General features: G+C 42.8%; 1 protein-coding gene across 2 annotated transcripts; it reads left to right on the top strand.

The window, feature by feature from the left end:
* Positions 1 to 12,268: 12,268 nt before the first annotated feature.
* On the top strand, positions 12,269 to 104,283 carry PAX3 (paired box 3; the record flags this gene model as incomplete). Of its 2 annotated transcripts, XM_080669979.1 has the most annotated exons (10): positions 12,269 to 12,394; positions 13,698 to 13,933; positions 15,258 to 15,387; positions 16,490 to 16,624; positions 74,634 to 74,839; positions 83,604 to 83,769; positions 84,707 to 84,921; positions 103,295 to 103,541; positions 104,037 to 104,067; positions 104,217 to 104,283. In XM_080669979.1, exons 1-10 carry the CDS (start codon positions 12,310 to 12,312, stop codon positions 104,281 to 104,283), a joined length of 1,518 nt encoding a protein of 505 aa, XP_080526105.1. In that variant the 5' UTR covers positions 12,269 to 12,309. The 2 variants fall into 2 exon arrangements, with proteins under 2 accessions (XP_080526105.1, XP_080526106.1); XM_080669980.1 differs by lacking the exon at positions 104,217 to 104,283 and having other exon boundaries at positions 15,261 to 15,387; positions 104,037 to 104,071.
* Positions 104,284 to 131,727: the final 27,444 nt, after the last annotated feature.

The raw sequence follows: 131,727 nt of genomic DNA, 5'->3' as shown, positions 1-131,727 counted from the left end.
CCTCCCCCACACCAGAATGGAACTGGAACAGGCAACATTTGGTGCATGAGAGGATGCTCAACCAACTGAGCCACACTGGCCAGAGCATAATCTGGCTGTTTTGAGAAGTAAATAATCTTTGTAAAATGCTGAGAACAATGCCAGCATGTACAAAGTACTCAATGAATATATGCAATTACTATTAATATTATATAGTATATCATCTTATATAACACATTATATAATAGTAATATAATATTGTAGTAATATAGTAACCATAAAGTACAATAGTAGTAATATAGTGCAATTATATATTATATTGCTATTATATAATTATATAATGGTAATGTGCCTGTGACATTAAGCACCGTTGTCATCACATAAACCTTCAAGATGGGGGATCCAAGCAGCTGGCCCAAGGGCAACAGGCCACTGAGCTCTCATGCTGCCAACCCCAGGACACTGGACTTGTCCTCAGAGAAGTCTCCTAGAGAGTGTGGTCTGGTTCTTGGGAGGGAGGCTGGGACAGGTGGTGGGAGAGATGGTTAGCTGTCTGAGGTGGTAGGTGAAGGATGCAACATCCATTTCCCTGATTCTCCCACCCTGGCACTTCCATAACTGGTCCTTTACAAGGGGTTGTTCGAAGGGTTGCATTTATTTATATCCATCCTTTCTCCCATCATCCTGCACTTCTGCAATGTGTAAACTGGCAAAGTCCAACCTCTATTTTACTTGAACATAAATGAATTTGAAAACCTTGGGAGCAAACCAAAAAGAAATATTCTTCTTCACCAATGAAGCATTCATGTGACATATCTATTGTATTTTCCTCCCTAGTGTCCTTTTCTTCCCCTCAACTGCCTTGATCCTGCTACCCCTCCAATATACAAATATCTCCTCCAGGCCCACATACTCTGGAACAGTGAAATACAGCTTCAGATCACTTCTCTCAGTGCAAATGTATCCTTCAAATCAGAAACAGTCATTCACCATTGTATAATATGAACCCAGCTTGACTGACATCCATTAGAATTTATTTTATCTGAAATATCTTAGTCATAGTGTGTCTTCAGTAATTGGCCTTTCTCGTTCCTCCTCCTTCCTCTCTCTTTTCTTTTTAGTTTTGGAGCAATCCTCTCTTTCCAGGAGCTTTTCTTTTCTTTCTGTCTCTAAAACCTTCCATTTTGATGATACTTCCTTCTTTGTCTTTCTTTTCTTTTTTTTTTTTTTAGAGAGATAGGGAGGGATAAAGATATAGAAATATCAATGAGAGAGAATCACTGATTGCCTGCCTCCCACATGCCCCCTACTAGGGATAGAGCCCGCCTCCTAGGTATGTGCCCCCAACCAGGAATCGAACCAGTTACCTCTTGTTTCATGGGTGGACACTCAATCACTAAGCAACACCGGCTGAGCTGGGTGATACTTCCTTCTTTTTGAGTTCAGAAAGCATCTTTGATTCCTCCCTCCCAGGGTGACCTGCCACTTTGTTCCCGAATGCCCCAGGCTCTGGCTCCTGTCCTCCTGGGCCATCCTCCCCCAATGAAACTGCACTGCTTGCTCTTCTGAAGTTGGGGATTCCTCATCAATCAGAGGAGTAGAGTACAAGTCCCTCTCCCTCCATTGGAAAAGTGACCTTGTTCAAGATGGAGCAGGGATAATGGTTTCTGTCACAGGGGTGACTCTTATGACCCTTGTGACAGGGCAGCCTGGGCACTCTGAAAACCTCCTCCACCTGCTTTGGAGATAGAGAACCTAGGTCTGGAGATGTCATGGGGATCCCTTTCCACATCAGTCTTCTCGCCTCTGCTGCAGCTACACAGTTTCTGTTTCTCTCTTCTGCTAAGTAGCGCCAAAGTCTTGTAAAGTTTTGCTTTATCAGTTGTGTTTGTGACAAGTAAGAACCACTCGCTTTGGCTGAGCAATATTCCTGCTTACTGCTCTGAGGAAGCCAGCATGGCCTCTTTTCAAGCCCCCACTGCAGGGCTATATGTACTGTTCTCTTCTGAATGGACCTGCTGGTTTCTTTTGAGTTATCTTCCAAGACCACCAGCTGGAGAATGATGACTGCTTCTCTAGCATCTTTGGGCTCCTCTGGAAAAGTGCTTCCTCTCCCTTTCTCCTTGAGGTGGTGCCAGCTGCAGGGCGTCACTCAGGAGAGAAAGAGCCCCTGCGCTCACAATGTGAAGCAGGGCATTACTAGCTCACCCAGCCTGCAAGCATTTCTTCCTCTCTGGGGACTGGGGGTGACAAGTCCAGGTGAGGGGGTGGGTAGACTCCAAGAAGCAGTGCCTTCATTTTCTTTCAAATAAAAATGCAATTTGCAGACAACGTCCCCCCTCCCCCCACCCCTATGAAGGCTCCCAAGCCTGTGTGGGATTCTTGAGCCACAACCACAAGAAGGGAGGAGCTAGGAAAGTCCCAACTCCCAGACCTCCAACAGTGACATCTGCCTTACTCTCAGAGTGGGAGAGAGGGATGGACTCCAGGAGCCTCCGCCTGTTCTCAGGAAGATTGGTTCCCCAGTATCCTTTCCATTGCCCGAGGCAGTGCCTTCAGTGAAAGGACAGTGGGGGGAGGTCCAAGGAATGCCAGGCCCTAAGAACTGCCTCTGTCCAGGCACAGCTCATCTGCAAGTTTAGCTCCCCAGGCCCTAACCGGTTTGGCTCAGTGGATAGAGCGTCAGCCTGCGGACTGAAAGGTCCCAGGTTCGATTCCAGTCAAAGGGCATGTACCCTGGTTGCCAGCACATCCCCAGTAGGAGGTGTGCAGGAGGCAGCTGATTGATATTTCTCTCTCATCGATGTTTCTAACTCTCTATCCCTCTCCCTTCCTCTCGGTAAAAAAATCAATAAAATATATATATTTTTAAAAGTTTAGCTCCCCAGGCCCAGCCCCAGTTTGCCTAACTTCAGAATTCAAAGCGAACAGTAAGTAGTTGCTTACCAAAGTGTTGCTGAATAATACAGTTCCTTCATTCTCTCCTGTCGCCCTGCCCTTTTCTTTCCTTCACCAAATTCTCCTGCATGTCCTCCTTTCTCTCTGTAAGCTACCTGGATGAACCTGCCTAGACTTACTTCCCTGGCTGAAATAGCACCCCCCCCCCCCCGCCAGCATTCCATAGCTACCCTCTCTCTATTTTTCCTCCCACCAACCAAGTACTTCTAGCTTTTTTAGAGCTGAGCCTCACCCCCACAAACAATCTCCTAACAGGTTGCATTTGTGTTCTTTTAGGTTATTTTCTGGAACATCAGCTCTGCCAGGAGGAAAAGTGGCGTGTTTCAGTCACTAGGGTAGCCCCAGCACTTGGAACAGCGTGCAGCAGAAGCTCAACAAGTATGTGTGGAATGACTGACAGGCCATGTGATGTGCTCTGGGGACACAGCCGGAAGACATGCCCAGCCCACTATTCAGTGGAGGAGGAGAGGGTAGAATAAAATAATCAAAACTCCCCTAGGAAAGGCGAGGGCCAGGTCTGCAGGTGTCTCCGGCTCTGGAAGTAACCAGTGAGCAAGGAGCCTGAGTATTTAATGAGAAATCTCGGAGGCGGTAATAAATGATTGAATGGGAGCGTGGGCCCAGCACGGGCGCGCAGGAAGCAGCAGAAAAGAGGGCGATGTTCCCAGCGCCGCTAAAGCCAGGTTGGCGGTGCTACTGGCCACTGCCTCCCGCACCTCTTGGGGCCGCCAGCGCAGCAAGTCCGGATTCTCCGCAGGTCATCGCATCCCCGGGGCTGCGCTCCAAGGATCCGCAGCTCCGGGCACCACGATAAAGAGAGAACTCAAGTTGGGCGGAGGGACTTTCTGCCTGGGAGGGGGTGGGGTGGGGGGTGGGGGCTCTGAAAGGCCCAGGAGCCAAGGGCGCCCAAGGATGCAAGAGCGGAATCCACTGAGGGCCTGGGGGCCGGACCTCCGATGCCGGGCTTCACACAATGTTTGTAATTGGGCTGCAAAATCAAGACAGGCAACTCGGAGTTGTGTTCCTGCAGGAACAGGGCTTGTGTGCGCAGCTCCTACCTCAGCCGCTAAGTACTCGGAAATCATTGCCCGGTTCAGTTTGTGCCCTGAGTCGCTCCTCCTCCATATATCTGTATATATGGCAGAATCTCTTCAGGGGGCTCGAGTGGAAGAATCTCAGCCCCGATGGTCCAGGTTCAAGGCGCAAAGAGGACGGGACCTGCTAGAGTGGAGTTGGAGGGGTGAGGGTGAGAGAGGCACCAGCCCGGCTAAATGGGTAGTGGTGACCGCCCAAGATACCCGGCCCAGGCACTCCCCAGAGTGAGCCCAGGGTGCCTGCCCTCAGCCGACAGGGTGCTGCGGGCTGCCCGGAAGAAACCTGAATTTGGCGACTCCCATCTCCAGACGGCTTTTCCACGCGCGACCTGGGGCTTTGAGCTTTCCCGGGTTCCCCGCTAAGAACCGGGGCCCCCGCCTCCCACTTCCACCCCACCTGCTCACTACACACGTCCTTCCGCTCCCTCGGCGCCGGCGCCAGGAGCAGTAGATTCCTAAGGTCTTCCCCCACAGCCCGGTCCCCTCGCCCCAGGGGTAATCTGGGTGTCTCTCCCCCCACCCCCGCCCTCCCAGTATCAATGCGCAGAAGATTTGGGCTCCGGAGAATCGGGTTTTGTTCAGCTCCTCCTGGGAGCTTCCAAGGAAGGAGGAGGCTGGGGTTGTAGGTGGGCCAGGCGGGAGCGGGGGGGGGGGGGGGGTCGGTGGAGGGAGTGGCGACTCCGAGTGAGTTTCCGCGTGTATACGAGTGACCCATCCCAGATGGGGGATCCACGTCACCGGAGCACTTTTCCTGGCGGTCGGGGCCCTGGGAGCCGTCGGGCCGGCACGTAGCAGGCTCTGGGCTGGGGCCCTGCCTCCTGGCGGGGCCGGGGAGCCGCGTCTCCTCCGGAGGCGACGGTAACCCGATCCCAGAGGTGGAAACACCGGCTTCTCCACTCCTCTCCGCACCCGCTCGGGGAAGGCGTTAGGCCCCAGCACTTTTGCTTTGGGTGTGATTGACGCGGACAGCACACTGAGGAGCGCGGCGTAATTAATGAAGATTACGCCCATTGCGTCGAAACGCCCTTCTTAATTATGGAGAGAAGGGCGCGCGGGAGGGGGGGGGATGATTTATTTGCATTTGGAAAATTCCCTTGGTGGGGCGGGCTTCACGGTGGAGGCGCCCGCTGGGACCCAGGACTAATTGGTCACCCCTGGGCTAAGGCATCCTTGTTTCGGATCGAAGCGTCCCCACACTGGCTCCCTCTCCTCGCCACCTCTGAGACCTACTGCCTGAGACTCACACCCCCTCCCCCATCTCCATCTGCAATGACGCTGCTTCAGGTGGTCCTCTCTCCCCTCAAGGATCCCCAGGGACCTGGAGGACTCCGCTCCTTTGTCCCACCTCCCAGCCCCGCCGCATGCTTCCCGCTGCGCCTCCCTACCTCCCCCTTTTCCCACCCAGAGGGGAGCTCAGGAGCCCGGTCACCCACCCTACCCCCTGCGTGAGAATGTGTGTGTGGACGGATGGTTGTGCATCTATGTGGCTATGTCTGTCTATGGAGTTCGAGGTGTCTGAGTGTGTGCAAATGTGTGTGTGTGAAGGTGTGTGACTGGGGGTGTCCCTGTGTGGAGCTTCTGTGTCTGTGTTTTTCTAAGAATAGGAGTGCTCCATTTGGCTAACACACCACCCTCCCTCGCGCCTCACCGTCCACCTGCTGCAGCCCAGGCAAAAAAGTGCCGCTCTCCGTCGAGCACCGCTGCAGCCAACACTCGGCTTTAGCCCAAGACCCTCTTCCTCCCAGTTGGGGGGGGGGGAGGGGGGAGGAGCAAGCGCTTCCCACTCAGCAAGGGCTGGGGCGGGAGGGGGAGGCCGAGTGGCCGCGTGGAGGGCCCGAGAGCTGGGAAGCGGCTTCAAAGGTTTCGATAACGACTTTTCGGCCTTTATTTATGCCCCTATTAATACAGTATCCATCATGTAGATATCGATCTTTATCCTTTAAACTGATACGCTGGGAATCAATTAGCCATGCAGATTACATTTCCTACAAATCCCAATGTTAATCTTTCAGACTCTGGGCCAGTGATATATATTTTTGCAGCCAGATAGTATTCGATTTCGTTTAAAAAGGAAAAGAAAGAAAGAAAAAAAGAGCTCTCTGAAGCTTATTCCTCTTGGGACTACTTGTCTTAACTCTTGGCCCCGGGCTGGGCATTGGGGGCCTGGGGACCGTAATGCCTCTTGCGGAGTCTTGGAAGAGGAGAGAAGCAGAGCCGACAGGGTGACCTGCGTGCGGAGGCCACGAGGGGACCCCCACTGCGTTCTGAGAGGGCACAGGCCAGCCGCTCAGCGCCGGTCCGCACCTCTCGCTCCAGCTCGGCCACCGCGGCTGGCCGGTGCTTTTGGCGTGGGAGGTGATCAGTGTTAATCTGTTCAGATTTCCCCCTCAGAATTCTCCCATCCCCACCCTCCTAAATCCAAATTATTCCCCCATTCCTCGCCTCCACACCCAAGGCTCGTTTGAAGTTTCTTCTCCAGAAAGAGAAACTTTGTTTAACAGGGGAGATTGGTGTTTTCCTGGGGGACGGAGATGGAAAGTTTAAGCTCTAGAAAGGAACTTCATGTAATTCAGTTCTAGAGATGGGAAGGGATGGAGAGTCCGTTTTTTTTGGTGTTCTCTCTCTCTCTTCCCCTTCTCTGTCCCTCTCCCCCCCCCCCTTTATCTCCCGCTCTGAAAGGGTGGTGGGGTCAGCAGAGGACTATCGCGGGGCAAACGGCCCCTCCTGGGTGTGCACCTCCTGGGGCCGGCGGACTAGGCGGGGTGCTCTTCCTAATATCCTCCAGGCCCCCACCTGCGCTCCTCCGGGCTCTGGCGGAATCGCACCGGGTGGGCTGGCGACGACCCGGCCTCCTTCGCTCCCTCCCCCCTCCCGCCCCACCTGCTGTGTTGACTCGAGTGGTTTGGCTGCCGCGTCTCCGGCTCAGACGCGCCTTTAAAAACCGTGGGCCCTGCTGGGCCTGGGCTCACTCAGGGCTCTGCCCTCCCGCCCCCGGGCCTCCACTGGGGCGCCTGTCCAGGCCCAGCTACTGACCCTGGGCTCCACCATTCTCCTAGATCTCTTTCCTGGTTCCGTCACCCGCCTCCTGAAATCCACCCGCAGAGCAATTTCCCGCGGGGTTGAAGGGATTCAGGCGGAGAAGCGGCGGCTCAGGCACTAGAAAACGTGGAGTCCCAGAGAGACCGGGCCCCATCCAAGCAAAAGGCCTGTTAGCGTCTCCACCTCCATTAACTCCTCTTCTCCCACTTTCCCTTCGCAGCACTCCCCGGGACCTCGGGAGGGGGTCCCAGAGTGGGGGTGTGTGGTGTGTCCAAGAACGGCCCCAACACCCTGAGGCAGAAGTTCCTGGAGTGGTCATTTGCCTTCCCTTTTTTCCCAGACATCAAGGAAGCCCAACAGACCCTCCGCATCCCCCGGCTTTCCTATCCACCTCCCCCAAGCTCCTCTCCGGCCTCCATTCGGATTCCTCTATTCAGCAAGTCCAGACTCCCCCCAGTACCAGTCAACTCCTCCCCTCCCAGACCTCTCAATTTTTACCCCCCCACACACACACCCACGACAGGCTCACACCGCGTACACATGTTAGCAGAGCAGTTACTGAATTTCCTTCGTGGGGTCTAACCAAGTTGGGCAGAACATCATTTAAAGATTAGAGAGGGCTTATTCTAAATTTTTAATGAACCACTTTCCCCCCTGGAGAGTCAGGCTCGGGTGTCTTATCTTCCATATTTGCATAAACATAATTTTTGCAGAAACAAATGAGCGTCTGTAAGCAACAAGTTGTCCTGATACCCATTCTCTCCCTCCCTCGCTGCCTTTCAGCAAAGTTCCTTTTCCACCGCTCTTCCCCTCCCTTCTTTTCTCTTTTCCCTTCCTCCTCTTCTCTTCCCACAAACCATATGCTCTTTATTGAGAACTCGCTCAGATGTTCCCCCCCTCCCCCAGGGGCAGGGGCACCGCAGGGGCAAAACCAAGGCTGCCATATCGCAGCAAATTTCGGTGGGGCGCCCGGATCCTCATCCAGTCCCCAAATCCGATCTCATCCCCACTGATTTTCCAATGAGGAGAACTTCGGCGCCAACGCCTTTGACAAATAACTGCGGGGGTCCTAGGATGGCCGTAGCTGCTCCTGGCTGCGACGTAAGGATTTAAACCCAAGCATTCACCAATCCGGTATCATCGCGTCCAGCCAAGGAGCGCGTGGTGCAGGACCTGGCGCTTTTATTTCCTCCGGTAAACACGGGAAAGCCTTTCTGCGGAACTGAGGGTTTCGTGGTGTTTGCTCAAACTCCAGACTGCGTCTTGAGAGTGATGCCTGCGACTTGGTGCTGGGCCAGGCGGGTCCCTGCCAGTCGGAGCCCCGCCTCCAGACGGGAGGGGGGGAAAGGCCTGGGTGGCAGATGCCACCATCTACAAGGCCAGGGACGTTATTTTACAGAGATTATCATTTTCCCGTAAGGCCTGTGTCCGGCTATAAATGATGTCATCTCTTAGAGGCTGGAGAAATCCGTGGGCCATGAAACGCCTGTACTGGGGGTCCCACAATGGTGGGGGCTGCGTGCTGAAGGGTGACATGCAGCCCAAGCTGACGCCCCTCCCCCAGGATTGGACTGTAGATCCGTGCAACCAACCCCACAGGGAAGGAGAACCTTCAAGTAAAGGAGGCATGACCCCCCTGCACCCCCCACCAAGCTGGCGCAGGCAGCGGCTGGCTATTTCACCTGCGGTGCCAATGAAACTGGGGGCGGAGGAAGTACTGGCAAGTTATGTTCCTCCTTTTAAAATCAAATGATGCTATTATTGTCTCCATTTTGCACGTGGCAGACAGCGGGGTGGACAGCACCGCTTGTTCACAGAACTGGCCTAGGGACTCCCCTGGCTGCTTCCTGGGTTCTGTGTCCGCCTGGAGAAATGCTGCCGCCCAAACCTGGGCTCAGGGATGCAGGTCCGGGCGCTCGCCTTCCAAACCCTGCTACCGGGTCACCGTTTTGCCAATTAGCGCCGGTATCGTGGCCAGATCGCGCTGGGGGACGCTGTGGTCCCCAGGCTCCGGGCGGGGGAAGGTGGAGAACCCCTCCCTGCTCTGGGCAGTCGGGGCCGGTGCCTTTGGCTCTGGAGAGACTTGGAAAGAACTAGGCGAGGCCCAACCTTCAGAGGTCGGGAAGGAGGGACTGGTTCCATGCAGAGATGGAGATGTGCTCTTCGAAACAAATCTGGGAAGTCTGGAACCACCCTGGCCTCCGCGACCTGTTGCGCGGGGCTGTGCTCCGCTGGCTCTGGGCCGGGTCTGGCGTGGCTGCGAATGGGCGCCGCCGGCCGGGAAGCCTCAGCCAGCGTCGCCGCCCTGGCCCTCCCGGGTCGGACCTCGAGGACGCCAACCTCAGGGAATCTGGACTCCCGAGGACTTTGGAAGTGGCCCGGCAGCCGCATCGGCCCAGCTGCTGGGCCTCCGGGTCTTCTGGCCGCTGTGGGGTGGAAAAGGGTCGAGCTAACAGTCTGGCTACTGTAACCTCAGAGCGCTAGGGCAGGGGAGAGGCCAGGAAGGAGACAGCCCCCCCCCCACACACACCCCCTCGGGACCTATATTTGCACGTTTTTATAGCAAGTAGTGGTGGTTTATGGATGCGCGTGATCCAGACCCGCACTCGAGATCCAGATCCACCGTCAGTACCTCCATTCAAAGGTCCTTCCGGCTCTGCCTCTTCGGCGAAGAGGAGGGCGCGCAACCCGGGAGGACGAGTCTGCAGCCAGCGCGCCCCTTCCCAGCCCGCGGCTCTCCGCAGAGCGCAGGCTCTCGGGGAGGGAGGGCGCCGGTCAGCGCCGGGAGGGCCCCGGATACGAGCCGCGGGCTCAAAAAAACCAGCGAGACTGGGCCCTGGACGATTTTTAACCGCCCACCGCCGTCCTGGGTTCCTTTCAGCGCAATTTAAAGTTCCTATTGCCCTCTTGAAATACACTTTCAGTACCTCCCTCCCCCAACAATTACCGCTGACCCCAGAAAGTGCTCTGTCTGCTTCACCCAACCTGTTGGAGACAGAAAACTGGGAAAAAGTCCAGCTCCCGAGAGGCAATCCCTGAGAAGGGGTTTAAGAAACAAGGACACAGACTTTGGTGGCCCCATGTGTGCACAAAGGAAATGAGAAAGTTTTCCCCTTGACAAACTGAATCATTTTTAATAAAACCAGGTTGAGCAGGGCTCCATTCTCAACAGCATCTCTCCTTTGTACTATGAATGCACATGGGGCGCTATCCCCCTTGGGTGAGTGTAGGGGTGTCCAGAAGTTTTCGGATGTCTCCAGAGGCTTCTCTTAGCTGCTTCCAGGTCCACCAAGCCTTTTGACATTGGTCCCAGCCCAAAGCTGCCTGCTTTCCCACTTGTGAGTGAATTTTTAAAGGGCCAACTTGCAGGCGATTGAGCAGCTATTCTTCGCTAGCCCCCCCCCCCCCCCCACATCTTGCCTTCTGAGTTTGCCTTAATTAGGGGGTTGGGAAGTGGTGTTGGGAGCCCGAGTTCACATAAAATCTGTCAAAGGAGGTGGGGGAAGGGAGGACGGGGAGAGAGAGGGGTGGAGAACTCCAGTGCAAGAAAAATTCAAAAATCGTAAAAGGAAAAGGGGGAACTTGAAGCCCAGAAGTCATTGTTTCCTTTATTTCAAAGGGAAAAACCTGCCCGATTCTCATCCTTTTGATTGATTAAGGCCCTGAATACCTCGCAGTCCCAGAGTGACAGTCCCTGAATAGACTGGAGCGAATAAAGCGCAGTGCAGAGCCTGGGGCTGGCATTGGGGGTGTAAAGGAGGCGAGTTCGCTGGCACTTACCAAGTTATAAATAAAAGGCTATGCACAATGGTACCTTCTCTGAGGACAGACAGTCTTTACAACACTCCTGGCGTCATATCCTGCTGGGGACACTTCAGCTCCTAGCCAAGACTCCGCTCCTTTTATTTTTCCAGCAGTTTAGCCTGAATACCATAATAAATTCCTGAGAACAAACGCTGCAGCCGGGCAAAACCTGAACGTATAGACGCAGTACTGCCAGCGTGTTGGGAATCTATACATTGAGATTTAGAGCTGGGGTTTTGCAGACCGGGGTTTTCAATCAAGAAGAGGAGACCCTTTTCTCCTCCCCTCCCCAGCCTTCAAGTAGCAGTCTTGCGGCCTCCTCCCCACCTCTGTTGGGCTGCACAGTACCCCCGTTTACCCCCCCCCCCCCACAGCAGAGAAGACAAAAGAACTGGTCAGCTCAGCCTGGACTCCTCCTGGGAGAACCCCTTAACAAGCCTAGGCCAAGGGGCATTGACCAAAGGAAGGAAGGCCACACATGTCTGGGGGTTCCCAATGCCTTCTTATGGGATTGAGCCCCCTCCAGTGGCAGCAAGCCAAGTAAAATGTGTGTGTGTGTGTGTGTGTGTGTGTGTGTGTGTGTGTGAGAGAGAGAGAGAGAGAGAGAGAGAGAGAGAGAGAGCGCCACAGGCAAAAAACATAGACATAGTCACCCAGAGAGAAATAGAGTCAGAGACAGAGAAAGACACAGAATACTGAGAGAGACAAAGAGACAGAGAAATAGACTGACAAGGAGAGAAACACATAGAGTGACAGGCAGAGACGGAGAGACTGGGACCCCTCCCTGCTCTCAGCAGCTGTCACCTCCCTCAGGCTCTCTCTCCCAGTTTCTAAGAGTCTATCCTTCTCTCTTGGGGCAGGGGCGCAGCGCGGGTCCCTCTGGGGCCCGCCGAGGTCTCGGCATCACTGGGGATGGGAAGAGAAAGTGGCCGCTGTCGCCCAATCAGCGCGTGTCTCCGCCACCCGGGACGGTCTCCCCGTCGGCCAATCGCAGCTCAGGGCTCTTGACCAAGCTTTGGGTGAAAGAACTAATAAATGCTCAAGAGCCAGGATCCCCGCACTTGGTGTCACGACAGGAAGAGACTCCGGCCGGCCGTGCTCCCGGCCCCACCCCCTTCCCTGGCTCGTCGCGGCGCTCTGAGTCCCCTCCCCAGCGTCCCAGGCGCGGGGCCACTCGCCCAGATTCCCAATAAACTTTCCCACCCTGGGCTCGAAATCCTGGACTCTGGCTTCCCAGCCTGGTTCCTTCTCGAGCCATTCTCTCCCTGGACTAGAAGCGAGCAGTCCCCCTCCCCACGGCCCTCCCTCCGTCTCCAGCCTCTTTGGGGAGGGGCTCTCCGCGCTCCGGGGGAGTTCCCGAGGGTTACCAGCGCCTCGCTCGCCTTCCTATCTCGCCTTTACCTGGATATAATTTCCAAACGAAGCTGCCCCCAGGATGACCACGCTGGCCGGAGCTGTGCCCAGGATGATGCGGCCGGGCCCGGGGCAGAACTATCCGCGCAGCGGGTTCCCGCTGGAAGGTAAGCTAGGGCCTCAGCAGCGCGCGGATCCGGGGCTGGGCCCGGGCTGCTCCCTCTACCAGGGTCTCCGCAGGCTCCTTGAGCGATCCAGGGACCCCATTCCCTGGGCACCCCACCCCGGGAAGGAACAGTTGGGGCGAGATCCGCACCCCATTTCCTCTCTGTAAACTCAGCGCGGTTCTCTCCGAAAGCTCTTGCACAGCTTGGCGGCCAGGCCTGCACCAGGCGGGTCCACTTCGCCCTGTTGTTTTGGAAGAGCCTTGGTGGGGAAGGGGCGAACGGGCTTCTGAGCACCAGAAAGCAACTTCTCCGTGTTTTGTTCACTGAAAGGCGTCTCAAAATTGTCCTGGCTCTGCCCATATTTGCTATGCTCTTTCTTGTTAAGTTCCGGAAAAATTTTGTTGCCTACGCACAGTTGTGGTGGCGAGGCCCTGCGACCTCGTCCTTGGGATTTTCAGTATTAATTATTTATTGAGTCTCACTCTTCTTTAGTGGCATCTTGAATTTTCCATAACCCGTTTGGGAAACTGACAAAGTCAATTGGAAGGTTCTGGTCATTCCAGGGACACAGGAAGTTATGCAAGCCCTAGTCCTTCTGACAGTTGGAGAGATTGGGGCGCCCCAGCCGGGATGTGGTCCCGTGGCTCCTACCTTCCGACCTTGGTCCAGAGTAGAATGTAATACCCAGGGCATGGCTGGAGGCAAGGGGGGAGGGCCTGCGAGCAGATCCGGTTTGTCCCTGTCCCCAGATGTAACAGGTGACATGCCTGCCACCTGCAGCCTCCTTTTGGGACCCTCTTTGATCCTTGGTTACTGCATTCTTAGCTGGAAATCCCAAAGGCTGTCAGCTCCTTCAAGTCTCTTAGGAAGGGAGCAGGCCTGCTTGGACAGGGTTTGGTGGGAGCAGAGTTCCGGAAGGCTGAAGCCTGGGTGAACCTCTGTCTGCCAGGAGGCTGTTTCTTAAGCAAGATACACTTTGTGCCAGCCACAGGGTCGCCGGGTTCCCCAGAGTTGCCACTTTACCTGGGCCAAAAGGCAAGACGGTTTCGCTGGTCCAAGTTATTTGCCCTGGTTGTTCCTTCCACACAAGATTATGTGGCCCTGACTTGCTTAATAGTTTGAACAAGTGTGATTGAAAAGGGGCCTGGGGCTGGAAGCTGGGTGGGAGCCGGTTCGTTGCTGAAGCTGTAACGTTCGGATTGGCCCAAAGAGCGCGAAGTTACAGGCTCATCCTCCCAGTGGCTGCTCCCAGTTCCCCTGAAATGACTCTCCCTTTGCCTCACTTTTCACCTTCTGCTCCCAGTGTCCACCCCGCTCGGCCAGGGCCGAGTCAACCAGCTGGGCGGCGTATTTATCAACGGCAGGCCGCTGCCCAACCATATCCGCCACAAGATCGTGGAGATGGCCCACCACGGGATCCGGCCCTGCGTCATCTCCCGCCAATTGCGCGTGTCCCACGGCTGCGTCTCTAAGATCCTGTGCAGGTACCAGGAGACGGGCTCCATCCGTCCGGGTGCCATTGGCGGCAGCAAGCCCAAGGTGAGAAAGCGCCGGCTCTGGAGGCCTCTGGGCCTGCGATCTCCCGGTTAGGGAAGAGCAGGCTGGGGGCAAGGGGTGCCGTCCTGGACTTTCCAAGAAGTTATTTTTCAAGTCTGGGGAAGGGTGTGTGTGTGTGTGTGTGTGTGTGTGTGTGTGTGTGTGTGTGTGTTGTATCAGGTGTGTGTGTGTGTGGGGGGACTTAGTTCCTGCCTAAGCCGAGATTCCTTGATAAACACTGAAAGAAAACTCCAGCCCTTTTGTAAAGAAAATATAGCATTTTAAAATGCCCTGAATCTCGTAATTCCTCAGCACATTATTTTGACAGGCAACCACCAAACTGTCCGTGTCCACTTGTTGCTGGTTTCTTTCTCAAGCATCTCCCCAGCTCCCACCCACTGCACTGCCCTTCCCAAACTAATCTAAGGAGCCTCTGCTTTTTTAATGGTTGCTTTCCCAGCTCCCGTCCCCAGTCTCTTCCAGTCCAAATTGTCTTCAAGGAGTCAAAAGCTGAGTGATGTGTTTTCATTGTAATGAGCCCATGATTTGGCCTTTAAAAAGCAGTTTGGTGCGCTCCTCAAGTGATTCCGGTCCCCTTTAAAAAAAGAAAAGAGAGAGAGTCTTCCTGGCGAGGGCTGAGTGGGAGGGGGTCGGTTCAGGGCTGCCTTTTCTTTTGGATGTGGGGAAAATGCAATATAGTTTTCTAGTTGCCACAGGGCAACATCAAAAGGAGAGTTCTGGTAAACGTAAGACTTCTGAACACCCTCCTCTTCTCCTGCCTCCTCAGTGCCCTTTGCAACCTTCCTAAGAAGCCCTGGAAACTCTTCTAATTGGAAAAAAATTAAGAGCCAGTTGCTCCAGTTATGCCTATTTGTTATCCACTGTCATTCTTGAAAACCTAGATACTCACCTTTTGCATTTTACTCTGCTCGTCACTTTAGCTAAAATCTGGTGCTCCTTTGGAGAGGCGACAGTTTCGGATCTAATTTGATTTCTCTGCTCCTCTTTCAAGCATTTCTTTTTGTTTTGTTTCATTTTCGCATTGATTTTGTGTAAGGAATTGCCTTTCTGTATTTCCAGGGATCAGAGACTGCACACCTCCTTCCCATTTATCCTGATTATGGGAGCTTAGCTGGGAGGGGAGGAGGGTACCCAGGTTGCATTGGGGTGGGATGACTTTCTGGCAGGCCCTCCCTAAGAGTGAACTGCCTTAGAGAGCTGGGATCCCTCTGCTAACAAGGGGGACCTTCCCAGGGGGCGCAGGAAGGCGCCTCTGGCGGGGCCCAGAGGACTGGGTAGCAACACCTGCCTGCCTGTTCTCTTAAAGCAGGTGACGACGCCTGACGTGGAGAAGAAAATTGAGGAATACAAACGAGAGAACCCGGGCATGTTCAGCTGGGAAATCCGAGACAAATTACTCAAGGACGCGGTCTGCGACCGCAACACCGTGCCCTCAGGTACCAGGCCCGCTCGCTGCCCCCTGCGGCGCCGTCCTCAGTCGCTCTTACCCGAGCGAGTCCTTTAAGTTGTAATCACCTCAATGATCGGTCTGGGCCCCTGAAATATTTACGAACCACCGTTTTATGGAGGGAGCAGCGAGGGTTGAGACCAACCCAGGGGGCTCCCCAAAGAGGATTTTTTGTCGGGAAAACAGGGCAGGAAACGCGAGGCGGAGGCCAAGCATTTATTAATATTGATGTTCTCTTTTAAAGAGGAGCATGTTTTGGTAAGCCCAGTGGAAGGGAGATGGGGCCGGGCCCGCGGAGGATTCGCGGTGTGCGCGGAGGCGGGGAGCCTCCGCAACGGGGCTGCCGTGTCCCCCGGGGTGCCCTGTAGCCCTGGGGGGCGGAGGGCGCAGGGAGGCCAGCGCAGCCCGAGCCCAGGGCGCGCGGGAAAGTTTGTTTTTAATTAAAAGGCAACTCCCTCCCCCTCCCTACACTCCCCCTGCGAGAACGAGATGTTTCTGAGCACGGATTTGTTTACCACACTGGAATCTGGAAAAAATAAATGGGGGGGGGGAGAGCGCATTTTCTTTTGATTTTTACAATAGGAAACGGTTCTGCAGTTGAAATTGAAACCCTTTATAGTCTAAAAACAGTTGAATTGCAGGGGAAGGGGCCGCTGCTGTTCTGCCTCCCTGACCGGGAACCGCGGGGCCCGCCCAGTGCCTGCAGGTGGTGGTGGTGGGGGTGCAGGGTGGGCTGCAGGAGACTTCTCTCAGACTGGAGGCCTAGACCCGTCTATGGAGTCCAGAAAGGAAACGTTTCCTGCTGGGAGCGAGGGGCAGAGAACGGCGGCTCGCGGCCCTTGCTTGGAGGTGCAAGCTTCCCAGGCTCCAATCTCCCTTTTCCTAGATGGGGGGGGCACGGGGGGGACACGGGGGGTGGTCGAATGGGAGGCTGAGAGGTGGTAGAAGAAGGTGGAGGCCCCAGGAACCAGGAGGAGACAAGTTGCCTGTCCGGGCAGCGGATCCAGGGCGCGGACTGGGGGTGGGGGCTCCGTGCTGCCCAGCCCAGCACAGACTCAGTGGTCTGCGCTCCCCCCTCCTCCCGCCCCCAGTGAGTTCCATCAGCCGCATCCTGAGGAGTAAATTCGGAAAAGGGGAGGAGGAGGAGGTCGACCTGGAGCGGAAGGAGGCAGAGGAGAGCGAGAAGAAGGCGAAACACAGCATCGACGGCATCCTGAGCGAGCGAGGTAAGCGGCGCGCCGAGGGCCTGCGCCGGGGCGGACAGTCGCGCTCTGGCGCTGGGGCCGGAGGGCGGCCCAGCTCCCGCGGGTGTCCAGGTCTCCTGGCTCCTACCCGCCACCCGGGTAAGAGCCTTCAAGTGAGGGACACACTTGCAATCAAAACGAACGTTTTCTCTATTTTACAAATCTTTCTTCCGCATCCCTTCCAGCCCCGGGTAGTCTAAAACTATGAATTGCGTTTTAGGTGCGGGGCCACCCTCCTGCCTTTGGGCGCGGGACTGGGCGCCTAGGAGTGGTTGGGGATGGGGGAGACAGGCTGTGATACCGAGGTTGAAGGAACTTTTGTGCCCTCAGGAAAGGCCCTGATCTCCAGAGTTTCTAACATCAGAGGAGGGAGGGAGGGAGGGAGAGAGGGAGGGGGAAAGAGAGAGTGAGAGAAAGAGAGAGGGAGAGAGACTCAATACTTTGATAGGCAGTGAGCCCTGAAAGTTGCCCCTTGTCGGCTACCCTATAAATGTATATGTGTAAGCTGTCTGCTTTTTCTTGGTTTTAAATTGGTTTTCAAATGCGATGGGGTTTGATTTGTGTGTGTGTGTCTGGGAAGTAAAACAGAGGGGACCTGGGCTTTGGACCCTTAGTGCCGGCGCCACCCGTTCCTCGTTGGCTGCGAACTGGCAGCATCTTGAGAAAATCTCTCCCTCAGAACCATGAATGCAGCCTGCCTCCCTTTCACTTGCTTCGGGTCCTCTTCAGACTTAAAAGGCACCCACCTGCCCCCTCCCAAAGGGAAGTCTACCCCTTGGAGCTGAACCAGGAAGGGGTGACTGCACCGAGAAGTCTGAGCAGATTTGCACCTCAATAGTTTTGGCCTTGGGGATGGTTGTACCTCTTCAAATTGGAAAAGGCACTGAGTCCCCGCCCCCTCCCCTGGCGTTCTCTGATCTGGGGCCTGGATTGTGTAAGGCTGAGTTTTGAGTTGCCCTAGAGGTCAGGCGACTCTTCAGGTGGGCTTGGAGCGATCACACGCTGGCCAGCTGGGTCCATGGCCCTCAGCCCTGGACTGTGGACGGTCCTTTCTTTGACCTTTCTTGCTCATCCCCTGGCCAGACCGATGGGCTTTATAAACCAAGGCCAAATCTGTACTCAACCTCAAAAGGACACTTAGGTTTAGACGCTCCAAATCCAAGTGGCTGCTTTCAGATGCTCTGGCACCATCAGGCAATCAAGAAAAACCACCGGAAGCCATGGCAGGTTGCTTCCCTCCCTTTAAAGCAGGGCTCTCACACTGGCTGGGTCTGAGCTTCTCCTTTGAGGGGGGTGCTTCCGTTTTCAGCCTCTGAGAAGACATCTCAGCTTTTATTCCAGCCTAGATACAGCGTGGAGGTGTTGGGGAGGGAAGAGAGTGAGAAACCAGACACCCACAAACCCAACGGGCCCCTTCGGGCAGGGCAGTGGGGCCAGGAGCCCAGAGCATCCCCGAGGCTCCAGAAGGATTGTGGGGAGGCACAGCTTTGCTACTTGTTGCCCGAGGCGCAGAGCGCGGCAGATCCGAGGCTCCCTCACAGCACAGGCAACCAAGGCCCAGGAGACAAAACGCCCCAAATGAGCTGGTCAAACATTTGTACAACTTTTCCAGCTTTTACAAAGAAGGCCTTCTCTACACAAGCTACACTTGGAGATGAACTTGGGAGACAAAGCCTGGAGAGTCCATTGAAACTCACACTTTAGCTCGGCCCAGACAAAGCTCCGGCTCGCAGCAGCTTGATGTGAACAAAGGAAGGCAACCTTTTTATAATTCAAGGAGAAAAGAAGAGAAAACAGCCCCACAAAGGGCGGCGAATAGACATTATGGGCTTGCAATGAGGGATGAATTATTCAATGAGCCCCAATAGCTGCTGCGCCAGGAAGTTTTATGGACTCTCCAGCGTGAAAAAGTGGCCATTTCACCTACAAAATGTTTCTAGTCTTTTGGGCCGTCTAGCTGGATCGGGCTGCCATTCAAGGGCAATTGCTACCATTTTAAAAATCAGAGAATTCTCCCCAGCGGGGGTCGCACCGATGAAAACACACACGCACACACCTCCGAGGCTGAAGCCTAATTTAATTTGGGGTTGTCAAGGATGAAGCAGCCTCAGTCTCACCAGCGCCTCTAGCTCCTTTTCCAGATGAACCCTGGAGGGCAAGAGGGGCCCAGAGAAAGGAGAGTGAAGTGTAGTTTGAAGGAAAGTTGAGAAACCTCAGAACATTCTCTCTGCTGTTTGAGTATTAAACGCCACAGGTTGCCCGCTGGTAAAACAGAAGGCATGTTGCCGAAGAGCTCCGAGCACCCTGGCAGAGGGGCAGAGGCTGGCCGACAAGGGGCCTCTGGGTGCCCTGACCAGGGCGCTGTGCTCTCTGGAGGTTCCAGCTTCCTTGTGGGCCTGGAGGGTGCTGCTGCGACTGGCTTTCCAGGGGCCATCTTTCCGTTTGTCCGACACTAGGACTCAGGGGAGAGGCACCCTGAAAGAGGTCAGAGCCACCCTCGTTCCTCCTTCCAGCATCTTGCTCTTTCTCTTGCTCCTTTCACCTCCCCAACTTTCCCTGGCCCCTCGCCTAATCCAGGGGCAGTGCAGAGTGCACCACTGGTGCCTCCCGCCCTGGTGCCCTTGCTGGGTCCATCTTTCCAATATCTTTGCGGGTGGAAGGGGAGGATGGGGTGGTCAGGGCACCCCCAGCCCCACCGCCCAGCCCCTGGTTGGCACAGGGATCCGAGCTGGTGCAGCCCCAGGAGCCAAGCCCTGGTCGCAGCATCAGGGGCTGTGGGTACGGCCCGCTGCGGCCACTCAATGGGCGCCTCTGTTCCTCCCCCGGCGCGGCCGAGCGGGCCCGCGGGCGCTGCCACAATGGGCCGGCCCCCACTCCTGCGCCCTGCGCCAAAGCTCCGCGCCGCCCCCTCCCCTGCGCTCCGGCCGGCTAGCAGCTTAGCTCTCCGGGCTGCAGCCGACTCAATTGCCTCCTTTATGTCCTTCTCACTTTCATCTAGACACAGCCCGCCCCCCGCCCTTCTCTCTTTTTTTTTCCCCCTTGCCTGAGGCTCACATTAGTGAAATTTCTGCAACCTCCCCCCATTTTTTTTCTTATTTTAAAGAAAGCCCTTAACACAAAAGCAGTGACTAATCAATAGAAACTGCTCCTTCATCATCATCTCCTCCTCCTCCTCCTCCTCCTCCTCCTCCTCCTCCTCCTCGCCCTCCTCCCCCCTCCTCCTCTTACTCCTCCTCCAGAAGGGTGACGCTTTTCCTGTTTGGGAGTTTTGGGAAACATTTTTGTTCTGTATCGTAATGGAATTAGAGGACAGATGAGGACTGTAAATGGACACGCGACTGCAAGATTGTCGCTTAAATATTTAGATGCAACGTTACAATTACCGACTTGTTGCAGCGGCTTTGAAGTGGCGCTCGGGGGTTCAGGGGGAGAGAGGCCAGATCGCCAAATTGATGTTTTGATTGGGGCTGCAGATACACTTCCACAGGGCTTTCCCCCTTTAACATCACCAGTGAGCGTGGGAGGTTTGCAACAATTTCAGTGGTTGAGCTAAGAGACCCCAAGCATAGGTGGGTTGGGGCTTCTACTCCTTTCACATCTCTCCCTTCCTTTTTGACATTTTTGAAATGTCAAAAACAACAACAACAACAACAAAACCAACAACAGTGCTGCTTTTTCTCTTTATTTGAGAAAGTCAAAGTTACAAAAGTTTTGCTCTAATCCTCGCCCGTCCAGTTTGCGCACTTGAGCTGTTCTAAAACGAACGAGATCCACGCCAGCTTTCCAGTGGGGCATAAGATAAAGCAATTAACACGCAAAGGTTTAAAGGTCCTTGAAGCATTTCATTTCCAGTGGAATCATGAAAAGGCCACTTTATGTTTGACGGCAGCGCCACTAAAATCAAGGGAAAGCGTTTCTTCTCCGCGCTATTCCCACCCCCCCCCACGCCTAGTAAGCAGGGAAGGACAATTTGGCGCGAGGCTAGGGGTTTGTGGACGAACTTTCCCACAGATTAAAGTCATTAGGTATAAGATCTTAGGTTTGTGGCATCGGAACCAGTCTTGAAGTGGACAACTCATTTTCCAAGTCCATTTGTCAGAATCATGAATCTGACCCCAGCGTCATCAAAGTCTTGAGAGAAATTTCATATTTTCCGAAGTCCTTGCAACACCCAACACTACATTTTAAAAATGCATTAAAAATGTCAAAACTCGAATTAAATTAGAACACCACACTGGTCCACCCCCACCCCCTTTAAGAACCTAGAGCGGATTTGCCCGTTGGAAAGATTGAAAGGGAAGCAGCCGAGTTCGGATGTCGGTTTTTCTCATTCGCTGATTTGTTTTGTCGGGGTGACTGCTGTATGTTTACTTTCTAGCCTTATTGAAAACATGCAGATTTTCTCATTAATGCTGGAAATCCTATGTTTATTTGGTGGCTTGATTGGGTTGTTGATAGCACCGGAGCGGGGGACGTGGGGCCTTCAAGTGCGGAATAATTACTGGAGGGTTATTTAAGAGTCCCCAGGGCTGCGCAATAAAACCGCCGGGGCGGTGAGGCGGAACCAGCAAGTGCGCCTGGTTGAGGAGAGTGCAACGTGCAGGATCAGTCAGGTGGATGGGAGCGTTGCCATCCAACCCAGTCCCAACATCCACGAATACATATATTTTGAGGACACACACACAAAAAGTCCTCCCTAGCTAGGAGGTTAAATGTTTCGGTTGTCCATAGGTAAATAACCAGTGAAAAGAAAACGCTTTGCAACACCAACAAACACACAAAGGATGTGAGAGCGCGAGATAGGCCAGGGCTGGCGCTGAGAAGGTTCTGTTCCGTGGGGTCCCACCGCAGGTAACTTCTTTATGTGGGTAAATAAAGATTAAAGAGCCATTAAGAATGTAGATATAGAACTAACAAGACACTAAAAGGCAATCAAGCAGTCAGTTTAATGCCTTATCTCACTGGTTGCTCTGGGGTTGTTTTACAACTAGGAATTAAAATCTGAAAAGGAAGTTTTCAGCAGCTCTGGCCAAATATTGATTAAGTAGCTGTTTGTCGATGCCATTGTTGCGCATTAAAAGGCCGGGATTGCGGCCCCTCACTGGCCATCTTCTATTGTGAGGGATTCTTAACCACCGAGATCAAAGCAGGATCACTTCAACTTATCTGTCTTGGAAAATCCTCTTTTTCCTCTGAAACCTCTAAGGAGGATTGACCAAATTCTCTTTAAGAAATAGGAACCAAAACCAGTACATGTGGTTTTATAGAGAAGAAATTCATGGGGTGTTTCTAATTATCCTATGGTGATTTCTTGTTTAGAACTTTGGTTAAGATGGGGAATGTATCATCAAATACATTTTTATTTTGGGGAGGTGGTGGGAGGCATGGAAGCTACTGTCTGCATGTGCATACATTTGTAAACATGGGAGTTTCACTGAAGTTGCCTTCCCCGCTGAGTTGATGTAAAGGAAAGATGTCAGAGTTTTGCATAAATCTAGGTAGGGAATAATTAAATACACAGGACACTGAGAGTTATGTTGACTACATTTCTCTACTTGTGTTTCCATAGTTTTTGTGTTTATAGATGGTTAGATGTGTCTCACGCATATTTTTAAGCTCTCTATAATGAAATAGATGTGTTTGTGTGTATAGTTTGTGCATTGTTAGAGTTTATTTATAAGTTGGTCACTAGGAATTATGCTGGCAGTAAACTATATACAGTTGCACAAATTAAAGGTTTATTTTCCTATGGATTATACTTTCTAGAGTCATCAGGATCCGAGGTAACAGCACATGGACACTCAGCACTGCTGTAGAATGCTAGGAAAACTATTCCCCCAAATGATTTTATGATTTTTGTTGTTGATTATTAGATGAACAATTAAAGAATTTTTGGATTAAGAAATTCAATGTACTTGGAAAGATTTTTCTATTAATATGGAAGCTAAAATTCCTGCAAGGGCTTTTTTGGAAACACCATCTCTGTGCTTACTTAATTTGCAAATTCCAATGAATCACTCTAAGTGAGTTTATTAAATTTATGCCAGATTCAGGCTTTGGGTATTCAGCTGTGCATCATGGATCTGCCTGCGTGTGGGAGTTCCAGGATCTTCTTCTCTGATTATGCTCATTTCAGTACTAAGTAATTGTGCATAAGGTTTTATTTGTATTTCACTTTATTTTCTACTCTTTCTGTTCACTCTTGAATAAGTTGTATCTTGACATACAGAGTCAGAATCATTAGTGGATATTTTAAAATATTTTCTATTATTATCTTCCAATTAATGGATCATCTACCAATGCTCAGATGTTCTTTGATACAGTCCCCAGCATTGCAATGTAGAGCAAAGAGCAACTGCCTGAAATAGGTTAAGCTGAAAGTGCGAGTAATCTGTTATAATTACCTTCTCCTGGGTCCAGAGGCAGTATTAGGGAGTTCTTTGTTGCATATTCCACATGTACATGTATATTTCATATACATACACAGTTAAAGTGACTTTTCCCTTGACACCCTTGGATGTCAGGCTATGTGTTCCTGTACTACCCGGGGACAGCAGAATTGAGCTCCATGTTTGGCCTGATCTCAGTACCAAGACAGAATTACTGGCTTAAGAACCGTTTTATGTCTATTATATCTTAATAAAGATGGGGAAAAAATAAAACTTTGATATAATGGCTCAAAAAATATAAAAGAATTGGCTGCCTTTAGCTGGGGGAACTGTGATTAGGGAAAGTGAAAGGGAATTTCACTCTTGGAAGATGCACACCAAAGATTTTCTCATCCTGTTCATGCCGGTCTCTGGGAGAGCGTGGCTCAGCTCAGCTTTCGGCTCTACAGTGCAGTGTGGGGCCAAGCACTGAGCTCCAACAGCGCTGTGCTTTTGCTGGAATCTGGATATGGATACCTCTCCCCACAAATTGTCTGAGTTAGGATTATGCTCCCAAATGAACAGAAATTATTTCATTTCCAGTTTGTAACTGGAATGTGCTCAGTTATCAAAGTGTCCATTAACATTATAAAACACCTGTTTAATAGAGATGAGTTAGAAACTTTGCCATTGCCAATGGGAGATATGAAAACCATGGAAAGTATTTGTTGAAGACACTTGTGGAATACTAAATTTTATGAATTCTTACCTTTAATGTCTATTTTCCTTCCTGATAAAAACTAACAGATCATTTCTGCTATGGAAGTGGCCACTTCTCTTTAAAAACAAAATTGTATCTTAATAAAGGGAAATGGTATAAAATTTAGAGTTTGATTGGAGGCACATTTCTCTTAGAAAAGTCTTGAGAAAGAGTCTTACCTTATACATCACCTATAGCAAACTTTGTAGCATTTAACTTTTTGCTGCAGGATTTTAAGCAAATAGCATCAATCACAAAGAACCTTTTCTTTTTAAGCTGAAACGACTTGATCAAAGTAGTTTGAGTTTTCATGCTCTTGTTAGTGCAGTGATTGGGAAATGTATAATTTCATTTTTAACAAATCAGAACTCATGACAGGCAGCGACAAACTAATGTATATTTGTCTCCCTAAACCCATTCAGTGATTTACTGATTCTTATGTACTTTTCTTCGGCCATATTTAGTGCATCTACAATAGTTTATTATTATGAATTCTCAATTTGAGCAGCTAGTTTCTCACTCATCCTGGATCTAATTCCAGTGGGCTCCATTTAAAAATAGCTGACCAAACGCTTTGTGACAAGAATGAATGGCACTTGTTGGCTGACCAATATAGGATTAAGGGAGAGGAAATAGCACTGAATTTCAGCATTTAAAAATTTCCAGGATCACAATGAAACTTCAAATTGTTTAGTTTTATGGAGGCTTAAATGTAAATTTTCAAAAATGTTATAAGCGGATGTTAGTTATGTTTCTGGAAACAACTGCTGAATTTAATGTACTTGGCCTTATGTCATTAGATGGAAACAGTAAGTTAGGGTAGAATTATATGAAAGGACAGTTAATTGCTGTGCATTTTATATTACAACATGGAGTTGAGTTAGTTTTTGTGGACTTTCACAGTAAATGCTTACATGGTCACATACAAATTTGCATTTTTAATAGAAAGCCTGTATTTGTAGGCTTGTGATTTTTATAGGCACTCAAATATGTTAAAAATATAACCACTTAGCCCTATTATTATTATTTGCAAACCCTAGTATAAGGCATAATTTACCCAGTCAACAGGCACTTGGGCATTATATGAGGGTATTAATATTCTTTAAAAAAACCCCACACTTTATTTTTAAATAATTAAAAACTATAGAGTCTATCTCCAGACATGTATTTTAAAATTCTTATTTTCAATATATATTTTATTTAAAATTGTTATTTATTAATTTTAGAGAGAAAAAAGAAGGGGGGGGAGAGAGAGAAAGAGAACTATGGATTTGTTATTCCACTTATTTATGTATTCATTGGTTGATTTTTGTATGTGCCCTGACTGGGGATCAAACCCAAAACCTTGGTGTATCAGAACAATGCTCTAATCAACTGAGCTACCCAGCCAGAATTTCTCCTAATATTTAAATATTATGGTTAAGAAAATCTTGCCCAAAGGGTGTGTGCATGTGTGTATCTCTCAGTTACCATGACTGAGATTAACCTGAACTAAAGAAAATTAATTGGTCCAATTCATTTTATTATAAGAAAAGCAACAGGCTTCTTCTTTCTGAATTCCTACTTGACCAATTTCCTGATAGAAGTTCACTAAAGCCAGTGAGTGTTTCTTGTGTGCTCAGACTTAAACATGACTTTGTTTGCCTATGAGAACACAGGCAAGTGGTATGTTCTTGCACCAACAATTTTGCTTTAAAATTGGTACCAAGCACACTTCAAATGTGATCCCTTGAACTTCAGTTTGGACATCTGTAAGGTGGGCACATCATAACAACTTCCCAGGGTGGAATGAGGATAAAACGAGAAGGTGCAAGTGATGTACAAATAACACCTGTCATGGGAAAACTCAAAATCTTGGGGAAAAATAACCTCTGAACATGCAGAAAGCGACCTGATTACTGGCAGATGGGCTCTGCCCAAGGGCAGATACAAGCTGAATTCAGGGCTTAGGAGCAACAATGAAGACCAACACACATGCCCCCGCAAAATCCATCCACTTTCACTGAGTCAAAAAAATGAGTTTATATACAACCGTTTAATGTAATAGATCTTATTGATTTAATAGATATGAAAAATAATACAATTCTAAAACCACTCACTGAGATGTCAAAAGATATTTTTAAAGTACTTTTTATCCTAGTTCTATGAAGAATACTTTTCTCTCTGAGATTAACCTGGCTTTTAAAAACTCCCCCAAATTAACCTTTTTCTTTTCTTTTTTTTTTCACACAAATTCCCCCCACCCCACCCCTCTGCAATCAGAGATTGACAAACAAGTTGCCTTTTGAGAAAAAGTTTCATATGGACATTCTTACTCCTGAAATCCTGCCACAATCCTTGGCTTTGTGGAATTTTTTGGTATAATTTCTCATTACGTTCCTTCTTCAGCCTCCTTCATTGTTCTTTAATGTCCTCATAGTTCCCCACATGACACTGTGTGTGTTTTTTTTTGTGTGCATGATTCTTCTTAATCCCTCTCCTTTAAAATTTGAGTTCAGAAATATTAAGGAAACTTTCCAATTTGTTAAGCTGGAGGATACATTTCAATGACCTTTCCATTCGGGTTCCCTCTATCCAGTTTCAATGGGATGTCTGTGTTATTGGGGTACAATGAGAGGGTGAAAGAAAGTAGCTTGGCTCTGGAGGGTTGGAGAGCCCCTGTCCCGTGCCCACCCCTGTTTTCCCCGCTGGAGCAGTTTGCCCGTGCAGCCACTGGAGAAAAGGAAGGTTGTTTTCTTATCCCCACATGCACTGGTCTGACCTGCCTCCGAAATAGGTCAGGCTGGGGCACAGCCAGTTTATGCAGCTGTTGTGGCTTAGGAGTCACAGCAGGCAGCCCGGGCTCCTTGGCCAGCCGGCCCCCAGAGAACGGATAAAAGTTCGCTGGCGAGCCCTGGGGCCTTCCTTCTGGACTGTGCTGGCCCCCTGAAGGCTTTTAGATGCAAGGGGACTCCTGGATTATGGGGGCCAACTCTCAGCCTTAAAAGGGAAGCGTTCTTTATCCCAGGATCGCTCTCTTGTCTGTCCAAACATTTAAGTGAAATACATGCTTTGTCAGATTTTATTTCAAACCATATTTATTTTTGACTGCGTAAGACATTCACTTTGTACATAATTCAAAAGATATAAGATGATGTACAGTGACAAGTTTTCTTCCATCGGTCACCTCGGCTCTCTTTCTAGAGTGGCCATAAATAATCAAGTCAGTTTCTCTCTCTCCCTTTTAAAAATATTCACTCCTCCCCTTTTGCACAAGTGGTAGTCTACTGTGGAAACTGTTCTGCGCCTATTTTTCCCCCCTTCCACTTGAGAATAAATCTCAGCAATTACTCCATACCGGAGTCGGATGGTCTCCTCAGCCTATTTGTATAGCTGCATAGTATTCCATCGAATGGCAAGCAATGATTTCTTTAACAACATCAGGTTGTTTCCAATCTAACAGCACCATTTGGCACATGTGTGCGTTTATTTGTAAAATAATTCCTCCTTGGGAGGGACAAAGGGAATGGCATTTGTAATTTTGATAGCTCTGGTGGAATTCGGGTTCCGTGTTGAGAACAAATGGTGGAGGAATGCTTAGTGAGCTTGGAGCGGGAGTGTGTTTGCCTGTGGCCACTTGCACAGGAGAAAAAGAGACACTTTTCTCTACCACTGCTGTGTATAGAAGCATAGGGTTTGAAATTTTTGCTTCGGAACATGTTCTACCAACAGTGACTACCTTTTGCAAAATCCTCTAATATTCACCTATTTCTCCAAATGCAACATTCTCTAAATCCAAACACTTTTATTTACTTATTTGTTCCTCTTTCCATTTTTTTCTTGTGTACTGTTCATTTCACCCCCATCAAAAATTGTATATGTATGTTAAACATTCTTACTTATTTTTCTTTCTGTGCTGGAAAAATTATGGATAGTTTTAGTATAACAATGTAGAGGCAATGTGTTCTGATTATTTAGTTACAAAAGAGAAATTGTCTTTCAGGGTCACCAGGTTTGATCTAGTGAGAGGGCAGGTTATGAATACTAAAATGTGGTCTTGCATTTCTAATTTTTGAAAATTGCTGGCCTGATGCTCTAGAGCTTTGTTGAGTTTGGTGAAAGCTGATTTTGAATTTTATGAACTTTTAAGGGGTATGTAGGCTTTCCCTTCTGTGCACAAAAGACTACTTATGTCCTTGCACATACCTTGCCTCCCTCAAATCATTTCAGCCTATTTTTTTCTTAAATCTGATGCTCGGGAATTTGGTCGTCGATGCTGCCGAGTACCTGGCTTTTTAAGCTGGAAGTTCGAGTCTGTGAAACGAGCCAGGAAGAACTGTGCTCCAACCACAGAGAAAAACAACCCACTCCAAACCCTCCTGAGAAAGCTAGAGATGCGAGCGCTGATAGCAAAATGTTTCAAGTCATTCCTTCTTAGGAATGAGCCTTTCAGAAATAGAAGAATGCGTCAGGGGCTACAGATTTATTTTTGAAAATAAAGATCTTGATTCCGTTTTAAGAACAAACAGAAAAATGAAAACAGGTCTTTTTTTCTGGACTGAGCGGGTCGCAGGCGGGAGGCAGGAGGCAGGAGGCAGGAGGCAGGAGGCAGGAGGCAGGAGGCAGGAGGCAGGAGGCACTTCTAACACTAGAACTTTGGTTTGTGCTCAGACGGAAGACAGTGGGCTGGGTGCTCAGACGGAAGACAGTGGGCTGGGTGCTCTGGGGTTTCTTCCTCCCCCCCACCCCCGACTTGCTTGTGGAAATATGAAGGAGTCCTTTTAGGAATGTAAACAGACCTGGCATTAAGACCAGCTGCAAAGAGCTGAGAGGAATTAAACGCAGCGCCCTCCCCCGCCCCCCTGCACCCCAGCTCTGTGCATAATTTGGATTGAATCAGGCCCATAATCTGCACCATCTGATTACTACCTGCAGAAGTATGCGGCTGTCCACATAGGAAGGAGGGTGCTGGGAGAGTCAATCCCAACGAGAAAAATGTTGATTTGTTTGTCAGGTGCCTGTGATGTTCAGGCCGGAAAGCGTAAGCAAACTAGATTCTGTGGCACGTGGTCCCATTGCTGTCATCCACACAGGTAAAGGGAAATAGCAAGCAGAGGCCTTCTCCTTGGGACTGACTCTTGGTCGGCGAGCAGGGAATTTGGTGGGAAAGCTGCCCTTTCTCTCCTAGATTTGCAACTTTTCAAAATAAAAAGGGACCCATGATCGCATCAGGCAGAAATGCTTCACGTTCCATTGCAAGATCCCCGAGCGAATGGGATCTCAGTGTCGGGATTTGTTGGTTATATTTGGGAAAATTTTTGGAGCTTTTCACATCCTTTCAGACCATTTGTAAAGGGGGCTGAGGGTCCATCCACTTCAGAAAGTGGAGCACATCAATGGGGGTCTCCTCACAGTGCCTCGGGGAACCTGCCAGAGCAGGACATGCTTCGGGCAGCTCTCCAGTGTGGAAACTTTCCAGGTGGTAGATTCGCTTGTCTTCTGTGCAGACAGGGCACATCCGGGGCTTGTGTGGGCGCGACACACATTTATCAGGGGGCAGTAGGAAGTCGACTTCTACAGTTTCTTACCAGAAGCCAATGTCTGCTTGCGGTCCCTGGCCCTGCCAAGCTCTGAATGCTTGCTGAATTTCTGTCTGAAAGAAGAAGGCAAACGGAGGACCGGGGACTTGGCATCAGGTTAGAATGCAGAGCCAGGCTAAGAGTGCAGAGGCGGGGGTGGAGGGGTGGAGGTGGGGTGGGGCATGCAAAGCCCCCATTGTACGGGGATCAGCTCCAGGTAGAAGGCCAGGGTGGACACTCAAAGCCTGGCCTATGTTGGGTTCACCTTCCGGGCTTTTCTCAGTGACCTTCTGGGGCTTGACGCCTCTCTGTCTACTCCTTGCCTGAGGAAAGTGTCAGCTGGTCTTCTCAGGGCATTCCTGAGCATAAAACCACTCAGTAGCTGGAAAGGCCACCTCGTCTTGTTTTCATCAGAGCCTCACTAAGTGGTCAGTAGAGTGTGGGGACATATAGATCTTCTGCAGGTCAAAGCAAAGTCCCCATTACTGGCCACACCCTTGTGTGAAACTTTGTAGGAAACTTGAAACTAAGCCACAGCAGAAGCTTCTGTTCCTATCGGGGGCCCTAGCATATACCTTGGGAAGATAAGGAGAGGAACAATGTCCTTATTACAAAATAGCAACGGGATTAGAGAACCAGATTTGGTCTGAATCTTTGTTTGCTGGCTGACTTTCGTCATTTTATTGAATTACTATAATTTAATGTTTCTAGCTTAAGCTAATGATTTCCCCTGAAATGAATCCTTTTTATTATTATTTTTTAAAATGCAAAACCCAAATTAAATTCATTAGGAGAGACAATGACTATCTTTTACACTCAAATTTATGGTTCTTGGAAAATCCTTTTGGCAAAACTTTAGGAAAAATAGAAAGAACTGTCACTCACACTGTAGTTTATAGGAAATGATGTTACCAGAACAAGTTTGGGCTTTTTATAGGGATGTTTGAAAATCTTTCTACCTCCAGTCCTCCTCCCCCAAACTGTTTGAAAATGCTCCCCCCCCTTTCCTTTCACAAAGGCCTCTATAGGGTGACCTTATGTAAAAAGAGGGTGGTCAATCCTGAATGTTGTCCCCCTATCCTTTTCTGTTTCTGCCCCCCCACATCCAGCTTCCATCTGGCTCACCATCCTCTTGTGCACCCCAACTCCACACACAGATATAACATTGAGCTCTATCTCATTCACATTGTGACTCAAACAGTTACCCTCCCAAAAGGACCCTGGGAGCTGACAGCTTAGTAAGAAAAATGAATCCCTAATGCAGAATTCCAGTATCTGTGTAGCCAAGGTTTCTGGTGGGGGCAATGGAGAGTTTCTCCTGCCCCTCTCCCTCCCCCTGAGATGATACCCCAGAGGATCCTATTTTCACTGTGAACAGGCTGACTGGTTCTGTGATGAGGGAGCTCCTTGCTGGCGAGCATGATCTATCTGCTAGCAGCCTTGGGCAAACTACGGCCCGCGGGCCAGATCCGGCTGTTCTATCCGGTTCTCTTGCTCTCCCCTCCGCTCCTTTACTTTGAATTTATATTAGTTCACACAAACACTCCATCCATGCTTTTGTTCCGGCCCTCCGGTCCAGTTTAAGAACCCATTGTGGCCCTCGAGTCAAAAAGTTTGCCCACCCCTGTCTAGGGCATGGTACTCCATTGAGCTACCTGGAAGGAGGTGGGGCCTAGGGCATCCTTGACCACAGGTGGGTTTCCCACACTTCCTGGGAGCCAGGCAAAGGCCTGGGCTTGTGTCCTTTGGGCTTCTTGGCAAAGAGCAGCCAGGAGAAAGACATGAAGGGTCTGGTGTGGCCTAGAACCAGCAGACGGGGAGGGCTGTGTGGGGCCCATTTTGCCTCAGAGCTCAAAACCCTCCCCTAGGAACAGATATCTGATCTGAATTCTTAGCCTCTAGTAGCTCTTGGACAGTTGTCAGAGGTCAGAAGAAGTGAGGCTGCCCTCCTCAAGAGGACCAGGGACAAATGGCATCTGTAGTGGATCCATTGGGAGGGCTTCTGGAAGGCCAGACTCCTGGACTCTCAGGGCTGGGTCCGGGAGAGCCTCAGAAACACACTGCCATGGAGGACGTAAGCCACGAGGGTCCCAGTGGAACAGCTGGGATTTATTCCACCTGTGACCTATGGGACTCGGAAACAGCTCGTCGTGTCTGTGGACAATTGAATGATCTTAGATTCCTGCTCCATCCCCAGCGTTGGCACTTAGACTTGATCAGTTTTCTAAGTATTAGGTAATGGTGGTGGACACATCTAGAAACAGCCCACTTCTTCCCAGACCCACTCAAGTGGAGGAGTCATTGTCAGAGGTGGGTTTACCAGAGAGCAAATGAACCTTAGGGTCCAGGGCCTCTCACCTGTGAGCCCTTGCAGGCTCTGGGAGGGACCCTGACAATGTCTTCATGTCATTGGGTTTTTGCAAATGTTGCAAAATTAAGATATGTTGGCGTTTATTTCTCAAGAGGGGCTCCCTAAATTATAAAAGCCTTAGGCCTCTTTTTTTTTTTTTCATTTAGGGTAAAACAGGTAGAAGTGGGGAGAGGTGAGCTCCTTATAAAAGGAGTGTGGGCCTGGCACAGCCATGTGTGAGAGCAAAATAATAATAATAATAATAATAATAATAATAATAATAATGCTCAGTTACCCTTCACTTGTGCCTTGGACTTAAAATTTCCAGGATGCTTCCTCATTTCTTATGTCTTGTCTTGTTTACTATGGAGCCAAAGTCTGGTTGCGGCGCAGCAGCCTCAGTCTTTGCAGGGAGCTCCACAGAGGGATCCTGGATCGACTCCTCACAGAGGATGAGGAACATCCATCCATGCACTAGACATGGGAAGGTGGACAAGACCTTTACATTCATTGGACTTTGGCTCCTCAGCTGTCAAGGTTGCATCAGGCAATTTTGAGATGTTTCTTGTAGGTCTCTGAAACTATTACTGTGACCAGGTTGCGTTCCCTGTCTGGACATCATCTCCCTTCCTCTGAAAAAAGGGAAGCATTGGTGAAGTGAAGGCTACAGTCTCTCACAGCTTGGGCAGGCTGTGAGCCAGGCCACATTCTGGTTAAGGAAACAGTGGGGCCTCCAGGCAGCCAGGGAATCGGGGCAACAATGGAGAGGCCCTTAGCCCCTTGATGTCTTAGAAGGTGAGCAATTCCAGTCTTACTTCTGGGAGGAAGTATGCCCTGGTTCTGGAATAGAGAGGGTGGGAACAGGAGCTTGCTGAGCCATTGAACAGGGGAACATACTGGCTGTTCCTTATCTAGGTGGAGAAATGCATTCAGGTGGGAAATGCATGCTTTTTTGTACCTCCTGTCCTATGGCTTCCAGATGAGAATGGAAAGGCTGGGGGTCTTGTTTAGAGACCTTTCCCTTGAGTTAGAGTTGCTTAAACAAGACTGTAACATTCTCTCTTTCAAAACATCCGAGCCTAGACATTTTCCCCTGTGCCCAGAGAAGAGCACATGAGATTTCTGGTAGCTGACCCAGTCAAAGCTAGAAACTGGGCTGGAGGAGACAATCAGACAATGGTGCCTTCACTTCATGTGATTCTGCTGACAAATCTTAAATGTAAATCAGCTCCCTCACTAGTAGGTGTAAGAAACTGAATTGGACAAACAAGATATATATATCCCCTGAGTTAAAACACACACATATATATTCACGAATAAGAAAACAGTATTTGAATCAATTAAATTTTTTCATGCAAAGTAGAAGTTATCAGCAAACTTGTAAAGAGTAAACAGGAAATAATATCAAATCTGAAAACTTTTGTTTTCACCAGGACTTTGCTGAGAAGCATTTTAGAAACTTGGAAAGAATAAAAAAAAATATCTCTTGTTACAGTAATAATTCAAGGCAAGCTGTCACAGCCTAGCAAGAGAATATTTTAATATTTCCCCCTGCACTTTGTACTCTTTTATTTTTGTGGAGGAAAATTCATTTAAAAATCAACATAGACTCATATTGAGTTTTTAGGTATATATTCTGAAAACAGACAATTATTCATTCAAATGCTACAATCCTTAATTGCAAAGATCAAATAATAAAATTAACAATGTTAAATGCATTGTGAGGATTTGTTTTTTTTTGTTTGAGGAAATTTTAGAGCATATAAATTTTTTTATGAATCTAATATCTATGGCTCAAATTCTGTTGCAGTTTATCTTAAACAAATAGGTTTGTGGAAATGTAAGCAAATACTGCTATAAAATATCTACCACTCTTTTAAAATAGAAGCTGAACATTATAAAATGAAAACATCAGGAAGAGGAACTATACCCCTTTATACAGTTGGAATAATAAGTTCTGCTGTTTATCATATGAAAGAGTTTGTTTCTGTTTTTCTTAGTTATTATCCTGTACTCAGATCAAATGTATTGCAACTTTGAAGCTTGAATGGTAAATAAAAAAATTTTATTTGATAAGAAAGTCACTACTTGACCTATAGATTAAAGAAGAAATCTGATCTTAGCTACTATTAGTAAACATTAGAATTTTTGTTGAGTGACTGCATACAAATCAAAACAAATCAAATTGTTGACTCCCCTCCCCGTATCCATAAGCAAATCTTTGAGTTATACTACCATATGAATTGGGTTCCAACAGGTTGGGAGAAGTTGAATTTGTGAGTGTTATGGCATAATTTATTTAATGAAGTTTGAATAGCTAGATTACTTTGTGACTTAAAACGGCAGGCATTTATAATGTTCTGCCAAGTTTGGGGTGGTGAGCAGTGCTGGATTTGAGTATTTGATTTCCTCTACTTATTTTGTTTTCATGTTATTTTAGGGAAGTGCTAGTTGAGATTCGAAGAAGAGTTGTTATTCTGTTTAACTAAATAAAAACATTAAAACATTTTAGAGAATGCAAAAATACATATGTTTCAGGTTATAATATTGAGGCATCTTGGATATTTGAATAACATTTCCACTCTAAAGTAGTGAAAGCAGACATAGTTTTTAACTGCCGTTCTACAGGAGGCTACGTTTGCTGGTTAAAGTAATTTGAACACTTTGGAAGAACACTTCATCTCTCTAGTGGTGAGACACCTACTGTTTTCCATGCTGCTATTAAAAGAGGTGTTAGTTTAAAAATTTATAGGTAGACTACTAGTTTGTATGCATAAAAGAAAATGAAATGAACAAATGCTAAAACTAAACTCCAGAATGACATTCTATAAAGTAATATAATATGATATAATATAGTATGATATAATACATTCCATTGAAATTATGAATATTAATAATGTTTAAAGGCTTTGTTACACAATTCCTTTTGGATATTTGAGATTAAAAATACCCCTTACGAATTTGGAGAAAATGAAACTGTTGTTATTTGAAAGGAGGAGGGACCGGCAGGGCAGATCACATTCTGGGGAGTCCTTATTCCAAACATTCTTCAGCCGCTAAGGATTCTGTACATTTTATTTCACAAGTCCTTTGTGAAGTTGATTTCTCACATTAGGATAAAAAAGATAATTTTCCTAGAAACCAAATAAATCCCAAACCCCAAACTCACTTGTGGGACAGATTATAATTTAGACTTGCTTTTATTCGAGTGATGGAAATTTTCTAAAGAGGGAAATGCATTGAGGAACCAATTTAAAAAATTACAGCACCCACTTTGTTACACTGTAGTTGGAATTTTATTCTATTATAGTCCCAAGAACTGTCAAATTACCCAAAGGAAACAATGAGTTTCTCAACAGGAAAAAAAAAAAAAAGAAAAAGGAAAAGAAAAATACCCAGAGATGCTGAAACTTACAAAACAATTGTCCCCGCTAAGCTCTGTGCAGCTTAAAACACAACTGAATATTAATTCTATCGGACCTAGTTGACTTAAAAGCTGGGATGGATCAGGAGCTGATTTTTGGCATTCCTTCATTTTTCCACTCTTTTGTTCACTTGACACACAGCTTTTATACACTGGCTTTGCGGCAACCACGGGCGTGATCTTTGAACAATCTGTTTGAGGAGGAAAGGGCTCCTCCAACCAGCAGCCAGAGTTTTAATTACATACGGTTCATCCTGTCGGTCTCAAGCAGCTGAAGAAATAGCTGTTGGCGGAAAGGTACCAATGAACTTATGTTCGCTGTTGTTAATGCGGCAAAGAACCTTCTTGGTGGCTAACACACACACACACACACACACACACACACACACACTCACACACACACACACACACACACCCCCCCCCCCCCCCCCCAAATCCTGTGATGATGATTCTTTTTAAAGTTAAGGAGAATCACAGTAGTGAAGCGGCATTCCTGTCGGTGGAGCTAGACTCAGTATGGTGTTGTAAGGGACATGTAAGGTTGAAGAAATTATTTTGTTTATTAATTCAGGTTACATGTCCTGCCAGACTGGCTGGGAGAGAAAGGAAGGAGAGGTGTAACTTTAAGCACACACTGATTTGTTCTTATTACATAACAAAAGTCTATTTCTTTATCATGTTATCATTCAGTTAATAAAAATTAGCTACAATAACAGCATCAACTTAAAAAACCCTCAAAGTCCAGGGGATTTTCTTTCACAATGAACATGAATACTGTTCAGAAATACAAACAGTCAAAGGATAACTTTAGGTCTGAAAGAGAAACCTGGCAAGGGTAATTGAATAAGCCTGGGTCCCTTGACTGTGTCATGGTGAGGGCAGTCAACATGTCATAATTAGGTTTATTGAGGGCCATTCCAACAATCTGCTTCTATTCTTCCTGCCTTATTGTCCACAGCTAGGCAAATAGCCAAGGGACAAAAGGAATCAAGTGCTGACAAAACATGAAAGAGGAAAAAGATTTAGCTGCTTTTATCAAAGAAACTGAGAAGGACTTTGTGTAAATAAAATAAGTGACTGGCCAGCCTGCATTTAGGCAATGCCGTTTTCATTAGAATTAATTCTTGACATATTGGAAGAGTTCCAAGGGAAGGATTTCTACTTCTGACAAGTTTAATTTGTAAATTAAAAACAGTTGGTTAAACATGAGCCTCCATCAACAAAACTTAACCAAAGCCATACACGGGCAAAGACCTAAGCAGGTGAAAAAGAGAATTACTTTGAAAACAAAGTCTTCCCCCAAATTATGCAAATTCTTATTTCTTCATAACAAATGTTTCCCGTTGGAGCCTGCAGCAGGATGTCTGCTCCTAGAGGTTGGTTTAGATCACATTTTCTTCCCCTTTAAGCCTCTTCAGTTGACATACACTTACTCCGGGCTGGTTCTTGCGAGAAGTGGCGGCAAGCTCCGAAGAGGCTGCCTTATGTTTATTTTACAAAGGCAAGCTAATACAAGTTTTGTGAGTCTACAGATTTCAGGACAGCCCGCTCTGCCTTTTCTCCATCGAAGGCGAGAGCTTCTTCCAAGTGGCTTCTGACTCCTCACTGGGGTACCAGTGGAGGCAACTATGCAGTGTTTCCTGGAGCTGAATCTCAGACTCCAGGTCCATGTTGTCTGGTAGGAGGTTGCATGCGACGCCAGCAGCTTGGTGGTTATGACGTGGTGACACAGAGAAAGTGAAAGCCTGCACGTTGCAGCGAGATCCTCTGGCATCTGGACAAGGCTTCCACTTCAGCCTAAACAGCTGTTTGTGAGGCTGGAACACCTTTTCTTGTCGCGTTTTTTGCAGCTTGCAGACTGAGCTTCCCAGAGGGGTCTTTCCCATAGACCTGAATTTCAGAGCACCTTTTTTTCGTGTTGTGAATTGGACGGTGGCTGGAGAAAAGAATGCTCTCCCAAAGGATTTGTCCCTCGGGGATATAAATTTTATTTGCATATCAAATGCCCCTTAGTTCTATTGAGTGTTACATAGGAAATAAGAAACCTATTGCTTGGGTAGCTTCAGTGGCTAGGCTGTTTAGATTTTATTGTATTTTATTATGTTTTAAAAAAATCACTTCTTCAGGTCTTTTTTATTAATTTGATTTTTTTTTTTTTGAGAGAGAGAGAGAGAGAGAGAGAGATCAATTTGTTGTTCACTTATTTATGCATTCATGTGCCCTGACTGGGAATTGAACCCACAACCTTGGTGTATCGGATGACACTCCAACCAACTGAGCTACTAGGCCAGGGGTGGGTAAACTTTTTGACTCGATGGCCACAATGGGTTCTTAAACTGGACCGGAGGGCCGGAACAAAAGCATGGATGGAGTGTTTGTGTGAACTAATATAAATTCAAAGTAAAGGAGCGGAGGGGAGAGCAAGAGAACTGGATAGAACAGCCGGATCCGGCCCGCGGGCCGTAGTTTGCCCAAGGCTGTACTAGGCCAAGGCCAGGCTGTTTAGATTTTAACACTTCACATTGCTTCACCTGACATCGAGGTACATTACCTTATTCCTTGGCACTTGAAATTAGAATGAAAAAAATTTTCTCACCTCAAAGCATCATATTATTCCATCAGACAGTGGGTGTGAGAAGCACTTTTGGAAGTGTAAAGCCCTAGACAAATGCAAGATATAATCACTGTGGTCAGCATCAGGTTATTGCTGTGTTTGAATGGTGTTTCTCAATGGCTGTATTCATATGACGGCCGCTTCCGGGGAAGCATTGGAGCATTTGGTCCAGACACTTTTCTTGTGGCTCATTGAGCTGGAATTGCAGTGCCTTGAAGTTTATTTCACTTGTGGATTTTGGTAAAGAAACCACAGCACATTGGACTGCCCAAATCTAGCTCTGCACCAGATACAAGTGTGGTTTTTGAAAGGTGTGGCAGCCAAAATACTTTGCTTTTTGTCCCAGGCCATTCTCGAATTAGCTGTGTGACCAAAGGAAGTTCAGTAGCCAGGCTGATCTGGATTCCTCTGCGTGGGGGGATAATGCTTGCTCCAGTCCCTCAGAGAATTCTGATGTCTTACTGGCTCTGAACACATTCAAGGTTCTCAACAAATATAAAGTATTATTTACTTTTGATCTGCTCATTGCTTTTGTAGTCACTGAAACAAGACTGGATAGCTGATCGATTTGTCTTAATACTTTCTCAGATTAAGAAGAATTAAGTGGATCTTCCTGTGGTTAGAGCAAAATACACTGAAATAATTCTGTATCCAGGACATATGGGACCTAGTTGCTAGGATAACATTGCTTTATTGCAAAGCAGCACACTGGGCATATCTAGTAGCAGAGTGGTATGAGAGAAACTGCTTTTAAGGGTTTGGATTCAGGCAAAATAAGTCTTTTGATTTCCACATTGTTCTGATGCCTGTTGGCTCATGTCACAGATTGGAAGGCCCAGAGGGCCAGGAAGGACTTTCTCTGGAAGGGCTTGGAGATTTATGCAGACTGGCTGACTCTCTGACATTTATTCGCTGCCCTTTTTTCACTCTGTTTTGGCAACTATGAACCAGATGGACAAGCTCATGGAAAATAGGGCCAGTAAAGAGAACATGCTTTTGATTTCTTCAAAGATAAGGCAGAACTTCTTCTCTCTTTTGAAACAGTGGTGGCAATTTTATGTGCACGAATTCAAAACTGGCAACTCACTTTTGGAGACTGATGGAAACCCTTGAACAAGGACCTTCCTTGTGACATCACTGAGAGTAACATAAGCTCTGTTTACCAAGGCATCCACCAAAGAAAGGTCCAGGCGATGGTCCCAATGTTATGTCTACCAGTGGCCAACCATCCACTTTATAGCTGGGCAGCAGGGATGCTATCTGAGCTCTGGCTAAGATGATAATTCATCAGGACTGAAAGCCTTTCTTAATCACCAGCCTCTCCAAAAGCAGGATGAGGAACAAGGGAAACATGGCTTACTATTTCACTCTGTAATCACTTATGATTTGAGCTCTATTTTTACCTTATGCTGACCTCTGGTGCTGTGGGTGTACTCATTCTGTGGTTTCAGCTACAGTATTAGAAGGGGACAAATGATGACAGTGCCACTAAGCAGGGATTTTTCTGGGAGAAATGGAAAATATGGCCTACATGTGTAGATGGATAGATAGATAGAGAGATGTGTTTATAGTTTTAGGCTCAACCTAAATTCTCAGCACTGCAAAGAGTTAGTGACACATCAGTAATTTAAGCAGAAATATTCACATCAAAAGGGATCATGTCTTGAGCACTGGGACATTTTTTGGTGACAGTTACATTTTGCCCCTGCATCTTAAAATCATCCCATTTTTCCTCTGTGTTACCCATGGCATAAAATTTCAGACTGAAAATACTTGATCTCAGGCGCATTGTTGAACTCAGTCCTCAGATTTTTAATGTTAAAATATGGGATTAGAAATGGTGAATGAATTTGCTAATAGAGTACAGCTTTTTTTTTTTTCTTCAAGGGAAGTGTAAGAGATGGGTGTGCTCACAGATTTCGCCCTATTATTTATTTTATGCTGTCTCTGTAGCCTTTTTTTTTTAAAAAAAAATTTGTTTACTCTTGTTTGTTTGAACTAATCACTACTTAGGGGAGAGTCCTCTCAGGACTGTCTCCCCTTCCGAAGCCTTCAGCCTGGGTGACCATTCAGGCATAAAAACGTGCTTATCTGCAAATGAATGGCAGCTCTTTGCTTCATTAAAGCCCCTTTCTCTTTTGGCACTCGCATTGTGACCCTTTGATATTAATTCAAAGGGCAATTAAAGAATGCGGCCCATCTTTGAAGTGAGGCATTCAGGGCAAGGGTAAGGATGAACCTGGGCCTCTGATGGACTGTGTGTATTCAACAGGCCTTTTCAAGGCAGTTTGAAGTGAGTCAAAGAAAATGGGCAGGAGAAGGTCAAAGAGAAAAAAGGGGCTAAAGAAACAGTCTGTATTTGTTCGGAGTATTAGCCAAGCAAACTGCAAATAGCAACAAAATGAAACAGTTAATAGAGCAGCCAGACAGAGCCATGTCAATCACTTAACTTGAACAGCGTTAGGCCTGCGGAGGCTCCCTCCACTGTGTTACCTAATTATCTTGGGAAAGGCAGTAACTGGAAGTAATGGTATTGTATTTCTTTCTGCTTACTGCCCAGAAAAGGTGATAAATACTCACTGCTCCGTAATTATGCAACATATATACATAAAGGAGGAGGAGGAGGGTCGAGGAGGGGGCGGGGGCTGCATTGAAGTTGAGTTCCTAGTAAAAGGGCCAAATATGGCACAAATATGGCATTTTCAAACATTAGCATGCTGGAGGATCACTTAACTCGATTCATCTGGAGCTGGCTGAAATATGCATGATTTTTCTTAACAACCCTTAAAGACAAACACGTTTACCCATCTAGGAAAGTTCTTTTTTAGGGGGAAAAATTAGCCTGCAAAAGCTGTGCTCGGAATAATATGGAGGATTTGGCCAGCAGTCCCCTCTGCACCCTGGAGAGGAGGAGATTCAGAATGACGTCGGCCACTGGGCTCCTTGCGGGTCCCCATTGTGCCTGGCTGTTGACACAGCCTTGTGGGGGAGGTGGCTGGGAGTTACAGATGTTACCTAGAGGGGTGAGGGGAGGAGGTGGGACAGGGGGGCTCTTTGGAGGCTGAGAGTTTTGGATTCCACTTTTATTGGTCATTATAAAAAACAACAAAAGGAAAAGATCAACCAAGCACTTCTTTTGAAAGTGTGAGCAGATTTAAAAGAGATTTCCCAACTGTGGCAGGGGAATTAGGTAAGAGGGGAAAACCCCACACACCCGTGTGAATGTCTGCAGATAGGTCGACAGAGCAGAACCCCGTGGACTTAAAGAAGCCCTTGAGGACTCTGTTCAGATTATTCACAACATGGGCTGTTGTAGATTTTTTCTTTGATGTCGCTTTTGTGCATAATGGGTTTTGTTTGGAGGAACAGTGATAAATCTGAAGGATCTGTTATGCAGCTTTTTGACAAACTGTTCCAGAATGTAGCTATTAATATAAAAGTCTCTGCCTTTGTAAAAAGTCCATATTGAATCTAGTCTTCAATTGCTCTGCCTTTTAACACACCAACCATATACCCTGGCACTTGAAAACTTTCTTTTCTTAAAAAAAAAAAAATAAATCCTGATATATTTTTTTGGGGGGGGGGTGGCGGGGGGTGTCACTAGGGTGAATTGTATACAAAACTAGAAAAACAAATTATATAGTTAATTTTTAAACATATTGAGAACTTCAGCTAGTTAGTATAGTCAATCCATAAATTCTCTCTCCTGTCCTGCTGATGGCTATGACAGGATAATGTTTGAGGAGCCAGGAGGCATTTCTGCCACGGAAACAGTCAACAGAGCAGTAGCTGCTTAACCAACAGGAATCCACTATGTGAATTTGTAAACTTCCTTAGGCGTCTTGGGAGAAAAGTGCCACAAAATACCCCAAATAATAAAAAAAATATATGTAATTTAATAATAATTGTTAACAAAGGGAAAATAGGCAATAGAAATAGAACAAGCTAGGACATTTTCACCAATAGTAACCATGCAACTTTAGAAAGAAGACATTTCTTTTTTCTTGGTAATTTTGAAGAATTGTTTCACTTTAGTTTTAAAAAATACAAAGCTCATTCATATTGAGGTCCTTTTTTTAGGATGACCAACAATCAGTGTCTGCAAATCTTAGGGAATGTCCATGACCTCAGAATGCTGACACATTGCTGTGACTTCCAGATCAAAAGCAACTGAAGGGGGAAGAACTGGGGGCGCTTGCTTTTCATTGTGCTCTTCCCTCTCCTTCTGGGTGATTTGCAAAGTTCCACCAACTTTTACCTTTTCCAGCACCTTTTTTCTTACTCTCTTTCCTGCATAAACCTCACTTGTTTGTTGCGAGAAGTGAAGGCTGGGGAACAGTGCAGATGAAGAACGGTTTGTTTTCCTTTATGTTTTCTGTTTCAACTTTGCACACCTACTTGAAATATCAGAATCACGCACCATCTCTAGGTGAGGCTATGGTTCTGAAGTCAAGATAAGTTTTACCATTTGCTCTGCCTGGACCTTGGTCAATTTGGATTGAAGTGTCTGGATCTAGATTACAGAGCAGTGGTAGTTATTAGACTTGTACATGCAGGTTCAATGCCACATGTTTTCATAGGTTTAAGATGCAATGAACCCACTTCTAAGCTGCTCCTAGAGGTACATGAAGAATCCCTGGAATCTGTCTGGTCTTTAGGACCTCATGGTTTTGGTGGTTCCCACAAATCAGGGTTTGTAATCAGGCCATTCAAGGGCCAGAGAGATGACGACGAAGCAACAATCTAAATGTACTTCCCATTTTGTAGTTAAGGACAGAAGTTTGGAGAGTCTGAGTAACACAGCTTGTGAAAGGCAGAGCGGGGCTGGGAATCCAGGTTTGCCTGAACCCACAACTTGAACTCGTGACTGTCACACGGTGTAACTGTCTCACAGCTTCTGGGAAGACAAGTGGCATTAAGAAAGTATTTAGGAGGGAACCTATCTTCCTCCTAAATTATCATATAGTAAAAGTGTGCCTAGTGCCTGTGCAGCTGGTAGGCCTGTGAAAATGAGACCAATAATAGTATTTACCTTATAAAATGGGGATAAAAATTACATGAGAGAATCCACCGGGGCACAAGTGCCCCTCAATAAGCACCAGGTATTCTCCTTGTTAAGCTTATCTGTGGGGTGTGGTCCTAAGGTGGGTTTCCCAGGAAGCTAATAAAGCTTAAATTTAGGGCTTTTATATGCACAAACCTCTGAGAATGCTGGGAGTTTGCTGAGTGCTGTAGAATGTTCTAGATGAGGAAACCAGCATGCAATCAAGGTGTTTCTATGTGAGTATTCCTAATAAGTCGCCTCGAGAGATGCACATAAAAGGGAGTACCAGTAATTTACTGTCATTTCCTTACCATTCTAAACAAATATTCACTTTGTACCTGGATTTTACATTTGTCAATTTATATTCTTTTTAAAAGAGAGGGTCCTCCCAAACCCATGTCAGCTACTGGCAGCTGCCAACACTTAGAATGACTTGGGAACAGGAATTCTTTGTAAAACAAGGGTAACAGAACTTATATGAATAAGGAGAGACTAGAATTTACTCAGAAATCAATTCAGACTATTACGAGAAACACATCAGTCCACACAAGCCAACTACACTTGAATCAAATGGCTACTCTGTGCCAGCTACTGGAGAGAATCATGATGAATAAGATATACCCTCTCCTCTCTAGGAGCCTATTGTCTGGGGGGAAGGTGGTCACATGAGCAGATATGTGGATCTAATATGTGGATGTGTTTTTAAAAGTCCAGGGCACTATGGGAATGCAGGGCAAGATCATCTGGTCATGGATTCTTCGTAGAGGAGAAGGTCTCAGAGCTGAGTGGAGAGGGTGAATAGGAGTTGGCCAGCACAAGGAGGACTAATGAGGAAAGGCAATATATGCAGAGGGAACAGCATGGGCCAAGGCATGGAGCAGTGGAGCACACAGTGTTTGTGGAAATTGGAAAACAGCTGAAGACAACAGGGTGTCTTGCCATATGTTTTGCCAGAATGGCTCAGTCTTTAAAGACAAAATAAACCTTCCCCCCTCTCTCTTATGTTCTGTTAAAAATGAACAAGCAATATACTCTAAAACACAACCGCATTTTCAAAGGCTAGGTAGGACACTTTCCTGGCCCAACTCTACTGAGATATAATTCATGTATAACATTGTGTTAGTTTAAAATGTATTCATTTGATATGCTTATATATTGTAAAATGTTGATTTGGTGCATTTATATATTGCAAAATGATTACCATCATAATGTTAGCTAACACCTATATCATGTCATATAATATTTCTTTTTTGTGGCATGACTATTGAAGATCTGCCTTAGCAACTTGCAAGCATATAATATAGTATTATTAATTACAGTCACTATGCTGTATGTTAGATCCCCAGAACTTCCTCATCTTATTTGTACCCTTGACCAATACCCCCCTTTCCCCCCCACCCCCCACCACCCAATCCCCATTACTGGGTAACACCATTCTGGCCTCCATTTCTAGGAGTTTTGGCTTTTTCAGAGTCCATATGTAAGTGAGATCACACATGTTTGTCTTTCTGTGTCTTACATATCTTAGCATAATGCCCTCAAAGCCCATCCATGTTGTTACAATAGGTAGGTCACTTTAATATTTGTTATTAAATAAGTGTTGTTTGAAAAGAAAATGAATTTTATATCATTGGGTTCTTTTTCATAACGAGACAAAAAGTTCTTGCCCCCTGAGAGACTGTTTTGCAGGAGCAGTTTTGGGGAAGAGCAGAGCCTGATGCACAGAAATGGGAAGTCCCCCGGAATGTAAGAACCTAGCTCTAACTCTTCCTTTATGCCTTATTCAACGAGGTAATCTGAGTATGGGGTTACAAACTCTTATTACTTTTTTCTAGTTTCCTTGTGTTTGTGACTATACATTTATTTTTGAAATTATCATATAGCAAAATTAACCATTTGAAATGATCATAACATAAAATTAACAATTTTAAAGTGAAAAATTCAGTAGCATTTAGCATATTCATGATGTAGTGCAACCACTAACTAGCTCTATCTAGTTCTAAACCATTTTCATCAACCCCCAAAAGGAAACCCTGAGCCCATTAAGCAACTGCTCCCCATTCCTCCATCTCAGAACCAATCTGTGCTCTGTTTCTATGGTTTATTCTGGTTATCCTATCTAATAAAACAGTAATATGCAAGTTGACCATACCTCCGTCACACCCACAAGCCACGCCCACCAGCCAATCAGGAGCAAGTATGCAAATTAACCCAACCAAGATGGCTGCAGCCACAGAGCTGCAGCAAGCAGGAGGCTTGGGTTTCCCTGGCAATGGAGGAAGCCAAGCTTCCCTGCCACCCTGGCCAGCCCAGGCCTACACTCAAGGCTACAAAGTTTCAATTATAGAAGATAAATAAACCCCAGATACCAGGGCCTCCGCTTGGGTTGCCAGGGGGCGTGGCCGGCCTGCAAACCACCACAGGCCCCTCACCCAGGCCACTCCATGCCCCAAGGGAACCCCCACTCTGATCCTGGACACCCTTCAGGGCAAACCAGCCGGCCCCCACCCATGCACCAGGCCTCTATCCTATCTAATCCTATCTAATAAAAGAATAATATGCAAATTGACCACCACTCCAACACACAAGATGCCTGCCCCCATGTGGTCAAAGATGGCTGCCCCCATGTGGACACAAGATGGCCGTGACAAGATGGCCAGAAGGGAAGGGCAGTTGGGAGGGACCAGGTCTGTAAGGGAGGGCAGTTGTGGGCTATCAGGCCAGCAGGGGAGGGCAGTTGGGAGGGACCAAGGCTTGAAGGGAGGGCAGTTGGGGGCGATCAAGCCTGCAGGGGAGGGCAGTTAGGGGTGACCAGGCCTGTAGGGGAGGGCAGTTAGGGGCAATCAGGCTGGCAGGGGAGCAGTTAGGCATCAATCAGGCTGACGGGGGAGTGGTTAGGAGGTGATCAGGCAGGCAGGCAGAAGCGGTTAGGGGCAATCAGGAAGGCAATCAGGAAGGCAAGCAGTTGGGAGCCAGCAGTCCTGGATTGTGAGAGGGATGTACGACTGCCCGTTTAGGCCCGATCCTACTGGGATTGGGCCTAAACGGGCAGTCAGACATCCCTTGAGGGGTCCCAGATTGCAGAGGGTGCAGGCTGGGCTGAGGGACACACCCCCCCATGCATGAATTTTGTGCACAGGGCCTCTAGTTTCATATAAATGGAATTACAAAATATGTGACCTTTTATGACTAGCTTCTTTCACTTAGAATGATGTTTTAGAGGTTCATTCACATTGTAGTGTCAGGACTTCATTTCTTTTTATGGCTGAACTAGAGGCCCCGTACACGAAATTCATGCACTTGGGGGGGAGGGGTCCCTCAGCCCGGCCTGTGCCCTCTTGCAGTCCAGGAACCCTTGGGGGATGTCTGACTGATGGTTTAAGCTGGGAGTGGGCCTAAGCTGGCAGTTGGACACCCTTAGCGCTGTGCTCGCCAGCTGTGAACCCACCACTCAGAGTTTCTGGCTGAACGATGCTCTCCCTGTGGGAGCACACTGACCACCAGGGGGCAGCTCCTGCGTTGAGTGTCTTCCACCTGGTGGTCAGTGGGCATCATAGCGACTGGTCGTTCAGCTGTTCAGTCAATTTGCATATTGGCCTTTTATTATATAGGATAATATTCCATTATATGAATATACTGTAAAGTGTTCATTTATTCATTCATTGTTGAACATTTGGGCTGTCTTCACCATCTAGCTATTATGAATAGTGTTGCTATGAATATGCATGTATATGTATTTGTTGTTTTTTGGAACAACACATGTATAAATTTATGTAACCATCACAATCAGAGTACTTTGTAATTCCATCATCCCTCCCCAAAATCTCTTGAGTTATTCCTTGGAAATCACACCCTCCTCCCACCCTAGTTCCTGGCAGCCACTGATCTGTTCTCCATCAATATAGTTTCATTCATATAAGTTGAATCATATACAATATAGCTTTTTGAGACTGGCTTCTTTCATTCAGTATCTTTATCTTGAATTCATCCAAGTCATTGAATGTGTCAATATTTTATTCCCTTTTGTTGCAGAAGAGTATTCTATTGAATGGATGTACCACAATTAGTTTATACATTCACTGTTGAAGAACATTTAGGCTATTTTGTTCATTATGAATAAAATTGGTACAGATATCTATGTAAAGGTTTTAGTGCAAACACAAATTTTTATTTCTCTAGAGTAAATATCTGGGGATGGGAAGGCTGCGTCATATGTTAATTGTCTGTTTAACTCTTAAGAAACTGCTAATTTTTTTTCCACAATAGCTGTGCCATTCTGCATTCCACCAGCAATGGAATGCTTTGCATTGGTGTCAGTTCTTGGTATTGTCAGCATTATTACTTTAGCTGCTCTGAATAGATTGTGTAGTGATATCTAATCATTGTTTAATTCAATTCACATTTTCCTAGTGGCCATTGATATTAAACACATTTTTATGTGCTTATTTACTATCCAAATATACTTTTTTTGTTTATCCTCACCCAAGGATGTGTTTTTTCCCCCATTGTATTTTTTAGAGAGAGTGAAAGGGATGGGGAGAGACACACAGAGAGAAACATCGATGTGAGAGACACATCGATTTGTTGCCTCCCACATGTGCCCTGGCTGGGGCCTGGGACCGAGCCTGCAACCAAAGTATGTGCCCTTGACTGGAATCGAACTGAGACTCTTCAGTCTGTGAGCCAATGCTCTAACCACTGAGCAAAACTGGCTAGGGCCCAAATATCCTTTTGGATGAAGTATCTGTTCAGTTCTTTTGCTCATTTTTAGTTATTTTGTTTTCTTATTGTTGAAGTTTGAGAATTCTTTTTATGTTCTAAATACAGCCCTTAGTCAGATATATGATTTGCAAATATTTTCTCTCAGTCTTTAGCTTGTCTTTTTATTCCTCTAACAGTGACTTTTGCAGAACAAAAGATTTTGATATCAATGAAGTCCAATTTGTTAATTTTTATTTTATGCTTGTGTATTTTAGTATCATGTTTAGGAACTTTTTGTCTAGCCCTGGTCATGAAGATTTTCTCCTGTAGAACACAGACTTTAATTTTATATTTATGTCTATGATCAATCCATTTTCAGTTAATTTCTGCATGTGGTTTTATGTTGAAGGCAGTGTTGGTTAATTTATTTTTTGCATATGGATGTCCAGTTGTTCCAACACCATCTGTTGAAGACTACCCTTGCTCCATTGAATTGCATTTGCACCTTTGTCAAAATCAGCTGGCCATATTTGTGAGTCTCTTTAGTTTTGTAGTAATTCTTGAAATCCAGTAATGTCATTTCTCCAACCTTTTTCAAAATTGTTTATAGCTATTGTGCCCTAACTGGTTTGGCTCAGTGGATAGAGCGTCGGCCTGCGGACTGAAGGGTCCCAGGTTCAATTCCGGTCAAGGGCATGTACCTTGGTTGTGGGCACATCCCCAGTAGGAGGTGTGCAAGAGGCAGCTGATCGATGTTTCTAACTCTCTATCCCTCTCCCTTCCTCTCTGTAAAAAATCAATAAAATATATTAAAAAATTGTTTATAGCTATTCTAATGCTTTTTCACATACATTTAGAGTATATCTGTCTATAACGACAAAAATTCCTGCTGGGAACTGTTTATTTTTTGAAAGGTGTTTTGTTTTGGTTTAAAGATTTTTGGAAATCAGAGAGCAAGAAAATGAATCTATTTTTATTACATGTAAAATTAATAAAATCATCTACCCAATTGGGGATGCCACTCTGTTACAAGTACTTCCTCTGTATTAATGCTCAGTATTAGTGAAGTGGATGGCTGTTGTCAGAGAGGTTGGGCCAAGTCATGTCAACATAGAGATAAACTTTGACTTGCCACACATGTTTAACCTGCTTTCCACATTTGTCACGCAACACTCAAAATCAGTCTCAGAGAACAAGGAAGGCATACAGGAAATACTTGATGTATGTTCATGAAGAACAGGACAACCCACCCTTGGCTTTTGTATCATTTATTGAATTTATATAGCTTTAAGCCTTTGGGTTCTTTCAAAAACATTTGCCAATGTGCAATATTACAGGGTTTCCAGGCCAATGTTCTGGCCCCTGATTTAAAAACTATTAGGAACTCAGGGAGGGAATCAGAAGGTAGGAAGTTTAGTTTTCCTTTTCTGCTTTGAGTGAAGGAAGAATCCACCCCCTGCTCTGCCTCAGAAGGGGGTGATTAGAAAAATATTAACAATCTTCTCGGTATCTTTTCCTCCTGGTCTAGAATTTCATTGCCAAGTTCCAGTGAACTTTGAATGTGGAGTCCTAATGTTTTATACAAATTGACATGCATGCCAGGTATTTAGCATGCTTTTCTCTACCCATTTTCAAACATTTAGAATAGAATTAACACTTAACACTTACACAGTCAATGTGAGCACTGTGAAAATGAGCTTAAAGTATAATCATGGATTCAACCAGTGAATCTAAATTTGGCAGTGACTGCCTGTGAAACTCCTGCTTTTTCAGGAAGGCTGTTCAAGCCGGCCATCATGGACTTTTTGGCTGCTTGTGTGCATACTGGGCCTGCCAGAATACTGCAGTTTGTCGATCTAATTTTGGAAACTTTGAGTTAGATAAAGTCTGTTTATTGCAGGTTACTCCTTAAGCACTGCCTACTGTAGTGACTACCCAAGGTTAAAGTTTATCAGTTAAATAATGTTGGGATTTTTGCATTGAGATTACACTGCATTGAAGGATGTAATGCTGAATGTCTGTGGCTACTTGAGTTCATTTTAATTATTTATACATAGTCTAGGTAGCTCTAGGTAATTCTCCAGAGGTTCCAAGGTTCCAAGAAAAGCATTGTTTTTAAATGTTGTGTTGCCAGAAATACTTTTTTCGTTCCTTATCCAAGACCTTATGGTGTTGAAATATAGCCATATGTAAATGAAAGGTAGTTATTTTATTTCTTAGTTAAGTACTAAATAGAAATATAGTTTAGTAGAACTATCACAATCCAGCAATGATATATTTTAAAAAATTTTATTTATTGATTTTTACAGGGAGAGAAAGAGAGAGAGAGAGAGAGAGAGAGAGAGAGAGAGAGAGAGAGAGAGATATTTGTTGTCCCACTTATGCATTCATTGTTTGCTTCTTGTATGTGCCCTGACTGGGGATCCAATCTGAAACCTTGGTGTATTGGCACGACACTCTAACCAACTGAGCTACCTGCTCAGAGCCCAGCAAAGATAATTAGAGTATTTTATTTTTCTATGTTCTTTTACATATAGTCTTTATCTGCCACTTTAATGCTGTGTTGAGCTGCAGAGGCCATTGCGCATCTCAGAGGTGAAGATAGCAAGGCTCAGAGAAGTTCAATGACTGATCCAAGCCACTGAGCTGGTAGTAAATAGCAGAACCAGGAAGAGAGCTCATTCTCTTGAGGCCAACCTGAAATGGCATTTACTTTGAGATAAAACAAATCCCCACCCTATATCTATGAGGAAAGGGGAAGGATGACTCCAAAGTACTGAACTTCATTTTTTAAGGCAAAACTTGTTAGATTTTAAAAAATATTTCCCATTAAAACAAAAAGAAAACAGACAACAATGCTGAATTCTGTAGCACCAGCTCTGGCTTTAAAAACTTGCAAAAATTCCGGGCCCTTGCATTTTTCTTTCTCTAAATGCAGACCATGTAATTTCCCAGTGTAATTTCTCTGTTTGGACTAGAAGTTACAAACCCTTTTCATGTTGACATTCTTAATAAATGTCGATGGGCATAATGCTAGGCCTAGTCTTTGCATTTGATACATCGTATACTACCTGCAAAATGCTTATTTGCTTTGTACAACCTTTTCGTCTTACCTTTTGATCTAGATATAAAACAGGCAGAAGCAATGTGATTCCTGCCTTTAATGTAACATGATTCCCGGAATTAGGAATTTCCATCTCAGAATGTATCAGGAAGTGGAGAATGAGCTGTTTGATAATGATGTTCTGTTGGATAAGTTGTGTTTGTTTGCTTCCAAATGTATGTGTGTGTGTGTGTGTGTATGTATGTGTGTTCATTTAGAAGCAGTAAGAGTAGGTTTTTTCTTTCCCAATAAACTACTCTTGGAAAGTAGAGTTTATCTGCTGTAGGTGAGGTAAAATATAGAATAAATTTAATTTAGAGAATTAAAATTTTAAGATTACTTATTTTAAAAAGGAAGCCATAGAGGTACAAATGTGCAGGATTAAGTTTTCTTATTCCAGTTCTGCTGAGGCCAGCGTAGTGGCTCGCTTCCCAGCGCCCCGCAGGGTTTGAGGTTTCTATAGTGTGTGTTAAATCAGTGCCATGCAGTCAACTCCAGATTTGCCCCAAGAGATTAAAACTCGGGGAGGAAAAACCCCCAACAAGTCAGTGTTACCAATAAGAGAACTTTCTTTTTTTTAAGAACCGAATTTTAGTCAGCACCCAATATAACTCAGATTAAAAAAAAAAAATCCTCCATCTGTCCCAAATATTCTCTAATTGCAAACAATATACAAAGTTTAGGAATCAAGTCCAAAGGTTAAAGGTTCTTGCTCATGAGCCAAGGAGGGAGGAAAGAGGTGTATTGATCCATGTCAATTTCCAGATTCCGGGGTCAAGCTGTCATTCCTCAAAGGAACAAGGCACCTTCAGAAAAAGTGTGATTATCAAACAAGAGGTCAAAGTTTATCTCTAGGTCAGTGAAAAAGGGGGGCGGGGAGGGTTGTCATTTAGGTTCTGAATATAAGCTTTGTATTTAAATAAATCTGGGGCAAGGTATTTATTCATTTTGTAGAAAAACTACCCTATGAGGTTTATTAAATATTATTTAAGGATAGAATCAGGAAAATGTTCTCACATAATTAATATAGAGGAATAACAATAATAAATTACATTTAAGTAATCTTCAAAACAGTGCTATGAGGCAAATATTATTCCCACTTTGCAAATGAGCTAAATGAGTTTAGACACACGAACACCTCTTCAAAGGTCATAGGAAGGGTCAGACAAATATACTATTATTCCTAGTGGTATAGTTCCCTCCCCAAAGTTGGATAGTGTGATATAATTAGTCCTAATTTGATTTAACAGCAAATGAAACGTGCGTCCATTTTAGGATGGAAGGGTATCTCTCGAATATTCCTCTTCCTTGAGGCTCTTTTCTCCTTCCCTTTTCCCCAGGAGGGTTTGCTGTCCTTCCTGTTACAAAGCTCCTTCTGTCCCTGTCTGTCTGTCCCCGAGCCGAGCCGAGCGGAACGCTCCTAGCCAGGCAGGGGACTCAGTGGTGGCCAGGGATTGCTGCTGGGCACAAAAGGGGCCAAAAAGGGGCCATTTCCTGCCCAGCCACAAGCCTCGAGAAGCCTGGAGCCTCAGGCAGCTCTGCCTGGTTGCTGATCTCTGCAAAGAGCCCTCAAGTCTTCACAAGTCTTCATTGTTTTTTTAGGATAATATTGTGGGAGGACATTTCAATCAGATGAACCGAGACAGGTAGTTAATTCGATTACTTTCTCCATGTAAAACAAAGGATGTTTTTGAAACAAGGTCCAGAAAATAGTGTCTCAGTGGAAGTCATTGAGAACAGGAGTCTCCATAATCAGCCTGATAAAACCTCCAAATAATGATTTTTTGAAAATTTACAAGGTATGGAGGTTTTAATTTGTCTGGTAGCCATAAAGGCAAAAAATGTTTTAGCATAGTTTTAAACATAAAAGTGTATTATTAAAACATAGTGTGATTATGAAAACATAACAGTATGATTATTAAAACATGTAAGTGTATTGTTAAACATATTAATTATGTTTGGCTGTATGAGTTAAAAGGAAAGGGAAACAAAATACTTCCTGAATTACTATGATGTGAAAATTTTAATAGTCAGGCACAGAGTGTGAGGGATTAGGTCAGATCTGAAAGCTAGAAAATGCGGAGTCATTTCTTCAACAAATATGTATCATGTCCCTATTAAGAAAAGGCACCTGAAGAAATGTAAGTGAAGTGTAGACAGTTTAAAATGTATATCTATGTGGAAGTTTTCACACACACACACACACACACACACACACACACACACCCCTACACCTACACCTGTGGCATGGTGTGCCTGCCTGCATGTGCCCATTTTGGGACTATTTTCTAGATTTTACCAGCATATTATACAGCATATAACTATTACTAGTTGTATTTACTATCTTCAATTTGCTTAATAATAAACAAAAGGATCTCACACCTGCAGAATCCACATGAATGATGCATGTTGAGCCAGAGCTTAGTGTGGGTGGCCACATCTGTCCATTAGAAGAAACGTCGGTCAGGGACCGTGTACCATTTCAAAATGGGGAGCCAGCTCATCAAATTCAATGCCTGAATTTGATGGAGTCAGGTTACCCTCCCTAAAACAGGTTGTGTAGTGGAAGCGTAACTTTATTTTATTTTATTTTTTTATATTTTATTAATTTTTTATAGAGAGGAAGAGAGAGGAGAGGGATAGAGAGCTAGAAACATCGATGAGAGAGAAACATCGATCAGCTGCCTCCTGCACACCTCCTACTGGGGATGTGCCCGCAACCAAGGTACGTGCCCTTGACCGGAATCGAACCCGGGACCTTTCAGTCTGCAGGCCGATGCTCTATCCACTGAGCCAAACCGGTTTCGGCTGGAAGCATAACTTTAAAAATACCATCGTCCTAATCACTTTCTGATTTCAGGAAAAGGAAGTTTAAAGATTATTAGTTTAAATGTTGCTGTTATGCACAGTATTTAATTTTGTATTCATGAGAAAATGAGCTTCCAGGCTACGAGTAAAGGCAAGTGAATTCCTTGCAGTAGGGAAATCAAAGAGCAGTTTCCCTGTCTCCAGGGCTGAGGGCCTGGAGGAGGTTTGGGGGTCTTTGTGCCTGGGGGATTGTCTCAGTGGGAGTGAAGCCAAAGAGGGAAAGATCAGGGAGGGATCAAGGAAGGGCTGCAGGGGGCTTGGAGAGGCAGGGATGGCATTATCCTACCGGGAGGAGGTCCAGCTGGGATCAAGGGAATGGCAGGCGATGGTGAGCACTGTCCTGGGGCTGGTTGGAGGGAAGAATGGTTTTCTATGAGCAGAGACAGTGCTTCATGGAAACTCTGAAAATGCCTGAGAGGATGTGCCTGCCAGCCAGTTTGCCCCTTGGAATGTGAGTGATCCTGGCCCACTCCCAACCCCAGAAGGAAGAAAAGAATCCATGGGCTCTGAGGCTTTACAAGGTCAGGGTCTGGCACAATCCATATGGAGTGTGTTGCTCTTTCTCAAGGTATGCTTCCCACCTGCAAGTAAAGAGAATGAGTGGGCGTGTCATTACTGCTTAAGTGCAGACATTTCCTCAAATGCACTTCCAAGACCACTGTGAGATGGCATGAACTCTGTCAGTTCACCAAGGAGTCCTAGTGCCTGTATACTAGGTTTATATGTATTCCATCATTGCAACACTATGCAGAGTGAGAATTACCACCCTTGTTTTGCACAGGAATTCCCTGGGGTTGGGGAGGTTAAGTTCTCTGTCAATGGCCACACTGCTAGGAAAATGACAGGTCCAGGATTGGACTCTGTGCATCTTATCCCAATATCTAGCCCAGTGATTCACCAACTTCACAGAACCAAGGAGTCACACTTAAGAGAACCCAAGCTTGTACATGTAAAATTGACTGACATGGTAAATGCTAGGTAGGTATTAGTATTGTTACAGGTCATTTCTGGGTTCCTTGCTTAAAAGAATATCTCTGGGATCGACATCAAGTGCTTTTGATTTTGCCGATGTGGGGGTGGAGCTCAGAAATCATCATTTTATACAAACACCTCAGGTGATCATGATGCAGCTGTTTCTAGAGGGTATCCCCATGGAGTAGTAATGCTAAAACTTTATCGCCTAATGGGGACTCTCCACTTAGGAAGTCCTAATACCCTCTTCCCATGTCCTTGACACCTTGACCATATGTAGGAGGGAGGCCATTTTCTACCACATACCCCTAGTGTGGGATTACACAGTCATTTTCAGTCTTAGGATCAGATCCCATGACTCATGTTTTTGAAGACTATTCATTCTCTCTTTTCCCAATGATGTCTGTAAATTCCCTATTTCTATTAATGCTGCAACTTGCCCAACTGACTGAATTGAGAATAGAAAGTTTCATAGTAAACCTTAAGTATAGGAGATTCTATGATAAAATAAACCTTAAACATATTATATTAACTGAGATTTGACATACTTATTTCCGTGGAGTAGTAAGAATATAAGATCTCTAAGAGATCTTTGAGTGGTCTTAGCCAGCCACAGAACTCTCTTGCATCCATGGTATTTGATGGAAACATCAGTTTAGGGGTAGACCCAGAGATGGATCTCAGAGATGCCTTTGTGATAAAATAATACTCAGAGATTCTGGGAAACCCAGATTTCCAAAGGCCTTTCTGGACATCTAAGAGACCCTGAATCTCAGTCCTTCAGGCTAACCTGGTATGTCTGAAGCATTGGACAGTACTGCAGGAAGAATCATGTGAGAAGAGACATGCGTATTTCAGTACAACAAAACCAACCTAAGTATAGGCAAGAAAAGACTGACAGGATGTAAGGTGAAAAAAATAAAAAGACTGTTACAGCTACTCCCCCTCTCCCGCAGGCAAATAACATAGCCACTGAACACAAAATGGGATTAGAAATCCAACTGTTATCTGGTTGACCATCTACCATGTCTGACTGAAAACTTAAAGTGAAACGCTCCATTAAAAAAAACATTTGCAATTGGTGTTTCTTAGAGATTGGATGTCAGATTTTTTTTTTTTAAAAAATTAGATATTTGCTAGACTGAACTCTGTTCTGTTCACCTGTTTGAATATTCTGCTTTGTACAGAACTGGACATAGTGTGGGCACTAAATAAGCATTTGGTGAATAAATGAATGTAAAATTAAAGACACATTTTGTGATGAGGTCATTATAAGCTTCAATCTCCACCCCACCCCCCGCCAGGAAAAAAAACATATACCTAAACATATGTATGGTGTAGGTTATATACTCTGTAACCTGGACTGTAGAGATACCTTTGACAACTGTTTTACTGCTGTTTCTGGTGGTGTGCCATGTAGGGTTTATTCATATAGACAGGGTCTTGCTTAGCATGAAGTTTTGGATCCTGATTCACACCCCAAAATGCCTTTAGCATTTGAGAAAGTTATCATACTAATGTCAAACCAGGATATACATTTTATAATTCACCACTATATTTATTTTCATTTTATATTTCTAGTCCACATTCTCTAAAGTCTGTTCACACCCGGTGAATTTGTTCCTCACAATCACCTGTGGATTATTATTACTTCTTTACTGATGGGGAATCTGAGAGCCATACAGTTTAGGTAACTTGCCTAACTGAATGTCTGGGTTGAGAAGAAAATCCTGGGAATGGAATATCAGTTCTTTATTTTGTCCTGTTTCTAGCTTCCTTGTTTTCCAAATAGGTAAATTTGCTGCCATGGTGGTGGCCATTTAGATGAAGAAGATTGGAAAGGTGTTTGGGGCATCAGGGCCTAGGATTGGGGGCTAGATGATGCTTTGGTTCTAGCATTTCTGTGGGGCAGCCAATGGTGCATGTCAGAGGTCACTGAGTTCATGGCACCGAGATCCAAGACAATTCAAGAATCTGAAATCAAAGCAAGGGTCAATATTAAGCTAACACAACCACAGCAGGAAGTCTTCAGGCCTCCTGGAAAACTGTTATCCAATTAAAAGAGTGTCCTGGTTCTCTATCTCCTTGTGGACTGAGCAGTAGCTTGGTACTGGGGTGTAATTAATCCATGACTTACACTTGGCGCCTATTGTATGTAGTTGAGTAGTATCACATAGATGTGGGCCCTCATGGGAAAAATCCCCCATAACTCTGGCTTTCTTCACGGCCTTGACATGGGGCAATGACTGCAGCAGAGACAGGACGAGGCATCCCTCCATCACACTGCACAGGGGTTGGGACTTGCATCATGCTATGGAAAAATGAGAGTTTTGCCTGCCCTCGAATGAGGATAGTTGTGATGGGCTTTGGAAATGTGGGGTTTACGAAATCTGGAATTCATAAACACGAATTTTAACAAGAGAAAGATATTATGCAAAATCTACCTCCACTCCATACTAGCTATGTAACTCTCTGTGCCTCAGTTTTTCATCTGTAAAATGGGGATAATATAGTGTTAATTTGAAAATTAGATGAATGAGAGCAGGTAGAGATGCTTGATGAAGTATGTGGTGCATAACAAGTAGCCATAAAATGGTGGCTGTTCTATAGACCAGGAAAAGTTTTTTTTTCTGTAAAGGGCTATGCAGTGAAAATGTTTGGTTTTACTCAACTTGCCTTTGTAGCACCTAGCCATAAAATACATAAATGAATGGGCATGACTATGTTCCAATAAATTTTATTTTAGTTTTCATGTGTTGATGTTATTCTTTTTATTTTTTATTTTTTTATTTTATTATTTTTTAAAAATATATTTTATTGATTTTTTACAGAGAGGAAGGGAGGGAGGGTTAGAGAGTTAGAAACATCGATGAGAGAGAAACGATTCAGCTGCCTCCTGCACACCCCCTATTGGGGATGTGCTGGCAACCAAGGTACATGCCCTTGACCGGAATCGAACCTGGGACCTTTCAGTCCGCAGGCCGACGCTCTATCCACTGAGCCAAACCGATTTGGGCAATGTTATTCTTTTTAAAAAATGTTTTTTTTCAACTATTTAAAAATGTAGAAACCATTCTTAGGTCACAGGACATGCAAAGACAGACAGTGGGTAGTATTTAGCTGACTCTGGTACAGACCTTCATATCTTTAATTTGGAAGTATTATTGTATTTTCTAGCATTATGCTATGTTTGTGGTGATTCTGTTGTTAGAATTCTGTTGGCAACTGCTGGTTATGCAGCCAAATATGTGAAGGTGTGTTGATTACCTTTCGCATCCACCCGAGATGAACTAGACCCACACATTGGAACACTTCTACAAGACAGTGGTGGGGTAGGTGGTCCTTTAAAAGCAAATGTGTATTTTCAATTTTGTGGAGTCTTGGCAAAGTCAGTTCAAAATTTCATGTTTAATAAATATTTCTTAAATGATAATGTGTTAGAACTGCTGAGATAATTGAAACATATGAAGAAATATAAAGAAATTTAGTCCCAAATGAGTCATTTGGGGTAAAACTGTGTGAGACCCTATGTCATATTCAGAATTTAAAAGATATCAGATGAGAATAAAGCCACTTTTCAGATACAAGTAAAGAATAAATGCAAGGAAATATTTTGTCAAATGAAACTGTAATGCCTTTTGCATGAATTTAAACAAAAGAATTATTTTTTTTCTTGCAACATTGTAATTACCCCATTTCTTCCACTTCAATTTTATCTGGTCTAAGTGTAGTGCAAGTCCCCTTTTTATAACACTTTCCCCCCCAAGTTTCTGTGATGCAAATATTTTCTATGTAAGATGTTACAAAGTTAATTAACATGCATGAACATTTAATGGTGTTCATGATTATTACTCTGATTTTTTTTTTCAAGTTACGAAGGGTGCATCTTTTAGGTACAAAAAGATTTCACATGCTGGCTAAAATGTTAACTTGACTGAAGGTTGTTTGCAAATGCCCATAAAAGTACCCAAGCTTGTTTGGGGGTACTTCTCAATTTTTATAAATATAATACATAATCATTGTAGAAAAAAAAATCATATTTAAAACAGGATTTCACAAGTTGTTTCAATTACATTCTTTTTGAGGCCTAATGAATGTAAGGAATACGCTTGTGGAGGAAATCATACTCATGGTGGTAATTTCATGAGAGTATCACCACACATGTCCCAGGTTCCCAAGGTATTCCTTGAAGGTTAGAAAAACAAACAAACAAAAAAATGGCTTTCCATATTTATCATGAAGTTCTTTGAACTATTCATGACCTGTATGTCTCCATTATTATAATTTATATGAGGGGATTTTACTCAGAGACTGAGGAAGTGGCTGCCTCTGAGGACTGAGTTCAGTGGAACTGGGGAAGAAACCCCATAGCCCCATGAAAGACTCTAGGGAATTTATAATCATGAGTATTGGTTGACTTGTCTGTTCCTGCTATTTGGGGGTAGAATGGGATGTCATTGCTGTTGTTCAGGGATGTTTACATTGTCTTCATGGCAGGGAAGGTGAATATAGAGAGTGTCCTCTTCTTGTGCATTGCACTTAGGGACCCTGGTTCTACCAGAGGTTCATGAGCAGAAAGAGGATTCACAGTGAAGGTAACCTCAGAGTGCTCACCAGAAAGGACTCCTTCCAAATCCCTGCTAAGGACCCCAACAGTATGTCACATGGTCATGTGTTTGGGTAAAATATGCAAAAGTAAGCCAGTTTTGTGGGTCTTTTTTTTTTAAGTACTTACTCCCTCTAGACTGTAAAAGCTTCAGGTCCCACAGAACATGGATTTGCTTCTGGCTCTGTATTTTCAGGCTGGGACTTACTCAGACCTTTTTGGAAGTGGAGAAGAAACACATCTTTGTTAATAGATGTGTACAGTTCTGGAAGCTGAGAGTAAATCTTCCTGAAGGCCTAAGACTGAAGAAGAAATTGTGAAAAGGACAGATTTTTCTCAGGGAAAGGGTGTAAAGCTGAGAGTGGAATGGTTCTGTATGGTCTTTCTGTATGCAAAGAAAATCAGGAAGTTTGAGAAAAAGAGGGGCAAGTGTCTTTAGTTTATCAGAGAAGAACCTCAAACACATATTTTTATTTTCTGTAGAAAGTGAAAGGCTTAATAGAATTCCTCTTTAATTTAATATTGTTCAATAAAGTTTATTCAATTAGTGTTCAATTATCTGCTATAAAAATAACTACAATATGATGATGATGATAAAAACATGTATGTTATGTGAATGTTATACTTTACTAAACACTTTCATGTATTTTCTCTCATTAGTAACTACTGAAGCCAAGAAAGGGTCTCTTTATCTATTGCCTATAGATGCCTCCCAAACTGGAATCCTCTGAAAAATTGAGGTAGAATGGTCTCCATGCTCCTCTCAATTATTCTTCCCTTATTTTGTGATAAAGCCATGACACCATCAGTCAATTTCTCTTCTTTTCTGAATTCTTCAACATCACAGGAGTAATGATAAACTTTGACACACAAAGCCATTTCTCTTAGAATGGCCTCTAATTTTTTGCTTGCAAAACTACTCAACTGGCAAGCAGAGAACCAAGTCCCCTCAAAACCTGCTCTCAGTAGGCAGTGTTTGCGTTTGTTAGATTTGTCTGTATGAACTTACTAGTGGCTTTGCTGACCTCTGACTGTTTGACCCTTTAAATGAAAAAGTAACACTGGGACACACAACTATACTTATATAAATTCAAGGAAGCGCTCAATCAGAGAAATAGGTGTTGTAGCAAAAGAGTTGACCTGAAAGTTTAGTCAATAGTTCAATTAAGAGGGAAAATGCTGAGTGAATGAAAAATATGAAGCGCTCCTACAGTACAGAGAAAGGGGACTATTTATGCCTGGGAGATTCAGGGAAGGTTTTGTGCAACTGGATTTGAGACCTAGGCATGGTATTGTATAAGGATGGGCACATAGGGCATGCTAAGTAGAACAGACAGTGAGTTAGGATGCCAGAGTTACGATATGACCAATCCTTTGTCCATTTTGGCAAGCACATGGGATTCTGGGAAGGAGATTTGTTCCAGCCCAATGAAAATTCCACATGGTAGCCCTACCTGGTTTGGCTCAGTGGATAGAGCGTTGGCCTGCGGACGAGGGGTCCTGGGTTCGATTTTGGTCAAGGGCATATGCCTGGGTTGTGGGCTCGATCCTCAGTGGGGGGCGTGCAGGAGGCAGCTGATCGGTGATTCTCATCATTGATGTTTCTATCTCTCTCTCCCTTTCCCTCTGAAATCAATAAAAATATATATATTAAAAAAATTCCACATGGTGAACTCTTAGCAGGTTTTTGTTTACATGGTCAACTGCACATTAGTTGTTTCTACATCTTAAAGCTGATTTACTCAGAGATATGTTAATTATTATTTCTTGTAAATATTGCTTACTAGTAATCAGTATTTGAATATCCATGCTACTTGAGTGAAGAAACTTGTGAATGATATTAAGAAAAAATTTTATGAATTTTTAGAGTGAAGACTGGTGGTTAACTACTTAACTCTGACACGTAATTGGCTCACAGAGACTGTGGGCAAGTCCTTTTAAATATTCGAGTGTCAACTTCATTTTAAAAACAAGAACAACAATGTCTCACAGAGTTGTTTTAAATATATAATGAAGTAAATAATTTTAAAGGTCAAAAACAAAAACAGCATCATATCATAGTTAGATGTACATAGAGTGATTGAGATGCTAAACATTTATTTGTGTTTTTCCTCTGGGCTCGATCTTGAGTCCAAGTTGCTTAAATAATTTTGTGATTCGGTGGGTCTATCAGTGGAAGGAGAACTCCAGCTACCATAGCTGATTGGAAAATAGAAGTCGGTTCACCCACAGATCCACAGAAAATTCAAAATTCAAGCAAATTGATAGTGTGATAAAGAGCAAAGAACCAAAATTCAGAATTTGAAGATCTAGGCTTGAAATTTAGCTCTGCCCCCAGCAAGCCAGGTGATGATAGAGATATCATTTTATCCATTTGAAACTCTGTTATTATTATTTTTTAATCTGTAAGGTCAAGTGTGGTTTGATGATTTTTTAAGATGATTTCCAGCTTTTAAAATTCTATGCTAAGCAGCACATTTAACACAAAACATGAACATCAATAGCAAGTAGTGGAAAAATATTTTAAGCAGCAATATATTTCTAATTTTACCTCCTGCAATTACACACACTTCACTTGGTTTTCTTCTGTTGGTTTTCTTCTCCAGTAACCTCTCTACACACAGTCTTATGCTCAGACATTCACACATTGATCCTGCTCTGGCTTCTTCTATCAAGAAGAAGAAAGCATTTGAAGGGCCCCTCTTTCTTAGTGGCAGCCTGGTTAGAAATGGATGAGGATTTGGGAGGAATAATCAGTAAGAGCAACTACCTCTGATATCTCAGGCCTTTGACAAACTTTCTTAAAACAGTGGCTTATTTATTGTGAGAATACAGAGAAAGCTGTATGAGAGTAGCTTCGATGCTCGTTTGAATGAATTATATTTCTGTGTTATGGGACTGCAATGAGAATATATGTCACTTATCTTGGGTCCTCATATATAGAGATGAGCAAATGCTTATATTTGCACACTGAAATGTTTCCACAGGTATATGTTAGCAAATTGGAAGAAGCAAGGCTGCATAATTCATGCAGAATCCTGCTACTGAAGAAATTCTTGATATTTTTTTCTTGAGTTGGGTCCCTGGTATATCCTCATTGGCTGCTGACACTAAACAAAGTGATCAGATAGGGAATTGCTCAAAACCGTACTTCATTTTGTCTATATTGATACATATCAGTAGACATAAAAGAAGATAAGAATTTGCCTCCAAGCAAACATATTCAAAGTTCTTCCCCAAGGAAACCAAAGTGAATGCTGGCATAAAGGAGAGGCCAAGTATTCTGAATTTCTTTTAGGCTTGTTGCCTGATTTTGTTAAGCTCAGCCTTCTTATCCAGGCTCTGAGGTATTTGGGAGCTCAGAATTTATTTACTTAATCATTGATCCCACAGCACTGACATGTGTCTGGGCCAGGAGGAGTAGAGGACCTTGGCCTATATTTTTGATTTTTAAGGAAATTGATAAGAAACAAAAGCTGAATATCCTTTGTAAGTGAATATGTTTCTACTGGCTGATTATGGGCAGGATTGTCAGAAGAAGAGGCAGATGGGAAATTGGACGATGCCCTTATTTCACAAATTTGGGAGCTTCTACAAACATCTTTAAAGCTTTGGTGATCATTTTCTTCTCTTAGACTTAGAATATATGGAACATTTTTTCACGCTATTCCTTTATGCCTGATAGGGTTGGATGATATGTAAATAGAGGGGACTACCTTTGCTGAGGATACATTCTGGGTTGGGATACATTCTGTGCTTTCCAAATTATCTCCTTTCCGTAAAACCAGCCTTTGAAGCAGATGTTTTAAAGAAAATTTTACTAATGACAAAGTGGTTGAGAGGGGTAGACATCTTGCCCCAATCAGAGAGGAAGTGGACAGGGGGTATTTGGAGTAGATCCACCTGTTTCCAAGCTAGCGGTCTCCACCATGACATACAACTTCATTTGCCCAAACCTCTGGTATCACCTCTTCTCAGTTCAATGGTGACTGTCGCTTAGGCACAAAGAGAAAAAAAAAACCCACACAATTTCAGAAAGCAGCTGCCCCTATCTAAGGATGGTGATAAATCATTTATATCATCTGATTAGTCATCTTGACTGGTTTGCCAATTACTCCCAGAATCCTCTGGTGAGATATGACAGTAATCAGAAAGCCAACCTCCTGGACCAGAGCCTCATACCTTTGCAGGACGAAGGGGAGAAACCACACTCTCTTCTTTATTACCTTTTCCCTCCCAGCCTCTAGAAAAGCACTTCTCACACAGTAGGTATCCTGTGAATGACTTCTGATGATGGCCTTGACCTTGATGTTGCTACTAATTCCTTTGCCAGTGAGAGTTAAGCTCAGCCTTCTCTGTTGCCTCCAGGGAGAGTTTTCTCTTTCATGTATGTTCAGTGATTACCTCTTTCTATATCTCCCAACAAGCAATAATTGAGACAGATAAGATTTGGATTTTCAAAACAAACTCTCTGCTCTGCCCCTTTTCTTCCTTATGGAACCCAACAGAACACGGAAAGCAAAGAACAGTCTTGAAATGCCATGGGGGAGGTGTCAGTTAAAGCAATTCTGTATTAATTTGATCTCTATATTAGAGATCACAGGCTCACAGGATCTGTGGCTCTGTTAGTAAATAATGTATCTAGGTTTCTCAGCCTTGAGAGGCTATTTAATCTCTCTGTTGCTGCAGGGCATGGCCGGATTATCTTCCATATAGATGGATATGGTCCTTTGCTTCAGTGGAAAGAGCACTGGAGTGGGAGTTAGGTGATTTGAGTTTTACTTCCCGAATTTAAGCTCCGTATCGTATTCATAGTTGCATCCATGGCACCAAGGGCAATATCACCCACACCTTTGGGACTGAAAATTTGTTTACTGAAAGATGAAAGATTTGGGACAACCCCACCTGCTTTCTTTGGGTTACGGCTGTTTTTTCCAGATGATCTGCCATATTGTAAATACTTTGCTCTGGTAGTTCAGGTCTCTTAATCATGTATCTTTTTACCTCCTTACGTAGGTTTCTGGCACAAAAAGGGTAGTATTTAACTTTCTTCTTAAATCTGCCTTCTATTTCCCAAACATCTCCAGTCATGCTAATCCTGGCAAAGTGTAATTGTGGATAGAGCTTTAGGTTTTGTGTGTATTGGGTAGTCTTGTCTTAGCAAGGGTGGCAAAAGCATTCTTTTGTTTTCCACCCCTGAGAGGCTCTCTGTGTAACTTGTTACTTCTTTCATGTATTGAGCCTTGGTTTACTCGTTGGCTTTAAAAATGACTGATGCACACAATAGCGAAACATTCGATAGTGGAAAGTAAAGTTGAAGGCAGGGTGGTTCTTTGTCTGTGGCAATTGTGTCACGAGTCTAATTGTGTCGCACTTAAAGCTCGACAAACACAGCTAAGGCTTAGGTTTCATAGCCAGAATTCGTTCTTAGTAACTGTAGGTAACATAATTTTCACATTCACCAACCACCTTTACAGTCATGTTTTTACAACTGATTTACAGGCTTGGCTGTGACATCTGAGTCCTGGCACTGTAGATCAGGAAGAAAAAGATATGACAATATTGGTCACTGTTTTTCTTCCAACCCATGTCAATCCTGTTCCTCAAATGAATGTCTATAAGATGGCATGTTCGATATATTCGATCTTGTATTTGGGTAGCCTCTCTGAGTTCTCATTTGGGCCTCATTTTTTTTTCTCATCTGTAAGATGGGGGCAACAAGACCGCTCCAGATAGGGTTTTGGTAAAGATGAAAGAAAAGGTACTTAAGGCGGGGTTGGGTTTCTTATATCGCCATTACTACTATTGACTTAATTTTGCCCAGCATGTAAAAGGGACCATCACAAGATGGGCTCTGAGAGAGCTGTGTTCTGCCTCTGGTTAACCAGTTTCCACAGAAAAATTTTCAGAGATAAGTTGTTTGCAGTGGATGAAGCACACATACATCAAAAAAGTGTGGTTTTAATTCAGATGCAGTAACAAAAACAGAAGCTAAATCTCTTCATAAAGGTAGTCTTTGGCAACATGGGTTTTCTTTCCTTATTAAATAAATATTTTTCCAAAATAGGAAGGTGAGTATGTTTGGGAAAGCGAAGTGGCCAGATATGATTATTTCTTAAACTACTTAGTTTTTCTTCTGATAGCCTTGAGGAAATGAATGAGTTCAGCCCTGATGAGAGCATTTCTAATAACCTGCAGTTCTGAAGAAATATGGTAAAAATGGAAGAAGGTCCATAATTACTACATGGAATAGGATCTTCTGTTTTATTTCATCATCCCTCCCCATTCCTAACATCTTAGAAACACATATTGAATCATGAGCAATTAAAAATGCCTATTGCTCTTTCAAACTGTTTGCACTGTGTTGATCCCCCCCCCAACTCAATTCCATCGAATATCTATGAATTGCCATGTTTTTAGTAAGTAATAACTGTGTCAAGCTGTGCTCACAAAATGTCCCGACATAACTGTTAATAAGCATTGTCATTTTAAGAATGAAACAGTTTGGCGAACGATTTATGTCTTATAACGCAGCGCTTGGGGCAGCTGTATGATTTGTCTCCTTAGCAAGTCAAGTAATTTCTTTAACAAAATGTTAAGCACAGATGGGCCATAAGCTGTCAGTTAACTATTATTGTGTCTGCATCTGCTTGCTTTCAATGCACTGCTTTATGTATTCAGTCAGTTACTTAGCCGAGGCTCCGTGAAAAGCCGAACCTACTCTGATTGGCAAATAAAATGTTCATTTGTCTCTTCTTCCCATTGTTTTGTTTTGGTAACACATGTCAGCAGCTCAATTACCCAGTTCATTAACAGCTCCCAGAGGACATGATGGCCAGCCCGAGATAAGAGGGGCAATTGTGGCGCATATGGTCAATAATAGCCTCTCTCTTGGCAATTGTAAATAAAAGTCACTTGGCCCTTTTCCTTTCAGGAGAACTACTGTTTTCCTGTTCCCCTTCACTGTGCAAATTACCTTTCTCTGCCCCGTGCAAGACAATCCCACCCCGAGAAACCAGAACCCGGCTTACAGCTCTCAGCGACCTGGGGACCTTCCTTCCTCACTTTAATTATGACTGACTTTTAAGCTCTTGAGGGGAGAAAGTTCTTATCATGGGAGACTATTCTTAGAAAGCTGTTAGCTGATTAATTAGTGAACTAATCAGTTTCCCTAATTGAATAGCAACACATTTTCTTGGGGGTTTCCTCTCTTTTTCTCTTTGAAATGCTCTGGTGGCGGTTACCATGGAGTTTAAAGAAGCTCTTTCGAAAAACTTGCACGTAGAAATTATTTGCAGGGGTGGGGTAAGGAAGTGGGACTTCAGCGTTACTCCAGGAGAGAGAGTCACAGGGTAAAAGGAATGCTTGTTGCAAAGGAAGCCTCAACATAAAGGGTTTCGGAGGCCGCTGGGTTAATGTGGGTCAGTGTCAGGGTCCCAGAGCCAGCACCATTCCCCCTTCGATGTGAAAGCTTCGGAAGGAGGTGCTGACAGAGTTTGCTTGGGCTTCTGTGGCTCCTTAAGCAAAACCTTGCTGTGTCAGGGGAAAGTGAAAGGGCACAGATTGTTTTTAGGTAAACAGACCAGTGAATGCTGCTACAAAAAAAATAATCACTCGCAGAGCTGCCATGGAGGACGAAGGAGAAATACGTGTTGTTTTATTTTATTTTATTTTTTTTACTTTTAGCTTTGTTGTTACAGAGGAGGCCTTTTCAGTGACAGATAGTAAGACGATGGCTGTTAGAGAAAGGCTTCCAATATAACGTGGATAGAAATCCCGCGCCCACCTCAAGGTCTGTTATGGGAACCTCAGGATTTGGGGGTATTGGGGGCCTGGGAGGCAGCCCGGGGTCCTGCCCGCCTCCGCTTGGCCGCGCTTATCTGAAATAAACACCAGCGGTCCGCGTTGTGCATTTCAATCGCTCCTGGACCAGGAGCGCCGGGCGGGCCTTGGCGGGCTGGCCCTGCGGCCGGGCATATTCATAACCAATCTGTACTCCCTCCCAGGGCAGCAGGCACTCGGGGAGTTGTTGAGTGTCAGGGTTTATTTGTGCTATTTTGATTAGCACCAACCTGGCAGGAGCTTATTTTCCTTCTAATGACCCCGTGCTGTGAGAAGGCGGTTTCTGAGGGAAGGGCTTGGGTCGAGGGGAGGGGAATAGCGTTGCATTTCTCCTGCCCCCAGTGGGGACTGCTGGGCAGGGACTGGAGTCCGTAACTGGCTGGAGGGCCTTCATTCGGTTTAGTGTTCTTAAAAGCACCTTTCGAGAGAAAGCCCAGAATTTCCTTGCCATACATTCTCTTCCCCCTCCCTGCTTTATGGCATTTGCTAAAGATTGTTGTGCAATCACATTTTCATAAGCAAATGTAGAGGCAATAAAAACAAAACAAGACTTTCCACCCCCAGAAGGACCACTGATGTGGTTATAATTCATATTTCCTACTTTATCAACTAGCAGAATAACAATCACTGAAATCCGAGTTCTGGGCTAGGAATTCTGGGACGTTCAGCTGATTACTTCATAGATTGTTCTGCTGCACAGACTCGCTCATCTACCTGAGGATTTGGTTGTAACACTTGGGCTTGTTCCTGTCAGCGTGTATCTCTTTTCTGTTCTCGACATATATACAACTTTAAGCCACAGAGAAACAGTGTCACCGGTCACTTCTCAGCCTGTAAATTAATGTGGAAGAGAAGCTTCCAGGTGCTGAAGTCTCTCAACTGGATTGGATTAACCCCTACTGTGCATCCATTTCAACCCACCCCCCTCCTCTGGAAAAAAAACCCCACAAAAAACCAACCAACCTCCCTTTTCTCATCCGCCCCGGCTTTCTTTGTGTCTGCTGCTCCCTGCCAGGCAGGTGTCAGAGCTCTGAATGAGGGTAAATGCCCCGTTGATGGATTCCACAGATGGAGCGTGGAAATCGGGAGAATAGGCTTCAGCCACAGGCCATTTCTTGGGATCCAACAAAAGCCTCCAAATAAGTCAACAAAAATCCCAAAGATCACAAAGGGAAAATGTCATTTGTCATTTACTCGGGGCCTGTGAGGGAATATCAGCCTTGCTTCACTCCTCCTGGCTTGCACCCGAGTAAACACGGGAGAGGTCATTCACGCCTCTCTCCGTGTAAATGGGCCACTTCAGAGCAGGACACAGTTAGCTGTCCCATTGTCCCCTGCGTGTGGAACTGCGCAACTCACAAACACAGGAGACCTTCCGCAGCTAGCCATGTAGGTGCCTCAAACTTCGAGATGACCTACGCAGGACCTCGTGGAATATACCTGTGGATTACCTTTAAACTCAGACTCAGGGTGAAACGACCTCACGGACCTCTCGGGAACGATTTTTATTGTTTATTTATTTATTTTTAAGTCAGTGGAACACAGCTTTGAGTACAAATGCTGACAGGTTTAGCTTGGAAAGAGGAGGACAGAGGAAAAGACCACTAATCTGGTCTGAGGCCGTCCTAGAGGAGTAAATGACGGATGACTAAGGAAGTTCAGCCTGGACGCCCCGCAGAGAGACCCCCCCACCTCCTCCGTGTCTGTAAATCGCATTGTATTATATCTGGGACAAGCACAGAGTTTAAATGGTTGTCATGTTTTGATTCTTTAATTATTCAAATGAAAGGTCTTGCTGGGAAGAAAGACAATGTGCCAGATTCATGCTTGTGAATTATTTTGTTTCTCCATTTTTGGCCTGTCTCCCATTTCTGAATGATATTGGTCTGGAAACCAATAATTACAGAATTCCACGTGACTAAATCCCTATAAAACGGAGGTAAGATCTCATATATAACTAGGATGAACACTTCCGGAGGCTACGGAAGAGGTCACCAAGGGTTAACGGACATAGACATACTCTCTAATTCTGTAATGCCTTCTTTAATTAAACTTCATGGTTGGTTCCGCTGGTGGTAATACTCTGCCTTCTCCTCCCAGTTTGATTTGTTTCCGAAGGGAGAATTTGTAATTCTATGGGGGTATCATGGTTGCCTATGCTTGTTTTCCACCCCCCTCCCACCTTTTAAACTGACAATGTTCATTTTCCCAAGGTTATCCTTGGGAGTTAATGCGAAGTCATTGGGAAAACTAAAGATGTGGCTCCTAAGATCTAAAATTAGCCTGCGCTAGAAGAAATGAAATTGCTTACAGAGCAGAGAAGCACTCAGGCACCTGGTGGGAGTTGCCATTTCCCTGTCATCACTCTGGGGTTCTTGCTGAATAAGTTGTGAATATTCAACAGATCTCAAGTGACGTATTCCTTCACTTTTATCTAAAACAAATTTGAAAGATGATGTAAATACCCTAAATAAACATTGGCTGTACACTTTAAAGTTTTAAAAGTACATCATGGTGACAAGAAAGAGAGGAGTGAATAGATGGAGCCAGGGTATTTTTAGGGCAGTGAAATTGCTTTGTAGACAACTGTAAATAGCATTAGAAATTAGTTAAAACCCACACAACTGTCCAACAAAAAGAGGGAATCCTGGTATAAACTATGGACTTTAGTTGATAATAATGTATAAATATTGGTGTATCAAGGGTAATAAAAGTACCACATTAATGCAAGAAGTTGATAATAAGGGTAAGAATGGGAGAGGGAGAGAAGAGAGGAGGAATATGCAAACTTTGTACTTTTTGCTCATTTTTTTAAAACCTAAAACTACTGTAAAAATGTTATATTATTCAAAACACGTATGAGGTTCTTTACAACTCTTGGTATCCTTTCACTAAGATGTCTCTAATATATATATAGAGAGAGAGAGAGAAAGAGAAGACTTTAATAAAGTACAAAATGAGTGATCAATTCAACTGTTTGTGAACAATAGTATGTTCTAGATTGCACCTAGATCTTAGGACCTTATTGATTCTTATTAGAGACTGCTAATGGTCAGATGGACTACTTTGATTTCTTAAATTCATTAATTATCTTGGCCAATGAATTCATCTCTTAGCACTTTATTGTTTAGTAAGTATATCTTGGATATATGGAGTTCCATATATGTTAGTTGAATTCAATTAGAAGAACTGCTTGATTTAGTATATAACACTGATCAAACTTGTATGTCTATAAATGTCATTTGATTCTAGGAAGTTTTTGGAAATTTGGGACAAATTAGAACAATAATGGCATCTAGCTAAATGATTTACATTGGAATTCCTGTTTTGGTTTGTTTCTGGTATTTCTCTTCAAAAGGACTGTGTGTGTGTGTGTGTGTGTGTGTGTTAAAGAAAATCCACACCTATTGAGGACACACCAGGTTGGAAGAGAGAAAGAGGATATGTTCTATGAAATCCTCTAGATCTGGATTAAATCTTAACTTCCCTTACTATGTGACCTGAACAACTTCTTGGAGTCTCAGTTTCCTTTTCCTGTACAATGGGGTAAGCATTTACTTCATAAGGTTTTTGTTTAGTTAACCTGGGGAAGAGAGAGAAATCGTCATCCCCTTGGTATGGTTTGCTTCAGATTCACTGGTGGCAGAGTTAAATTAATGTATAAATCAGAGAATGGATTACGAGGGGATTTTGGTAACAGTCAAAATGTTCAAAGTCTGATAACAATATGGATTGCAGTTTGCAATTTAAAGCAATAAAATTTCCACTTAAAAGTCCTTATATTATATATTGATATGGATTTTTCTAATGAGAACTTCTCTGGAATTTGAAATTAGGGGACTAATATTTCTATTTAATGGATAATAAAGCAAACTATGTGAGGACATGTGTAGCATATGATTAAGCAATGTAAATGTAATGAAAAATCTCCCCTTAATATTAAGGGTGGACAGTAGAAATAGTCTTAAGAGAATATATTACTGAAGAGATTATATTTAATTTAGTTGCCTGATCCTATCACTTTATTACTTACTCAGATAACTGTCTTGATAACGCTGCTTGAAATTTCCAAGTCATACCATTAGATATTCTGTACAGAAAAAAATATATATAGTTTCTTTCTGTCAAGCTATCTTTGGTCAATATTTAGCAGGATAGGTTACTTTTTACCTAGTTTCTAATATCGAGTAAAATTGAATATATAAAATAGATGAACTTCAAAGTAATGTTTTCTTTTGTGCTATTAAATGAGATTTAAATTTTAAGTTTGCTTTTGGTCAAAACTGAATGATTCAAATTCAGGGTATTATGGATCTTGTCCCTGGGAGTATGTGTAAATAAGGAATTTTACTTTTATTGAGTGATGTAAGGAATTGTATTATTTCCATCTTTAGAAATAGCTAGTATTTCTTAGCTGGTAGATTAATCTTGGTTTGCTGACTTAACATATTTTAAAGCCCACATCCTTTTGGGGTTTACAGATAGGGAAAAGTTAGAATTAACTTGCAAAATTGTGGCTTCGTATTGCCAAAACCAACCAGTTGGTTCAGATAATTTCCACCAGAAAAATCAGGGAAATTATTTCCACTGTATCTTTTGAAATGATGCGGTGTGGGGGCTTTCCTGGTTAAATGCAACTTTTGGATTGCTTTTGAGTAAACAGCCTAGAAAGAAAAGGAGTAATTAGTTAGCTCATTAAAGAAAATTTTATTTTTGGTGGTGTAAGCTGTCCTATTGAACTCTTAGATAGTCTGAATCATTTAATCACCCGCTGTTGGTGGTTCTTCATCTTTTTAAATCACAATCCTTTTTTTTTTTTTTTTTAAAAAAGATACTAATTCTCCAGAAAAATGTAGCTATGCAAATACTTATAAGTATTTCCAAATAGTTTTAGAGGATTCACAGACTCCTCAAAGCTCGTATAAAAAGATGTTGGGAGACTCATATAAGCGGAATATCCATCTAAGAATTTAAGGGTGGCAGAGAAATCAGTGTTAGCTCAAAACTTAACCTTTACCTGGCACATTTATTTATTCAATCTGTACTTATGGAGCTCCTACTGTGTTCCCAGGCTTCCTGCAGTGAACAATGTAGAGATGAGCCTTGAACTCCCAGAGTTAGTATTCTGGGGGATGTTGATTGTGAAGGTGGAAGAATGGTCTTGACCCTCAAAATGAGCTCTTGCTGGCACTAAGCAGCTCCGTTTTCTTCAGGAACCAGAGTTGATTTTGATTAATTGACCTGACAGTGCATGGCACATCATATTTACTTGGAAGGATTTAATAGCCCCAGAGACTCCCAAAGGAAACACGAAAATTTCCACATACTATTATTCTAATGGGGTCACAGTGAGAGAAAGTACAGGCAAAGACCTAAGGTTCTCACAGGTGGAGGAAGCTTTCGGTCTGTCACTAAATGCTGTTGAGTTTTCACCTGCTTTCACATGGAAAAGGAAAGTCAGGACATCCTCATCGAGAGCATAAAAGGAAAATATTTTATGGAAATTTATTGTCCTCTGAGGGACATAAGTAGTTTGTTTCTTGGAGGCGCATATTATTTATAATTTAAAAATATGTATGTGGAAGCAATATTTGTTTTTGTAAACTGTGGCAGTCAATATTTTCTGTATTTGGGAATTTTGATAGGGAATATAATGATTAATCTAGAGTATTCTATGAAGGTACTTCTCAAAAAGCCATCTAAGATCAGTAAAATTAGCATAAATCCTCTGGAGTGTGTTAGAAATGCAAATTCTCAGAGCCCATCCCAGACCTACAGACCAGAAACTAGAAAGAGACAGTGATCTGTGCTCACCAGTCCTTCAGATGACTGCGATGCTCTGGAAGTCTGAGAACCACTGCTCTACAATTAGGCACCAGTTATCGCTCTTTTAACGTGGCTCATATTTATCAAACCTATACACATACAAGTTGTATTGGGAGCTTTGGAAGTTTATAATGCAATGCATGGCACATTTCTTTGCATGTTAATACTCTTAAAATATCCCCATATTTTAGGAAAATCTGTTTTCTTTTTTAAAGTTAAATTTAAAATATCAACAAATTAATCCTAAAATGTCCTAAAATAATAAGTTTATATGAAGTTAGACCACTTTCTATTAAATTAGATAACAATTGAAAAACCAAGCACAATGTCTAACACAGTAGATGCTGTGTATATTATAGTTCTATTTTGCTTTTATGCACAAGCATTTACTCTTTAAAATTTGTCATGTGTATTAATTCACTCTCTTAATTTCACAGTGTTTGAATAAGAATAAAATGAAAAAGTATTAAATTATTAGAAAACTTATATTTATGGGTTATTTTGGACATGCACCTTTTTGAGCAGGATACAATTTATCCTAAAGTAGAATGAAAGTTTAGATTTCCGTAGGGCAGAGCTAAGTCTGAGCTGAAGACAAAAGAGAAGGATGTAGGAGACATTGCATTTCACATTGCTTCTAAAACCACCTGCATTTCCCCAGGTCCTACCTGACTGAGGGTGCAAATGCCTTACCCTGCCACTGACATTAATTATCTACAATTTTCTGGCTTTCCTTCCTCAGTTGCTGAGAGCATACATCAATCCCTTCCCCGGAGGAACCCCCAGTTATTCGGGGAGTATTTAGAGCACATTTGGATGTGCTCTGGAGCAAGGATGCTCCGGTTCCCGTACTATACTTAGTGTCTATTGCCTGATAGCCTTCTGACAGCCCTCTGCCATTGCCCAAAGTCCAGGGCCTCTAGGTCAGGGCTGCTCTCCTGCCCAGAGCCCTGTGTCTGGTGCAACCTCAAACCTCAGAAGCTCATAGGCCAGCAGGTACTCTGTCACAGCTCACAGACACCACATTGCATCATTAACTTGAATTCCTATCTAATTTCCCAGCACCTTCTCCCCTTTCCTAGAACCCACACACAAATTTGGAAGGTCTCCTTCCCAGGCAAATTCAAGCTTTGGTGGGGAGGAGGCCATAGCAGGGCTGGCTTTAGGAACTGACCTGTGCAGTTGCCCTAGGCCCCGCCCTCAGAAGGGCCCTGTGTTTGGTTTTATGCTCTGTGGTTGCTATCTTGAACACTGGGTCCCGCATTTTCATTCTGCACTGAGTTCCTCAAATGAGGCAGCAGTCCCGGGCAGCCACCCACCACTCAGAGGCCCAGACTCTGAGCTTCAGTTAAGGGGCAGTTTACTAGATGATGCCTGCTTCTTCCTGAATTTATTCTTCAGATTTGTATTCACAGTTTCTAAATTCTCCTTAAAGCATTTCCCAGTGGCAACGAGATATTTAAACGTGATTTTCCTTAGAGGAGAGGTGGAGCCTGTACATTTATAGGAATCCTGCAATAGTTTACTATCATTGCCTTTTTAGATACTAAGTTGATTATTTATTTAAAATAACAGAGTTCCTGTTGCAAACGTTGCTGAAAAGTTTATCAGGAGCCAAATTAAATGTGACTCATTCATTAGATAAATTAAGTGACGCATTAAATGCTAAGGATGAAGGTCATAAAAAATGGAATAAGTCCTGTCCCTGTTTTCTAAGAGCTCATTATGGACCTTGAATGACAGAAGCAGATTGCCATTATTTCTACCTGGGGGGCTTGAAGAGAGGGTAGTGGAAGAGATTAAATGCCATTTAATAATATAATATCTCAAGGAGGGGCTTGGTGTCCATGAACGACACTGGGAATGTATCTTAGGATCTGAATCATTATGGCTTGTGCAGACTTGAATTATGATTCACATTTTATCATTTTTCTTCCTCCTGTGCTCTTTCTTAGCCTCAGCACCCCAGTCGGATGAAGGCTCAGACATTGACTCTGAACCCGATTTGCCACTAAAGAGGAAACAGCGCAGGAGCCGAACCACCTTCACAGCAGAACAGCTGGAAGAATTGGAGCGTGCCTTTGAGAGAACCCACTACCCTGATATTTACACCAGGGAGGAGCTGGCACAGAGGGCAAAGCTCACCGAGGCCCGAGTGCAGGTACTGCCATCGCCATGCCCTCGTCCTGCCTCAATCCAGGCAGGAAACAAAAAAGGATCTTTTCTCCTTTTAAAGCAGATTTTAAATCAGGAAAATAGATATATTAGCAATATCGGTTTGTGAATTGTAGCCTAGAGCATTATCAAGTTCCCTCCTTTCTTTCTAATGACTTTTCTTTATAGTTTGCCTTATCATGATAACAGCATCATGACCTCTTTTTTCTTTTTATTTGAATTTGCCTGACTCACCCTTCCTCCCCTCCCCATCTCTTTTGTTTTAGGTATGTCTATTTAGCAGGATTTTAGAAAAAAAATTCTTAATAGGTGGGTGAGTCCAACTAAATTTGTGATGGATATACTTCGACTTCTTTTTTGTTGTATTGTTTGATAGATCACATTTTAAAATCTGATCTATTGAATTTGCTTTCTTTGAATTCTTAGTGTTTTTTTTTTGTATTTGTGAAAATGTGCATTTTTCTTTTAGAATTTATTATTATTACTAGGAGAGTATGATTGTATCAGCTAAAACACACAGAAGTATGTCAGTTCATGTTTCACACATCATTTCAGGAATCTTAATTACGTACCAATCATTATCTGGACTTTGGGGGTGGTACACAGATAATAGCAGAACTATTTGAGTGTTTTTCTTTATTTTTTTTCTGTGCCAAGTACTGTTCTAAGTGTTTTACATGAAGTAACCCATTTACTCATCATTACAACCCTAGATTGGTACTATTATTATCCCCAAGTTATACACTTGTGTTTTTTTATATATATTTGAATCTAGCATTTTATTCCCACTGAGTCTATTATTCAAAGATGAGAACAAAGTAAACATATAGAAAGACCACAAATTAATTTGCAATCATTTAGTTTGGTATTTAGGTAGGAAACATCGTATTTTACCCAAAGTCACCCATATGCTTCCTCTCCACGGCCTTTTAATTATGATGACATGCAAAGGTGTATAAGGTAAAATCCCTTCCTTTAAGGGTTTTATTGTCTGGAAGCATCTCAAGTATCTATATTATCCTAAGAACAGTTTGAATTATCTTTTGAACTCTTAGATGTACAGTTGACCCTTGAACAACATGGGAGTTAGTGACGCTGACCCATGAGTAGTCGAAAATCTGTATATAACTCTTGACTCCTGAAAAAATTAGTTGTCCCTCAATATCCATGGAGCATTGGTTCCAAAACACTCCACAGATACAAAAATCCAAGGATACTCAAGTCCAACACATCTGAGGACTCCCAACTGCGGATCAAAAACACTATAGGCATTTACTGAAAAAAATCTGCCTCTAAGTGGACCCATGCAGTTCAAACCTGTGTTGCTCAAGAGTCAGCTATACTCAACCCTCTGGAAAAGGCTTCTTTGGTGTAATATGCTTCTATTGAGTGATAGAATAATGTTTTCACCACTCATTAATGATGAACTTTCCCTCATGGTAGTAAAGCACCATTTGAAAGATTACAAATGTCTTAGGGTATCCTGGAACTCTTTACTATCCCAGAAGTTAAGTTATCTTATTTGGAAATGTTGTGTATTCCCAGATACTTAACTTTCATAGTCAAAATGAGTCTGGGAACTCAGCAGTGAACTAGTCAGCTGATATGGTCTTGAGTGATCAGTACTTCCTCATATGTACCTAATTCCCTCCGCTGTTACAGAATTTTACAGCAGTAACCTCTTCTAGGCTCAGAGCGTAGTCAGAGGGATTGTCTTATTCAGTTTGACTTTTCATATGATCATCATTGTTCTAAAAAAGTCGAGGAATGCTGAGGTGAATTAAGACAAGTCTTTGAAGGAGCTACAACCTAATATGGGTAATAAAGTAAACATACAAATAATTTTAAAAGTAAAGCAGATGCAATTAGTACTGTAAGAAAGAGGCAAAAGGCAGTGGGAGCTGAGAAGAGGAAAGGATGAGATCTTGGAGTAAACAAGAGAGGCTCATGGAGAAGGGAGATTTAAGATGGACTTTTGAGGCGATGGTTATTCATTGCACAGGGCAGGTGGGGAGAGCACACTAGTAAGAGGGAGTAATATGAGCAAAAAGCACAGAGTTGGAAGCACATGAGTTACGTATCAGGCGACCTTTCATTTTTCACTCATGTTGAGGGAACAGAGAATAGTTCATTTTGATTGGAGGGTAAGGAGTGGTCAGTGGCAGGAAGGAATATGGCTGGAAATCTATTCTGAGAACATCTTGTGGAAGACCTGGGTTTCAGGCTAGGGCACTCACACTTAATGTGATAGGTGGGGAGTTTGTGGGTATGAAACCATCAGTGGCAGTGTGAATGGAAAGGAAAGGATGGTGATGAAAGGTACTTAGAACTGAAATGTAGGGAACTGATTGTGATAGGGGAGGTGGGGGGAGTGAAGGTAAGAGTCACAGATACACCAGGTGTATAGTGTAGATTCCAGTTGGTACTATTCAATCCCTCTCCCTGTTACATTGGGATACAGAATTGCTTTCCAGAATTGACCACACATCATGATAATAGCTATAAATAAGTATTATATCATTATATAATAATATATGGTATACCTAATGTTACAAGTACTAATGCCATGATTACTATATATATCAAATATGTTTTGCTTTTAGTTCTAGGACTAAATAGTTAATCCTAGAATTACCCAGTTCTGGGGTTACCCAGTTTAAATGTGAAGGTTAGTTCATTCAGCCTCTGTTCTTTCAGCAACCTTTATTGAGTGCCCACTGTATTCCAGGATTTGGTCCCCATACTCCATGGTTGGCCACGCCTACATGCTGGGTCTATCCTTAAGATAACTCAGACTCAAACAATAAATATTGATTTTTAAGGAAATCAAACAAAGAGAGTGATGGAAAACTGACAAGAGCGTTCAGCGTTGCTCTATTTCATTCTTGCCTTTGCCAAAGATGAGGATTGGGGACAGAATCAATCTCAAGCCCATGCGGCTTGGACAGAGCCTGGTGTTCGCATCTGGCTCAGTGAATGTCAGAGAATAAGAATGGCCCATTAACTTCCAGAGGACATGGGATCAAACCAATAAACAGTGGTTCATATTTTTCTATACAGTGACCTCTTCTCCGAAGCAGGGCCCTCATTAACTTAACAGCTGTCCTAATGTGGCTTTAACCCGGTGACTCTTTACATTCCTTATGGCTTCATTAGTTCCCTTGAGACACATCCCGTCCTGCACCACAGCTATGATCTACGGCCTAACAAATTCCCTACAACACCCGGCATATGGATCTTACTTAACCCAGCAGGAAAAAGAAGGGAGTAGTTAATCACTGATTAAAATGCCAGAACAAAATCCTGTAGTTTTTAGAAGGATCTGGGAAAGCAGTAGCAAAGTCAACTCAGTTTGAGTGATAGCCAGAAAGTGAGTTAGTTTAATTTGGGGCACCTGGGAAAACCAAACACCAAACCAAAAAGAAAAAAACAACAACAAAAAAACACACACAATAAAAAACCTAAAACCCGAACACTTCCTATTCCATTTATTTTCCTGACGAAAATATTTCTAACTTAAACCCGAACACTTCCTATTTCATTTATTTTCCTGAGGAAAAATATTTCTAACTTAAGCCTTTGTCAGTATTTCATCAAAACTGGTTTGGGCAGTAGCTACATCGTATTTATCATAGTCAAGTCTGAGTACACAATCTAAGAATTGTACACCAAAGATTAATTTGCCTAATTTACTTCCTGGGTAGCTGTTAGTTTGGAAATAATAGAAAGCATTAACGTTTTGTGGGGAAGTATGTTGTGCAAATATTTATGATGTGCAAAAGTTTTAGTAAATATTTCATCTGAGAACTCCATGAAGCAGGCAGGCATCATCCTTTTCCACCAAGATAATAGCAGACAGGAAAGGAAGCTGCTTGTAGAAATAGCACTTAACAAGGAGTCAGAAGATGTGGGTTTTGGTCTCAGCTTGTCAAATGCGTTTTGTTGAACAAGTCACTTACTTCTGCTATAATCCAGGTGTGCTTCAGTTGTTTTTATTTTTTTGGTTTCCTTTAAGTTTTGAAATTTGGAGTAGGTTAGTCTGGGTCTGTGGACGACCAGGAAAATCTTGGGTGATTTTTGGAGACTTGAGATTTGTACACAAAATGTTGTGCCTTTGCTTCTCTTTGTCCTCCCCCACCCGGTGTGTGTGTGTGTGTGTGTGTGTGTGTGTGTGTGTGTGTGTGTGTGTGTGTGTAGAGGGCATTAACTAGGGAGAGGGCTTCTGGCTTTTATCATATTCTCATATACCACCTCCTACTGTTCCATTCCTCAATTAAGAACTATTAGGATATTAGGATGCATGATCTCTTAGGACCCTGCTAGCATCAGTAATTTGGGATTCTCAAGGAAGCCCAATGGTGATTTAACACCATCTAACAGATCTGAATAGTTTAGAAGTTAAGATACATATGGAATAGTTGACTCTAAACTCCATAATAAAGCATAAATATGGTTATCCTGCAATTTGCTGTAGGAGCTCACTCTTGGAATGTATAAAGATGCAGTTTAATATGCTTTCCTGCATGTCTGTGGTCCTCTGGACACTCATGGAGCATGGGGTTTCTCCCTCAGCCTCTTGCTCATCCTCTCCCTGGCCTGCGGGCCATACAGTGGTCAAAGCTAGATGGCTGAAATGATAGGGGCTGGGAGGGTGTGGTCTTGAAAGAGAGAGGGGGTGGAGTGAATGAGAAGGTCCAGGGAATGAGCAGTTTGTCCTGAATTCACTTACTTGGGAAGTCCTATATTTGGCATTGTAGCATTAGACATCACCAAATCCAATGTTTAATCAAGTTTTTTATAATCTAGTTATGAATTCTCTTTCTAAGGATTACATATTACATTCTTTTCTTTCCACATTTTTCTAAATTGCCTGTGAAATAACCCATCTGGAATAATGTAAGTTAGATTGCCTTTGAGGTCCACACCAAAAATGTGAAGGAGTAATTCATGGATGGGCAAAATTAGGCTCACACCCTGGGACAATTAGCAGTAATCCATGAAACTTGGAAACACATTTGACCTACATCTCCATTCAAGCTCAACCGGCTTTCAAAGATTTGAGGTGTTATTTGGGCACTTTTCTGTTTGCTCATGAGCATAAAAAGCTTTGGCTGTAAACCACGGAGTTAAGGAAACAAAGCAAGGCTTTAATTCTTGGGTTTCTTAGAGGTGGCGATGAGACATTTTTACTTATTAGCTAACATTTATTGAACACTTAATATCTCTTAGGAATTCTTTTAAGGTCTTTGATGGCAATGTTTCATCTACGTATCACAGTAGTCTTATAAAATAGTTTTTTATTTCTCCCACTTAGCAGATTAGAGAAGAGTCTCACAGACATTAAACAAGTTGTTCAAGGTCACAGAGGTAGTAAGTCAGGGAGCTGCAAATCAACTTTTGCATGGCTTGTGTTGTACCCATGTGAATAAAAAGTGTTACTATAGCTTTTAAAGTAGTACATTTTCCCTAACTTACATTGTTGCGGGACTGAACAAATTGGTTATTTATATTACTCATCAAGAGAAAAATTTATGAAAATCTTTTCCTTCTTTTGTAATTCATTATCTCACTCCCCTGACCCCGCCACGCCCACCACAGTTACCATGATGTTATGGGGACCTTTCGGTCAATTTAAATTTTGCTTCAAAAAATCTTTGGACCTTGTATTACTTCAGATATGGATATAAAGATGATTTCCAGAAGGCATGCATATAGCTTTGTGGAAGGGCTCTGTAGAGAGACAGACAAGTAGGGAGAGATCCAGGCGCCAGATGAAAATGAACGAAGCTTCAGGTCAACAAATGAAGTAAGAACTTCAAGGGGATGTCTTTCAGTTAAAGATGGGGTGGTAACAGTCCCCTAGGACAATTGTGTTGGCTGGTTTGGGTATTTAAAACGAGGGTTATTTCAAGGGCAACTTTTTCTTTCTGTTAAAAATAAAATATATGTCTTTTATGAGTTTCAAAGTAGGCAAATAAAGAAGGCAAAGACTACTTCCCAATTTGCAACTTCAGTATATTTTTCCTTTGGTGATTCTTTTGGCAGACAGCTGGTTCTAGGAGAGGCAGAAGGCTAGCAATGGCAAGATGATGACAAATTTGGTTGAGTGGCCAGAGTTAGGCCAGTCCTCAGTAAGCCCTGCTTCATTCAGGACTAGCTCTCTGGATTATTTAAATTTAAGAACATTTAAATTCTTCCCTTTAGGAAATTCTTGAACCTCCTGTTGAAGGTTCATTTTTCAGCAAAGATTTTCTTCCCAACGATTTCTCTTAATCTTTTATTGTACTGTAAATATAAGAATTTTAAAATCTAACTCCTGGTGGGTTTATTCAATGTCTTCAATATTTTTTGTATCATTTTGAAAAAATGAAAACAAGACCCCAGATACCTTAAATCCCTATTCTTTTGGATTTGATCATTTGAATGTATTTGTGGAAATTATGGTGTTTCTTCTAATTTATTATTTGAGGAAAGACATTTTTTATTAAAAATTGGGTTAAGGAAGAGTTAGAATAAGCATAAAGTAAAAGTAGGGTAAATTGATGGAGTGATCAGGTATAACCATCCACTGCATAAATCACACTTAGTTTACTTATCTAAAGGTCACAGAAAGAAGTTGGCATAGAGAAATTGGCAACATTGCTCTGATAATGACGGAAGTGCAGGCTTCTGAGTTCTTTATAAAATATTTCATCAGCATAATTGAGACTAGTGTGTCTGAATGAATGAAGTCACATCAGAACTTTTGGAAATTCAACTCTCCTCCCAGCCTAGTACATAAGGCTGGAGATCCACCATATGTAGGTTTGTCTAGATAGGTGTGTGTGTGTGTGGGGGGGGGGGCGGGGAAGGGGGACACCACATCACCTGAGTCAGGTGGACTTGTTAATCTCAAAGTTTTACATATAAAATAAAACCATGGTATAGTACAGTGCACTTCAGGCATGAATATGCCACTCATTTCTTACCCTCAGCCTCTTCAGGCTAACACACCTTGTCCCAAACACTTCTCTGAAAACAGTTTTCTTACCCTGATGCCTCTGGGGGTCACAGCAAAAGATTTGCTGTGAGAAAACACAATTGACACAGACCTCAAATTGAGTGCCGTTCATGGTTCTGTTATCCCAGGTCTAATTCAATTATGTATCAACATGGGAAAATATTGACTTACCTTCTTTTTTGGTTGGAAACTTAAGGGCTATTAAATATTAGTGTTTTGAGGACCGTCACACAGCTCTCCTTAACAATATCTTGCAACCTGCCCAGAGGAGACCAAACTCTTTTTCCAGAGCTTGGGTGAGGAGCAAAAGTTTAAGCAGATGCCTTGGCAAAATATTTGTCAAATTGGGCTTTCTTGCTCTAGAAAGGAGAAATTCCACCTGCCACTCCTTTTAAACATTTACAACTTAAAAAAAATCACAAATAAGTTGTATAATTGTTAACTTGGTTCTATAAGGAAATCAGGTCTTATTTTTTCTTAGACGTGCTGTCTCCTGTATTATCACCTCCATTTGGAGTCACCTCCTGTTGAAATCATACCCAAGCTTTAAACTGAATTGAAACTCTGTCTCCACTCTAATTTTCAAGATTCTCTGTATTTGGAGCTTCTAACTCTAGTGAGCAATTATTTTGGTTTCCTTGATGACTCCGGATTCCATAAGCACAACACTGTAAGCTACTAGAGTGCAGGATCCTATCTTTTCCTATCATCTCATTCACCCCTCTATCCCTCTGACCCCAGGCACAGTGCTTTCTCCACATTAAGTTTTCAATGAATATTTGATATAGGACTTAGCAAATATTTGATTGCTAGAAATCTTCTCTCATTTTGGGGGCAGCATCATATGTACACTTGGAAAGATTAAAGTTCTACATTTGAACTCTGCAGGTGTAAGAGTTGGGCAAGATCCAGGGGCCCATTAATAATTTCTCAATATTTTAGATGTTCAGTTAACATTTCTTTCTCCTATTATTGCCATTTCTCTCTAGCTGCTCATACAAAGTACTTGGCTGTTAAATTTCTCAAAGGCATTTTATTTTATTACATCAAGTTTTTCTGAATGTACCTGGTTAGCATAGTGCCTGGCATAGAGTATTATAGGTGCTTAAAGCTGTTGGTGAAAGAAATAATAAAGTAAGTATTTAACGGATCTCCTTAGATAACATGCTCTCATTTCTTGAAATACTTACCTCTTCGGCATTTATTTCCACTAAGATCAGGACAATGTCTCACACGTTGAAAGGGATGGCAAGATGGCTCCATTTACTTCCTTGGTCAATTTATATGACTGTCCAGGAGCTATGCCCATAATGACCATAGAAATACAGAAACAGACTGATAAGAATATAAAATACAAGTGTTAGTGTAATAGGCAGGTCCAAATTAGGACATGTATTCTGTGGGGGTCAGAGGCTCATGGATCCTCCCTAGAATCCATGAGGGTGAGAGGGTGTTGGGGTGACAGTAGGGGGTTTCTGCTGTTCTGTCTCCAGCTCAGCCATTTCTACCCAGGCTCACCACTGCATTTTGGGGGCTCTGCAAGCCCACGGAATGCCCTCAAAGCCCCTCTGTGACCCCTGACATTTAACTCTCTGTTCTCCCCTGACAACACAACCCAGAGGGTGAAGAGCTCTTACTTCTTTTTGCCCTGTCAGTAAGGGGCCTTTAATCTGTTTTAGCATGAAAAATTCATTAAGAATGTAGTCTTATTTGATCAGCGAAGCCCTCAAATTTTAAATTAAATCCATAGGTCTGGTTTAGCAACCGCCGTGCAAGATGGAGGAAGCAAGCTGGGGCCAATCAACTGATGGCTTTCAACCATCTCATTCCGGGGGGATTCCCTCCCACCGCCATGCCCACCTTGCCAACATACCAGCTGTCGGAGACCTCGTACCAGCCCACTGCTATTCCACAAGGTATGGAGGAGTCAAGATGGTAGAATGTAACCCTCCCCCCACACCACCATAGTTCTCCCTGCCGCTGATTCTGAGGAAGCCGTGGTGACACTGTTGCTGTTTGCATGTTAATGACATTACATCAGGTTGTCTTGAATGTCCCAGTCACATTTCAGAAACACAGTTTGTTTTGGGACATATCTGAATCTCTCTAGATAAATTGTGTTGTAATATTATCCCATTTCAGTATTTGAAAACAAAACAAAACAATGAAACCAATCAACTTTTTTTTTTTTTTTTTTTTAAAAAAAGGCGATTTGTTAAAAATTTTGCCTGTACACTTGTACTCCAGTGTGAAATTCACTGGAGTTCCATGATGGGTACCAAGTACAGGGTTCATTGAGGGAAGGTAAGCTTTGATAAAGGCACTGTTTGTTGGCACATAGAGGTGAATGGGATATATAAGACGAAGTTATTTTGGATTATGAATGATAGCATTCTAGGCGGTTGAAACTACACCATTGCACTAATACTGAGGTGCTTTGAAAGTATATTTGCTAAAGAAATTTGAGACTTGCAACTCTTACATCGGTTAATTCTTACGTTGATTAATAACATTCGCTACCCACATAGGTTTGCTAGCCTTGTTAATGTGGTTTCTGAATTCCTATTTTGGGTGAATTTGCCATGAAAGTGTATGAATCAGTTATGTACTTGCACACATGTGCGGAGGTATTCCCATGTTAAGAAGGGGGACGGGCGGGTGTGGGGTGGAGGGGGTCAATGGGAAAAAAAGGGGACATCTGTAATACTTTCAACAACAAACATACATTTAAAGAATAAAAAAATAGAAATGCAGTTGGAAGTGAACATGTGGCCTGATGGCGTGGTGCCTGTGAGCTTTGGCACTGCACTTCCTGCAAGGGAACTTGGTGGCTGACCATCTTCTTCATTGCAGCCGTGTCAGACCCCAGCAGCACCGTGCACAGACCTCAGCCGCTCCCCCCGAGCACCGTACACCAAAGCACTCTTCCTTCGAACCCGGACAGCAGCTCTGCCTACTGTCTTCCCAGCACCAGGCATGGATTTTCCAGCTACACAGACAGCTTTGTGCCTCCGTCCGGACCCTCCAACCCCATGAACCCCGCCATTGGCAATGGCCTTTCACCTCAGGTCAGTCCCGTGCTTCCAGACAGATGATTTGCTGTATACCAGAACCAAACAGTCAATTCCCCGAGGCAGTGGTATAATGAATTGCCAAATTTAAACCATAATGTATTCCTTATACGAGCCACATGATTTCAGTTTCCTAGCTTCCTTTCTCTCCAGCCTTCCTATGGGCTGTATCAAAAGTTGTAGCTTAGACTTAAAATTCAAGTGATTCGTAATGGAACCAGGGAGATTTCCGTTTAGACATAGTTGTCAAGGTGTTTGTCGTTTCTACCCCCAATTCTGCTCTTTGAGTAAGAAACACACACATTTAAAAACATGGTATTTGGCCAGCTGAGAGAGTTGTGAACAAAAGCAACTAATAAAGCATCAGATTTTCTGAAACAATCAGGAGGAAGCAAACAAGTTGTGTGAGGAGAGACCCAGCTGATGACTACAGAATTCTTGGTATAAAGGAGTCATAAATGCATGAATTAGGAGAATTACTGCTCTTTGGGAATATAGAGATATTTGAATGGTGTAATTGTTTTTCTAATTTGCATTGGACTATGAGCTTTTCTTGAGAGATCATATTAATAAATTGCCTTGATAATTGCATGTCAGAGGGTTGGTTAAATTTCCTACATGTGGCATCTGTCTGGGGTTGACATTATTAGCAGTTGTTTAAATACAGATCGCTTGATTTTATTAGAGAGCTCTTGGCCCAGGTGGTGAGGAGAGCTGCCCACTAAACTTGGAGAAATGTCACAAAGGGGTGGCAATCTATAATTGCGATCGAGAATCTCTTCGGGGCTGAGAGTGAGAGTTTTAACAGCTTTATCTTTCCTTAACTGCCTTTTTCCTCTTGGTGGTTAGAAAAACAGAGAGAAGCTCAGAATGACACAAATGAAAAGTGAAAAGACAATTATAGTCAATTACACACTAATCAGTGACTATCACCGCTGCCTAAGCACCAAGAGGGCATTCTAATAGGCAGAAAATGAGATTTTAATGGCACAAAGGGTGGCCAAAATAACGACTCATATATCTTTTCCTTCTTCGTTCTCTTCAACTTGTGGTTTGCGTCTTGGGAGTGGAGTTCCTGGGCTCTGCACAACAGTGATAACTCTGAGCAGCTAAAAAGTTCAAAGCCGTTGGAGTTGAAAAGAATGAATAGTAAAGGCAATGAAATAAACATTTCTGCCTAAAGGCAAAAGTTCATAAATCCTTTTTTGTAACAGTAAATGTAATTAAGTTTCATAGAGTCCTATAGCACATTCTGGGATAAAAAAAAAAAAAAAAAGAGGTGGATTTAAACCTCAGCTGAAAATAACAACATGAAAACAATGAATGTGCTTCCTACTGAACTTTAGTGCATTTAATTTCCAAGCGCTGGCATTTATAAATGTGATTCCGCATGAACATCATGGACTTATAGGTGCATCATTAAATGCCCAAATTTATAGCATGTAAGCGTCCTCCACAGTTTAGAAGTAATGTCAGGAAGAGTTATCTCTGCATTTTTTAATATAAGTGGTTTTGGGCCATGGAAAAGCTTTTCATGAATGTGATTGATTGAAAGTTTTAATAAAAATAAACGTTAAGCCTAACTACTTCTGGAAGGTGAGACCCAGGATTGCCTCAGTATTTTTTAGTGTTTAACCATAGTAAATACAAGGACACAAATCTCTATTCTATCCGTGAAACTGCTAGCTTTTAATAAGTGTGTCACCTTGCATATTCTAATAAGAGTATTTTATTGCATTATATAAGCATTACAAAAGTGGAATTATTAGCACTTGACCTTGAAACTGTTAATCCTTGATTTTCAAGAAGCCTGGCTATGATTCCTGACTTGGCAGGAGGGTGGGAATCATTCCAATATCAAGCAGTGGAAAATTCCACAGGCAAATTTTCCTGTATTTCTTTACTATGCCCCTACATATTATGTTAATCCCTTCCTTAAAACATTGCAAATACTCAGGATATTTTGCATTTCTGCCATACACGTCTGTCTCAAACCACCAACACGAATGCATGTTTTCTTAGTTCTGATAGCATCCCCAAAGAATTAGGAAAGTAATATGAAGCTTCTTATTTCCTCACACAAAACTGAAAAATGAAAGACAGTGAGTGAATCGGCATCTCCACAAACATCTTTGCAAAATGAGGGAATAGAAAACGTGGGCATTAGAACTCATATTTCTACAGCTTTTGGGATTTATCACTCCTCAGGAATGCCTCTATTCAGGCAAGGGAGGGGTATCCTTGTTTGTGGTTATCTGGCTTTATTAAAAATATTATGAAGAAAATTTGAAGACAAAAGCCCACGTCAAACAGCCTGGTTTACCTGTAAGCTAAAGTAGAGAAAGGGTGGTGACCCTTTAGTCTTATTGCTTATTTTATAGAAGAGCTTATTAATATATCAGACCATATAATATTAAAATAAAACTAATCTTATGATTAGCTTTCTTCTTTTCCTTTCACTCTTCCACTTCCTCTATCTGGACATCTAATATGCAGACATATCTACTGGAGGTTCAGAGAGCTCATGGCCCGCTGAAGGCCCAGGGCTGATAGTGAGAGAATTGGGACTAGAACCTGGGATTCTTGACTTCTGGTCTAGATCTTGTCCATCTTAGTCCATTCACGATTGAATGGAGAGGAAACAGGTTTTATGAAAAATAGAGGCAGGGGTCTTCAGTCATATTTTAAAATCATTTAGTAGAAACTAGTTTTCTAAACTTTTTGGGGTTCAGGTTAATTTGTGCTAATACACCCCTTACTTTTTTATTTTTGCTTTACACATTTTTTTTCTATTAATCTTCGAACTTCCACTAATAATTCAGTATGCTTATTGTAGAAAATAGAAAAAAATTTTTAAGTTTCTTTAGAGTAGAAAAAATTTACCCTGGGCAACTACTGCTAATATTTTTGCTTATTGCCTTCTAGCTCTTCATTTTGGGTCTTATGCTGTTAAAAAAAATATGCCTGAGATAGTGGTGTATATAACTTCGCATCTTGTCTTTTCTCTAGCTTTGCATTTCTTTATAGACCTTTCCCTACTTATGAATTTAAATTGAATCGGAGCTAAAGTTATTTGAGTCATTATGATCAATTCATTGTAGGATATTTGATCTGTTAAATTATATGTGCCTTTTATTTGACTTTTTTTCCTAGTGCCATTGAAATTGATGGGTCATTTGCCGTTCAAACTTGAAAATCATGAGGTAGAAGGTGTGAAACTTTTGTTTGATGGGCTTTTTTGTTTCTTGTCAAGGGATTAATAGATACCTTGTTTCTCTGTATGTGTTGACTGTAGTTGCTTTTTTTGGGGGGAGGGGTTGTTTCTAATCTATCTGTCTCCTCAAGCAAAGATTCTTCTAAAACTTGGAATCAAAATACATTATCCAAGTATTTGTTGGATGCCCTCAGTCCTTCACTCAGGGAAGGTCTCAGCTTTGAGAGGGCGGGTTTGTGAAGCAGGGACTCAGAAGGTCACACCTGCCCGGATGCTGATGTTGGAGCAGCAATGGACTGACATGCACTTACGACATTATAAACCTCAGAATATTGACCAAATTTCTTAGAAACTTTGTTCATATCTTTCCTCAAGTTCTGAAAGGGTCTGTGCATCACTGAATTGATGGCAAGTTTATCTTGTTCTGAGGGAATCAGTAACTATATCTGGGAACAGTCCCACTTATCTTACGGAAAAACTGAGGCCAATGCACACAGTCACAAAAATGACAGGGGAGTTATCACCAGAGTTAAGAGCCAAACCCACCTCTCTTCCCAGTGTTACTGATTCTTCTATAAACGGAAACTACACACTTCCCTTGTTGAGGAAGCACAGCATCCCAGAAAGTTTTCCACGGGCTCTGGCACCAATGCTCACCCTGATTTTCCCGTTAGCCTGGCTGAAAGGCTATGAATGAGAGTGTTTGGCCTCCCATTCCCTCAAAGACTGGATCTGTCAGGGAACTTGAGGCGAGGTTCTCAGTGATGGGTGAGGGAGAGGATAGGCTAATGACCTCAACACTTTCTGCTGTCTCTGAATTGTATTTTGTTTGAACTACATAACCCTTTTAGGAGTTGGGGGCTTATATAATGAAGGACAAAATACCCTCTGAGAAGAAAACCATTCAACTCACTCTAGAGAGGTATTTTTCCTTGGTACCTGCATTCTTTTGAAAGGTTGTGTTCTCTTGGTGCGAGACAATAGAGAAAGAACACACAGAAACAGAGACAAAGTATTTCCCCTCTACACCCACATGGAATGTTACCAGCACCTTCCTGCATGTGCAGGAGAGAAAAAGGAATGTTGACTTGGAATATGGAGGGCCAAGGAAATGCTACCACATGCTCAAGACACGAGACTAATTAACATGCTCTTCTAATTAACTTTCTTTGTGAGAAACACTACCCTTACCGCTCCCCCACCTCCAAAACACACACAGCCAAACCCAAGAAACAAAACCTATTACGTTAACAACCTTTTATCGTTTCCCGCCCGACCCCCACCCCACTTCTACAAACTCCACCGTGTTTTGGTGATAGCTTCTTTCTCGAGTGACATACAGTATCAGTGGGTTACAGGGAAGCTTTTTAAAAATTGTTTTGTAGCATACAAAAATGGGCCACTAGGCTGCACTTAGGGTTCACCAACCATTGCAAATGTTTTGGGTTTGGTAAAACTTGAAACACATTTTGCCAAGTACTTTTCCTCCTTAATTTTTCAAACTGCGTATTTTAGGGAAAATTTGACCCATATGGTTTTGATTCATTTACTCATATCATTGACTTTTTTCCCTCCCCTTATGGAGCCATTTGATATCCAAGAAGCTTTCTGAGCTGTTCTTATGTTCATTTTAAGCATTTCCCTTCTTAAAAAGAGGAAGTCCTCTTTGCAGCCTCAGAGGTCATAAATTTCGAGTACTCTCTCAATTCAGCAATACTTAAGAATACATTTGGTATAAATCTGGATTATTATGAACACATTTTATGTTTAGAGCAGATGGGCAGATTTTTGTTTCTGGTTTATGAGTGAAACAAATGACAAGAAAATAGGCTTAAATTACAAAAAAATAAAAAGGTTTTGTTTTAGAGAATGTTTAACTGTTATTAATACATCCCCCTGGTAAGAGCTATGCTCAGAAGCCTCATTTCAAAGTTAGTCCAGGTCTTGGGTAAGATGTAATTGAATAACCAGTACACCTGTCCTATTTCATGGATAATCTACTGAGGAAAGAGAAAACAATCTCATAAAGATTTGTAGACCAGGCTTGAAAATGCCCGAATGTTTGCTCACTACTCAGCAACTCAAGAACAAAGAGGAAGTCTGCAGATCTCATCAAGTTTACCGACCATTCATCTGCTAAGTCTGGTTGAATCATCACAGCTTTGTGGGGATGAGACACGGTTTCAGAAATGAACTCAAGAAAGAGCGGAGAGATCTTTATATAACGAGATCGTGGTTAATGGTGGAAGATGCTAGGATCATCTTTTGTTCTTATTCACACAAGAAAACCTTTAACTCAGCCACCCCTCCAGTTGCTTTTAAAGAATAATATTAAAACAAGATTATTAGTGTGTAATGTATGTAAATTGCATATTTGGTGTCAGCTACGCTTATTAGGCGGTTTCTCCATTTCATGCATATATGTATTAGACTGTTGTGGTTCCATTTCAAATTAGATTTCAATTGCTCAGCACAGTTTCTTTGGACAAACATTTGTTCATCCTGAAACTTATTAGGGAGAAGTCTTTAAGTGTGAATATGTGTACACAAAATGCAAGACTCCTTTTTGATTGTGCTTGTCATTTATTGGACCACGGTGTTCACAAGGATCTCAAATTCCTTAGCTGCCAGGCAAGATGGTGGTTCTTTGTCCATGGAAGGGGTAAGGGCTTACTATGAATCAGCTTGCTGTGGGGATGGGGTATAGTCATTAAGAATGGTTGCGATGAGTACTTTGCAGTTTCATATCAGGAGACAATCATTTTCACTGTGGCATAGTCATTCCTTGACCTTCTCTTGTGGGGCTGAAACATGTCAAAGCAGTAAGATTTTCCCTCGTGGCAGGGCCAGCTCCTGGACATTTTTTGAGCATGCATCTAGACTCTACCTGATGCCAGGCCAGTTGTTTGTCCATTTCACATACAGGTTGCAGGTCCTGGGCCTAGCCTGCCTGCCTTTATTTATTTATTTATTTATTTATTTATTTATTTATTTATTTATTTATTTATTTTTTATATTGATTTCAGAGAGGCAGGGAGAGGGAGAAAGACGTAGAAACTCAATGATGAGAGAGAATCATTGATCTGCTGCCTACTGGGGATGAAGCCCACAACCTGGGCATGTGTCTTATCTAGGAGTTGAACCATGACCTCTGGGTTCATAGGTTGATACTCAACCACTGAGCCACACTGGCTGGGCCCTCAGCCTACTGTTATCATCATGCAGGAGCAGACAAGCAGGTGGCCTGCTACCAATCATTTCCCAACAGAGCCACTTCCTTCCCTTCACACTTTCCAGAAATTTATCTGTGGAAGGAAAAGAAAGGGTTTTGATGAAAGAGATTGGTGTGGTGTGCATCAAAGCTTGACCAGCGAGACATTTTCGTGCAACAGTGGCAGCCTCTCCAAAGCTTGAGTCTCTTTCTGTTTCACTTCTAAAGCAGCTCATGAGCTCAAAGCCAGGGCCACAGGGGCCTGCCATGTTTATGAAGGCTCAAGGATGTTTATGACCATAAATGAGCCCATCTCAGCTTTACCGGAATAACCGTGGGCCACTTGCGTGTTTCCATTCTGCCATATTAAGTTTCGAGATGTTCTCTCTGTGGTGAAAACAGTGCTGCTAATCCACTTGTTGAATCGATGCAGACTGTAATTGACTTGGTGCCATTGGTTTTTCCCCGAAGGCTGTGGTTGCTACCCTTAAAGAATATGAGGAGAGCCCTGGTTTATGTCAACTCTAGCCACAGACTCTTGAGTTAGTTACAGATTTGGAGAATTGTGAGTGAAACAACTACTTGGCTGAAATCTCCTTTTTAGAGAAAAGGAGGGAGAAGCAGCCAGTGATTGAATCTTACATCATGTCACTGAAATGAGCCACAAGAAAACCTTTCTTGCTGAATGAAAATTTCTTGGTGTCTGCTGAATTGATTTAAATAGAAATTCCATCAGCTACTTTCTCCTGTACACTGGACAAATCAAATGCAACAACCCCATCACTTTTAGGTCTATTTGAATTCCTTTAGCCACTGAGGAGAAAAAAATTAAGTGTGATTGCTTGGTCTATAACTGAGCTCCTAGAATAAAAGTTTTTCTTTGTCCTCAGTAATACACAGTAAAGCTGTGCTGGATTCTAGTGTGAGGCCAGCGGCCTGAATCAATCCTTTATTACAGAGTTGGAATGCAATGTAAAGCTTTTTAATTTATTACTGCATTTGCAAATGGCAATATCTACAGAAATCTGAATACTTGCATATTTATTCAATTAGGGGATGAATGTGTGCTTTGTACTACAGACCCAGAAGACTGGATTCAGTCCTTACTTGTGTACTATTTTTTTTTGTTTGTTTTCTAAAAATCTGTCTCTGCAAAACAGTCTGGGTTTCATCAGAGGTGTGTATTTTTCAGTGTACAGTATAATATTTAAAAATTACTCTTGACATTTCGCTAGAGTTCAGTAAACTAGAATTTTGGAGATTAGTGATTCTATTGTCCTTACTGATCAATGGCAAAGATGGCAAATTGGGAGAACCTTGGTACACTTTGTAGAACCACAGAGTAGCCTTTCTACTTTCAGGGAATATTTCTTAGCTGCGAAATGACAGTGTAGCTAGTCCTAAACACTGCTCCAATGAGGGAGGCAAGCATTATTTAAATAAATCATTATCATTTTTTTCTCAGTTTTGTGCAGCTTGGATTAGAAAATTGAATTAAACTATTGCATCTGTTCTGAGATTTAAAAGCCCTTCATAGAGCTTATCCTCTACTTACATGACTCCATGGGAAAATTTCTAGTTAAATAACTCGTCCAGGCAGAATTTCTTGTTTTAGCCTCTGTTGATGTCACATTACTGTGTTTATACCTTGTTAAAACACATTCCACACTTTATTATAAAGTATCAATTTCTCCTTTGACTCTGAGCATCTAGAGGAATGGTACTAGGTCATAATCATCTTTGAACATCCAGAAACCAAACAGTGTCTCATAATAAAGGCTTGTTCCCCAAAGTGGGCTCCTTGGAATAGTAGTTTTGGGAAAAGAGGATTCTGAGTCAACAGTTTGGTAGATGTTACAAATTATATTCCTTTATCTTTCCGTCTCAGTATACATTAGCCTACTAAGGGCTCTGACAAGACTTGCAGTATGGAAACATGTTAGTCTAACTTGGTGTTTTCTAATTTAACTATGGAGCCCATTTGTTGAGTATCAAACTACCAAGTTTTGAGGAACATTTCCTAGGAAATGCTGAATGAAAGAAAATACAGGTAGAGACCCAACTCATGGTTTGCCTATTTCTAAAACAGTTTCCATGATTTTTTTCACAAGTGAATGTTTCTTTCTAAAAACTTGGTAGGAAAGAGTAATTTTAAAGTAGATGCTACAAACTACTTAATAATGTTTATTTAGATAAGACAGATAAGGGAGTAAGGGAAAGAAAGAGAATTCCTGTTTAGTTAATTGACTGCCGTGTGGGTGTGACTCATCCATCCAAACAAGGAGCTCCAAGGTCAAAGGCACTAGATTGCAATACTTATCAGCCCTTCACTAGCTGTGTGTCTTCAGACAACTTGCTTAAACTATGTCAATCTCAGCTTCTGTTTCATCTTCGTGTGAAACTTGGAAGATATTAAAAAGAATTGTTCTATAGAGTTATGTTGAGAAACAGGAAGTTTAAATGCTGTTTGGTCAAGTAATAATAATGTTTATTTTTATTTCATGTGAACTGAACCTCAGACAAAAACATATACTTTTGTTTGTCCCTGATAAAGAGCAAATGTGGAAACTGAATAATATCAAAGGCAGTTTCTTGGTGACTGAAATATTTTCAGGTACTATTCCACTTAGGCATTTAAAAGAACTATGGACTCAAATTGTATACATTCAGAATGAAGTGATTATAATATGCCTGGGATATGATAGTCCCCAGAAATACAATGTACAAAAATTGGTTTTGTCTGAGTAATTTGGATCCCATTAACATGAGAATCCACTGCAATGAAAATAAGAGCCAACAATCCTTTTTCCCAGAGGTCTAAGTGTGGGGAGGAGAGAGGGTGATCATATTTATTGTTTTCTTTTTCTTTTTCTTGTTTTGATTTATTGAAATACTAGAGGACTGGTGCACGAATCCGTGCACTGGGCCAGCAGCGGGGAGGGGCTCAGGAGGTTGGCCGGCCGGCTGCAGTGGGCATCATAGCAACCTGTCGTTATGGCATTCTGGTCGCTGGCTTTTTATATATATAGATAATACCACATGAACGTATTTTAAAAAACATACAGTCCAGGCCTGGCTGGTATGGCTCAGTGGTTGAGCGTCGACCTATGAACCAGGAGGTCAGGATTTGATTCTCAGTCAGAGTACTTGCCCGGGTTGCAGGCTCGACCCCCCAGTGTGGAGTGTGCAGGAGGCAGCCAATCAATGATTTCTCTCATCACCCGATGTTTCTCTCTCCCTCTTCCTCTCCCTTCCTCTCTGAAATCAATAAAAATATATTAAAAAAAAACAACAAAAACACATACAGTCCAGCTTCTATGATTCTAGATATAGGATACATCGGAAGCATGATACCTCAAAGGCAGAGGATTCTGATTTTCTAATCAGCAAAGGATAAAAGTAGCTAAAACAATAGGTACAATAGAAAGGTTTTAGAAAGTAAAGGGCAATCTTAGTAATTTTGAGTTAATCAATTGGGAAATATCCTTTTTTTAAAGCTCATTTCTATCTATCTATCTATCATCTATCTATCTATCTATTTATTTATTTTTAATTCTTTATTGTTTAAAGTATTACATATAGTATTACTTATGTCTCCCTTTTACCCATTGCCCTCCCCCTTCCCCAGCACATGCCCTCACCCCCCTACTGTCTGTGTACATTGGTTATGCTTATATGCATGCATACGAGTCCCTTGGTTGATCTCTTACCTCCCACCCCCACCCTCCCCTGCCTTCCCTCTGAAGATTGACGGTCTGCTTGATGCTTCTATGTCTCTGGAAACATCTTTTTAATCACTAAATCACAAAGACTCTATTTTGTCTGATCTGTAGGAGCAGACAATTTCTGTAGATCAGAGACCTATGTAAGTGGTCTGTTGACAGCCTACAGAGAGTTGCCTGGGCAATAGGAGGCATAGCCACCACCCGATTTATGATGAAGGACTCACGTACATTTTATTTTTTAAAAGAAAGTCTGATGGAGAGGGAGAGGAAGAGGGAAAGGGAGAGGGAGAGAGGGAGGGAGAGAGAGAGAGAGAGAGAGAGAGAGAAATACCAATCAGTTGCCTCCTGCATGCATCTGGACTGGGGGGATTGAACCCAAAACCTGGGTATGTGCCCTGACCGGGAATAGAACCATGACTTTTCGGTGCTTGTGATGACACTCAACCAACTGAGCCACACCAGCCAGGGCAACACAAGTACATTTTCAAGTGGAAAAGCAACATAACATCTTTATTGGTCCAGTGGCCCTGGAATTGGGTAAGGGAGGGAATTAAAGTAGATAGGATTTTAGATTAGTGGGTTGTAGCTTCTGGTTCTTGGAAGACTGTATGGTCAGATGTTGACCCAAATCTGTCAAGATGCTGCACGTTTCCTTGGGTCTGAAATGAATACTTATTCTTCTTTACCACAAAGCCCGTGAAACCGACCAGAAAACATTCCCTAAAGGATATGTTCATTCTTGACATCTATGCATTAAATTAGTATTACTTGGTCTGTTCAGTTGCTCATTTCTCTAAACTAAGGACATATCTTCCTTCACATGAAGAGAAGGAAAGGGATGCTTCTCTCCTATATTAGGAATTTAGTAGGTGGAATCATGACGTTGACTCTGGGCAGCCACAGACATATTTGCCTCCTTCCCACATGGTCTGGAAGAAAGAAAAAAATACCCTTGTTGAGCTGAGCAACTCTTCATCCTTAGTAGGTTGGAATGTCTGCCCTTCATGCTGTTAGGGGTTTGGGGTGGAAGGGAGATTTTAGTGGTAAGGGAATACAGTGAAGCCTGATATCCCTCTGGTTCAGAGGGGCAGAGTTGCGTCCCTTCTTTCTGAAAGGCAATGTGGATTTCTAATTCGTTATAAGGTGTTGTTTTGTTTGTTTGTTTGTGGTGAATCTCAGACAGCTGGGCAGTTAAAGTTCAGCAAGGGTTGTATTTATGAATGGTTATCAGTGGGAATAAGCCTTGTATTTTCTTGAATGCAGGTTTACTTTATGAGCAATTAGACATAAAGTTTTAAATGCCATCTCATTGAAGCATTATGGGATGCCCAAGCCCAGAGCTTTTCCCTTTCTAAATTTGTAATTTTAGGTCCCAAAGGATCAATTAATATTTAGCAAACGTGTCCTGAAGTCGTCATGAAATTAAACCAAGATATATGTTCGATTTTCCACAGTCATGTTTTCAGACAGGTTTTTGAAACGATGAAAGGTTTTAGTGCTTACCCTTTAAGGGCGCTACTGTGGTAGTGAGACATTTCCTGAGCCAAGAAGAGTTAACAGCAGGTAATGTCATTTCTCCCAGAAAGAGTTTGAGACTCTCCGTGCTAAGTGATGAATGAGGGTATCTGACCCACATCTGTTTTACATTAGAATGGAACATTGCCCTGACATAGTTAGGAGCATTTGTCAAGATTCCCTGGACAGAGCTTCTGTAAATTACATGCTGCAAATGTGTCAGGGTCAGATAAGAGGATATCATTAACTCCCTCAAGTTTACTCAGGGCTCTGTCAGTCCATTCCACTATGCTAACAGCCCACAATTTTCCTTGAGCTGTTTTGTTATATTTTTCACTCATAGAAGAAAAAAAATATGTATGCTGTCCCCTCCCCCTAATATTGCACATGTTCTTTTCTCATAAATCATATTAATTGTAGACATGGTCACAAAGCATATTAAATGCAGGCATGCGTAAATGAATTAAAACATGTGAGAATTTTATTACGGCCCATGGTGGGTTTAACATAGTCAAATACCAAATGTATTAACTGGCATACTTCCTCATTTAGGTAGAATAAGCTTTTTTTTTTTTTAAATGGGCTTTGTTTTATTGATAATAGGTGGACATAATATAATTGTTCATTATTAGCTAGAGGTAAACTGTATTCATATATATATATATATATATATATATATATATATATATATGCATGTTGCAAATCTTTTCTATGCTAATTATTCGCCTATATTTATATTTCAGGCATCAGTCCCTAAAGAATATTGCTACCAATTTAACAGCTTATCTCTAGTGAGAAATAGGTATTCTAAAGAACTGATAAAGTAGAAGTGATTCACTAATTGGCCACAGGACTGGAGATTAAAGCATATGTGTTACTTAGAGTTTAATTGAGACAGTACTTACTGAGCTCTTCACAAACAAAACTTGCAAATATATGCAACATCTGAACCACACTTGTCTGGTACACACACTTTTTCATCATGCATTAAACATAGCTACTTGTAAAATGTGAGCTAATGATTAAAATTTTAAAATAAGGGTGTATTTAGTTGGACATTTGACAGGCCCTAGGTTTCTCTCTGGTTAGGTAAAGGTCAGCCATGCCCTTCCCATAACTGGTCTGGGTGAGAAGGTCACCATACCTACCTTCAGAGAAACTTCTGCCTTTAGGCAACTTCCCTCTCGTAGCTTTCAAACCGACAGGGTCCGAAATCTAATTATTTAGATGCTAATCAAATGCAGGATAATTCCTAAGGCATTTGAATCTGAAGACAACATTTTCTGGAAAGACTGTGCTGTTCAAATGTAAGCTTTCCAGCCTCAAAGATGCAGTCGCTGAGATTTAACCATTAGATGACTTCGGTAGCACCCGTATTGGCAAAAATCATTTGGATAAACATTTGACTATATATCTTTTTTGGTTCTATAAATAAATCATATCCAAATTAAAAATATAGATAGTCAGTAAATTTGGAGGGATGAGTAGAAGGGTAAAGAAAAACAGCCTTTTCTGTCATACAAAGCTGTAATTCACAACAGTCTTCTAAAACGCAAATAAATGTATGCTATTAAATATTAACTCAGAAGAACATCTGGTGACTGAAGAACAAAAATAAATAAATAAAGACACGAACCAGGATTTTTACTAACAAAAATAGAAGTGTCTGGATGTACACCATAGTTTACTAAAGCATTTTAGATTTATGATAAGCCCTGAGCACTTTCAACTGAAGGTAAAACCATAATGCTTATGCCAAGACAAATATTTTTCAGACACATTGTTTAAATGTAGACCTTAATTTGGCCAATAGTTTTTATCTTTTATATTGAATCTTAACAATAGGAAAATTCATTCAAGAGATATATGACATGAAGCAATTCTAAAGAGTTAGCTTTTCTTGAACCGTACAATCTTCCAATCAAGATATAAACAACCTATTTGGAATTCTGAAATTTGAGAATGAGTTTAAGGAGATCTTCAGAAACTGTCTCTAATAATGTGAATGATTTCATTTTTAATTTTTAAATGGCTTATGACTCTAAGGCTTTGGATTTGTCTGTAAAGGTTATCCATAAAATTTAGAAACAGTATCTAGGAAATGTTTTTGTAGGTAACAATTTAAAAATATCTTTAATAGATTTTATTTTTTAGATGCCTCCCCTAAGAGTTGTACTCAATTAAAAGTAAAAACTAAGTTCTCACCCGGCTGGTGTTGCTCAGTGATTTAGTGTCCACATAGGAACCAGGAGGTCAAAGTTCAATTCCCAGTCAGGGCACATGCCTGGATTGTAGGCTGTATCTCCAGTAGGGGGTGTGCAGGAAGGAGGCAGCTGATCAATGATTCTCATCATTGATGTTTCTTTCCCTCTCCCCCTCTTCCTTCCTCTCTAAAATCAATAAAAATATGTTTAAAATTAAAGACTAAGAAAAACTATTTTTTTCCTCTACATTCTTTTCCCAAAGGACAGAACTGAGATTTTCATTAAAGGACAATGCTTTTCCTGGTCCTTGTACTTCCTGGATTTACCTGGCATTTAATAATGTGGTCAGTGTTCTGTAGACAGAATTGAGTAGCCCTGAGTTTCTTTTCCTTTGAAATAGTGTGTAAAAACCAGGCAATTTTGTTCCCTGCACCCAAGATAAAAAAAAAAAAAAAAAAAAAAAAAAGAAAATCAGGCAAAAAATGCCATCCCTATAGTAGAAATAACTTACTAATGGTTTATGGGGGAAAAGACACACTTTGCAACAAATTAATATTTTATTTTATGTTTTTGAATTACAATTGCCATAGGAAAAGGATATATGAAAGAAATCCTGACAATATTCTAAAAGAAAAAAAAAATATGACTGGAAGACATTCTAAAACCATATTGGGGGAATTCCAAGAAGTTCATTTATCAACTTCTTTGTGCAGCAAATATAAATTTTCATAGCTTCCCTTGAACCACATGAAATACAAAATAGCTTTTAAAGCAAAGTACATAAAAGTGAAATGGGACCCTTCCACAGAGATTTGAGGTTTTAAATTATATTAGGGGAAAGCAATATATTTTGTGTTTATGTATTCACTATTTTTCTCCAACAGAGATTTCATTTTTTAATTTTTAAATGGCAAGCTATTAAAAGATGTATATTTCTCAAGTCTTATCAGTGTGAAATATTGAAGTGAATTGCATTAGTTATAATTATTTATTTTAATTTCAGACCAACTGTAGGAAAATATTAGTGCATCTTTCCCCATCATACAGTTCGTGAGAAACAAATCACAATTACAATATATGATATTTACAGTGAGATAAGAGTTTGTGGGGGAATGTCTATCTCTCGGGCTCTATCAGGGAAGTCAAAGGGACCAAAGACAGTTGATCTCTGGTCCTCTTAATTTCTGCACATTAGCCACTGCAAGGATTGGGCTGCTGAGCTCAGAGCCATTGCTAAAGCAGGGCTGTCACTAGCTCCCCAAGTGTGACAAGTGGCAGGGCTGCTAGGAAGAGCCAACAAGCTGCTCTTCTCTTTCCTTCACCAGGCAGCCCTCCTTTCTGATTGGGTCATGCTCCCGGATGTCTTAAAGACACCGTGACCTAGAATCTTTGAGGAACTATCTTTTTATTGCCCTAGAATATGACCCTGAAAGATATCTCCCTCCTTCAATAGGTATGTTTCAAGGTCAGAGATGTAAATCCTATACACCATTCTCTTTTTAAATTTAGCAACTGCAAAAAGTTGCTCCATGAACATCATAAGCTGGTTTTTCTTCTCTTAGAATCTTCATAGTCCCCCCCCACCCCCACCCCCACCCCTGAGATCAAAGTTATTGCTGCTTTCGAAGTTATGTGAACAAGAAATATATAGCAGAGGATTAAAAATAGTTTTTCACAAAAATGTACATATAGCTAATGGGAGAGTGTGCATGTTTTGAATAAAAGTCTGCTCCTACTCTCCAACTATAACTGTACGTAGGGTATTCCATTTTTTCCTTAAAGTGACATACCATAAACTGAGTTTCAAGTATATATCTTCATGAAGGATGCATTAATTTAAAATATGATTCCTTTTTATCTAGTACTACTGGGTAATTTTCTTTATGGATTGATAGTTAAAAAATTGTTTTCTTTCCTATTTTTTTTTTTTTTTACTTAGCACAGCTTATTTACAGTAAGATATTTGTACCCTGTGTCATTAAACCCCTTTCATGAAAAAAAAATCACATTATTTTGTATTTTCAATCCTTCCTATCTATTCTTGCCCATTAGGCCAGTACACAAAGAGGTGCCTCTGATTTAAAAAGAATGCATTTGGCATCGAACAACCTCTATTTTGAAGACTCTTTTATTCTAATAGACATACATAAATTTTGGCTTGAACTAAGATGTTAAATAAATTAGTATTATCAATTGAAGTCTATGAATTTCCAAGTATGCACTGCAAAATCATCTATATATGCTCAAAGAAAGGCAAAAAAGGGAAAAAAAACCCCATACCATGTAGTTCGAAGAACACTCGGGAAGTAACTTCAATGCATTCTAGGTTACGTTCAACTTTTAGAAATGAAGTAAACTCACTATAAACTGTAGGGTAAGTCCCTCAGGGAGCCCAGGCTCCTTAGTGCCTTTCCATTCTCCGGGAGCTGTGAATCCTATGGATTCTTACTTTATTCTGTGATTTTCACTTCCCCCCAAATTTCCAATAAAACAAAACTATGCTCTCTTGCATATGATGGTTTTTTAGAATATACATAATTTTTAGAGCTTGTTAAGAAGATATTTCACCACGTAGCTCAATAAAATCTAGGAATGGCTTTAAAAGTTGGATATTATGACAAAGAAGTGGAGATGGGTAATCCACAGAAGATGGTTTCTCTCTCTCTCCTTTTCTCTCCCACTCTTTCTCTCTCTTCCTCCCTCCCTCCCTCCCTCATCTCTTGGGGCTAATGGAAGGCGGATCATTTTAAAGCTTTATTTCAAGAAGATTTTGTTTAGCTGTGAGGATTATGCATGCCCTTCCCAAAGGGTATTGTGGCCTCATTGTTTTTTGGAATGTAATTTCTGGGATGCAAGACTAGTCTCTCCCGCCTGCCTTGCTGGAACCCCTAGATCCCAGCTCCGATGGCCTGAATTTCCTTGGAGGCCTGCACAAGGCCTGGAGTCAGGCATCGGGTTTCATCACTGCCCCTCCTCCTGCTCTTCTGGGTACACTTTAAGCTTCATGTCCTTCAAACATCGTAAAACACACCAGAACTGTTATGCAATACCGGGCCATTGTGGGCCCCTGCATTTACATACGGATGTAAGCAGGTGATATTTTAGTAAGCACACGAGGCTCTACACCCAGCAGTTGATTTTTTTCCACAATTGCTTTTTGAGCCCTGCCACTGACTTGTATGAACTTGAGAAAAATCACTTCCTCTCTCGTGTGGCAGGTTTCCAGCTGCAAAATTAATTATCCACTTACTTCTGAAACAAGGTGTTGTAAGGGTCAGCGAGCTTGAGTTTGTGAAACTTGTCACCGTGCTAATCTGAAAGTTGTTCTGTTATCACAGTTTGTTTGTTTTTAAAGTTCTCTTGCTCTTTAGGGTTATTTACAAAACTGAGTGGACTTTTTATAACATGCTTGCGTTTCAGGCTTTTCATTTAACACTTATTTATAGGGAAATGTTAGTCTAGAGAAGTGGAAGACTAAGCAAGGGAAGCAGTTACTTGGAGAATCATTTACCCTTCTTCCCTCCCTCCCTCCCTTCTTCCTTCTCTTCCTTTACTCCCTCCCTACTAGGTGCTAAGCACTCTGTTAGGTGAGGCTACTTCCCTCAAATCCCTCACAGTTCAATGTAGGTGAAGTGAGGATTACAGGGTGGGAGGGGTGAGAAAAGTACAAGGAAGCCTCAGGGATGGAGCAATTACTTCTAATTACTGAAGGACGCCCAAGATAGGGAGCAACTTTCTTTTTTTTAAAATATATTTTTTATTTATTTCAGAGGGAACGAGAGATAGAAACATCAATGATGAGAGAGAATCATTGATTGGCTGCCTCCTGAACATCCCCCACTGGGGACTGAGCCAGCAACCCAGACATATGCCCTTGACAAGAATCGAATCTGGGACCTTTCAGTCCACAGGCCAAGGCTCTATCCACGGAGCCAAACCAGCTAGGGTGGGAGCAACTTTCTTGAGAGGGAACACTTTGAAAAAAGCCACAGAGATCTCAAAACACAGGAAAAGAATTTGATTTGAATTCATTTAACTTTTTTAAAAAAATAAGCAAATGCCTTATATTTAAAATCACAGGTGAAACAGATGTAATATATGGTTAGACATTATTCTATGTGAACAGATGTAATCTCCCCCTAGCTCTATCCCTGTGTCCCTCCTTCCTTTCCCCTTCTTTGAAATCCAGGTCCGATTTTATCACCAGGGGCATGGTGTAATCTCTCTCTCTTTTCCCCCTTCTTCCCCTTCCTTCTTTTTCTTTTCCCTTCCTCCCCCTATGCCCTCCCCTCTTCCTTTTTCTGAAAGGGCAGTCAGATGTTATCCTTGGGCATGATGTAATACCTCTGCTACTTTGAATTCAGGTCACCATCTTCGGGATAGCTCTTTAAAAGGAGATTTCCAAAGAAATCCAAATGGGACTTTTCCAGTTATTCTGTCAGCTGTAGGCTATGGTCCTCCTCTCAGTCTCACGCCTTCCTAATCCACCTGTTTATTTTAGGTAATGGGACTCCTGACCAACCACGGTGGGGTACCCCATCAGCCCCAGACCGATTATGCTCTCTCTCCTCTCACTGGGGGCCTGGAACCTACCACCACGGTGTCGGCCAGCTGCAGTCAGAGACTAGACCATATGAAGAGCTTGGACAGTCTGCCAACATCTCAGTCCTATTGTCCACCCACCTACAGCACCACGGGCTACAGTATGGACCCTGTCACAGGCTACCAATATGGGCAGTATGGACAAAGTAAGCCTTGGACTTTCTAGTGGGTATTTACGCCTGGAAGGGTAAAACATTCCAACTCTTCCTTAAGGAAGGGGAAGTGGCGGCCTGACTCACTCAGCCTTGCATCCCAGGATCAACTGGGGCTAAGCCGGCTGAGGTTCCAGCAAGGACTCGCTTGTATAATTATTTTCTTAACAGATGTCAACAACATCTTGCGGTTATTAATTGCTGCGATGTGAAACCTGATTGCCACTAGGTAAAACACAAGGGTTGGCCAAAATGAACTAACCCTTGGCATTAGAAACACATGTTCTTAATGAGGTCAGCTCAAGGATCATGTGGAGCATAATCTCAAAGACACAGAGTTGTGTCAAACTTGTCTCAGGAATAAAAATATTAGTCTCCATCCTTTGATACCACGGTATTAAATATGACAGTGTCAGCCTGTAGCTGATTTTGCCCCTTGCCGTGAATTGTCCCAGCATGACCTAAAGAGTTGTGTGTGTTTCCTTACAGGTGCCTTTCATTATCTCAAGCCAGATATCGCATAAGTGGACTGTCCACTTGGAGTAAAACTGGCCCTGTTTCCAGTCTCCACAGCCGAGACATGAAGAATCTCAGAAAAAAAAATATCACCCTCTCGGGGGGCAGTCTTGACAGGAGACAGGAGAATGATTGATTTTCTTTCTCCAGTAGTTGGTTTCAAATTCTTTTGAACATGCTGGACAAAAGCCGTGGAGAAAAGGAAGACCCAGATCAGTAAAGACAAATGCAACATTTTAAGGCAATGATTTAACATGGCTACATATCAAATATCCCAACATTTAGTGCTGATCATCAAGGAGCTAAAACATTCCATTTGTGTGTGTGCACATGTATGTGTGTGTGCATGTGTGCACGTGTGTGTGTGTGTGTGTGTGTGTGTGAGAGAGAGAGAGAGAGAGAGAGAGAGATATCTGGATTGGTTCAGGCAAGCAGAATGTTCTAAAATATAGTCAGAGAATTCTCTAAAGTATAACCTTGATGTCCAATGCTGACACTTCTACAACTTTTAAGCTGCTCACTTAATGAAGCAGGCACGGAGGAATCCTTGACTTTTACACACTGGAAATTGATAGACAAATAAATGCCACCGTTTTTAGGAAGATAGACTAGCTATAAAGGACCTCCCAAATAAATTATTTGTTCTCTTATCCTCACTTGTACTTCAGTTGTTACTAAAGGTCCCAGAAGGACACGTCTTGCTAATAGGATCTGGGATAAGAGGAGGAAAAGCCGGTTTTCTTTCCCAGCATGGGAGAGGTGTGTGTGGTTTTCGCAATTCAGTTTCACGTGGAAGCCTACCTGGGCGGGGAGGGGGAGGAGAAGCGAGTGCATTCCCACAGCTGCTTATCAGTGTGCAATACTGTGTACCTCACGGACGCCTTGGCGATGCCAGGGTCATAGATACAGAATCAGAACTATATTTTTGCAGGTGCTTTATTTTCGCAGCCCGTGATTCCCTGTGGTCAAATGCAAAGATGTTCGCCACTTGCTGGACTACCGACACCGGCTCGCTCCTTTTGACTAGAGACCATATTGGAGAATAATGCTTTTAAAATGACTACGTTTACATTCTTCTCTTTTCTAGGAAAGGCAGGGCAAGAGCAGAAATGTCCACGTGGTTCTCCTGTACTTTAAAATTATACAACAATATCCAATATGAAAAGATTCTAGAAACTGAGGTTTACATATGTTATTGTGGTGACATTGTAGAATGTCAATAAATTTGTTTTTGGAGATGTTAAGACAAACAGGCAGGGGGAAGGCAGTGTTATTTATTTCTTTCTATGCTTGGAATCACGAATGAGGTAGGCACAAATACATTCCCTTTAGCGTTAAGAACTATGACATAGTGAGTTAGTGAGACTAGACATAGTCCGAGTTTAGTTCATACATTGGTCTTAGTGGGTGATGGATGAAGAGAAGGTCTATCTTTGTGTTGCAGCCTCAACCAACAACAATGTGTTGTAAAAATGTCTTTCATGTAAAAAGTGCAGTAAATATTTACTATTTATAACGAATAAACAGTTATGAAAACTTGCCCAAAACTGCTTTTTTTTGTGTGTGGGAACTGGTGAATGTAGTATTAATAAAAACTTAGAAATGTGGAGCCAACAAAACATATACTTCACTCCTAACAGTGCTTTTTAGATTAGATAATAACATGGACAAATAAAGTCACACAGCCCACAATAGTATTTTCTTGAAGAAGCTTGGTTGGACACACTTTTACGGATTGAAGTTTGTATTTTCATAGATGTGGAACCAAGTCCAGCTTCCTCTCTCCTCCACTCTCTCAGAGCTGTCCCAGCCCATTACTGGGAAGCATACTTCCCCCCAGAGCACCTCACTTCATCTTCATCTCCCATGGTCATCGCCACTGAAATTTTGATCGAAAGCTGTCATATTTTATTTTGTTTTAGAAGCTTTCTTCACTCTTCATGAAAAACATTACTGCCTATTTCATTCATTTTTCCTTTCTTCTTCCCCTCTTTCCTGCCTTCCTCTTTCCCTCCCTCCAACACTTACTTAAAAATATTTTTATTGATTTCAGAGAGGAAGGGAAAGGGAGAGATAGAAACATCAATGATGAGAGAGACTCATTGATTGGCTGCCTCTTGCACGCCCCACACTGGGGATCTAGCCCACAACCCGGGCATATGTCCTACTGGGAATTAAACCATGACCTCTTGGTTCATAGGTCAACGCTCAACCACAGAGTCACACTGGTGGCTGGGCCCTCCACCACTTATTTTATGAGAGGCTAAATGTGCCATCATGGTTCTTGGCACTGGTGTTATATCTGTGTTTATAACCTAGTGGTTAAGGCAGAGGAGTAAATACATAGTCGTAATAAATTAGGAGGACTGTTTTCATCAGATGAATAACCATGAGGTTCTTGCTTGTAGTAACTTATTTAATTCCCCCATCCTCTTATATGTAACAGGTGTTGACATTAGCATTCCTCTTGTATAGATGAGGAACCTGAGGCACATGGAGCTTATGTGAGATAACCCAGGGGCAGAGCTGGGATTTGAGTGCAGGCAGTCTGATTCCAGAGCCCCTCTGCTTAAACTCACTCTCTTCTGCTTCCCCAAGTCCAGACTGTGTGGGAGAAGCTTAGAGTTGGAAAGATCTCAAGGAGCACTCTTCAATTTGATAGCAACTAGCTATGTATGGCTATTTAAATTTAAAGTCATTAAAAGTAAATGAAATGAAAGGTGATTCCTCAGTTGTACTAGCCATATCCTAAGCATGCAATAGCCAAAAGCTACCACATTGGAGAGAGATAAAACATTCCCATCATCACAGAAAGGTCAGCACTGACCTAAAGCACGTGAGTTCATCTTTTAAAAACCCCAAGGACCTGAAGTGTAGTAGGTAAAATTTCCAAATTCCTTAAATGCCTTAGGTCTTTTCAGCTCACACACTCATTCTTTCAGTCAACTATGTTGCCCTTTTCCTGACAATTATTTCTTCTAAAACTATTATAAAAAGGAGGAAAGGAAGGTAACCCAACTTACTTTTGTTATCTTGTTTAATCCTCACAAAATCCTGTAAGGCAGGCATATTTAGCCCCAATTTACAGATAAGTGGACTGAGGTCTACAATTGTTCATCAGTCTGGCCAGGGTCACACATAGCGACATAGCAGAAGCAGGCTTTGCCTTCTACTTGGGCTAGTGGCAGAACGTGTTTTTCTTTTTGCCGTTCCAAATGCTACCTGCAGTATCACCTCGTTATATCAACCTATCCTCATGCCCAACTCAAGTTGAAACCAGGCATTAAAAAACTCCCAATACACGAGGGAAACTACCAGGATGTGGGATTACACAACAGCAACTGGATGTTACATATCACTTTCCCTTCCCTACTGATCTCAGAACGTGCCAAGTGTGGCTCATATCTCTTTTTGATATACTTCGTTATGGCCTTTTATGTCTGCATGCCTCTGAGATCTGTTGCTTTGCTCATATATCTCCTATTGAAAGTTTCTGTAGATAATTTGTTCCCTAATATATATATATATATATATATATATATATATATATATATATATATATATATATTTTGGTATTGAATCCATTTCCAAAGGAATGCAGCTTTGACTTCCCCATCCTAACCCTGGCCAGGGTCCTTACTTTCATCCTCCTTAAGAACTTTGACCCTTGACAGTCAATTGGGCTTCAACCTGAATGTGTCTGGAGAGGGTCTCCTTTATCCATATAGTTATACAATGTAATTTGTAAAGTAAAAACTGAAAATCAAATGGCTGCATTAATGTCAGCTGATGAGTCATTCCTTGGCAGCAGTTTTCCTAGGAATAGATATCAGACTTCACATCTGTGATGGAAACAAACATATTGTTTTGGGCTTTTAATCAGCCAAATTTGGAAATGTATTTTCACATACATTTGGATATCTGGGGAACATCCTGTGTTAGAAGGGATTTTCATTAGTGCTGGCATATAAAACCAATGTAATGGACAAAGTCACTGACTCATGGCTGTGAGTTTAGAAAGAGTCTTAAATGAGGGAGGAAATGGGTTAATTAATACCCTTTGTATGCACATGCCATAGAAGAATCACTCCTCAAACTATGTAATTACCACATGGAATCAGAACCATCTCTATAGGAACAATCTATTTGGGGGATGAAGACTTGGGCCTCAACCATTCTGAGTAAACGATTTTTGGTGCTTAATCATTTATGAATAAGGAGAGCTTGTATCAAACGTTGAAGAATGGAATAAGTGACAAGTGGCAGTATTTGTGCAAAAAGATTCACAAAGCCAGTCTCAGTCCTAGACATGCATTCATGGATCTGGAATTAGTTTTAGATGATCTATGAGAGAAAAGGAAGAAATAGAGCTAGGCTCAGGCTTCTTGCCAAATGCCGGTGACATAAGCCAGTTCTATTTTTTTAATAGATCCACTCTTGGGTATTGCTGACCCATGATGGGTACTCAGTACTGCCTGTTCAATAAAAGAATAAAGAAGTGAATGAAGTGTGGCTCTCTTATACCCTCGGTCCCTGCATGATCTTCTGAAGAAGGAGCTCAACTTCAAGTGTGTGTGAATTAGGGTGAACAAGGGTGATATTGCAATAATCTGGGGTGGAGGGGACTAGCCATTGGCTCATGAACCAGAGGTTAACAGATGAGATTGGATTGGTACAAAGCCTTAGGAAAGAAGGGGGAGGCAGGAGATCTAACAAGTCACTTAAAAACCATATTTCTGTATTTCTGACGGATGCAGCTGGCACAAGATCTTGATTTTTGGATTCACCAATGGGAGTATCAGAATAAAAAAGAGAAATAGCTGGTTAGTTTATTGCTTAGAGTTCCAGTTTTCAACTCTGGCTATATAGCAATCTGAGGAGTTATTGATAATAACAACAATAATAAACAGACTAATTTTTGGGTGCACTCAGACTGCTGGACTCAGAATCCATAGAGATGGATGCAGGGAGGGTTGACAGAGAACTCAGGGAGAAGTCTTTTTTTAATTTTTTTTTCTGTAGTGTATAGAAATACAGTTTATTTCTTTATTTTAAAAATGTTTTTATTGACTTCAGAGAGGAAGGTAGAAGGAAAGTTAGATAGAAACATCAATGATGAGAGAGAATCATTGATCAACTGCTTCCTGCATGCCCCCTGCTGGGGATCGAGCCCGCAACCTGTGCATGTGCCTTTGGAATTGAACCCTGGACCTTTTGGTCCGCAGGCCAATGCTCTGTCCACTTAGCCAAACCAGCTAGGGCAGGGAGAAGTCTTTGGTTGCACTGAAGCCTTGACTGCACTTGACCAGAAAACTGACTGATGAGTTTTCTGGGACCTGAAGGAGCGTTTAGGGTCAGTTACCAAGCAAAGCTGAGAAACGGAAGTCACTTTGTAATATGGAGACACTTTAGCCTCATTTCCCCCCAAACTTCACCACCAGCTCTTGACCCAGAGGGAGAGAGGTAAAGAGGAGCAGTGATGCTGCGCCAGGGTGAGTTGAGGAATTTTTGTCCGGTTGGCGAGTGGCAGGATAGTGTTGTATTCGCAGCAGGAGGTCTACAAAGCCCCACCACCAAACATCAGCAGGGCTGAGGTCTTTCCCCAAGAAGTGTGTTGACATCTTGTTCCTCAGGCTCTTGTAATCCTGTGGCATTCAGGAGAGTTTTAATCATGTAACTGCAAACAAATAACTGCCCTTTGATCCTGCTTATCTGGCTCACCCCCCTCCATGAAGCCAAGCATTTATACAGCTCCCAAGCCTTGAAAATAAGCCCCACACATCCACTGCTTGCAGAGTGATGGAGTTTGGCAATTTTTTTAAAAAAATATATTTTATTGATTTTTTTACAGAGAGGATGGGAGTGGGATAGAGAGTTAGAAACATCAATGAGAGAGAAACATCAATCAGCTGCCTCCTGCACACCCCCAACTGGTACATGCCCTTCACCGGAATCGAACCTGGGACCCTTCAGTCCGCAGGCCAATGCTCTATCCACTGAGCCAAACCGGTTAGGGCTAGGCAGTGGTTTTATTTCCTAATTAATGTATTCAATACCTTTCCAACTGCTATTGTGTCCTGGGCAGTGGGGCTATCCTGATGAGTAAGACAGTTCTTGCTGTCAAAAGACCACAGCCCTGAGGGAGCTAGATCAGTGAATGAAGGGCTGGAACACAAAGTAACATGTAAAGAAGATTTAGTGTAGGATCCCAAGGAGAGAGGACACTTTTCAGAGAAAGTGACCCTGGAGCTGAATCTCTAGGGATAAGAAGGAAGTTCCTGGGCAGATGCAGTGGCAAAGGGCATATTATGTATTTTTTATATGATACCAGCTATATAGCAATCTGAGGAGTTATTGATAATAACAACAATAACCGGCTCCATTTTTATATGATACCAGCTGTGGCATTGCCAGTCAAAAGAAGCCAGGATATCAGACAGGAGCTGGACCTCCCAGATTTCCCAGTAATACAGGCCAACAGCCAGAGCCTTGTGGGGCTCTCCAGTTTATAGGGTTCAGAGGATCTGAGATTTGGAAAAATGGGACAATTCTTTATTCCTTAAAAGTGGATTGAGAGACTTTCAACCCCAGGGGCCCAAGAAGAAACTCATGGAAGAAGGAACATGTGTCTGCCATGATTGTCACCTTTCTAAGCTGTGCCCCCAAAGCTTGGTGGGGGTGTAAGTTAACTCTCAGTAGCCCAGTTGCGTTTTCATCAGTGGAGAGCTTTAGACGTGCAGTTCCCTTTGTTACAGGTTAACTGGGATGATCCATTCTTACTCATTATCCAAAGGTTTCTGACTGGGTGCTTTTTGGAGATGGGCCCCAGGATCTCTTTGCTTAGCCTTGATAGGCAAAAATGGGAAGAACTGCCTTTCTTCTTTTTCTAGCTCCAAGTTTAAATTATTTTGGGGGAAAACTGTACCCCTCCCCAAATACTCTAGTTGTCTCTTAGGATATGTAAAGGGAACACAAATATTCTACCCTGGAATGGAGAATAAAGAACATATGTTCAGATGTTGAGAAATTGAGCAACTTTGCAGACAGATGTCAAAGGCCATCTTTGTAGGTAGAGTTTTATGCTTACATATTATATTTACTTGTAGGAAACCAATTCCTTCTTTCTGGGCTTGGAAGAGTAGAGACTGACTAAGGAAGTAAACCGTTCCCAGAAGCACAGCAGGAGAACCCGGTGGGAACATCTGGGTGTGGGCCTCGGGCAATCATGGGTTGTATCAGTCAGGGTCAACAGGAAACAGATGACACCCTTGAATTTGGAAATGTAGAGAAGGGTTTTTAATAAAGAGACTATTTATAAAGCTGGAGGGATATAGGGGAATTGCAAGGGATTATGCAAGGGAGAGAGAAGGAGGGCAGCTATGAGGTGGGTGGAAGAGCTTTCTGGAACCTTGCGAGAGAGTCCTGTAGAGCAGTTGGCTCTGAGATTGGCCTGTGATGAAGACGTTCAGAGGCAGCTGCAAGGAAAGTGAGGGAGGGAAAGCTCTCCCAGCTCCTGCTGGGACTCCCCATGGCTCAACCCAGTTAGAAGCCAGAGGGCACAGGAGCCAAACATGTGGGTCTGTACAGTAGTCCCGTATAGAGAGAGCTAATGGAGAATGGTGGAGAGGGTCTCAGAGGGCTCACAGATTATACCAAGGTTTAACTTTTCTGTTTCACAGTTTCTTTCTGTTATTCCTGACTTCAGAAAAAGTTAGGCCTCAGCTACTGTCCTAAGCAATGAAGGAAGGATCCATGCCCAAGTTGGGGAGAAGTGGTGGAACACCAGCAGGTGCTGCCCAAGGAAGACTGACGTGGGGAGGCTAAGAGGTGTCATGTACAGCAGCCATCCAAAGTCAGATGGTTGACTGTAGTCATTTACCCAGCATTCCCAAAGCTGTTTGGATAAGAGGAATCTGGCCAAAGGTTGGATTTCTTGGGGTTAAGAAGTGTGGTATTTGCACTTTAAGAAAGTGAGAATGTTCTTTTATAGTTATAGGGTGTTTTTTAATAGTTCCAGGAGATCTGGAACATCAGACTTGCCTATGTGAACAGTCTCATAACTATTTTCAACTTGTGTATCTCCTCCATAATTTAAATTTCTGGAAGATAAGGACAGTCTCTTGGGCATTTCAATGTTTCCAACTTTATTTTATTTATTGTCAACTTTCTTGACATGTTTATTGAATGGACTCAATGGTTGTTTACCATTTACCCTTGGTTATTATGCACCACACAGATAATTCTTTATACCTTAAATATAATGGATACACTTGTTTTCAGACCTACTTGTTAAAAATGCTGAAAGAAAAGTGAGATAATATTTGTGAATTGGTGAAAAATTTTTAAAATGTTGAATAAAAATACATAAATATCTGTTTTTTTCATTGTCACCTTTAAAATGCTCATCACAGTGATGCAATACAAGTTTAGATTTTGGGGTCCCCTTTTGCACTGGTCAGCCTTTCTGAGTCTCAAGCGTTGTCCCAATATTTGGGAGAAGACATCTTGACTATAAGAACTTTGGTAGCTTGTAAATTATTATTTAGCAGCTAAATAGATTTTACACCTTTTGAATATTCATTTAAGGAAAAGTATTGTTTTGGCAACCTGAGGATATTACGCCTTATGGCTGCAAAGATGAATTGGAACTAGTTGCTTCTTCTAATGATAAGCAGATAAACTGTGTTTCTGACAGCTGGTAACGGGAAGATTTTTAAGCGCGCGCGCGCGCACACACACACACACACACACACACACAAAAAAAAAGAGAATTGGCTGAGTTCCTACACATACACAACATTGTATAAAACCCCATTGTCTAAGTGACTAATATCACACACAGGAAATCAGCACTTGAGTGTAAATGTCTTCCAGTCTTTGGAAATACAGTGTATATTATCCAGTCACTCAGTCTGTGGCATGAAATATGAAAATAGATCAGGAAAGACACATCCCACTTGACCTTTGCAGAATAATTTAATAAAGTTAGTTTGATACAAAAATATAAAAGAGTAACTGCTGACAAAAGCGGAATTGTGGCTTCCTTCTTTCAGATCCTCCTTTTTTTGGAAACACTTCACAAGCCTTATTAACTCTTTAATGTTGTTGTAATTGGGGGCATTTGTCCCTGAGGCCATGTTACCAGCCCTGGAGTTGGGTTCCATCAGAGCAGATTCCGCATCGCCTACGTTTTCATCTCCTTTCATCACGGGTCTTGATATCTTTGTCTGTATAATTAGGCAAATATGTTTTCAATTGTTTTTATGTGTGTACGCATTTCACCCCTTTTACTGCTATCTTGATTGATGTTTCGTGGGATACATTTTCAACTGGTGGCCTCCCCACTTAGCGAGGTGCCAACGTTTGCTTCTGTCTCCACTTAGGATTCTATCGGTTCCATCTGCAGGTGTAACTGAATATGGTCCCTCACTCAGTGAAAGCAGGACCTCCTGGGTTTCCTACTCTATTACTCCACACTTTACCCACTGTGATCTATTTATTTCATGGTGTTATTCTGATGTAAAAATGAAACATAGGCATACTCAAGAATATTTGGAGACTGTGGAGAAGTTTAAAGAAACTTCTCTGTGGTTTTAGAACTATCATTGTAATTGCAACCATCAGTTGAAGTGATTTCTTCCCAGAGGCCTCTCTGACCTCCCAAACTTGCCACCCAGTCCCTCCCATGACATCATGTGACTTTTATTTTCATCAGAGCACACATCAGTACCTGATCTCTTCTTGCTCATTTATTCGTGTTAATTGCAAGAGTGGGGACCTTGTCTGTCTTATTTAATGGTATTTCCCTTGTGCCTATAATTGCCTGGGACATATTTGTTCCTCAACAAATATTTACTCAAGAAGTGAATGAACCAACTTATTATTTTAAAATCACATTTTCCCCCTTAACATTTTAAAATACTAACAAGTTTGAATGTAATTGTTAGGTTTATATTTCTTTGTACTTTGCGGTTTCTTTTCTGTGCTCTATCAGTTGGGATAGGCTGGGCAATGCTGCCATAATAAGCAATCTCAACTCTTAGTGGCTTAAGACAACGAAGGTGTATTTCTTGCTCTCTTTACATGTGCAGTGTAGGTCTGGCAGAACTCTGCTCATCATGGTCACTTGGGGACTCTGATTAATGGAGGTTTTATCTCTGCACATGCTTTCAGTTGAGATAGAAGGGTAAGTTGGGCAGTAGCTTTTAACACTCAGATATGACTCATTTTATATGTGTTTACATTTTATTGACCAAAGCAAGCCACATGACCTAATCTCAAAAAGGTTGGAAGAAATGCATTCCCACTCTGTGCCAAGGAAGGGATCTGGAATGACTCTAAGTCTATATAGCACTCATGATAACCACATTGTTTAATAGCACACTTGGTAAGCCTTTCATGATAATTTAATTTCTTATCATAGACCCCCCCAGTCCTTCTCTGCAGGGACAGCTACTATTAAAAGGGCTCTAGTATATTGTGTTCAAAATATGTAGACACATGTGGGGGGTATATCCATATATATCCATATATAGAGATAGATATATGTGTGTATCCCTTCTTTAGTATTCAAATAAGAACTAGAGGCCTGGTGAACAAAATTCGTGCATGGGGGGGGGTGTGTCCCTCAGCCCAGCCTGCACCCTCTCCAATCTGGGACCCCTCGAGTGATGTCCCACTGCCCGTTTAGGCCTGATCCAGGTAGGATCGGGCCTAAACGGGTAGTCAGACATCCCTCTCACAATCCAGGACTGCTGGCTCCCAACTGCTTGCCTGCTTGCCTTCCTGATTGCCCCTAACCGCTTCTGCCTGCCAGCCTGATCACCCCCTAACCACTCCCCTGACAGCCTGATTGATGCCTAACTGCTCCCCTGCCAGCCTGATTGCCCCTAACTGCCCTCCCCTGCAGGCCTGGTCCCCCCCAAATGCTCTCCCCAGCTTCCCTCCTCTGCCAATCTGGACACCCCTAACTGCCCTCCCCTGAAGGCTTGATCACCCCCAACTGCCCTCCCTTGCAGGCCTGGTCCCTCCCAACTGCCCTCTCCTGCTGGCCTGATCGCCCACAACTGCCCTCCCTTGCAGACCTGGTCCCTCCCAACTGCCCTCCCCTGCTGGCCATCTTGTCACGGCCATCTTGTGTCCACATGGGGGCAGCCATCTTTGACCACATGGGGGCAGCCATCTTGTGTGTTGGAGTGATGGTCAATTTGCATATTACTCTTTTATTAGATAGGATATTTAATAAACACTATTCTGTCTTTTCTTAGCTGTTGGATTGTTTTATGTCTACATAATGTATATTGAAAACTTTTCTATATATATCATCTAGTTCTCCTGCATTAGTGGCCACTGTCAGATGTACCATAATTCACTTAACCACTCTCCTTTGGGCTGAGAAGTGGGTGCTTCCAATCTCTTCATTGACAACAATGCTAACTGTGTTTTTAGATGAAGCTGCTGTGATGTAGTGTAACAAGATGCAGAGTGGCTTGGCTTCAGAAAGATCTGGTTTACAATTCCAAATCTCACTGATTAGCTGAATGGGCAACTCATTCAACCTCATGAGTTGTGGTTTTCTTAGCTTTCACATAGAGATATTAGCTCATCCCTCACAGGGTTGTCATGAGAAATAAATAAGATAATTTCCCTTTAACCTAATGACTGTTCAATAAATATTTGTTGGGTGCGTATTTCAAGAACTTGAATTTAAGGGCTTGTTCACATGGAATCTTATTACAATAGTAGGTAGCAGTTAGTAAGCATTCAAATGTATGGACACCATGGTGATGCTCTTATTCTTTTTTGTATTTTCATGTTTGAGTAGAAGATTGGATAGAAATGCATAAAATGACATTATCATCCAGATCCTTGAGCACATGCAAAAATAACATTGAAAGGAGTGGTCATGACTGGGCCTTTCCATCCTATTAATTTTTGTATCCCATATGAGTGATAAACTGCTATAAAGAAAGAGAACAAGGCAGAAGAAGGTCATGTCTAGCATTAGGTCATGTGATCTGGGGGTTTTCTCTATAGATTTATTTTTATTTCCAATGTCCTGACTAAAAATATGGACAAAATTAACTACCCCGTTATGGTGGATGGATGGATAGTCAGATTATTTTCTGCTAGTAAATATACTGGGGTAAACTTTACATATATTTCCATGTTGGCACTTTTGTTTCCATAGGATGGATTTTCAGAAGTGGGATTGCTGTGGTCAGCAACTCTAATTTCAATCAACTTTGCACTGGCTTCTGTTACCTGTCATCCTTCTTGCCTTAGCTTCAGCATAGCACCCACCCCAAAGTGCATGCAAGAGGGTGGTGGCAGGAGGTAAAGTATCTAGTGTGGCTCCTGACCTAATTTGTTTGTTTCTCATGACCTGCCTCAGAAGTGACAGTCCACTACTTTTGACCACTGACAAAGGGTCAATTAATATAAAATTCATGCACTTTTCTGGATTGTATTCTGTGCTACCTGCCTTTAAGACGAATCTGAATAAAACTAAAAGCACCTAGGATTTAGGAAAAGTTTTACATAGTTTATAAAAGAGGAGGAGGAAAATGAGATGCTACTAAATGCTATTCAAAGTTCCATTAAATTGCCATTGTTTATCTATTTTCTATCTATTATCTATCTATCTATCTATCTATCATCTATCTATCTATTCTGAGTGTTTGAGAGAGAATATATTGAATATATCATTAGAGTACCAAAATGCCATAAATAAATTTTTACATAATTTTATCACTTTTTGATTTAAATCTTTGTTTGAATTCATCTGGCACTCATGTTATATTATAATTTCTAATTATTTCCCTTCATTCTAGCTTCTCTTTAATGATTTACTCTTGCCCTGCTTTATGTTTTAGAACTTTTAAGTTATTTAATTTTCCAATTTTAAGCAAGTAATATTTAACAATTAAAAAGATCTGTAGCTAAAAAAAAATAAACTCAAACATGTTTAGTTTTAGGTTAGCTGGAGTATAGGCATCCACACAACAAAAACACCAAACCCAAAAGGAAATATGCGAACAAGAAATAAAATTGGAAAAAAATTACTATAAATTCACCAGGAATAACATCTTGCGCGCGCGTGCGCGCGTGCGCGCGCACGCGCACACACACACACACACACACACACACACACACACACACACAGAGAGACAGTGTCTATTCCTTTTTAAGATGTGTAAGATCAATTTTATCAAATATATACAACCCAAAACACTTTCTATATTTTAAAGTGAATTTAAATGATCAATTTCCAATATCAAAATGATATAACAACAACAAGAAAAAAGCCAAAAGGTAGTAACATACAAAGACCATTGTTAGATGACTCTACAGGACAGTGTTGGCTACCTGGTTTTACTATATCAGAGAGCTAAACTCAGAACCTAGGGCACTGATCAAATAAAAATCAAGAAATGAAAGGGAATTTCATGACTTCATTATTGTTGACTATGTTCTTAGCCTGGAGTTGTTTTCCATGAGAAAATGAAGAATTTGACTCTAGAAAGCTGGGGGGAGAAGGGGGTGCTGCAGAAAACATGCAGCTACAGTGCTATCGCTTCTATTCTGATCTTGCTCAAGTTCATCAGGGAAAATTAACCTTGGCAGCTTATTCAGTGACTAAATCTTGATATTTTTCTGGCTTAATTCATAACATAACTGTAAGCTATTGCTCCATGTTTATATTTCCCATCCATTTCTCACATTTCCAAAGCATGCTGATATGTGATCTGGGCAGTTTAGCTACCATAATTGGCATTTTTCTTGGGCCAAAAGGAAACAAATTCCTTATCCTCCATACTTTTTTAATTTCTGAAAAATAACAAGTAACATGGTTAATCCTCTTTTTGATCTTTTTTTCCTTTTGAATTTTCCTTATTTCTTTCCCTCTTTTAATCTTTTACTCTCTTTTTAATCTTCTCATTTTGCCCCACCCCTTTTATTTGACTTCTCCTTATGTATTTATTTAAAAGAACTGGTCCAGTCTATGGAAATGGGTCTTTAGAGTCTGTTCAAAGAGCCATTATCCACATTTAGAGGCCCCACTATTTCTTTAAAGAATTTTGATGCAGCATTTGCCAAGATATCCCAACAGGCTATCTTTCACAGTATTAATAGAACATAACTCTTGTGGACAAAATAATGCTTAATGAAATTATTTCTTGTGATGAAAAGTTTTAAAAATTAGATTTGTCATCTTCTGTACATATGTGTAAGACAACAGGTTATCTTAACAGCTCAGAAAAACTGGTAATTTATTTAACAAGCCACTTAGCTTTTTCAAATAGAAGCATCCATATATACTCTTTTCTTTAATTTCTGTTAGACTACTTTGGTGACAGTGATGGTGGTAGAAGGACAGCTAAGTTTCAGGCACTGTTGAAGAATTAAGCTTTATTTTCTTATGCAATGCCATTGTTCATGCGTAAGACACACTTTGAACAGTAGCCAATAGTTTGGAAAGAAAGGAATAAAAGTCAGGGAGGTTAAAAACCAAAAACGTGTAGTCCTTCTATATAACTTGAAAGACTTATTTAAAATGAATTGCCTATTTCTCTTATAAGTCACATTTTCAAAACACACTCATAAGCTGTTTGGCTGCTGGTCTAATATTACACCTTTCTCTTTCATCTTTCTTTTTACTACAAACCCTTAATGACAAACGCAGGCAAGCCAGTGATACTGATATACCGCGAGCTTAGCATGTGAATTAGTCATCAGACAATCAGTTCAGGGGTCAGGCTTAGAGAAACAGTGCAAAGTTTGCAAAATGCAGGTCGGCAGAGGTGCTCTCCACTTCAAAGGGGGCGTGCTTGGCCATGAGAACTGGGATCCGAGGCAGAAACAGCTGGGATTGTCGTTTGTCCAGAGATGGAAGGTTTGTGTGTGTTTGAGCATGTTTGTAGCTGAGATAGGATTTCACGACTTTGTAAAACAACAACTTACTTTCGATGTCTGTGCTGGTAAAACACAATAGGCACTCTGAGTCCCCAGAAGCCTGGGCACTAATATCAACCAAGGGGACCTGATCCAGGACAAACTACACTGATGTTTCCCCACGCCATTGACCTGCCCAGGACGGTTCAGAATTTCATTTTCTGAGAAACTCATGAAAGCATTTCCTTTTTTGGGAGAGTGAAGTTAGAACATGGTTTTGTTTGTTTGGGAACTATAATGATAATATTAAATTTGGAGTAGATTCTGAAGATTTGAGATTATGCGTTTTCTTTCTCTTACTTTTTCAAAATCAAATACATGAAATGAGAGGAATGATTCAGATTATTATTTAAAAATAATAGACACCAAATCCGTGTCCTTTTTAACTTCAATTAATTTTTCCTATAAAAAAAGAAGTCAAGCTTGCATGTTACCCGAAAAGTAAAACGTGTTTTGACTAAAGTTGCAAGGAACACTTACATTTGTATTCAGTCTGAAAGTGCATTTTAGTTTCAGTTTTAGAAATGAGTTTTCTTCTCAAGATACTTTGAGTTTTAGGGCAAATCACGTCAAGTAGCTGGAATCCAGTGAGAAGGGGAGTGGCTGCCTTACGAAGGAGGGGGTGCAGGAGGAAGTGAACAGGATGCCAGTTTTATCTGAAGTTGAAGTTACCCCTTTTGTGTTATTCTTGAGAAAGGCTGCAGTATGAATGAAGAGAACTGGATTTTTAAATCTCTCAGTGTTCTTCAACTACTGGAGAGAGAACTAGGAAGCAGAGTAAAAATGCTGCAGAAGAGAAAAAAATCCCAAATCTAAACCATATGACAATGCCTATTTCTTCGTTTTTTTTTGTCATGTTGTTTTGCTCTTTCCTGGCATTAACTGTCTTTTCTGGTTATAGTTGCTCCGAGAAAGCCATTTCAAAGAAAGATCTTTACCATTTCAGTGAGAGTAAGGGTGAAATAAGAATGTGACCTGTCCATGGCGGAGAACTAATTCTTAGAAACAAGTCCACTGTGTTAAATAGTTGTAGAGACTCTTATCTCACAGGGGTTGTAGATACCTTATTCAGTTAATTCCAGCCTGATAAGCCAAAATTATGGCCTAAACTCAGATAATGCCTATAGCAAAAGAAAAAAAAAAAGCACCTTCCTAAAATGCTGATTTACTTACAAAAGGACTTTTAAGAAGCAACATAATTTATGATGACTTTTTGTCCCTTTACAAGTTGGTTATTCACATGCCACTAATTTATCATGGAGCATGAGTAATGGAATTTTTTTTGGATTGTGTTCTTTTAAATTATGGACAGAAAAAGAAGAAAAAACATTAGAATCAAATGGTAACTAGTTCCAAGGAATTTGTCACTTATGATGTTATCTGGCTGGAAGGACCATGGGCTTTTGCTTTCATTGGGACTTAACTCCGGGAGTGTATGTGGCGCAGCAGAACATGCTTTCTTCTTGCTTATGAGCTAATCCTACTGAATATGGAAGTATATCACCCCCCCCCCACCTGATTGAGTTCATATGCAATAGGAAAATTATTAGCACGACATCTGCAGGACATAATTACAATGCTGTATTATATCCTTTTACTGGAAAGCCAGGAGTTGAAAGCTGACATTTTTCCTTTCCATGACTTGAAAACATTCATAAATCTTATAACACTAGTGTTTCTCTGATTTTCATTGGTGGCCATTAATAGTCATTTATTCCCACAGGTTATTTCCATGAATATAAGAATGTATATATTTTAATATTAATTAAGTTAAGGCAAAGGCACAGTATTTTTAATGTGTATTTATTTACAATTACCAGATTGTCTGACTCTTTTTGTCAGTGATTTCTTTGACATTATAGACTATTTTAGAGACCATTTGTATTTGTTCTGATATCACAATTGCAAACATCCTATCTAATAAAAGAGTAATATGCAAATTGACTGTCACTCCAACACACAAGATGGCTGCCCCCATGTGGTCAAAGATGGCTGCCCCATGTGGACACAAGATGGCCACGACAAGATGGCCTGCAGGGGAGGGCAGTTGGGAGGGACCAGGCCTGCAAGGGAGGGCAGTTGTGGGCGATCAGGCCAGCAGGGGAGGGCAGTTGGGAGGGACCAGGCTGGCAAGGGAGGGCAGCTGGGGGGAACTAGGCCTGCAGAAGAGGGAAGTTGGGGGAGACTGGGCCTGCAGGGAAGGCAGTTGGGGGGGACCCAGGCCTGCAGGGAAGGCAGTTGGGGGGGACCCAGGCCTGCAGGGGATGGCAGTTAGGAGCAATCAGGCTGGCAGGGGAGTGGTTAGGGGTGATCAGGCTGGCAGGCAGAAGCAGTTAGGGGCAATCAGGAAGGCAGGCAGGTGAGCAGTTGGGAGCCAGCAGTCCTGGATTGTGAGAGGGCAGTTGGACATCCCTCGAGGGGTCCCAGATTGGAGAGGGTGCAGGCTGGGCTGAGGGACCCCCCCCTGCCATGCACAAATTTCATGCACCAGGCCTCTAGTTATTAATAAATAAGGATGGCTCACAGTGCCTGTGAAAGCATTACAATTATTGTGTTGTGGCCAACTTTTGCCACTATACACATTCATTAATTGAGTGTCTACTATGTGACAGATACATCTCTAGGAGCCAGGGATATAAAGGTGTAAAAACCAAAGTGTTTACCTTCATGGAGATCACATTCTAGTGGAAGAGACAGTCAATAATAAGGTCCAGGTCAAGCTGTAAATGCTAAGAAGAAAAGTAAAGCAGGATACAAGGATAGGGTTGGGTGTTGTTTTAGACCCAGTGTGTCTGGGCAAGTGATATTCAAGCAGGCTTGAATGATGAGAAAGTTAGAAATGAGACAATCTGGGCCAAGAAGATTTTAGGCAGAGGGATCAGGAAGTGTGAGGTCAATGCCAAGGAAAGAACATGAGATATGGGAGGATAAGTTCAGCTGGGGAGGCTGAGGGGAGAAATTGGGGGACATGAGTCTGGAAGAGTGAGCCAGGTCCAGATCATGCAAGGCCTTGTTGGTCACAGTCAGATTACTAGGTTTTATTCTAAGCATAAAAAGAAGGCACTGGAGGGTTTTGATTTTTTTTTTTTCTGCAAAAAGCTTTATTTCATTTGGTCCAATGCATGGGAGAGGGCTTCAGTGTTGTTAAAGAATGGCTAGTAGTTTCAGGGAGAGGCTCAGGTGAAAGCCAGACACCAGGGGAAGCAGAGGGGCCCCTCAAAGGCCTCTGGGCTCCAAAGGCTCCTGGTCATGCTTGAGGGTGAGCCTTTCAAAGAGATACTCACCTAGCCCAGCCTGGGGGCCGGCTGCCTGCGGAGATGAGTCAGGTGTCACCCATCTTCTTGATGAGTTTCACCTGTTCACCCAGGAAGTGCTTTTCCCGGAAGTCATGGAGCTGAGGGTCTGCACAGGCAGAACCCAGGGCCTGCAGCTCCAAAAGGGCCTGGGTCAGGCTCCTCTCCAAGATCAGGGTGGCTTCCCTGGCATCCTGAGTTTTGCCCACTCACCTTGGGAAGGAATACGTCCTGGAAGAGAATGCGGCCACCTAACTGGTTTTGCATCTTTAGGAGACATTCTCAGCTCTTGCGCTTCTTCTCTGTCAACTCGCGGAAGAAGTGGCCCACGCCCTCGGGAGCCCATCCTCCCGGTATGCATGCATATAAGCCTAACCAGTGGTCACAGACAACAGGGGGGTGGGGGCATGCGTGGGGAGGAGTTTGGGATGGGAATGGGGGGGATGAGGACAAATATGTGACACCTTAATCAATAAAGAAATTAATTTAAAAAAAAAAAAGAAGCCCAGAGAGAGGTAGGTGTGGGAGGCCCGCAGAGGCTGGCTGGCCAGGCTGTTCTGACAAATTTGGGACTCATGGTTTTCGGCATTGAGTTAAGGTAGAAAAAAAACCCTGGTGTGTTGGCTGGGCCCGGAGGTGGTTCTGAAGGTGGTGACTGGATAAGACAAAGGAGAGTGGTCGGAGGCTGGAAGAAGGGGTGTCCCTGGGTCTGTTCCATCCAAACACCGTTGAAGCAAGAGACAGATCCGGGACCTCCCAGGGCACTGCCGAGGGTTTTGATTTTTGATTTTAAAGGATCGCTTTGGCTGTTGTGTGAAGAATAGACCCTAGGGAGGCAGGAATGGAGGAAGCTACTGAAATGGTCCAGGTAAGACACGTTGTGTCTTGGACCTATGGCTGCTTGTATAACTGTGCAGGTTGTGCACAGGTTAAATTTGCCAAACACAGTTCTGCTCCATCATTCTTCTGTGAATCAGTTCTGTTCATGATCCAAAATTTAATTTTGTTTAATCCTAGTGTGAATTTGAGCCATACATAATTAAGATGTGAAATCATCCATATTAATGAGAAGCATCATTTTAGATTATGAAATTGTTATTCATCCTTTTAGTGCAATAGCTATAATGGGTTGGATCTTTGGCATATCATGATACAAATATTCATTTTTCAAATGTGATGAACTCATTTAGGGGAAAAGGAAATACATTAGATGGATAAAATTGAGATAGGGAATGATGGATTAATAGCCAAGTACTAATTTAAGAGGAGAGTTCCCAATAAATATATTAAATCATTGTTATTATAGAAAAAGAATCTCCCAAACTTCAACAAGGACAGTTGTCCTAGCTGGACTAATCATAGTTCTATCCTGGGATTTTTTTTTTCTTAAGCTTTAAGTTTTAAAATAAGATACAGTACAAAAAAGAACACAGAATAAAATGCACAACTTAGACACCATCCCACCCCCAATCTACTACTTGTGTTTCCTATAGAATACAACCCTAGGTCTATTCCCTTCTTGGGAACAAAAGGAGGAATACCTTTCAGTGTGAGATTCTTCTGCAGTTGAAATATATAATATACTAGAGGCCCGGTGCATGAAATTCGTGCACGGGGGGGGGGGGTGTGTGTGTCCCTCAGCCTAGCCTGCATCCTCTCCAATATGGGACCCCACAAGGGATGTCTGACTGCCTGTTTAGGCCTGATCCTGCTTGCCTGCCTGCCTTCCTGATTGTCCCTAATCACTTCTGCCTGACAGCCTGATCACCCCCTAACCACTCCCCTGCCAGCCTGATTGATGCCTAACTGCTCCCCTGCCAGTCTGATTGCCCCTAACTGCCCTCCCCTGCAGGCCCAGTCTCCCCCAACTTCCCTCCTCTGCAGGCCTGGTCCCCCACAACTGCCCTCCCCTGCAGGTTTGATCACCCCAACTGCCCTCCCTTGCAGGCCTGGTTCCTCCCAACTGCCCTCCCCTGCTGGCCATCTTGAGGTGGCCATCTTGTGTCCACATGGGGGCAGGATCATTGACCACATAGGGGCAGCCATCTTGTGTGTTGGAGTGATGATCAATTTGCATATTATTCTTTTATTAGATAGGATAGAGGCCTGCTCCAAGGGTGGGGGCCAGCTGGTTTGCCCTGAAGGGTGTCCCGGATCAGGGTGGGGATTCCCTTAGGGTGTGGGGTGGCCTGGGCAAGGGGCCTGTGGTGGTTTGCAGGCTGGCCACGCCCCCCGGCGACCCAAGTGGAGGCCCTGGTATCTGGGATTTATTTATCTTCTATAATTGAAACTTTGTAGCCTTGAGTGGAGGCCTGGGCCTGCCAGGGTGTGCAGAAAGCTTGGCTTCCTCCATTGCCAGGGAAACCCAAGCCTCCTGCTCGCTCCATGGCCACAGCCATCTTGGTTGGGTTAATTTGCATACTCTCTCCTGATTGGCTGGTGGGCATGGCTTGTGGGTGTAGTGGAGTGATGATTAATTTGCATATTACTCTTTTATTAGATAGGATATATATTTTAACAAACACCCAATGTAACAGATGACTTTGCTTGTATGAACAACTACCCTTTCTCCTGATTTTGTATTTGGTGTTTTAGTCTGCTGCTCCCTGGCTTGGGTTGGGTTCCTGAGATGCTGAGAGCCTGGGACAGGGATTCTTGATCCACTGATTCCTGAGGCGGTGCTGTCCAGTGAACACTGTCAGGGAGGAAGTGTGGCAGAGAGACAGAAACCAGGCAAAATGTGGCTTTAGCTGAAGCCCAGCCTCAGTCTGATCCCACAGGGAACTCTGGAGCATGAATGACACCTTGAGGAAAGGGGGAAGGCCTCTTGTGTAGGGCTCTAACAACCTGGCACCTTTGGCAGGACATCTCTTCTAGCCCAGGATAATTCTCAGTGAAGGGTACAGCTGTGAACAATTGGCATTGGGAGCAACAGATCAGTAGCAGGGGTTTGGGTGGGTACCAACTGTGTTTCTTGCACTTAAGATCTGGCTTCCTGTGTTAAGTGTTTTCCTTCCCTACACATACATTTACCTGTATGTATAAATTTCATGTGCATACAACACACATACAGGTATATAGGTGCATCTATGCATCTATGTACATATGTATATTTACAATGTGTATGTGTTATGCATTTGTGTATTTGTATGATTATAACTACACTAGTGGCCTGGTGCATGAAATTTGTGCATGGGGAAGGGGGGTCCCCTCAGCCCAGCCTGGACCCTCTCCAATCCGGGACCCCTCAGGGGATGTCCAATTGCCGGTTTTGGCCTGATCCCACAGATGGGCCCGAAACTGGCAGTTGGACATCCCCCTCACAATCTGGGACTGCAGGCTCCTAACTGCTCACCTGCCTGCCTGCCTAATCACCCCTAACTTTCCCCCCACTGGCCTGGTCACCCCTTAGTGACCCCCCTGCCGGCCTGGTTGCCCCCAACTACACCCCCCTGCCAGCCTGGTCACCCCCAACTGCCCCCCCCCTGCTGGCCTGCTTGCCTCAAACTGCCCCCCCCCCCACTGGCCTAGTCGCCCCTCACTGCCCCCCCTGCCAGCCTGGTTGCCCATCACTGCTCCCCCCCCACCGGTCTAGTTGCCCCTCACTGCCCCCCCTGCCAGCCTGGTCACCCTCAACTGCCCCCCCTGCTGGCCTGGTCATTCCCAACTACCCCCCACCGGCCTGGTTGCCCCCAACTTCCCCCCCTGCTGGCCTGGTCACCCCTTACTGTCTCCCCTGCCAGACTGGTCGCCCCTTACTGCCCCCTGTGCCGGCCTGGTCACCCCCAACTGCCCCCCCCACTGGCCTGGTCACCCCCAAATGCCCCCCCCGCCGGCCTGGTTGCCCCCATCTGCCCCCCCCCCACTGGCCTGGTTTCCCCTCACTGCCCCCCTCTGCTGGCCTGGTCACCCCTCACTGTCCCCCTTTGCTGGCTTGGTCATCCCAACTGCCCCCCCTGCTGGCCTGGTCACCCCTCACTGCCCCCACCCTGCCAGACTGGTCACCCCTCACTGCCCCCCTCTGCCAGCCTGGTCACCCCAACTGCCCCCACTGCTGGCTTGGTCATCCCCAACTACCCCTCCCCCCCCACTGGCCTCATCGCCCCTAACTGCCCCCCCCCGTCAGCCTGGTCACCCCCACTGCCCCCCTCTGCCGGCCTGGTCACCCCTCACTGCCCCCCAGCTGGCCTGGTCGCCCCATGCAGCCTACTGGTCAGTCATTTGGTCGTCCCTCACTAACCCTTCTGCCAGCCTGGTCGCCCACACAGCCTGCTGGTCAGTCGTTTGGTTGTCCCTCGCTAACCCCCCTGCCAGCCTGGTCGCCCCACACAGCCTGCTGGTCAGTCGTTTGGTTGTCCTTTGCTAACCCCCCTGCTGGCCTTGTCACCCCACGCAGCCTGCTGTTCGGTTGTTACTGTGAGGGCGTTGTGACCAATTTGCATATTACCCTTTTATTAGTATAGATGTCTTTTATTTTTTGTGCTTTTTCCATTCTACTTTGGTCTATTTAGACAAAGTTGTGGTATAGGTAGGTAGTCAGCATGAAAAAGGAGCATGGCAGAGACTTGGCTACTGGAGATGGGTCTGGGGGTCTGAGGGCTCCTGTGACTTCTACTAGGAAGATCCTCCTATGAGAACTGGTACATTTATGACTGGGATGGATGGTGTGTTGAGGGTCTTTCCAGGAAGGCTGAAGGGGCTGCTGGTTCCCTAAGAAGGTATAGCCATGGCACCTGTGACTGGGGAATCAAAAGAGGCAGGAAGTAGCCATTCATCTGTATGGGTCACTTCTAAGGCAAATGTTCTCTAAGAGGCAATTGCTTATTTTAGAAATTTGTGGTATCTCATATTTTGAGGCTTAAAATGAGAGCTATTCCTTGGGTTGTGGTGTGGGGTAAATGTGGAGGCAACAGGAGCAGCTGAGTGATGGAGTAATTAATGTCTCAAGGTCAATTTAATTTTTAAGATTTGCAGTTCTGTGGTTTCTCTTTGATTTTTTTTTTCTGTAGTAAAACTTGTTATAGAAGTGTTGGAGCTATATGGACCTTTTTATGAGACTTTCAAGACAATAAAAAGTACCATCTAAGGTCTTTTGACGGTTTACATTACTTAGTTCAAATGTGTATTTAAAATTTCTGTGGTGAGAAATTATGGATATTTGCCCCTTTAAAGGGATGTGGTATGGCTGTTTGTGACATCCAAAGCCCCCCAAATTGTTTTAATATTTGGATGTATTAATTGATTATAACTTGCTATGTATGGAATCCCATGTTCCCTATTCAAATGGGTGAAAAGAGAAAAACAGGCAAAGGCATCACTTCTTTGGTTTTCTACTTTTTCAGAATTGTCAAAACCTCTTTGTTCCCTTCCCCAGTGTGGACCCTGCAGGCAGAAGTGATGGTAATTTTAGAAATGGGCAATACATAAAGAGGCCAAATTCAGGAGGTCACTGACCTCTGGTTTCTATAAGTGAAGCGTGTCTATTTTGGGAAAGCAGTGTTTGTGATGATGCCTGATTATCTGCAGATCTGACAGCATGAGGTGTCACAACTGGCCTCCAGCCTCATTCTCTTGTCCAAGTTCTGAAGACCTAACACAGCAAGGTCCACCCGGTAACTGACATCCTTTTTCTGTACTTCCGCATTCCTGTTTATGTCACATTTTCACATTTTAGGATATTTTGTTAATATATATATACACACCCACCTCTTCACTGAAGATTGCTGAAAATTTCTAGCTCATTTTGGTGTTGGTGTTTTATTTTTTGCCATTTGACACAGATCCTGATTTTTGAATTGGTTGAGAGACCATTGTTGGAATCTCCATAAAGGGCATTGTCTCTATAATTTCCTTTCCCTTCAGGCTTTAAAGCCCCAATGTACTAACTTTCTGGCTATTGGGTAAGAGCTGTTTCCCCAATAAAGGATCAGCTCATGTTTAATAGACTTTTAGTGCTTGAAGCTATTTGAAATTATAAGCTGTTATCACTTAAGAAATGTCAACAGCCCAAACTGTCTTAATCCAGCATGAAACTGAGGGCTCTTGGAAAAAGGTGACATTTTAAACAAACAAGTGAAATGAATGAGAATATGGTAGCTTCCAGAACATGGAAGTTAGCTTTTAATCATGTGATATGAGATAATGTCTTCCCAAAGAATGGGTCCATTGAGGCAAGGAAACGATCCTTTTTCCCATGACCAGAACACACTACACAATGTTGCTGGTCACATGGCTTTATAAATATATTTTACGGCTACGCGTGTGGGACTGGAATTGTACTTTAAAGCTGCCAAGGCATAGAACTTGTTTTCTCCTGTGGTTTAAGAAGTGTTCTCAGCAGACATGAATATACTCCTTCTCAAAGTGAATGTGCTCATCAGCGAAGGGCTTGTAGTTCACAGTAGCCTGGGAAGGAAAGTCACAAGTTAGATTCTCTAAGATAGGAAATGGGAAACTTTTCTCTGTGAAAGGCCAGAGAATAACTATTATATATATACTAGAGGCCCGATGCACAAAATTCATGCAAGAGTAGGCCTTTGCAGCCATGGCTGCCTGGATCCCTGATCTAATTAACATATTATGCTTTTATTATTATAGATAATTGATTTGAGAGACAGAGGAGATACATCAATCGGTTGCTTCCCCCATGGGGCTCAAACCCAAAATCTGGGTATGTGCTCTGACTGGGAATCATACCTACCACTTTTTGTTTATGGATGATGCTCCAACCAACTGAGCCACATCAGCTAGGGCCAGATAATAAACACTTTAAGTTTTGTACTCTAAGAGGCAAAATTGAAGATATGTAATTACTTATATAACTAGAGAGAAAACATTTTCCACAAATTTTATTGATGAGATTAAAATAAAATAAAAACAGTAATTCATACAATTTTTGTAATGCAAGCCTACTAAAGAGAAAAAATGATTTTTTTTTGGGGGGGTAATGTTTCACTTAATTTCAAATCAAGTGTAAATGTTCACCTGTAAAAGCCATGCTTAGCTGGTGGCCCATATACAGACAGGAGTAGTCTGGATTTGGCCCACTGGCCATATGCCAAGAGATCCCATGCTAAGCTCCATTCTCTCGGTGTTGAGTCTGGGTTTATTTCTGTTGCTTGAGAAGGATTAATAGCAGTAGAGAAATATATTTAAGAATGCATATTTATGAAGCATAAGTTGTGGTTTATGTCCATGATTTGTTTTTAAAATATAAGAAGTATGATGCTCTTGCCGAAACCGGTTTGGCTCAGTGGATAGAGTGTCGGCCTGCGGACTGAAGGGTCCCGGGTTCGATTCCGGTCAAGGGCATGTACCTTGGTTGCGGGCACATCCCCAGTGGGGGGTGTGCAGGAGGCAGCTGATCGATGTTTCTCTCTCATCGATGTTTCTGGCTCTCTATCTCTCTCTCTTCCTCTCTGTAAAAAATCAATAAAATATATTAAAAAAAAAAAAGAAGTATGATGCTCTCTGTGTATGCTCATAGTGATAGATTCTAGCTCCCTTCTTTTCCAACAAGTGAATCAATCCCAGGATGCCATTCTGCTAGGCATGGTTTTTGGCTACATACTATTGTGCATTTCTTAAAATTTTAAATTGTCTACCACAGATCAGGTGGTGGAAATACAGTGGTGGGGAGGAGTGACAGGTATTACCCTTAGGAGCTGGCATCTGAGTGGACAGTTGGACAGCTAATATTTGCTGGACATCTACCAGGAGCCATGACTAGGCTAAAGCATCCCAAGCTTATTGTTTGTAGTTCCCATGATACCCCCTGATGTCCTGTTTTTCTCTTCATTTACAAATGGGAAGTAAAATTTAGAGCAATAGCTAATGATAACTAGGTACTTGCTCTGTGCAAGACTCAGCTCTAAGTGATTTACATGGATTGTCTCATTTAACCTCAACTCTAATGCAGTTGGCACCATTGTCGTCATTTTCCAGATGTGCAAACTGAAGCATGAAGGGGTAAAGAGCTGTCTGGTACGAGGATTCAAACCCAGGCAGCCTGTCCTTCAGCACCTGGGCACTTAACATTATGCTTTTATAATCTTTGAAAGATTGTTACTTGCCCAAGAGCATGCAGGTGGTAAATGGCAAAACTGAGATTTGAACTTCAGGAGTGTGACTCCAGAACCTTTTTCATTTATTGCCTGTACTCAGTGGTCCCATTTTTTTTTGCCACTGGGATTGATCCCTCATTCATGAATGCGTTGGTTTGAGGGTAAGGGAAGGAAGTGGGGCTTGGTCACCGGTTCATAAACTCAGGAAGCTGGGATGACAGTGCCCCATGTCTGCATCATTTCTCAATAGACAGAGGAGAGGGAGTCACACAGGATGGGTGTGCACCGTGGATCGTGAGCTTGAACCAGGGAGGCTTGGTTGACCAGCTTATTTCCTCACTGATATTGGATAAATCACAACCCCTGTAATCCTCACTTTTCTTACCTGTAAAATGGAGTTAATAAACTTCCCTGGAAGGAAATTTAACGCAAAGGGTTTAAAACATTCTTGTCCTCCGTGATGCTCTGTTTTCTGGGTCAGTTGGGATAGGCTACAGTCCTGTGAGTTAATCAAACAATCGAAATGTTGGCATGAGATGTAAAGGTATTTCCTAGATGTAGCTAACATCTGCAATCAGTTGATTTTAAGTAAAGAAGTTCACCCTTAAAACTTTGGATGGACTTCTTCCAACCAGCTGAAAGCCTTGAGAACAAAACTGAGGTTCCCCAAAGAAGAAATTGCACCTCAAGATTGTACCATAGAAATCCTGTCTGAGTTTCCAGCCTGCCCATCTGTCCTCTAACCCGTATGTCTTCTAATAGGCACTTCATACAGGGTCACTAGGTAACTATAGCTATAGATGTCCTGAGGCCCATAGAAAACCTTTGAATCTTGATACAAATGATGGAAGTATCCACATTTACTTTCATTTGGCTTACACATTTCAGGCCTGCAAAATAAAAGCACTCCTACCTTTGAATTTTATTCCAATTACGAAGTGTATTGGCAGCACAATTTTCTTTGAACAGGTCTGCTGTGGTAAAAATACAGATATGGTTCCATCATCAGAAAGCCTGATGTGCTGATTAAAGGAGAACGCCATGGTGAATTGAAAGACGTTTTAACTACTATATCTAATTACAAAGAAGAATATGTTACTTACCAAAATTCGAATGCGTTCTATAATAAAAAACAAGGGCAATTAACAATCAAACAAGCAACTGCTCTCTTGACAGGCAGATGACACAGAACAGGACTAAGAAAATGCAGAAAGGTTTTACTTGACGAGGAAAGCTGAGATGTCCCTTTAAATTGGAAGGTAAGATCCCCAACAGCATATGACTTTGTGGTTATAAGGCCAGGGAGGGCCTCAGGAAGTACTGGAATTGCTAAGCTTGGTTCTGAATTACTGA

The sequence above is a fragment of the Plecotus auritus genome (genome assembly GCF_963455305.1).
Source record: "Plecotus auritus genome assembly, chromosome: 5".
NCBI lineage: Eukaryota > Metazoa > Chordata > Mammalia > Chiroptera > Vespertilionidae > Plecotus > Plecotus auritus.
This window is presented reverse-complemented; position numbering and strand designations above follow the sequence as displayed.